This window comes from Cryptomeria japonica, chromosome 3 (genome assembly GCF_030272615.1).
Source record: "Cryptomeria japonica chromosome 3, Sugi_1.0, whole genome shotgun sequence".
Taxonomy (NCBI): domain Eukaryota; kingdom Viridiplantae; phylum Streptophyta; class Pinopsida; order Cupressales; family Cupressaceae; genus Cryptomeria; species Cryptomeria japonica.
In genome coordinates this window covers 415,346,482-415,490,660 of record NC_081407.1, presented here as the reverse complement: position 1 = coordinate 415,490,660, position 144,179 = coordinate 415,346,482, and the positions used below count along the sequence as shown (strand labels likewise).

Genomic DNA, 144,179 nt, shown 5'->3' with positions numbered 1-144,179 from the left:
TTCATTACCTTGATTCCAAAGAAGGAGGAATCAAGAAATTTTGAAGACTTTCGACCTATCTCCTTATGTAACACAATTTACAAACTTTTTACTAAAATTTTAGCGAATAGATTGAAAGGCATCCTTCCGTGCATAATTTCTGAGGAACAGACCGGTTTCGTTCTAGGTAGATCTATCTTTGATGGCATTATTATTGCTCAAGAAGTCATGCACTCGTTACAACAAAATCGATCAGCTGCTATGATGATCAAACTAGACATTAAGAATGCATATGATAAAGTCGATTGGAGATTTCTGTGTAAATGTTTAGAATCCTTTGGTTTTTCTAAACAATGGATCAATTTAATCTTCGAATGCATCTCATCTCCCAGGATATCATTACTTATAAATGGCTCCCCAGTTGGCTTCTTCCAGATATCTAGAGGGATTAGACAAGGAGATCCTTTATCCCCTTTCTTATTTATCATAATGGCAGAGGGCCTTGGGAGAATTATTTCATGTGCTCGAATGAATCAAATTATCAAAGGAATTAAAATTACTAATGGAATGGAGGCCATAACCCACCAGCAGTTTGTTGATGACACAATGCTGATGGGATGTGCGAATAGGTCTGAAGCCATGGCTTTCAAAAGGATTCTTGACATTTATGCATTAGCTTCTGGTCAGGAAGTGAACAAGAATAAATCGGAAATCTTCTTCTTTAACACTTCGCAAAACATAGAGACAGATATTTGTAATATCTTAGGGTTTGATAAAGGGAAACTTCCTTGTAAATATCTAGGGATTCCGATGGATAAGGGAAACAATATAAATTCATTATGGAAAGGAATCCTTGAAAAAATGGATCTCAGGTTGGATTCTTGGAAGAACAAATGCCTATCTTCGGCTGGGAGGATTACATTACTAAAAGTTGTTATGGCGGCTATTCCGATATACCAAATGTCCTGCCAGCAATTACCTAAAGGTGCTCGACTAGAAATGGTAAAAAAGATGAGGAAGTTCTTTTGGAATATGAATTCAGACAAAAAGAAATTCGCTTTAATTTCTTGGGATAAAATTAGCCAGCCTATCAGTATAGGGGGAGTTGGCATCAAAGATTTGGGGGTTCAAAACATGGCTTTGGGGGCTAAGTTAGTCTGGAAAATGTACTCGGAACCGGATCTTAAATGGGTAAGGATCCTCAAAGCTAAATATCTCACTAATTCCAACCCTGATAGTATATTGAGGACGGAAATACTACCAAAGGGATCCAAAGTCTGGACTTTTATGCTAGAATGTAGAGAAGTGATAAGAGATTATCTAACTTGGGATATTGCGGAAGGATCAGAGGCATTGTTCTGGGAAGACTCGTGGGGGGGTTATTCAGCCCTAGACAAAATAGGAATAAGCGAAGAAGGTATAGAACATTGCAAATCAATCAGGGGCAGGTTTGTTAAGGATTATATCAAGCTTATTTCCAATGACCCCGCTTTGGGTTGGGAGTGGAAACCCCTTGATGAGATGAACTTGACAAATGCAGACAAGGAAATCCTCTGGAATAATTTGAGGCATAGGCATTTTTCATTACATAGTGGGAAAGATAGGATAATTTGGGCAGGTAGTTCATCGGGCATTTATAAAGCCAAAGAAGGTTACTCACTTTTAAAACTCAGAAGAGCTACAACCAATCCTAATATTCCGATTAGCCTATGCTGGAATAACGTGGGTCTACCCAAAGCTGGTATCTTCTCATGGGCAGCTTCCCAAAAAAGGATTCTTACATCAGATTGGTTCTCAAAATTAGGATTCATGGGACCATCAAGATGCCCTCTATTCGAATCTGAGGAAGAAAATGTGGATCACCTGCTTCTTAATTGTAGTTTCAGTCAGAGATGTTGGGATTGGCTTTGCTCAAGCCTTGGTTGGCCGACTCCGAGACCTGGGGACATTTCAGAATGGCTGATTAGTTGGCATCCTCCCCACACAAAGGATATATACCACTTAGTGTGGCAAATAGCGCCGGCAATCCTCATATGGGAAATATGGAAGGAGAGAAACAGGTGGATCTTTAAAGAATCAAAATTGAGGGTAGAATCCCTTCTAAATAAGATCGAGGCAACAATTGTGGAAAAAGTCAATAATAGACTAAGACATACACAGGAAAAGTCTATTAATTTAACCAGATGGGATGAGGTTCTTCGATCTAAGTGGATGGGTTTGATAATCCCCCCGTTTATTGGGAGTGGAGGTAAATAGGCTGAGATAGATAGGAAGCTAACAAAATGGGCTCCCCCCCGAAAGGCCTGGGCTAAGCTAAACTTCGATGGTGCCTCTCATGGGAATCCTGGTATAGCAGGTATAGGGTGTGCTATTCACCAAGATAACAGTGTACTAATAGCTAGCATTAATAAGCCTATTGGTTTGGCTTCGAATAACATGGCTGAGTTTTCAGCGTTGCGGGAGGGATTGATTATAGCTAAATCACTCAAGATTAAATATCTAGAAATAGAGGGGGATTCGTCGTTAACTATAAATGCAGTCAGGACTAGGGAAGTGTCAAACTGGAAATTGAAAGCGGAATTAAAAAGTATTCTGGATTTGATCAAATACTTTGAGGAAACTTCGGTTAAACATATTTATAGGGAAGGCAATTCTATAGCAGACAAGTTAGCCAATTTAGGGGCAGATGGTAATTCGTATGTCTTTAGGAAGGGTAGCCCCATGGATTAATTTTAGGTGATGGCCGTGTCACCCCTTCATATCACTCCTCTCCAAGTCCTCTCCTAGTTCCTCATTTATAAGCTCTAGGAAGGGTGGCCACAGTCTCCTTATATCAGCATTTTGGTATACTAAGATTCAGATATATATATATATATATATGTACTCACATATATATATATATATATATGTATATATTTATAGACAATCCCATATTCATCGGATTGATTCATGTTATATGATGTATTCATATATATATAAATATATACATATATATATATATATATATATATTCATATATATAGATATGTGTATATATATATAATCATATATATATATATACATATATACATATTCTCATATATATATGTATATGTGTGTGTATGTGTGGGTGTAAATAGAAACTTGCACAATTACACACACGCATATATACATATATATATACAGAATCTATACATATATGAGTATGTATATATATAAATATATATATAGTTATATATATCCATATCTAAACCTTCATATATGCTTGCATACTTTCTCCTAACCGATCCCTTGACTACCAATTCTGTGAGTGGGTGCCAGGGGTGTTTCAGTCGTGTAGAGAGGAGATTGGTAGAAGTCTGGTTCCTCTGTTCTGGCACTTGTAGGTTATCCCTCCAATGCATGTAATCCGAGTTAAGATTGTCCTGGGCAGCGAGGGTATAGACTTCAATAAGGATTAAATCATATCTTCTAATGGCAATTTGGGTCTGCCAGGCTATGTGTCTTCGAGCTAAGGTTACTGGTTTTTTTGATATTTGGTATTCAAGATTCTACATATCGGTTAGAGTTGGTAATAATTCTAACATAGGATATAAGCCTTGTTTTAAAATTGGGACAGATATTTCTGGTTTCTGTCTCGATGTTTGCATGACAGTAGAGGATTTTACAGAATAGCTTAGCATTCGACTTAACTTGATTTTGAGATACCCTGTCTCTATCGTGTGGGGTTCATTCGGGTTCTTTCAAACGATTGTGGAATGGGTGGCAGGTTTTTTTGTTGAGGTTTTGTGGAGGGTAGTAGAGGTAAACCCAGACTTAGTCATGGATTCAGATAATTAGTTGGTTCTATTTATGATAAGTCTCTGGACAGTCCCTCTGCTCTTTTGTTGTTTCACTCCTTTCTCCAGTCATATTTATTTCTATGTGCATCTGTATATACTCATGATCCTGGCAGACTCAATGATAGATTATTTCGCATATTGGCATATAAATACACATACACATGCATATGAAAATATTTATGTTTTGGAGAATCTGATTGCTGCAAAGTTAAAAGTAATTAAGAATCTGATAGAAATTGATCCTTTCCATTAGTAGGCAGAATTGTAGCCTGGATAATCTCTTAAATTGAAACCCAAAAGGTTAAGATGGTTTCAAGCTAAGGGATATCCAGGCTATAATCCTCTTACATAAATAGAAAGATGTAATTATTCATTGAATGATTGCTGCAAATTATTATGTTTACTATGCATCTAACAGTCTGGCAATGTAAGTTGCAATAAGGTTTTGCAGATTCGGGAAACAGGACAAAAGTTAATGCTCGAAGCATTAGTGGATTAGCCAAATTTGGGAAGATGGATCCAACCGGAAAGTGCTGAAAGATTTTATGTACAGAAAGAATCTATAATGTCTTAATAAGTCAGCCTCCATCCTCAGATGAGGATTTATAAAAATGTACAGTTGTTTATAATATCTGATCCCAGAAGGGATCTGGGCTAGACCGGAGGTTTTCTTATCTCCATTCTTTCCTACCGGTGCCCACACTGAATGGAGATGTAATATTTTTTATAAAAAAATAATAAAATTTTGGCTTCGGCCTTTTATCGATCAAAAAAAAAAAAATTTAAATTTTAAAATCAAAAAGATAATATTTTTAGTTAAATTTTTTATATTGAATTACTTTATTTTTTTCTCTTTCTCAATCTAAATCTCATGTTAATAGAAATATTACGTTAATAAAAAGCATGTTCGCATGTTCATAATACTTAATTTTTTTTGGATAGTTTATGTTTAATGTGGAGTTGATGACTAGTGTGGTCATCCCTCTCTATAATAAAAGTGGTGATATCAATAACCCATCTAACTATCATACTATTATGGTCAATCCTCTTCTTGGCAAGCTTTTCAAAAGTGTGATAGAACATAGAATCAATAATTGGGCAGAATATGAGGAAAAACAAGCAAATGGACAAGAAGGCTTTAGACCAAGACACCCTATTGTTGACCATCACATCACCCTTACAAACTTAAATGAAAAAATATAGGAAATTCAAGGGGAGAAAGTTTTTTGTTGCTTTGTTAATTTATAAAAAAAAACATTTTGGCATGGTGCCTAAAGAGAATCTATAGAACATAATGGAAGAGCTAGGTATCTAATACAAGTATAGATTGGTAGTGTATAGACTTATGAGAGGTTAGAGCTAAAATTGGAACAAATAAAGGAATGTCCAAATGTTTTGATTAAGTAAAAGTAGGTATTTGAAAGATACCCGAACCTTTTACAAGCCAGGAAAACAGAAATGCTAAAAAAAGTGCCTGATCACTTCAAAAAGTCAAAATGAACCCACCGGAAGGGCACAGCTTAATACATCATTACATTAAAAACTCGAAACAGATAGCAAAAGGAAAGAAAAATACAGCAAAGAGACAGAACCAAGGATGGCAACTAGAACTAAATACTATTCAGAATCTCCTTAGCGTGAACAACCATTTGTTTCATGTTGTTCGCTGAGGTCTTCATATCCTCCAACTCACGACCATCGATGTTGACCTTATTCTTTGTGTTGTCGCTGGTCCTCCTTTCATGACCCTTCTTGTTCACCTGCTCTTTATCACCGTCCTTCTCTGCATTATTCTCGAACCTATTGATAAAGATGTTCATGTTGTCCACCAAAGATTTGAGGATTTGGAAATTTTGATCAGCAAGCTGCTTGACATTATGCTCCAGCTTGTCAATTCTGCTGCCAAAATCTTTCAGTTTGTTTTCCATTTCCTTTCTATCTCCCATCTCATTGACCTTTTTTTCCGTTGCTAAGCTTTTTCCAACCATACATTCAATAGCTTGCGCATTATGCAGAACAGCCACTAACTCTTTAACATGCTTCGCCAAGGGCTTGTCACCAATTGTAATTCTTGCCATGGCCTGTGTATCAGTTTTCAAACTATTAATATCCTTCACCATAGTAGAAATGGTCTCACAGAAAGCCTTAATAGTATCTTTGTCACCACTATCACTTTGACACCCTTTTTCCTCATTATGAAGATTAGTGGTATTCACGGTCTCCACAGTCTCCAAATTATCCTTAACCGGGTTACACTCCCCTTCTTTGTCCTGACTATCGATCCTCTTATTATCATCATCCTCCTCCTTAGATTCAACCAGAACATAATTGAGATCAGAATTGCTACCCTTTTTAGTGTTCTTTTTCTGAGCCTTATTTCTAGAGGCTTTCCCTCTCCTCTTTTTAACAGGTTTTTCGTCAAGGGATTCAATTTTAGAATCTCACATTTTAGATTCCGCAATAATCCTCCTCTTCTTGGCCCTAATCCTCCCTTTTTTTCTAGTTTCTTTCAACTCTCCCTCGGTCTTTGAATCAAAGTTGAAACCACTATCCTTACTTTCCGTAGTCTCATCTCTGGCATTTTTGCTTTTAATAGGCTTTTCAATGCACTTTCCCTTTAGCATTTATAAACCAGGACCATAAGCCCCTGGTGGAGGGCATGATCACCTTTAGGGTCCTTTTGGATCTCCTTTATAGTATGATCCATTGAATAGGAAAGGTAATAGGGAAGGCTAACCCTTTCTCCATGACAGAAATGGTTAAGAAGGACAAAGTGATGCCCATATGCCCGGGTAAACCTACCATCTAAGGTAATATATTCAATAGAAGCAAATAAGACAAACCTCCATGGCCTGCAAATTCTCTTCAAGGAGTGGTAGGAGTTGTCAATTTTGATCATCTTTCTTCTCTCACCATCCATAACAGGAAACTTGTCTGCTGCTTTATATGATATCCCTATGTCCCTGTAAAATTTCATACCCTCGGTACTCATCCCTGTGGTCTCAGTGATAACCTCTTCATCTACATTCATCATATGTGATCCAATCAGATTTTTTCCATTTTTCTAGTTCTTGATGAAATAGCTGGTGATTGTGGGGTCCTTCCCATTTAGTCATTCCATGAAAACATTGAGACCCCCCTGCTGGAGGATACCCCAGACTTCTTCGTTCTTTCTCCATTCAGAGCAGGAAGCAAGTTCAAATCTCTTCTTGTTACCTTCCATTTTTCCAGCACCTTCCTTGCAATTCCTTCTCTCATTTTGATAACTTTTCCTCTTGTTTCTGTGGTTATTCTATAAGAGTGCCCATAATCCATGCTAAATAATGATGATATGACACCTATTTAATAGATCATTATCTTCAAGCAAGCCCTGCATCGAAAAAGGTAGAAAGGTCATTAGAAATAATGATTAAAAGTACCACGTTGCCTTGTATAGCTTCGGTCCTGATTGAGCAATGGTCCTGATTGAGCAAGGATTTCATTTCACTTGCAATTTCCATTTCACCATAACTAGTAATGATGTCTCCCGATTGGCAAGCCAGGTTGGCTGCCTAATCAGCGCAAGAGTTGGCCTCCCTGTAAACATGTGTAAAAACACACATTTCAAAATCTTCGCTGATTTTCCTAGTTTCTTTAATAGCATTACTAATCGACCCCATTCTGCTTACAGAGTGTACAGAAACTTGGCATGCTGATACCTCTTTTTCTGATATTCTCAGTAGTAAGAATTTTGTCTTGGAGGGTTATCCAAAAGAAAATGTTGATCTTGGGGGTAAGACCTTTCACCCATGCTTTAGCCCAACAAGGACTTTCCATGTTATTGTATTGTTGATGATAAAGAGATGCCACAGTAAAAGTACCACTAGTTGTGAGTTTCCAAATTAACTGGTCTTTTTCTTCAATCCTCACCATTGAGTTCATGACTTTGTTCAAACTATCCAAAGACTGATCCACTTGAGATAAGTCTTTCCACTATCCATCTTTCCATTAATCCTCCACCTTGGTTCCAAATCTTTCCTTGCATTGGTTCTGATATCTGTTCCACTTAGGGTTTTCATTTAAAGGGATCTCCAAAAGCCAAGGGTCCTCCCAGAACTGAATAAGATTCCCTTTCCCCAACTTCCATTTTGTGCCTTTGATAATTAAGTCTCTAGTCCTAGAGACATTTTTCCAAATATTGGATCCAATTGGGATAATCTCCGCTTTGAGGAAACTTTGAAGATTCGGACATTGGCTTTTATATTTGTTGTCCCATATTTTTTTCCACTCTCCTTGATTTCTATATCCTCTCCAAATCTGCTTGGCCATAAGGTATTTATTTATGTCTCTTATTCTTCTAAGGCCTAGACCGCCTTTATTCATAGGCTTACAAACCTTCTCCCAAGCAATTAAGTTCATTCTCTTCTTCTCCTCAACCCATGTCCATAAAAAGGATCTTTGTATTTTTTCAATGGCCTCAGCATACTTAGTAGGAATCCTAAACAGACTGATGGCATAGAGAGGGATACTAGGAAGAGTGGTTTTTAGCATTTGAACCTTACCTGCTTGACTAAGTAGAGCTCCCTTCCATCCAGACAGCTTTTTATGGAATTTATCCACCAAGGCTCCCCAAAAGGTATCCAAAGGATCTTGACCTAAGGGGAGCCCCAAATAGGAGGCAGGCAAGCTACCAATTTGGCCACCCAGAATGTTACTAATTTTAATCCTCCTTCTCTCCGGGGTATTGATAAAATAAACAAAGCTTTTAGACCAGTTTATAAGCTGACCAGTAGCCTCTCCATAGTTATCCAAAGCCTTTTTTAGTCTTCTAGTGTCCTTCACAGTGGCTTTTCCCATTATTATAGAATCATCAACAAACTGCTGATGAGAGCATATTTGATCTACCGAAGAAGGATTCAAACCACAAAACTCCCTTTTCTCAACCAACTTTCCAATACATCTCCCCAAACATTCCGCCATGATGATAAAGATCACTGGAGATAGGGGGTCCCCCTGCCTGAGACCTCTTGAAGCTTTAAAGAAAGGAGAGGGGGAGCCATTCATTAACACAGAGAAAGTAGCCGAAGAAACAAGTTGCCTGATAAGGCCAACACTCCTAGGATTAAAACCAAAAGATGAAATAACATCCATCATAAAATCCCAATCCACTCTATCATAGGCTTTAGAGAGGTCAAGTTTCAGAAAAAAACCTTCCTTTATAGAAAAGGCTAGAGAATGGATATTTTCATGAACATAGATGATAGAGTCCAAAATTTGCCTTCCTGGGACAAAACCACTTTGCTGAGGTGAAATAATGGAAGGAATCAATTTTAGAATTCTAGAGATAAGGACCTTAGAGATAATCTTGTAGAGAGAGTTCCATAAGCTTATAGGTCTGAAAAGATCCATTGAATCTGCCCCCATCTTTTTGGGTATAAGAGCTATAAAAGTACCATTAACTTCTTTCAAAAATTTTCTAGCATCAAAAAAATCTTTCACAACTCTGGTAACATCATCTCCAATAATATGCCAGTACATTTGGAAGAAGAACATGGGAAAGCCGTCCGAACCTAGGGCTTTGTTGCCCTCAAAGGACTTAACAACTGTCAGAATTTCATCATGGGAAGGAATAGCAGTTAAATGATCATTGTGATCTTCCCCCAAAATGGTAGGTATACTATCCATAAGTTCCCTTTGGGCCTGTATATTTAAATTCTTATCCTTAGCAAGTAAATTAGAGAAAAAATCCATAGCAGCCTTGCTCATGGAATCATCATCTTCAACACATCTGCCATTCACTTTAATCTGTACAATTCTATTTATGGCCTTATGTCTTAGGGTGGACTTATGGAAGTATTTAGTGTTCCTATCCCTCTCCTTTAACCAGACATTTCTCGATCTTTGTTTCTAGTAGGTTTCCTCTTTAGCTATTATTTCATGATATCTCATAAGAATAGCATCTTCAGTGTTTCTAGACATATAGGTGTAACCATTGTGTTGTATATCATCCTAGATTTCCTTGAGTTCTAAGAGGGTTGTTTCTTTTGAGGTAAAGATGTTCCCAAAGCAATCCTTATTCCACTTCTTGACATTATCTTTAACATTCTTCAGCTTTTTGACCACTTTATACATGGCATTGCCTTCAATACTGACCTGCCACCATTCCTTAATCTTACTTTCCAAATCCGGGTGTCTAGTCCACATTTTTTCAAATCTATAAGGGAAATGTCTCCTTCTATTCTTTACTTCAGCCGTGAAGGTTATAGGGTAATGATCTGATCCTGCCCTTATGTGAGAAGATAAAGAACATTCATGAAGATTAAACCAATCTAAGGAGAGAAGAGCTCTATCAAGTCTAACCTAAATCAAATTCTCACCACTTCTTCTATTAGTCCAAGTGTATTTGACTCCTTGCAACTCCAGATCATGAATGGCATTATTGTTTATAAAGTCCATTAGGTCCAATCTGCTATCCAGATTAGCATGACTCCCTCCCTTTTTCCCATTTTCCTTCAAGGGAATGTTGAAATCTCCCATAATTATCCAACTATCCTCAGCAAACCTTCTTCTCAGCCCAATAAGATATCTCCACATCTCGCTTCGACCAGTCTTAGTGTTAGGAGCATAAACATTAGTTAGGACCCACGTAGTGCAATTCTTAATGTGCTTAAATCTAATATAGGCCAGATTGTTGTCCTGAATTAACACCTCTCCTTCTATATTGTTTTTGTTCCAGAATGTAACAATTCCTCCCGAAGAACCTTCTGAACTACCTCCGCTGACTCCTCTATTTTTGAAAATATTCAAACTTTCAACTTTATCTTTAATCATCTTAGTTTCTTGAATAAAAAAAATGTCATGGTTTTTGTCTCTAATCATGTTTCTAACTAAATTGTGTTTGTGAGGACTATTAAGTCCCCTAATATTCTAGGAGATTATTTTCATGGATTTTTAGAAATACCTGCCTCAAAGATGGTTCTTTGGGTACCATCTGCTAAATTCCTACTTGTTTCCAATGTTCTTTTTTTGGCATTTGAGTGTCTTCCTGGAGAAGTGTGTTGCGCTCCCACATCACCAAGCTTGCTTCTGGTGTTTCTAGTCAGCGTACTATTTACTGGGTTATTTTTTATTCTTTTTTTTGTGCTTGTTCCTTCTTTTATCCTCTGCTACTTCTTCGTCCTCCTGCTTTGTTTCATTCTTCCCCGGTGCCTTTTTTATGTCCTCTTCATCTCCCCATTTTGGATCTTGTTCCTCCGAATAGGCCAACTTTCCCTTTGTTGGGGTGGTTAATGAGATTTTCGATAGCCCTTGGCCCAAAATGGTATCAGGTTGGGCCTCCTAGAACCAGTCTATTTCTTTATCTTGATCTTGAGATTTTGAAACAAGGTTGAAGTTATCTCCTTCCTCTTTATTATCTATGGGTTGTTTATCTTCTTTCTCTACCTCTGTCTTGTCCTCTTTCTAATCCTCTTGCTGAGTGTTGTCTTTTTCTTTGTGTACTGAGTCCTTAACACCCTGTTCTAACATCTGAATCTTTAGTTCATTACCCACTTCATTGGTGATTTCTTCCTCCACCCATCCTATTTGAGACTGCTTCTCCTGATTAGGATCATTGGATTCCCGAGCTTTTAGTGGCTTGTCCACTTTTTTCCAAACCTTAGTTTGGATATGGGGTTTATCCTCTATAGATGGACATTTTTTAGCCCAGTGTCCGACTTTTTTACAATGAAAACAGGAGAAGGGGATTGTTTCATAAACAATATTCTGCTTCCACTTCCCTAGTTTTGATTCTATCTCTATTTCCTCTAGCATGTTCATATTAGGTTCAACTCCAACACAGATCCTAGAATAGATCAGCCTTCTTCTAGAAGTCGTGATTTGATCAATAGCAATAAGCTCCCCAAAGGTATTAGCGATTGCTGCAAAAATGTCTTCCTCCCAGAATTCCATTGGGAGCCCGAGGAGCTTGACCCACACTGGGACTTGAGCCAAAAAAAATTTTCCTTTCGCTACATTAGGGTACCAGTTCTGGATGTACATGATGTATTTGCCTATTGCCCAAGACCCACTACATAGAATGTTTCTTCTATCCTCATCATAAGAAAAGGAGAAGGATAGACAACCTTTGTTCATTGCTACCACATCAACCTGACCTTTCAGGTTCCACTTTCTTTTGACAAATCCACGAACTATTTCTATGTTAGGTCTAGATCCAAAGAAATAACCAATTAAAGTATTTTCCATTCTAGCGATGTTTTGATCAATGATTTGGTTAGGAACAACGATAGCAAACTTTCTCTAAGACACATTCGAGGAGTTTTTAACAGGAGGTGATGAGGACTTACCTTTAGGCTTAACCCCAAACAATGAGGACCACTTACGTTTCTGTCCATTAGGTCCCCCTTTAGGGTCCATTGATGAAAGAACCTTTTCCAGATGATCTTTACCTTCCACTGTGTTCTCTGAAACACAAGTCGTTTGTTGTCCTTGGGCTCCTTCTGAGTTGTCGTCTTCTGTTTTTGAAGTTTGAACCTGCCCTTTCCTGCTCTCTATTGCTAATTGCTCTTCACATGATGTTGTTCCTCCCCCTAGGTCCCCCAAGTTCATGGGATCATCAGGGTCCTTACCATCTGAACCTCCTCCTTCAACAGGAATCTCTGAATCATCTGTTGAATGTTGTCCCGATGCTGATCCATAATTCCCGCTCAAATTTGAATTCTGGAACCGCTCGCCTTCCATCAAAACAAAGAGGAATGTCCAAATGTTTTGGTAGTGACATTTTTGTTAAATAGGGGTGTCATGTATCCCCCACTTTGTTTGGTCTATACATTGACAAATTGGAAGAATGGTTAGGCAAACTAGATGGGGAAGGTATTCGACTAGTAGTGTATGTGGTGAAGCTACTCTTTATGTGGGGATGATGTTATTTTGATTTTAAAACAAATTGTGGGTTGAGAGAACATTTAAAGGTCTTGGAACACTTTTGTCAAGAGGTTCGGATGCAAGTGAACACTACCAAGACCAAAGTCATGATTTTTCATCAAATAGCAAAGATAAACAAACTAGCTTCCTCTTTGAAGGTATCCCATTGAAAATAATGAAAGAATACAAGCATATTGGGATTGGCTTTCATTACAAGCTTACTTGGAAGTCTTGTAGAGTGAAAAGGTATAGGGAGGATGAAAAGCCTCTTATTTCAAAACAAGTGCACAAAAGTTGAACTTTGGGATCGAAATACCAAGATAAACCCTTTTTGGTTTATTGGTCATATCAATTGTCCTTTATGGTTATGAATTTGGGAAAGTAAAAATCCTAAAGTCAAAACCATAGTTCCTTATGAGGTTCCTTTGGTTGAAGCAACAACTTTCCCATTGGATGCAACAACAATAAACTGACTGCTAAATTATTCAAAGAAGGTTGAAAACATGGATTACCATTGATGACCTAAAATAGTTGTGGATGAATTAGACTAGGAAAAAACTTGGACAAAGTAGAACAAGTGGTTGAGCAAGTGTGTAAAGATGTAAATTATTCTATATTCAAATAAGACGTAATATACTCTTTATTCTTAAATAAACTCATAAATCAGTTAATAAGTCTATTTCATACATCAATTTATCCCGAGCTTGTTAAATTGAAATAACAATAATAGATTTCAATAGGAGATAAAGAAATTTTCATAAACAATGAAATGTAGAAATATCTCATTACATATCTTTATACCATACTTAGGCTTTCTATTGCCATAAGTATAATTCAAACATAAAAGAAAGAGAGATGTGGTCGTTGATATCCAATTTGAGTTGCTTCATTTTAGTCCTTCGAATGAAGACGAGAACAAGAATCAAGCGCTTTTTTCACCCAACCTTGAATCTTATGCTTCCCCGGAATTCTTAGTCAATCAATAATACCCAACCTTGCACGAATTGCTTAGCAAAAATAATTCGAAAGACAAGATGAAATTTGGTGCATGCCTAGATGACACATGCATTTTCATTTTTCTAATTCCATTAAGAAACAAGCAAGATCAATCAAGGATATGGTAGAGAGAATAAATAAAAGAATTCCATCTATTTCAATGGTTTATTCAATTGATTACTCGGCCGAGTATAATGCCATGCATAGAAAAAAAGATAGTTTGCAAAAGCAAACTATTCTCTCTAGGATTTCCATATTCGGCACCCATCCCAGAAGGTAACTTTCCCCATACACAAGCCTCACTAGCTTGGTTCATATAAATCAAGATTATAATTTCATAAAGAAGACAATATTTTATTTAATAGAAATAACAACATTCTTACTATTACTTTGGATCATAGATCAAACACTCTTTCATGGAAGTACAATCACACATATTTAATAAACAATCATTCTTTCATTCCTAAACTAGAAAGTAAATCAAACTAAGTTTAAGAAAGAAGGTGTAGTGCATATATGAATCTTTACATATAAACGAGTTATAATGAGTACACATTCTTTAAAGATTAACTAAAGCAACCTATCATGCCATTCTTTAGCTTCTACCATGCATGTTCATATTTATTTTATCAAATGTACCTCATAATACATTTTCCTATATGACTATTCAAAAGAAAGTTCAAGCAATATTATTCTAATCATGGATTGTCTCAATCAAACTCTATTCTAATAAACATTGTATTACTTAATGACTTACTCAGTATCCCTTCTAAATGCATAATGACCAAAGAATTAAAGTAGATCCTACCTCCTTATATTCTTCTTACTGGCTTGAGGTGATTGACTTTCTTTCCTCCTCAAATCTGCCTACTTCTCTCTTTCAAGATGGTTCAATATCCTTTTGTCGCTCTCCCTTTTCTCTATATGTCGATTCTTCTACTAATTCTATCCTCTATATCCTCCCTATCCTTATTTTGTATCTCTTTTCTTCCTAAAATTTTCCTCTCTATTCTCTTTGCTCTTCTCATGTCGTTCTTCTTATGTCGTTCTTCCTATGTTCTTCCTCGAGCCTTCACTATTATTTATAATGCTCTCCTTCTACATCGGTTGCTATAACCTTGGCTTTAACTTAGCCATGACATCAACACCACTGATAATCATTCAAGGTTCTTTTAGTTCTAAATGACTTAGAACTCTATTGGTTTGCATATATGTCGACTAGGGTGGCTTCTATAGTTTTAAACATCCGACATGATTGTTTACCTTCTCTCCACGTTTACCTATCTTTCCTGACTTAGCTAGATTTTTGTTTAACAACAAAGCATGATATAGTTGTTGATCTTCCTACCTCTTGAGTTAAATGCCTTTGTCACCATGTCTCCTGGTCTGTTGACCATTGTCTATTGTTTACTACAGTGGTGGAGTGCTTAGGTTGGTCACTTCCTACCGTGGATCATGGGGGAGTCAAGTTGACAACCGACTTCTCTGCTATTTCACCGAGGATCGGGGAGGGTAATGTGTCAACCCAACCAAAGTGGCTCGACTGTCAGCTTCTTAACAGTCGATATCCTAAATCAACCCACCTCCTTTTAACTATTTGATGAATATACATGTTTAATAAAAACAATAATACATGACTTTGTAATATATGTTATATTAAAAAGAAAACCTAGGATATATAATAATTTAATTTTATATATATTAAACGTTTCATTTATTATATCTAATGTCAAAAGTATATTAAATATGACATATATATATAATTCTAAATTATATACATATTTCGAATTGACAACATTATCTAATGATAAAATAATCACTTAAGTATAATTTAAAATAAATACACATAATGAAAAATCACCTTCGTGTATATATATATATATATATATATAATCATCGAACTTACATGCATAAGAATTTCATATAATTGTAAACACATCAATCATTAATAAAAATGACATTTGCATTCTCTTATGCTAGAAACATTAAATCATCTTTATAAAGAACGTTAAGTCGATAAATTTTGTAACTCTTTTTCTAAATATCAAACTAATTTTCACTTTTATAGACGAAATAAATGTAAAGATTACCATTTACTCATATCATTTTATTTCTAATTCAAAATCACGCATCGATGAAGTCACAAATGCACAAACAAACTTTTCTACTGTGGTGTGTGATATTCCTCTAATCTATTGAAGTCCATGAGCTAAGACAACTCTACCTGAGCCATGTTCTCGCCTTCATTTACGTTCACCTGTCCCTGCATCACTTGCACTCAATAGTTCACAAACAAACTTTTCTACTGTGGTGTGTGATAATCCTCTAATCTATTGAAGTCCATGAGCTAAGACAACTCTACCTGAGCCATGTTCTCGCCTTCATTTACGTTCACCTGTCCCTGCATCACTTGCACTCAATAGTTCATTAGTAATGACGATCCCCAATAAAAATAATACTAGCCATGTAATTGTATATTGCATGAGTAAAGTACATAAATCATTTCTTATCATTTGCATACAAACTGCATTATCATCGAAATAAAAGTTCATATTCATTTCAATTTCTATTTCCTAACAAAAAGCCTACATTATTTTATTAATAACATTTTATTAAAATACGGTTCATGACAAAGTGGGATATTAATTTGCATGAATGTACTAACATCAATGAAGAAATAAAAAGACATGTAGTGGAAAAAAATTTCCATGTGGATAAAGCGAATTGGTTGGAAAAAAGTATGCTACATCAAGTAGTTTAACCCAACCTAAGATCATAGTGAAAAACATATTTAGTAGTAGTTATTAAAAGAAAATCAAGATTGCTAATTGTAAAAATTAAGTAAAAAATTGCATCATCTCAGATGTGAGATCAATAGATAGACTATACCTAAGGAAATTTTTGGAAGGAAAAACTTGCATATTCTAGGATTCAAAATCTGATCACAAGCCAATTTATTTGTTTCTCTTGGATTGACAAGAAGCGGCTTGGGACAAAAACTTTGTATTCAACAATCTCCTTCAAAGGGAAAAAAATTTTTGACTCAAAAAAACTGTAATACCTTTCGAATAACACTAGAGAGGCTTTTTAAGAAGGAGAAAATTTTGTCTCATGGCCTTCATGGTCATGCACTAACAAATTCAATTCAAAGGGCACTTGTTGAATCTAGAAGAGCAAAAAATAGAATATTTGAATTAAATTGCTTTTTGGTTCATGCATGGTTTGATGAGGAATGCAAAAAAGAAAGGAGAACTTTGAAAGAGGCGAACAAGAAAAAAACTAAAACCTCTCCAAGCATATTTTAAGAAAGGAAAAAGTCGATATTATGGTCATAAGTATTAGGATAACCGGTGAACAACTGAGAGGGAGGGGGGGGAATCAGTTGTTAACAGATTATAACTTTTAATCCACAATACAACCTTAAACCAATCAAGTACCGGTAAAGCACAAACAGACATCGATAGAAAAATATATCGGTAAACAATATAACTTAACAATTAACCAGATAATCAATGCAAAGCAACCATACCACATAACACCATGATTTGTACATGGAAAACCCAGAAAGAGAAAAACCACAGTGGGAAGCCTACCCACAGTCAAATGATACTTCTGCAGAAAGTATGTGTTACAATGAGGGGCCTAGAGCGTACTGCTCATTACAAAAGAGTCTCACTAACTACAAAGAGGCTACAACCTTCTCAAGATAAATGGACTACAATCGAATAGAGTGAACTGTTGGAAATAGCATCTACTATGCCTGATTACAGTCCTGGTTAAGCTCAATGTCGGAAGACTAAATCCTCTTCTAAAACCAATCTGATCACCAATGTGTTGGGTCTCAAATCAACAGATTGGATAAGTTCTAAGGAAATGCCAACTCCTATGATCAAACCCTCCAATTGACTTGGCCAACTTATAGAGTGAACCTATTTGGTTACTAACTCTCTCACTTCAAGCTCTGCAAGACCTGGGCGGGTATACCTATTCACTAGTGGATTTCAATGACTAGTGCCTTTTATAGCAGATTGAGTATCTTGATCTAACTTCCTCCTATCTCAGAATGGCATAAGTTCCTAGGATGGAGATATAGCAGATGAGTTCAAGATTGTTGTTGTGGAAGCTATTTGATCTCTGTGCTTGAAATTTATATGTATAAACTATTGCTAACTTATTCTATATTTCCTACTTAGCTACTCCTATTGCTTTAAAGAAAAATGTGAAGTGATATGTTGATAAATTGTATTTTATAGATGACCAGTGCCTTCTTCGTTGTTTGGGCTACATAGTCTTTATATTTCTTTAGGACTTATTGTGTAAACTTATGAGACAACTTTTAAACCCACCCCTTTTGGAAAGTCTGTTAGTTACTGTTTCTTATGAGCTTTACTCTGATGTTTATATTGCAAACTGCTTGAATGAATTTAACCCTAACTTTAAGAGACCATCCAAGGAAGAGTTATAGGGAACAATGATAATTCACAAGTAAATCTTTTTTATCCAAATCTACAATATGGAACATAAAACTTCACTGGAAGAACACAAATTTAACCTTATCTCCTTTAGATAATATCACAAGCAACTGCCTGCAGAAAATGCAGTAATCCACAACACATACACAAAAGAAAACAATTGATTGTATTATCTATTTGTCAAAATGGTACAATGGTGAGCTCGAGGCTATAATCTATCTCTCCCTTTAAATATTACAAAAATTCCCTCATTTATATGAGAGTATACAATTTCACCAAGAGGTGTGATTGTTCAGTATGTAACTACTAACTAGTGCTTTTGTTAACAAACTGAAAGATAAACAAATATAACATCCCCACATGTTCTATGTATTTGTCATCTTTGTACATTATAATATCACTATTTATATCAGTTTCTATAAGGAAATAATTAGAGAGAATGTGATTCACGTAAGGTGATAAATCTTTGTTTTGATCCAATCCTGCTACTGCTCGATCTTTGTCATTAACGAATTCTTGTTTCCACTTCTCCAGTGACACCAATTCACCATCATTGTAAAACGAGGTCACCCTAGGGGTATTCGCATTGTCCAATCTTTGAAGCTCATTTCTTAATCGATATGCAAACTCATCATGTGACTTCAAGTAAGTCTCGACTTCAATCCTCTCACTAGGAGTCATTAAACTGTCATCATTCATCATCTCCTGCAACCGTGATCTAAGCCTTTCATGTTCCCTCAAAGATTTGGTTGTCCCAGTGTATGTTTTCCAATAATTCTCTGCAACTAGCATCACACTCCTGGGCCTATGTTCAATGATTTCATAAACAAATTTATCCATCTTCTGCTCCTCCAATATATTGCATCCGTCTAGACATCCATAGCATCTTGGTCAATACCATATGACATTCCTATTTCACTGGTGCCTGTCTCAATCTATAGTAATCATGCTTGTAGTCGTTGCCTCTCTTCATCATCCTTTTCATATAGGTTCTTATATGTAGAGTTTTCTCTGAAAAGAAACTCTATCTGATCCTGATTTAGTTTGGCCACATCCAAGTTTAGTTTGGCAGTGATTCTGGGATCAGTCCTCTCAACTTGTTGTATTATCAAATGTTTGAAAGCTTCTTCTGTGTCAACCAATGTGGGCCTCTTATTTTTAGGATAGATAGCCCATTGTAAAAGATCCTTTTGATCTGGATCATATCCTGATCCCCTGAAGAGTTTATCAATTTCATCTGGCATCATTTGCTTACTTGGATCCTTTTTTTTGAGAAAACTGTCAAATAACAAGGCAAACTTCATATCCCATCCAGAATACAATAGCACACCAGCCTCCTTAAGCAACTGCCTCCCCTTTTCAGGTGTCATTTCTTCCATTATAAGATTCATTTCCTCTTGTAGCTTCCAGACCTGCTGCTCTTAATTGCTATCTTTCATGATGTTTCTAATCTGCAGTCCTTTACGTTGATACAGGAATGTGGTGAACTCTTTGGAGGCAATAAAATCACTATCAGCAATGAAATCCTCATGTTCTAGGAATATAACATCAGCAACCTCTCGAACATTGAACTGTCTTGTTGTCAAATCTATCTGTGTACCCCCTTCAGAACCAGGAGGGTAGTCTTCTCTAGGAGAAAATGGAATAGCACCAGATGTAGAAGCAGGGGACATATAAGCTAAAGGCTCTGTACTTCTAATGGTATCAATATATTCCCCAAAGACATAAGGGGGAACTCCTTCAAGTATTTCCAATTCATGCTCCATAAGTTTGTAGGCCAACTCCAAGGAGTCCTCAATCTTTTGCAATACATCTTAATCTATTTTACCTCTAAAAAGCTTCCATTTGTAGGCTTGCATCACCTTCTCATATTTTCCTCTTTTTGCTCTGGCCTCTTGTCTATCAATGTTCTTAATGAGGTCATCTGGCAAATATGACTTATGTTCTCCAGCCTTTAGCCTCTGTGACGACCGGGTTGTCCTTATATATCCCTTAGGATCAAAATTTGGCCTTAGGTCTCCCATTGCCATACCATAATAGTTCAACTTTATCTGCAGCAAACCATAACTTTTGGAACTTTTCACAATAAAGTCTGAAAAGACTAACAATCCAGGCACAATTGACTATTTTCCATGGTTTGTCAGATGCTCTGCACTCACAATTGACAGTTGGCTCACAATTTCCAGGCAAGCCACTCTGTTAGGTACTATAAGTGGCAATAGATATGGTCTTCCTTCAAACCCATACACCCTTATTTCTATGCAATCGGAAAAACAATACCAGTCTCCCCAATTATGGTCAACTGAGGAATTTTCACCATAATCCTTAGGTCTCAAGAATCTCTGAATCTCTGGTGCAAGGGCATGATCATATGGACAACCCAACAATCTGTACAATATTTTAACAAAGAACTCTTCAAAGTGCCAATACTGATTATTGGCATATCTCTGGTCCCATGAGGAAACCCATAATTGAACCGGTTTTCTCACTCCAGCCTTGTCATAGGCTCTAACACATAATTCTTTCGGCCACAATCCTTCATCTTGTCCAACATATAACAACATATGCATAAGAAGGGAATAATACTTAAAGTTCACATTGATCATATCCCCTTTCAGCTTCTCCAACCCATAATTTAGGGCTTCAACAAGGTAAGCAGTAAAATCAAAGAACCGGGGGTCTCTAGACTGCAAATCAGCACAAATGACCATGGCTGCAATATCCATTAAAGGATGGGCTTTTATCCCTAGAACTTGAGCAACACAGTAATAGGTATATTTGAAGTAAGGGTGGAAGGAGTTGACATCATAAGGGGCTTTGTCATCCTGACTTAATGGCACTAAAGACCCTACATTTCTAGGCCTGTGTATGGGGAGTCTCCATCTCTTGTAAATGTATTCTAGGTTAAAGTATTCACTCGTCAATTTCTTGAGGTCAATTGGTTCCTCAAACCCCCAATCTAACTCAAACACGGTGTCAATAACCTCCCTTGTAATTGAAAGAATCGGCTCACCCATATAATTATATATGGTTCGGGTTTTAGGGTCATAGCTGCTTGCCAGGGCTTTCGTGAGTTCTACATTTACAAAGACATTAGCCACAACCAGTTTTCCTAGGTTTAATCGCCATAAATTATTTATAGGTTGAGGAGCAACTCTTCTGGCATATCCATATACAAACAACTCATATCCCCTTAATTCAGTCCATGTGTCTCCAAGATCCTCAAATGTATCCTCCAGATGTTCCTCATCTGCCTTAATCTTTTTATACCTTAAACTGGATGATGGCCACTGATCAATCAAATCCTGGGCCAAGGAACAGCCTTCCTTCTTCTATCTTTTGGGTTTTTCTTCTATGGTAAGAGGTTCCTTTCCCTTTCTAGTTTTACTAGCTTTAGATGATGACTCCATTTGAATTTAAGAAGAGGCTCTGTATATGGATAACTTACTTGAAATCTGTGAGCCTTCTTTGTGAATTCATTTGATTTCTACTTCTGGTTCGTCACCTGTGGATTCTTCAGTACTATGTCCTTCGTTTACCAATTTATCACTTATGACGAATTGAGCAGTTAGTAATGGCAGTTCAACAACAGTCACTTAGATATATGTTTGAATTAAATGGTGATGTGACCTAGCCGAGATTTGATTCTGATCTTCGCGACAATTAATAATCACTTCGATGAAAACATGTCTTTCGATCACTAGTTTTTCGATCCATCAATCCCTTTATTTCCATCGAAAATGCTCTTGCCTCAAATATCATGTTGATGAGGTATTTTCTCCTTTTATCAAAATACTATATTCAATGATATTGTCTACCTTTTCACTGATACATATCCTATATCAATCGATTTCCATGTCAAAGAAACTTCTAGCTTCGATAACTCCCTCTATCTTTCCATCGAAACATATTTCTTATCCATACCATTGTACCCTTTCGATGAATGAGTATATCGTTTCATCGAAGCCCTTCTTTATTCGATGACCTTCTTTTATTAACATCTCATTGATGAATTCATTAATGGTTTCTTCAATAAAATTCCCATCGGTGGAACAACATGTATCGGTGACTCGTCTTTTGGTCTCCTCGAAACTCATATCCTATCGATATCTTTATCGATGGAACTTTCTTCTGTTTGATTGACATCACTCTTTTGATAAGACTGTTGTTTTCGGCGAGTCTTCTATGTGTTGAGCCGATAGCATTATTTCCTTGAAAGCCTTTCCCCATCGATGAGACCATTTCCACTTTCTTCGATATTCTTTTGTCGATGGAATCATTGCTTTCGATGAGTCTTTTTTTAAGTTCATCGGTATTCCTTTTTCTTTGATAGCCCTTTTATATCGATGAGACATCACTGGGTCTCATCAATACCGATTGAATTTGAATCTTTCGATAGGATGCCATCACATTTGTTCGACAACTTATAGGATACTTTACTTTGGTAGGAAAATGATGGTTTTTTCTTCTAAAAATGGAGGATTTTATGATTTAATTTCACAAATCAAGAAATTTTATTTAATTTAGATTTGGTGCTCAACACAATGATCAATCAACTCCTCTGCCTGAATGATATTGCAATATTCGCACATTACATTCCTTGACCATGACCATTCCAATAACCATGATACTTTACAAAGAGTTTCTACCTCTTATTTATACAAACCCTAAGGCCTAAACCAATTAGGTCTACCACCTAAAGATATTACAATAAAATCATTAAATAATTCCTTATTACAATGATATGCCATGTCGACTTAAGACCAAAAAGAACATCTCAAATAATCCAGGTAACGTGTAGAGTACACGCTAGCATGATACCAATCCATAACCTAGATAGGTACCAGACCTATTCTGGGTCCACCACACCAAAGCAATGTCTTTAAGAAATTGAAACACGATCAACGAACATCTTCAGCATCCTGAAATCCTCGAAGAAGCTGCACCAACACCAATTGTGCATCCTGCCATGATTCCTCAATGAAAGCTTTGTCGGTAAAGCCATAAACCAATGTCGGTAACGGTTTACCAGAGTGTATGATAACATCCAATTACCAAACCAATACCAACTGACCAAAACATGCTCATGGAGCATATAAATCATGAAATCCAATATACTTCATTGATCCAAACAAGTTGGAAGTGTCCAACAGATAATCTCTCCTGTCGGTAACACTAGATCTTATACCAGTAACCTGTCTGCCAGTAGCAACTAGTGTTGATATCAATGACAAAACATCAATGCCACACATAATCAATTCATCCAAAATGCCAACAATAAGGAGGGAAGAGCTAATCTTCCTTAGGAATTATAACCCCAAGTTACTTTAGAAGGAGTTTCAATCGAGAAAGCGGCAAATTGAAAACAATATTACAACTTCTAAATGGTTTGATTATGCAAGGCAACTTTATGAGCAAGATTTCTCAGGTTATCTCACCCCCTTTGGTCAACACCACTACTAACCTTTTCATCGACCAAGAGATTGAGATGGGAATTAAGAAGTCGGGTGTTGAATAAGAAAAAGATTTGTGTAATGTCCCCATTTTTAGACCCTCTTGTAGTATAGCTAGTGTTGGTCTCCAGGTTGGTGCCAACATGGTCGTGGGAGTATTTTGATGTTGCAAGTGCATTTGGATGTGTTAATGGAGATGAATGCCACTTTCTAAAGTGATTTTGGACAACTTGTCCAAGGCTTACTATTTATAGTAAGTGTTAGTTTTGACATCGATCGGTTAGTTGGGAGACTTACTATTTTTTGTAGCTACTATTTATATTAACATCCATTTTTTGGTAGTTGGCCATGGCTTTAGTCCCCTCTTAGCTTTAGCATGCAACATCTTTAGTTTAAAATCCTAAATAGTTGGGCTATGTTTAGCATATTACTATTTATAGTAAATGCCATTTTGGGGGAATTGGTGATGGGGTTTACCTAGTTTGCTCAACACTTCACCTAGCTGGTGTTGCTCAATTGCACCAACTCACCAGGCCTAGTTTCTCTCTAGCCCTTCAAGTCCTTCTCAATCTCTTCTAGGGCATGATTCTTGACCTCACTAAGGTGTTTGCTTCAAGTGTTTTGGCTAGGAACCCTACCAATTCACAGTGCTTCCCATGTACTCAATTATGGCTTCTTGGCTTCAAGTTGTCAAAATGACCTCCTACCATTGTGAGATGATGCAAAGGTATGGAGATGTCTTCATTCATGTTTTGGATGCATTTAGGGTCCATTTGAGTTTTTCCATCAATAGGTTTCTTACCGATTTCAAAATCTTGCCTAGAAAAGGGCTACAAGGAATTAGCCCAATTAGGCCTCCTAAAACCAATTTTTTAGGGCTTGAGTGAAAATGATCCAAAAGACCCCCAAACAAACTTTGATTTCCTTCAATGGTTCATATAACCTCAATATATTTTTTTGGTTTTAGCTTCTTGTTCCACCATTCAATGTGCTAACCCCAAAATGAGGGTTTTGGAGAGTTTCTAGGTGGCAGTGACAGGTCAAGTTGGGGTTTGTGCATTAAATGACCTCTTCAAGGCTCCTCCTTGCATTAGCAGCTCTATCCCAACTCCTTGGACCCTTCAAAAACTTAGGAAGTGATTTGACATCCACCCTTGCACTTGTCACTTCATTTTCACCTTATTTCCTCTAGTCGGGTTGCTCCTGGACTCGCTTAGAATAAGGTGACAATCATATCAAAGCTATTCTCCAGCACTTGCACCTGCATATGTACACTATACAAAGGTTTTCCCATCATGTCCCAACAATCCATGATGGCAGCATGTGTGGAACTCATGGGGCAACCATATTTACAAGAAAACTGCTATATACAAGCCAAAACTGGTTGTTTACAAACTAAAGCAAGAAAACACTAATGAACAGTATCTACAAAGATCTAAATTGAACCAAAAGAACAATAACACACAAGAGAAACTCAATCCATTTCTGGATCAATGGATTCAATCCATCTTTGAATACAAAAATGAGTAAAATCAAGCCAAAACACTGCCAACTAGTTTGAAAATGAGTAGTTTCAGATTGTTAAGCTTGCAAAACACATTCACCAACATTGGTAACCATGCAAGAGAGGGTACTTATAGATTTCCCATGTGTGGATTCATCCTAGGGCATTGAACAATCCCTAACTCTATCGCTAACCACTTCAGGACAAAAGTTGTCATGACAACTTTTTGCAACTTTGTAACCTTTGCACTTTTAGTCTTTCCAACCTATAAGACCTATTTAAAGTCATCATAAATTACTTTTAAAACTTTCCTAATAATAATTTAACCCTCCCTAATTCCTGTACCAAGTTTTGACACTTTTGACCATCAAAAAGGTCAGTTGGCTACTCAAACTCACTATTTACACAAAAATGCAAACCTAAGAAGTATGAACACAACCTAGGCCTACATTGACTCAAAACTCTAACTCTTGGACCCTCCTGCAGTCCTTATTCACTATTGACTTGGATAGGGTCAGTACAAGACAAAATTGAAAAGCTAAACAATCTAAGTCCTAGGTGCTCCTGCACCATTCTCCCAAACAAAAGAAGATCATGTCACCTTCTTAGGAATCAGATTCTGATCAATTCCAAGCTTCTTAAACTTTATCTCCATCACCCATGTAGCTTCAGTATCATCCATACCCTTCCATTTGATTAGGTGCTCCCAATAGGCTTGATGCCTTGTCTTCTTGGCGATCCTTGAACTCAACACCTTCTCGGCCTTTGGATTTGGTTTGGCTGGTAACTGAAGGTTGCTCACATCATCTAAAACCTCTGAGTGATTGCAATCCTAACCTTGAACTGGTCCCTTATATGCAACTAAGTCTTCTATATTGAAAACCAATGACAAGTCTATGTCACTAGGTACATCCACCTTGTATGCATTTTCTCCATACTTGGATAGAATGGCACATGGACCTATCCTTCTCATTTGTAACTTGTTTGGAACTCCTTGTTGTAGCCTTGATTTGTTTAAATGCACCATGACAAGATCCCCCACTTGAAATTGTAGGTTCTTCCTCTTTTCATCAACTTTTTGTTTGAGTTTACTTGTGTTCTCCATCAATGCTTGTTTAACTGATTCATGGACCTCCTTCATTGATTGAGAAAAGTCCTCTACATATCCACTTCTTGTTGTTGCACTTCCTAAGTCTCTCAACTCCAAAATGCCTCATGGGTGCACACCATAGACCACTTCAAAAAGGTTCTTGCCGATAGTCCTATTTATGGTGTCATTATATGCATATTCACCTTGTGAGATTACTTGATCCCATGTTTGACCATATTCCTTAGTAAGGCACCTTAACAAGTTTCCCAAGCTTCTATTCACTACTTCGCTCTACCCACCTATTTGAGGATGGTAGGCTGATCTAAAAGAGAGGTTGGTGCCAAGATTTTACCATAGTGTCTTCCAAAAGTGACTCATGAACTTTGAGTCCCTATCTGAAACAATGCTCATGGGTAAACCATGTATCCTCACCACCTTTTTGAAGAATAATTGAGCAATTTGGCATGCATCATGAGTAGTCTTGCAAGGCACAAAGTGAGCCATTTTGCTAAATCTGTCCACAATGACATATATGTTGTCATATCCATGCTTTTCCCTTGGTAAACCTACTACAAAATCCATGCTAATGCATTCCCAAGGTCTATTTGGTATGTGAAGAGGTTGGTATAAACCAACATTTGTAGAAGTACCCTTGGCCTTTTGGCAGACTATGCAAGTCTCCACATATTTCTTCACATCTTGATTCATCCTTGGCCAATAATAGTATCTTTGAACCAACTCTTGAGTCTTATTGACTCCAAAATGTCCACTAAGGCTGTCATTATGCTTCTCTTGAATAAGGTTTTCTCTCATTGAGCCTCTAGGCACACAAAGCTGCCCACCTTTGAACAATAGTGCATTTTGCAAAGTAAAATCAGAATACTCACTATGGAAGTAATTTTGATACTCCTTACACACCTTGTAGGAATTTGAGAAGTCTTCATCCTCCGGGTACAAGTCTCTAAAACTATCCACACCTATGCTTCTCAATTGGATTTCTTGGATTGTCAAAAGTCTTCTACTTAATGCATCAACTACTAGGTTTAACTACCATTTCTTGTGCTTAATGGTGAATGTATAGGCTTGCATATACTCCACCCATTTCATGTGTTTATGACTGAGTTTATCTTGTGAGTTTTGGAAACTCAATGCTTGGTTGTTCGTACAGACCACAAATTCTTTAAGGAGGAGATAGTGCCTCCACTTCCTCAATGCTTGCACTAAAGCATACAACTCAAGATCATAAGAGGAGTACTTCCTCTTGGCATCACTTAGCTTCTCACTATGGAAAGCTATTGGTCTTTCTTCTTGGCTTAGGACAACACCTACTGCAACATTGCTTGCATCACATTCTACAATGAAAAGTTTCTCAAAACTAGGCAACACTAGCACCAGTTGGGTAGCTATCTCCTCCTTCAAGGTTTCAAAACCTTTGTTTGTTGCTTCACCCCACTAAAACTTTGTCTTTACTCCACCTCTAATGGTATCTAGCATTGGTGCACATATAGCACTGAATTGCCTAATGAACTTCCTGTAGTATTGAGCTAGTCCATGGAAGCTTCTCACCTCTATTGTTGTCTTAGGAGTAGGCCAATTTACAATGGCTTCAACCTTGCTTGGATCCATCTTGAGGTTTCCTTGAGACAACACAAACCCAAGGTAAACCAACTCCTTCTTGACAAACTCACACTTATCCAAATTCATGGTTAGCTTTTCATCATACAATATTTGTAATACATCTTGCAAATGATTAATGTGATCTTCCCTATCTTTACTGAAAATGAGAATATCATCAAGATATACTACCACAAATTTACCTATGAAGTCCTTCATCACCTCATTCATGAGTCTCATGAAGGTGCTTGGAGCATTGGATAAGATAAATGGCATTACAAGCCACTCATAAAGACCCTCAGTAGTCTTAAATGCAGATTTCCATTCATCACCCTCCTTAATCCTAATTTGATGATAGCCACTCTTAAGGTCAATCTTGGTAAAGTACTTGGCTTCCCCTAAACAATCCATTAAGTCTTCTATTCTAGGAATAGGAAACCTATATCTGATGGTGATCCTATTTATGGCTCTAGAATCAGTACACAATCTCCAAGTACCACTTTTTTTTGGTGCTAACATGGTAGGGACAACACAAGGGCTAATACTTTTCCTAATTAGGCCTTGGTCTAAGAGCTCTTGAATTTGCTTGGCAATTTCAGCGTTTTGTTGAGGAGTCATTTTATAAGCTACCTTATTAGGCAAGGATGCTTCGGGAATGAAGTCTATTTAATGGCTTATGGTTCTTTTAGAAGGTAAGGTGGCTGACTATCCTTCACTTACTATGCCTTTGAATTTCTTCAACAAATCTTGCACCTCTAATGGCAAATCTTGCTGCTCTTTCTTGTCTTCTTCTTTGGGCTTCATCATAAGTGCAAACCCTATACCTTCACCTTCCTCAAGTGTCTTTAAGAACTGTTTTTCACTCACCAAAAGAACATTAGGACTTGCTGCCCTCTTTTCACCTTCCTCAATGATAGACTGAATCTTTAATGTGACTCCATCTTTCTTGAATGAGTATGCATTCTTGGCTCCATCATGGATAGCTTGTCTGTCAAATTGCCATGGTCTTCCTAATAGAAGATGGCATGCATCCATGGGTAGGACATCACATAACACCTTGTCCTTATACCTTCCAATGGTAAAATCCACCCATGCTTGCTCATTGACTAGGACATGTTGGCCTTTGTTCAACCAAGTGACTCTTTAGGGATTGTTGTGAGGTATCCTTTGCAATTTGAGTTTGCTCACTACCTCTTCTGACACAATGTTGTCTATAGACCCTGAATCAATGATCACTTTACACACTTTGTCCATAATCTTGCATTTGATCCTAAATAAGGACCTTCTTTGGCTTAGCTCTTCTCTAACCGGTTCTTTGATCAATGTTCTCCTTATCATCAAGTTGTCACCTACCTTTGACTCTAAGGAAACCTCTAAATTCTTGTTGCTTGAAGAATCTTCTTAAAGATAGCTCACTCTTCTTTCACCACCATGTGTTGATGATCCCTTCTCTGGACACCTATATGCTGGATGACCAAGTTGGTTACAATGGTAACACTTCATTGTTGCAAAGTATGAGGAACCTCTACCTTGGCCACTAGATCTTCCTCTGAAACCACTATTGGATCCCCTTTCTCTATTGAATCCTCCTTTACTACTGCCACTATCTTGTTGCTCAATGAGTTTAGACTCTCCTTGTGTTCTTTGTTCAGAACTTCTTCCTCCAAAGCCTCCTCTATGGCCTCTATTGTCTTTTTCTCTACCCTTGCCCCTATTGTTGCTTGAATCATGTCTTCTTTCAATTTTTCCTCCACCTTAAGGGCAAGTTGATAGGTTTGATGGACTATTTTTGGGCTCATTAGACTGATTTCTTTTTGGATGTTCCACCGTAGACCATTTAGGTACCTAGCAACCTTGAGACTATCTTCTTCCATCGCATGAGATCTAAGGCTAAGTTTGTGAAACTCCTTCGTATAGCTACTGACATCAAGATCTTTTTGTCTTAAGTTTTGCCTCTTCCTATGAATTTGCACTTCATAGTCATCAGGGAGATAAACTTCTTTGATTTTGACTAACATCCCTTTCCAAGAAGAGATGGGTGCTTTGCCCATTTTCTTCCTTTCATCTTGCACAAATTTCCACCATGTGAGAGCAACTCCTCTCATCCTTGACTTGGATACCTTGACTCTCTGGGCTTCAGTTATGCCTTCACATTCAAAATGGTTCTCCATGCCTTCTATCCTTTCTAGGACCACTTCTGCCTCCATCTTACCAGTGAACAATGGCAATCCTTCCAGTGATTTGCCACTCAAGGCCTTCAATGCCTTCAAAAAAGGTTCTTTCTCTAGGATAGGATTAGGTTCAGGTATCCTGTCTATCTCTACCACTTTTTTACCCTTCCCTTCTACTCCTTCCACCTTTACCAACACTTCATCTGCCTTGGTTTCTACCTCTCCAAGCTTACTCTCAAATTCTAGCAACTTCTCCTTCAGGAGTTTGTTCTCTTCCTCTAGATCATCCACTTTCTTTTCCAACTCTGCATTGGTCACCATGTTGTTATCTCCTATAGATTCCACTGAGGACATCTACTCACCTAGCCCAAATCTTATAGGCTCTGATACCAATTTGATGGGGTTTACCTAGTTTGCTCAACACTTCACCTAGCTGGTGTTGCTCAATTACACCAACTCACCTGGCCTAGTTGCTCTCTAGACCTTCAAGTCCTTCTCAATCTCTTCTAGGGCTTGATTCTTGACCTCACTAAGGTGTTTACTTCAAGTGTTTTGGCTAGGAACCCTACCAATTCACAGTGCTTCCCATGTACTCAATTATGGCTTCTTGGCTTCAAGTTGTCAAAATGACCCCCTACCATTGTGCGATGATGCAGAGGTTTGGAGGTGTCTTCATTCATGTTTTGGATGCATTTAGGGTCCATTTTAGGTTTGCCATCAATAGGTTTCTTACCGATTTCAAAATCTTGCCTAGAAAAGGGCTACAAGGAATTAGTCCAATTAGGCCACCTAAAACCGGGTTTTTAGGGCTTGAGTGAAAACGGTCCAAAAGACCCCCAAACAAACTTTGATTTCCTTCAATGGTTCATCTAACCTCAATAGATTTTTTTGGTTTTAGCTTCTTGTTCCACCATTCAATGTGCTAACCCCAAAATGAGGGTTTTGGGGGGTTTCTAGGCCTTCTAGGTGGCAATGACAGGTCAAGTTGGGGTTTGTGCATTAAATGACCTCTTCAAGGCTCCTCCTTGCATTGGCAACTTTGTTCCAACTCCTTGGACGCCTTCAAAAACTTATGAAGTTATTTGACATCCACCCCTGCACTTGGCACTTCATTTTCACCTTATTTCCTCTAGTCGGGTTGTTCTTGGACTCGCCTAGAATAAGGTGACAGTCATATCAAATCTCTTCTCTAGCACTTGCACCTGCATATGTACACTATACAGAGGGTTGCCCATGATTTCCCAACAATCCGTGATGGCAGGACATGTGGAACTCATGGGGCAACCATATTTACAAGAAAACTACTATATACAAGCCAAAACTGGTTGTTTGCAAACTAAAGCAAGAAAACACTAATGAATAGTATCTACAAAGCTCTAAATTGAACCAACAACACGATAAAACACAAGAGAAACTCAATACATTTTTGGATCAATGTATTTAATCCAACTTTGAATACAAAAATGAGTAAAATCAAGCCAAAACACTGCCAACTAGTCTGAAAATGAATAGTTTCAGATTGTTAAGCTTGCAAAACACATTCACCAACCTTGGTAACCATGCAAGAGAGGGTAATTATATATTTACCACGTGTGGAGTCATCCTAGGGCATTGAACAATCCCTAACTCCATCGCTAACCACTTCAGGACAAAAGTTGTCATGACAACTTTTTGCAACTTTGCAACTTTTGCACTTTTGGTCTTTCCAACCTATAAGACCTATTCCAAGTCATCATAAATGACTTTTAAAACTTTCCTAATACTAATTTAACCCTCCCTAATGCCTGTACCAATTTTTGACACTTTTGACCATCAAAAAGGTCAATTGGCTACTCAAACTCACTATTTGCACAAAAATGCAAACCTAAGAAGTATGAACACAACCTAGGCCTACATTGACTCAAAAATCTAACTCTTGGACCCTCCTGGAGTCCTTATTCACTACTGACTTGGCTAGGGTCATTACAAGCCAAAATTGAAAAGCTAAACAATCTAAGTCCTAATTGCTCTTGCACCAATTGGCCTCAAACTCGGCTTCAGTTCTCCAGTTCGTTCATGGATTGCATTCTAAAGATCTTTCAAAGAGTGTGACAGATACTATTTTTAGTAAGTCATTGGCATGATGGAGTCCAACTTTACTATTAATAGTAAGGCATTGTGATGATCTGGCACGCCTTGATGATCTTCAAAGAGTTAACATATTATCAAAAGAATTTATTATTTTGGTTTATGTTTTAATAATATTAAATTAAATTAAAAGGTTATTAAAATGGACATTAAATGCTAAGGTATTTAATAATTTAATAAAGCCAATGTATTTAGCTAACTTGGGCATCCATCATGGAGATATTAAATTATATCGAAATTAAAATATTAATGCAATTTTTAATGATTAAAAGGACACATTATAAAAAATCATGCTCCTTAGGAAGATATAAAAAGATAAAAAGTAATCAATTTCTATTCATAATTAAGATTGCTTTTTGTAGAATTGGAGAAATTGTGAGAAAGAGTTTGCTGCAATTGGAGAATTTCGAGAATGAAAGCTCCCAATTGTTTGAATGTTTGCACAAGTGGAACATCATCCAAGAGCATTCAAGAATATATTTAGGGATTATCGATCTAAGGTTTAAAGCATTCTAAAGGGCAGATTTAAATATTTATTGCACACATTTCAAGAGAAATATCATTGCAACTTCCAGTCGTACTAATTTGAGGGATTCAATAGGAAGTGTGTGGCTTTCCCAAGGCACATTTTGGACCAAACAAGGCTACAAAGGGATATTTCATCTTCTCCCAGCCAGCCTCTCTCATTCTAGCTTCCACATGCTCAAACTTGGATGCTTGAATTTATCGTATGCAATTCACTAGCCTAGGCATGAAAACCTAGGGTTGATCATCATTTTCCAAAATTGTGATTATTGCTTGTAGCTGGTCAACAAATATTATTAGCAAATAATATATTATCTATTACCAAGTGATGCATGTATGTTTATATTTAATCAATTTAATTCTAGCAGGCAAGGGTTTAATTGTGAAATTTGTTCTTCTAAAATCAAATAGTTAAATTGCTATTCTCTATTTATTTTAGACATTATATTTCTATTACAAAAACATCAAATAAAAAAAAAGAGAGAGAAATTAAATTATAGTAGTCAAAAAATATCCCTCAATCAAAAATTAAAACTTTACAATTTAGTTTAACTTCAAGCAAAATATCTAAAGTGGTGTATGAAAACTCTCGCACCTCACATTATGAATTTTTTTAACATCATTCAGCAAGGGTTCCCTATAGAGTGGACAACTAGCCTTGCAATACCTCTTTTTCAAGAGTGGTGACATTAATAATCTCTCCAATTATAGGACCATTATGATCAATCCTCTATTTGCAAAGTTGTTTGGTAGTATGATAGAAAATAGAATCAACAAGTGGGCAAGAGGAAGAGATAAACATGCCAAGGGGCAAGTAGGTATTCCATGGTTGATCATAGTATAACTTTTAGGTACATCATTGAAAAAATTTGGGAGAAAAAGGAGGAAGCCTTTTGTTGCTTTGTTGATTTCAAAAAAGCATTTGACACAATCCCTAGGGATAATCTTTAACACAAAATAGAGGAACTTGGTGTTCCAATGCATCTTAGAGAAATTGTTCATAGGCTATATGAGGAGGTTAAATTCAAAATTAAAACTTCAATCGACATCTCTGAAAGTTTTAGGAGTGATATTAGGGTGAAGCAAGGATGACCATTGTCCCCTACCCATTTTGGTTAATATATTGACTAACTTCAAGAATGGTTAAATTTCCAAGAGGGTGATGGTGTCTAATTGGGTGAGTTTGTAATAAGACTTCTTTTGTATGCAAATGACCTTATTTTGATTGCTAAATTTTCTCTTGGCTTGCAAGAGCACCTACTTTCCCTGGAGCATTTTGCTAGAACAATGGGGATGCAAGTCAATATTAGCAAGATGAAAGTGATGGTTTCTCTAACAAAAGAAAACATAACTAGCTTAAGTTCTACTTTGATGACAGTACTCTTGAAGAAGTGGTAGATTACAAATACCTCAGAGACTTCAACAAAATCTAAGTTAAGGAGACTACCAAAAGAAGAAACTTTGGGAGGCTACAAAGTGTTTTATGCTTTTCAAAATAGGTGCAAAGAGGTTGAGTTGTGGGATTGGAAGACAACACAAACTCTTTTTGGGTTTTTGGTGCTTCTGATTGTACTCTATGGTTGTGAATTATGGGCCACTAGTTCCTCTGATTTACAGTGGAAGCAAATTGAGAAAATTAAAAAAAACGCTTGATTACAAACAAGTTCAAAATTGAAAGTTCAATCCCTTATAATATCATGTTGAGTGAAGTTGGGGTTGTGCCTATTGAAGCAATTGCTATGGTGAGACTCATAAGATATTTAAAAAGAATTGAGCAAATGGAAGAGGGCATATGGTCTAAGGTTCAGTGACACATTGTGCAAAAGAAAGAAGATTTGAATGCAACAAAATAACAAATGTTTTAGTAAATGAGATATTTACTTGAACACATGCTCCACAAATAATAAAGAAATAAAGAGATTTGTTATGGATAAGTTCCACAAGCATGCTTGGAATAAAGGGCTAGGGAGAAGGAAAAGGTAATATATTAAAGAGTTTAATCCCACTTGTAATCATCACCAAAAATCATAAATAGGGGCCAATATCCCTTTGAAAAGACAAAATTTGTATTGCTAAGTTAATAACTAACTCTCATCAACTCTATTGTGAAACTAGGTGTTAGAAAAGACCAAAAGAAGCTTGCAAAGAAAAGTGAGTATTTTTTGCACTTCTATCACACTTCATCTTAGAGTGTGATGCCTTCAAGGACAACATGGATAATTTATTCAGTGAAGAGATTATGAAGAAGTTCGAGACGCTCAACATCACATTGCATAGGGAAAAGGTTAAAAATGCAAAAATTAAGTTGTGAAACGGTCTATCCCATAAACTATTCTTGACCTCATGAATATTAAAATAATTCCTTTCTCTTTCTTCTTTCTTCTTTCTCTAATAAAAAAATGATAGAAACTTAATACTACCTTATCATTAAGTGCACAATATAATACCTTATCATCAAGTGCACAATATTCAAGAGGAAAACAACTTGAATGCCCACAAATTATTATTCATAAAACTAGGAGTAGCCAAAATTGCCTCCTAAATAGTCAAAGATAACTTAAGACTGAGAATCTTGATCCCTTAGAATGCTTGATCTCTCGTTAAAATCATTCATTCAGTTATCCAGGTTTACCCTGTGCACCCAAAGTGGGGTAAAACGAAAGATAAAATTGCAGGTCAGACGTTCAGGTGGTCTTTCCGTCAGGAAGATGATGGAAGACGAAGGCAAAGGCGAAGGAAGCATGCGTGCAATGGTGATGGAAGAAGCTAGAACAGCATTGAAGAGCGTACAAATGCCCATCCCACAACCTCCGCCTGGTCATCTTCGCGTTCGAGTAAAAGCCTGTGCTGTTTGCCGCACCGATTTACACGTGGTTAGGCTTTTCTCTTTATCAGACAATCTCTTTTTGGTGCTGCCCAAAAAATCAACGATAGTAATTTAAGCAAGTAGAAGATTTCGTCATTTCATCCAGAAATTGTCGAATTTTCCATTTCGCTTGCGTTTGTTCGCCTTTCTTTCAAATCATAAGCAATTAGATCTTAGATTCTGATGAACTTTAAATTCAAGTATTATATAGAGGATACCAATTTTGTTTTTTTAATTTTGGGAAAGACATTTTCGTTACTTGGGAGGTTTAATTAAAGTCATTTGGGGTTTGATTGAAGTCATCTGAGGATCGAAAATCTAGGAGGAATTCTGAATCATGGTATGCTCTTTGTATGATTAAATTTGAATTTTGTGGGTAATCAATCGATCGAGTGCCCGTCTGCTAACTAGATATAAAGGGCAATGGAGGCAGTCCGCGCATGCTTTCCATTGCTTTTCCTGTTAAATAAGAATTAGTCCAAAGACAATGTTACACGCAGTTTAAAAGACCAACCATTATATGAAAGTCTAGAAATAGGAGCAAAGAGATGAGTAGTAAGAGGTCGATCCTGGTCATCAGCCTTGGACCACCATTTAACATCTGATAAGTCCTCACCATCAATTCATTTGTTCCTCTGCATCCACAGTTTGCTAATCACCCTCCGGGTGAGGTGAAATGGACAAAGCAAGATGTTGAAACTCATCCTGCCCATCTGGCTGAGCTCAACCATCTTGCTGAAAGGATGTAGAAGAAGTATGGTGTCTGGGTAGAGGAGACCATTCAGCTGAAAGGATGTAGAAGAAGTATGGTGTCTGGGTAGAGGAGACCATTCAGCACGGTTTTTGTTACTGTCAATTCTATCAGTTTTTTATGATTCATGATAATTAAGTAAACAGGTTTTTAGATTTGATTGTGTGTAAGTTTTTAATCATCAACATTTCGAATCACATTTTATGATCCATCATCAAAATGAATGAAAATTCAAAAAAATGCAAAATAATTGTTACTGTTTATGAGAGCTGTTGCTGTGGCCTGGCCTTTGCTCCCTGTGCTGGAAATGTGTACTAGACCGAGCACAGGATGATGAGAAAGGAGGAACCTTTGCAACTATGGAAGGTGCACTGGCCGAATGATCCGGCAAAGTTTGGAGATGAACTACCTCCAGAGCTGCTCTGTTTGCTTGCAGTTAAGTATGTGAAAAATATTAGAGAGGAACATGCCTTTGTTGTAAGTAGAAAATTACTTGTAAAAATGAAAGAATTTCTTTCTTTCGAAATGGAAAAATTATCTCCATTCAAAATGTATGTCAAATCTGTGTAAATTTAATATGAAACAACGACTAGTCCTCCAGAACAACATTATGTGAATTTAAAAACTCGGGTTGAAAGGGTTTGAAAATGTCGAAGTAAATTAAATTCTGATGCAAAACCAAAACAAATATTTGATGGTCTCTATTGCCACAAACAAATGATATTTACTCTTCGGCAGTCTCAAGTGAACTACTTGTTCTCCCACAGGTAAACCTTGGTAGAGAATATACCAAAGTTTTTTACAAATAATGTCATATCATTCAAAAAATAAATAAATACAAACAAAAATTTCCTATCGTTTACGACTATCAAATGCTGACAAAAGTATTTTGGGATTCTGAAACTTGATGTTATAAAAAATTGAACTGTTTTAAGTCCTTTGACCAGTTCAATTATAATTTTTTTCATAATTATATACACGATGTTTTTATATGTTCATTGTGATGTCTACGCACTATATTTAGCAAGTGACAATATAGATTTTGTGTTATTTTGTGAGTATATTATTACTGTTGTTTTAATTTTCCATGTATCCTGTTTTAAATCGTTTAATTGAAAAACTGTTACGTTTTAAGGAAATGTTATTATGCTTAAAATAAACTCTGGTTACTAAATAGTCACTGCATTTCTATTCAAAGTTTATTCAAGAAGGGAACTATTCAAGAGACTGACTCTGTGTAGATAAAGAAAGATATGTGTTTTTGGTCTTTTTTTATTTGAATTTTTGTATAAATTTCAAGAAACTTGCAAAATATAAAAGGACGGTAGTAGAAATTTTAGTTCTGTTATGTTTAAGATGAACTATTCTGAATTTTTTTAGAGAGGTTAAAATGTTTTATCAGGATTTAGTCCTTTTCTTGAATTTCAGTCACTGGGAAGGACTGAAAGGATCAACCTTTGCTGAATTTTGTACTTCGAAAATTTTATCTTTAATACCAAATATTTGGCTGTATCTTTATCAACCAAAAAAAAAAATATATTCTAAGAAAGAAAAAAAATCTTCAGAGAATTCGAAAGGTCAAAAGCAATTCTTTGTATGACCAACATTGTGAGATGCTTGCATAACTCAATAATAAATATCTTGATATTTCCTTTCAGCAATCCAGCTTACTATTTAATATTTTCCAACAAATTCCACTTTCCTGTTTCCAACAAGAGACAAGCACCTAACTCCTTACTGATAGCAATTGAATGATGGCTAAAGAATATAAATCCCTGCTCCACGAAATGTTACAATTAGCAATATTAATACCTTGTTTCATGCACTAACTAGACACCTTGGAGTGTTTTCAGGATAATATGTATTCTACTGTGATGTGCCTAAGCATATAACATTATCATCTATATAGGTTTATGGAGTAGTTGATACATGGCTGGTGTGTAATCCTCATCCTCAGTTACCGGTGGTTAGATAATTTGAGTTAGATAAGACTAGATCAACACCTCTCTAACTTTAGCTGAAAATACTTTGCTAAAAGACTTGGCTGGCTACCCAATAGCCCCCCTATTTGTAATTTGCATATTTAGAAGCATCTGAATGGGCCCCCAACTATCCAAGATCTGTTGTAAATGATGCCATCAATTGAGGTAGCTTCTAAATCTCTGAACATCAGCATAAATGGCAGAAGTATTGGCCTCAAAGCCATTACTACTGTTTGAAATTACAATTGTTGGAAATGTAATTTCAAACAATTACTTTATTTTTCCAACGTTGCCCCCATGAGGAACCTGCACCCATATATGGGGATGATTTCATTTTTTGGTGGCTCTCCATAAATCATGTAAGAATTAGCATTAGCGTTGACAGGTTGTTCAACTTGGAAGTACACGAATCTCAGCATATTCCTCGGAATTTGCAGAATGTAGGTAAGCAAATTGAGAAGGCATTCTAGAATACCCCAAAGTTTTTCCATCGGTTTGGGCCAAGGGTCATGCACTTGAGTTGGTTTTGTTTGGCCAATCTTCTAGTGTAGCGAATTTTCTTATTGCGAAGAAGAAATGCAACAGCATTTAGAAGGACTGCAGAAGATAGCAATGGGAGAATCATAAACTTAGCATAATGTCCCCACTTTGAAATATAATTTAATAATGAATAATTATAATAAAATTAAAATACCAAAGAATAAAAATGAAAATTTAATTAAAATATAAATGAATATAATTAAAATTTGATTAAAGTTAATGAATGATCAAAAGGTATGAAATGATAAGTTGTGACTCCCTCAAATAAGAGGTATAAAAGAGAGAGGAAAATTCATTTAAAGAGGGATAATTTGAGAATTAGAAATGCAGATCTGATTGTGAAAGGTTGTGTTCCTTTCAAAGGGAAGAAATAGTGAAGAGTTGGACTCATTCAAAAGGTTCATTCATGCTTAATTCATGCTTATATATATATATATATATATATATATATATATATATATATATATATATATATATATATATATATATATATATATATATATATATATAATTTTTACATATTTTTGTACTAACGAACCCAAACACCATTTCAAAATTTTGCCATATCGGCGAACTAGTTCTTTGAATCTAAACCTGAATCGGCAACTTAGTATGATAATGATGTTATATATGTATATATATAACGAATTATAAATGTCATGGATAAGATTATAAATAAATTACTTTGATTATATATTTGTGTGTGTTTATGTCTTATCTCGTAATCAATCAAAGGAATGAATTGAGGAAGTAAGTTAGGGAATTGCAGTTTACCGGTTCTCCCAAGCTAAGTAGGTCATCCCAAGGGATGGAATTGTCATAGTGGGGTGTTCCTGCCTCTTGAGGGCCAAGAGGTGAGTTGTCATAGTGGGAGGTTGTGTGCTCTTGGGCTTAGTTGGGTTAAGCAGTTTATAGGCGCCCTCTTGAGGCTTTCTTACCAAACTAAACTATGATTGGTTATAGGTAGAAAGACATGTTTATCATTCTTTGTAATATATGTGCTATTAATCCATGTATTTATTCATCAATTCGTAAGTTTATTGAATGACTAGATTAAGTCACTCTCATCGATTGAAAAAATGATAAAATTATATTGTGGAATTACTAATTTAGGACAAAATTCAAATAATCTCTAATTGGATACTTTACACATTTAAACATCACATAATAGATTGAATCCCTAAAGAAATATTAAAATATGAGCAGAACAAATGATTATTAAGCAGGGCCACTTTGAGGAAGCAGCCTCCAAAAGCCTTACAATGAGAATTTTTTTTTGCAATATCATGCTCAACAACTATTCCCTATCTCCTATATATAGCATCATTGAGAAATATTGATATCTTAATCCTAACAAAGCTGACTAACCCTGTAATTAATATTTCAAAACCCACAATTTATTAAGATAAGGAAAATGCGAGCCCTATTTGACCATCATATATCCACATACATCCAATCAGTTAAAGGTGTAATGTGCCCCCAATCTTGAAAAATAAATGTGTCCTCAATGCTTAGATAAGGGTGCTTCAGTAAGAATTCTTCATCTTGCCAAGTATACTCTCCATGCAGAAAATTTTTCCTCTTGTTGAGATATTGTGTGATCATTCTACTCCCTATCTTTTTGCTTCTTGTTTAAACAATAACCTTTAGTTCCAAAATGATTCTTCCTTCTTCATTGAACTTTGAAAACATTGTTTGAATTGGAATTGTCTTCAATGGGTTTCAAATAGGACACATGGAAGATTGGGTGAATTCGTGAAGATATGGGCAACTCTAATTTGTCACACTTCCAATGTTCTCCAATACCTTATAAGGACCATAATACTTGGGTGCTAGCTTAGTGTCCTTTTGTTTCTTGGGAGATAGTTGCTTATATGTCTATAGCTTTAGGTATACTCACTCTCCTATTTCAAAATTTCTTTCACTCCTATGTTGGTTTGCTTGTTGTTTCATTTGGTTCAATGCCATGGTTGGAAGATAGAGTGAATTCATGAGGATGTAGGCAACTCTAGTTTGCCACACTTCCAATGTTCTCCAATACCTTAGAAGGACCATAATACATGAGTGCTAGCTTCTTGTCCTCTTGTTTCTTGAGAGGTAGTTGCTCATATGGTTATAGCTTTAGGAATACTCACTCTCCTATTTCAAAATATATTTTTCTCCTATGTTGGTTTCCTTGTCGTTTCATTTGGTTTCATGCCATGGTTAAATTTTGTTTGAGAGACAAAATATAATGTTGTCGGTGTTCAATGTGTTCCTCTAGTGCAGGGAATTTGACTAAAGACATGAGAGATGGAGTTAGTAATTATAGAGTACTTGGAATGGTGATATCTTAGTTGTAATATGAAATTAAGTATTATACCACCATTTTGCTAGTGGTAACCATGAAGCCATTGCAATTTTTAGTTGATGCAAACAATGACGGTGACTTTCAGGTTTTAAAATATTAAGTTAAATTAATTAAATGATTTTGGGAAAGAAAAAAAAGAGCAAAAAGTGTTGTTTCAAAATAAACAATGGAAAAGCAAAAAAGTTCTTTTTTGAAAAAGTAGTGAAAAGTGCATATAAAGAAGTGAACGGGAATGGAATAAGACATGCTTGACATTTTATTTTCAAAACCCTAGTTTAGAGACATTTAACTTGGTTCAGTCTGCAGCCAAAGGATGAAAACCCTTCTACTATTCAGTTTTGTGGTAAAAAACCACCTAGTTGTTTCTTGGTGAAATCATATAGGGTTTATAGTTGTGTTGAATAGATAATTACTGAAGAAATTGAGCTGGATTGTCATATTTTTCCAAATTTAATGACTTTTACAAGTTTAGGGAGTTGTAGGCAACACATTTGTTGAAGTGTATAGGAAAAATAAATGTGTAAGGTGAGTATTTCTATGCTTGGATATTCTAATATATGACTCTGTCATACCAGCTGCTACTTTCATTTGGAATTTTATCCACTTGAATGTTGATCATTACCTTACATAAGGATGCCTAGTAGTTTGTTCCAAATATTATTATAAAACGTAAAAGTAGTGATAGCCTGTAACACCCCGCCAAGGAACCCTAGAGAATAAGAGCATGTTACACAAGAAATGCATGGAAATATTTTTTTGAAGTAATAAAGTGTCATCATGCATAATAATACAAGTATAACGCTCACCTCAAGGTAACATTGATCCAATTGATAACCGACAACGCACAAGCGGAAGACTAAACACTTGAAAATCCAAACGATCAAGGGGAAAGGTCTCGCAAACATCGAGATAAAGTCAAGAGGTGTTTAGGATCATTCAAGACCATTCTTGAAGTTACCAAGTTTGATTCGTCAAATAAGACAAACCACAAGGTCCTAGATGTCACAGATGGGCTCCGGTGAAACCCTAAAAGAAAATGGACGTCTCTGACACCATCCAAACTAAACCCTAAAAGAAAATGGACGTCTCTGACACCATCCAAACTCACTCAAAACCTACTCAAGACCCCTCAGAGGGTTTCCTAATGTCGCTACCTTTGCAACACATCCAAAATTGGGTCAAACTAACCTCTCTAGCTCTTAGAATCATCTCCCAACCGAACAAGCAAGTACGAGCTCCCAGATAGCAACTAAGTGTCCCCACTGGACACTAGTGCACCAGGAGTGGCATGTTGATGTCCTATTCCTACGTAGGTGTCCAAATTTCGCTCTGAAATCCTCCAAACAGTTGAACTCGCACTATTGTCCTTGAGATGTGTGCTCATCCAAATCTAGAGAGCTTCTCGGACGGACTTTTTGAAGGCTCGAGCACACTAAACTCCTTGATGAATTCAAATGAACATCTGATCCTTGAGTTGAGAGAATTGGGCAAAAAGGTGAGAAAATGGGTCAAGTCTTGAGACACCGGGTCATCGAATGACTCCTACAAGACAAGGCGGAGTCTGGAAGGACTCACTTCATTGCCACTCAACCCAATTCACCCACAACCGACACAAAGGGACACTTAGGTGTTCAACACAACTAAAGTCCTCAATTGGACATCATGAAACACACACTGAGCAGTTTCAAATAAGCCCGGATTGGCTCAAGAGCTCAATCCAACAAGCGCTTGGTCAAAATCTCATGACCACACTAGGAGACGACTAATTCAATCTCCAACACACTAAGAATCACATCTACATTCATTTTAAGAACTAAACCAAGTGTTCTTATGCTAACATCATATTATCTCATCAAATGAAAAGAATACAAGATCGTGCTTGGTGGCCGATTCCAAAACCTGTTCCACATAAAGATAAATACATTCTTACAATATATATTACAATTACATACATCTCTTAGAATGTTCCATATACAAATCATCAATGAATACAATTCTATATCCAATTACATAGATTACAACTTACATGAAATGAAAGAGAAGATTAAGTATTGAGAAGGAGAAGGAACTCTTTAATCGTTCACGATCCAAGTCCTTTGGTTCCCAACGATGGTTGGCAATGTCACTCAACCATGTGGAACCTGTAGGTTCTAACCCCATTGTGCTCGTGGAGATAGTCACACAGCCTAAACAATCACACACTCAAGCAAGGGAGACAAATAGGCTCACACAAGAGCAAACATGGAGTAGCACTCAACATGACCATACAATTAACCAAGAACATAATGCCACATCAATATATAAACAGAAAGAGAGGCATAACCTCAATGCAAACCATATGCACCACAAGCATGAAAGTACTCAACAAGGAGTATCAACGCCAACACCATCAAGAATAATCCAATCTCGAAAACTAATCACCAAAGAGATCACAAGGCCAACAGGCCATCAAATATGGATACCTCTAGAATCCATCAATAAGCATAATCACATGGAAGGCAAATCCTCTTCCAAGTGCTACTCATAACTACAAGGCTAGGTACATAGGAAACAAGAGTGGGGAGTGTTATCATGTAGCTCAAAGAGATGGCTCATGCGGAATTGAGCAGTCCTCTCATACGGACGAGGAGACTAAATCATGCTAGATAAATGACCCATGAACGGCCAAGTCTTCCCAACTCATCCTTAGCCTTAACAATCACTCAAGGCCATGAGAGGGGCATCCACTTTATCTTGGTTCATTAGTTTTCACTTGATTACAAAATGTCCAATGAGTTACCTTGGCGGTCTCTTTGTGTCTCGACCCCATTGGACACCACTCCCATCATTGGTCCTCTTACCTACCCTAGGCTCAAGTAAATCAAACATGAAACTCATAACAAAATGCCAATATGCAAGACCTTATATTACTACAAATGAGCCCAACATTTCCAAAATCATCAATCACACACAATATGCATTGACATTTTTACATGTATCTAAACATACTCGATTGGCCCTAAATGCCAATAGAACAGATCCCAATTGATCCAACAATTGAATTTACATATATAATATTATTACTCCACATAATAATATCACATTAAAAACACCAAATTGGCCAAAACCCAGTCATGGAGGCCATCCACCATTGATGGACCTCCAAAATGCTTAAATTTTCAAACTAGCACAATTGAAAATTTGGGAAAACCCATTGGTTCATAGGTGAACAACAACTCATTCATGCAATAAAATCAACAATCCGAGAATCCAATTAAAATTGGGTAGTATTTCCTTTTGTAAAACTATGTTTTCAAAATTCAAAACATAACAATTTCATATATTCACTAAAATTCAAAATTCAAATTGGGAAAAGCATCTAAATCCATTTGCTAACGATAAGCAACAAGAATCAAGCAATTTCATAAAAATTCAAGGGAGAAATCAATGAAACTCGCCTTCAAATAGAAGAATTTCAAAAATTATACATGGAGTCAAAGAGTTTGAAAGAGCTCACGAAAACCGGGTAGCAACAAGTGTTCGTCCACACAACAAGCTCCTACCCACCAAATTCCTCCAAGAGATTCCTTCCCAATCAACAAATCAAAAATCTCCTTGTAGGGTTTGAGAGCTCCAATTCAAAATGAACTTCAAAATTATAATATAAACTCACTTTTGGAGCAAAAATATCAAAATAATAAAAATCAAACTGGATAAATAAATCCAATTACTCCCAAAATACCCCCAAAGGTAAAATCATTCAATCCACATTAAATCGAATACATATAAACCACATTTTACAAATAAATATTAAATTGCCACTATTATTTAAATTTCATTAATATAGGCACTATAATAGTGACAATTCACATATGACCAACTGTGCACAAACAATCTTTATTGGTTATTCACAGGGGTAACTGGACATTACCAAACTAATAACTAGAGGTATAAATAAATAAAATTAAGGAATATCATCCAAATTTGGAGTGATGACTATGGTTGGGTAACATTAATGGCCAGTGTGCTATCCCTATAAACATCGTCGGGGATATGAGAATGCTCCGACCTATGGAGTCAAGTGGAGTCGATGCTCTGTACCTACACCAACCAAAACATACAAACACCTATGCATACATATACATATACATATAATATAACTTAAAGCATCATTAACATTCCTCAATCGAGGTCACATAATAACATTGTTAGTAACATGATATCTCCTCAAATCAATATAGTATCATCAAATGTATATATAACTAAGCATTTAATCTCATCAAAGAAATACAATAACATAAAATATGATTTATTACTTTTAAATCAACCAACCAGATTAACATCACTTGTCACATTCCAGTTATTAATCGAATCAGCACTAATATTAAAACATCATAAATAGGGTAACAACCCCCAACAAATCCAGTATCCAAACAGATATGCAGTAACCAATAACACCATGGTCCTCACCACTGGGTACAAGAAGAAAGCACACATCCCAATGCAGAAGCATAATCATCATCATCATCATGAAGCAATCCATAACATCACTGGTCCAACAATACCACAACATATATCCAATCACAGCATAAGCTAGGCACTCAAGGCCTCACACTGAAAACAATTGCACCATCCAGAATAATATCATAGCACCTCAAAAAGGTTAACACCCATAAGCAAATGGCACAATCACCGACTCCAAGCCAAATCCACATCAAGGTGAAGAAATATAGAAGAGCATCTGGAGGGGCACTACTCAGCCACCATTGCTGAAACTATTGCTAGACGCTACTTAGTGAGATGTGTTGATTTGAAAGAGATATATTAGAGGTTGAAACGTACACCAGCCACCCCTATTCCATTCAACTCATACTTCCATGGTGAAGGATTTGAGTGATTCGTCCTAGTATTAAGAGTGCTTGGAGAGTGCAAAACCCAACGACCAACATCAATCTGCTACAACAAACAAGGTCAAGCTATTTCATGTGTTAGGAAGGCTGTACCATCAAGTTCATAATAAACTTGGGTCTGCATCGCTGTGATATGTGGGAGTGTATTCTGCAATATAGAGGGTTTAATTCACCTACAGCTGTCTACAATGAAGGGGACAGTCGGAGTGGAGATTAAAAACTGATCTTTCCACTAAATTTGGTGATGCCTGTGAATACAACAAGTCTGAAACTTACAGTTCCAGTTGCCCAGGTCAAGTTAGGGTTGTTCAAACCTTCATAGTTTGGTATTACAACCCTTGATAAAGATCATAAATTTATTTGTTACTATTTTTCATTATTGCATGCTAAAGAGCTGTCTATCAATAATCAAAGATACCAGAAAATTTCTAAGAGAAAATATATATTGTTATAAGTTCCTTCATTATGTCATGCTTAATTTTCTATAATGATAAAAACTTGCAAAACGCATAAAGGAGCAGTATCACAATTAAGTAATTTTATCAAGCAATTTAAGAAATTAAAAAAACTTAGTTAGGAACTTTACAAGATAGGATGCTGCACTGCTATGGTCCTTGAAGCTCGTAAATGATTGTCTCCACTGCTAGCTAGTTATCCTCATGTTGAATTATATCCATTGGATCAGCCACAAACAGATCCCAAGAGATTTTTTACATGCATGCTCAATGTTAAATATTGTTAAATGTAATAATCAACTATGCTTGTCTATTGATGTCTGGTTAATTGAATAAGTAATTGTTCATAATAGAATTTTCATATTGTTTGACCAGTTTTCTCCCAAATGTAGTCTAATGTTCGTCAAGCCATTTGAACCAAATGAATTGTTGGGATTCTATATAAAAACTAACAGTATGTGCCCATCCAAATAGAGGCATATTGTGGATTACAAATAATTGCTCCCCATTGCAATTTTGGGAATGGAATTATGAATCCTTCTGTTGGATTCAAGCCTATGGAATAAAACCTATCTGCATAAATTAAACCATAAAACACCAACAAAATAGTATATTATAAAATTAGAGATTATCTTTTGCAAAATTACATTGGCTTATAAAGCCTTTCACTTTTCAACTTCTTGTGCGACTACCCAAACTATCTATTCCTGTACAACTTGAAAACCTAATTTATAAAACTATGTCAATTTATTACTAGCACTCATCACATAACATCAACACATATAGAACAATAATTTATATTATGTTCTAACATGACATAATAATAAAACAGTTTTGGATCACAAGGATCCAACAATCACCCTTGAACCAAAAAGGGAAACGATAAGATTCTCTGAGCCCTTTTAGCTATTTTGCAACTCAGCGAGTCTCGATCTTCTATAATTGGTACTAATCAACTTGTGCCTCTTACCCTGACACAATCATGTTAAGTATTGCTGACTTAACATGCCTCTGATCATCTGTAGCCTACATGCAGTATAAACTGCATTTGAACTGCTCAATGATAGTGACCTTGTCTTGCTACTAAACCTGTACTTGAAGTCACCGGGTTCATCTCATCTAAGATTACCTAACCACATTGCAACACACTCTTTTGTGAGCAACTCATCACCATGAATGATTGATCACCAAAATTGTCAATCTGCATCCAATCAGTTGTGAGGGGAAAATGTAGCATTCACACCAACTTCACTTCTCATCAAAGCTCAAAAAGAGAACCAAAATGGGATAAAGCCATACTACAAAGTTACAAACACAACACTAAACACCACACAACTAACACGCCGAATATAAATTAGAAAGAGAAAATGCAAAAATGCCATACTGAATAAAAAAATGTGATTACTACCAAAAGTAACCCACGAGTAGTATACCCAATCTCTGAGTGAGGCGCTATGTTAAGATAGGAATGATACCATTTGTTGTAATCAAGCCTAGGAAATACGAAATAAAACCCATCTGCACAAATAACCATAGAAAGACCAACAGAATAGTATATTATAAAATGTAAGATTTATCTTTTACAAAGATTACAATGACCTATAAATCCTTTAACCTTTCAACCTCTAGTGCAACTATCCAAAATATTTATTCCTATATAATTTATGACCCTAATCTATAAAACTATATTAATTTATTACTAACACTTATAACACTAACATATGTAGAAGTTTAGAACCATAACTCGAATTGGTAACTTGTGGTCTACCATGACATATAAACAAAACGCTTTTGGATTGTGTAATGACCTCAGTTTATTTTTATATAAATTGTTCATTACTTTCTGATCACCAAGATCTTGTGTGGGCAAGGTGAGAGCATAAAGTGAGTGGATACTAATTTTCCATATACTTTAGTTTTTAAATAATAATGCTATGGAAATGGAACAATAAATTTTATAAACCAGATAAATCCTTCTCAACCACACCAGAGTTGAATCTTATTAATCAAACATGTTAGAATACATAAATTAAAGATATTAGAATATATAAATTAAAGATAATAAAACATACAAATTTGCTGGTAGAAGATAAAGCTGATTTGATGCTACCGTATGTTGTTGCTGCACTCCATGAATTACTTGGGGATAAAGAAAAGAAGATGCATTCAGCACAAATGCAACCATTGAATAATACTGTCCATAGGAAACCAAAAAGGGTTTTGTCATCTAGTGTTCAAATCCAAGGGTTTTACTTTTGTCCTTGAACCAATAGATGAGCACAATGCTCAGCTAATACAAAAAATATGAGAAAAGTAAGAGATAATACCAAGCATCCTAACATCCAATTTATAGCCAACTTGGGAACCCAAATCCATGCAATATTCCAATGTCCAAAACAAGCAGAGTTAATTGACAACAAAATAGAAAATGCTTCTGTCATGTATGTGTGCTTTTAACATGCAAAGCGTTTTCATTCAAGCATGCATTCCTTTTTCCAACAATGCTTTCCTGATTTTCTCCAAGTCTACTACTAATTTCCTCTCATAAGGCTTTTTCTATGATGGCAACTCTTTACACACTTTAGTAGTTGTCATAGTTACATTTACAATCTCCATTACACTAAGTGGGCCTTATAATTGCCAAAATTGAAACTGCAAGTGATATGTAGTGCCACTCCATGAAATCCGGTGAGCCCCCTTCCCCCCACTCATCTTTCAAAGAGATGCAAATTAATAAATACATATATTAATTTTTCTATACTCCACCAAATTCACCCAAATAATTAATAAATTATGATCACCTTATATTAAGAGATTTGGAGAACACAATTTTCAACTCTAGATGTGAGTTTTGAAGTTTGAACACCTTATGTTATGAACTCCTCGTGTTATAAACTATTTCATAAGCACTTACCCCTTTCCTAGTGGGAGGCATGGAAATATGCTCATTTGTCCTCACATGATGACTTAGCAAAAAAGGGGACATGATAGATTACATCAATTTCACTACACCAATATAGCTGTGAGAAGTGTTCCTTGCAGAAACTCCATTTACTGTTTGCAGCCATCAATTGTTCTACGTGCTTCTTGATCGATGGAATTTGGAGACACATACTCAACTTTTCTTTATCTAGATCATCGAATTGGCTTTTCCACTCCAATACTTGCTCCTCTTCAATTGTTATCACTTCTACTTCCATTGATTCGTTGTCTAGGGAGGAAGGTAGAAGAGTGGATTCCATAATGCAACCAATAACAAATAGGGTTTAAACAAATAGGGGTATTGAGTGGCGGCTGAGTGTTTCGCATAGCAAAGGATCTGTTGCACAGTGCTTTTTGTCTGTCAGTTGTTTTTATATAGCAAGGGAGGCACTGAACTACATAGATAGTGGAAGGTGGGTCTAAAGGGTGCAGCCAGAGTGGGACAAGCAAGGTGAGGGTTTTAAAGGCACCGCTTCTGCCATGGGGTCCTCAAGTCAGGTCAGCTTCTCTCCCTTTCTCACCTTTTTTCTTTTGTTCTTTTTCTTTGCACACTATTTTCATTGATATCTGCTGTGGGAAGCAAACTACCACCACACTTGAAAACTAAAAAAGAACCTGTTGGATTTATTGAGGTAAACCATCCAGGGCAAGTAAAATTTGCATTATCAAACAAAAGTGCAAAGTGGGTGCGGGTAAATGCAAAACAATATTGGGGTATTTTAAAATGTAGATTATCTGGAGTGAAATTGGAACAATAAAAATGAAAACAATTACAAAAGGGGAAAACTGCAGCATACATTCGAAGCATAAAAAATCAGTCAATCAAGAATATGGAACAAAAATTTAAGGGCAAGATGTTAGGGACCATGGCAAAGAAGAAGATTTATATAGCCCCTTCTCAACTCTTCTTACCGGGTCAAAACATTTATATGTGCAAAAGTAAACAAATATAAAAAACAGACTAAAACATATGGAAGGGGGCAAGAAAGTGACTACAAGCTTCGTGGGAGCATAGCGGCAAACCAATCTTTAGTTGAAGAAAACAAAATAGTAAATGAACAGTTGGCAGTGCTGCAAATGGCTGTAGAAGCAAGGAAGCATAAACGGCAATCCATGCATGAATTAGCGAAAACAAACATAGACTTGGCAAACTAAGGGATGGCAAAGGGTGGAACGCAATTCTTACAATAGACAAATGTTAGAGGGAAAAGGAAGCAATAGAGTAATTGTCTCAAAGGAAGTCAAAATCATAGGCTCAAGTAGTTAAAGGCCCAACCAGTGAGTTAGAAGAGGCAAGGAAAAAGGATAGCAAAGCATAAGATACAGAGCACAGGGCAAGGGAAAAGGATAGCAAAACACAAGGCAAGGCAGGAAAGAGTAAAAAATATAACTAGTAGAGCGGTAAGAGATTATGGCAAAATTGAAATTGCTTTCAAACTTAAAGTGATTTTTTAAGAGACGAGTTGCATTGGAGGAGACAAACCTGCCAAGCAAGAAGGATTGGAAAGTTAAGTGAAGAGAGTATTAGGCCTATCAAAGTTGACTTGATCAGTAGCCAGATCAATACTTGATTCTAAGCAAAAGGAGGATTTTGAAAGGCTCTTGAATTTTTTCTGGATGAAGATCTAACCTCAATGCAAGAAGAGGTGAAAAGAGTGGAATTGGCCAAAGAGCAGCAAGTTATGAAGGTTAAAGGGTGTGCTGCAAAATGGAAAGCCATCATCACCAATTTATTGTCCCAAAACAAACTAGCATAGTAGGAGGGCATCCAAGGGAAAGCAAAGGTAACAATGGTAGCAGAGAATGTAACAAAGCAAGAATGTGTGAAAAAAGGTACAATTTCTTTGAGTCTTCTGCCCCAAGAAAAATAGCAAGTAGTCAGTAATGTCATAAATAGGGATTAAAAAAACAACAATATCTCCAAAAATATGCAACAGAAAATTCTGAAATTTTATTTGTAAATAAAATTAAAAATACCCTTCAACAAACTCAGATCTAGTCTCAGAATGTTTATCTGATTTTTCTGCTAATTTATAGAAAATTTTGAAAATTTTAGAATATGAAAAAGGTACAGAAAACATGCTCAATCTGTTTCAGAAATAACTTACATTATTTTCTCCTTATTTTTCTGAGATGAATGTGACCAATAGTATGCAGATTTATGCTCAAATACCTCAGAAATTCCTCCTAAACCCTAGCCGCCCTTGCCAAAACCCTCAGAAAACCAGTGCTAGGTCTCACAATAATGTTCCACTTGTCCTTGCTGATGTTAACTTCAATGATGCTCAAGAATATGCAAGAATTTTGCCGTAAGTTGTCCCAATTTGATTCTGATTCTTCTGCATCACTCCTCCAAAATGGTCTCCAAAACCTGATAAGAATAGGCAGCTCTAAAAATGATGTACTAGGGCATCACAAACCAAATCCCTTCCATTGAAACACACCCTTCACCCTTCTGACTAGACTAGGGAGAGACCGTATGTCTCTTTGAAACTAGGGATACTCAAGGGTTTCAAGCCTCAAGCCAAAAGATGGCAGCGAGAAAAGTTTGATCACATAATGAGCTCCAAGAAAACCCTAACATGTTCTATAATGTTTTCCAAAAGAAAGATCTAATCTCAGCCATAGATTCATTGCAAGCTCAATCTAATGATCCAAATTAAACCCTAAAAAAAGAGCCAAAAGGCTCCCTAAATTCCAACGCTCCCTTGCCCCTTTTTTGCACATGTTTAATAGAAATCACTTAAGAGTACATGTTTCTTAGGTCCTTACCACAACTTAATATCACTTAAGTTGCATAAAAAGATGTGACCACTGTTACAAGCTAGGGTTGTCATTGTACCAAAAGATCAACCTGTCAATGCCTGATACAACCACTAGACTTATAGAATCCACAGGAGGCTCTTAAACCATGTCGCGAATCCCCACGAGGGACACTGGCCCACTGCCAACAATCTCCCTCCCAGCGTCACTCGCCGCGGCCTGCATCATTCGAACCTGTGACCAAGCTCTGATACCACTTGTTACAAGTTAGGGTTGTTGTTGCACCCAAAGATCGACTTGTCAATGCCCAATGCAACCACTAGATTTATAGAATCCACAGGAGGTTGTTAAACCATGTCGCGAATCCCCGCGAGGGACACTGGCCCACTGCCAACAACCACAACTTAAGAATAGAATAGAGAACAAACCAAAGACTCTTAACACTTACCCAATGATGCTCTAAGTTCTCTTCCTCTTGGTTACTTTAAGGAAAGGACAGCCAATGCATAGTTAAGCCTCATGTCTTGAGTTGGGGACATTACATACTTCCTTTGCTTGGAGTGCAACATTTTCTTTACACTCCTGATTGTCTCAATTCTTCCTTTGCTTGGAGTGCAATATTTTCTTACACTCCTGATTGTCTCAATTCTTGGTAAAAAATAATCTTGAAGCATCTATTCCTTGATCCAGGTAAGCCCACACCTGACTTTATTCTTGGTTGTTGAACTTCAAATTTTCAAAAATTGTTTTTCTGGAGCTAGAGTTGATTGAAGTTTATGTACAAGGTGCAACTATAGCTGCAGTTTGTTAGTTTGCATTCAATTATGTGCGCCTTTTTGGAAGTTTGCGCCTTTTTGGAAGTTTTCTATTTTCTCTAATGATAGAAAATGCATTGGCTTTGACCATTACATAGTTCAACTTCAAACATTTCCAAAATACATTAGCTTGAAGCATTACACAGTTCAAACTTCAAACATTTGCCAAAATTGATAATAGGCCAAAAATTGCATAAACTGAAAAAATATAAACCTGTGTAGAATCAATAATAGACATGATATTTTTGCACTCCACAATAGTGCTTCTGGCTGCACAACTATACAGAAATTTTTAAAGCAATGTTTTGGGTCACATGCCATGTAGAATCGAAGAGAAAGGGCTTTTTAACATATGCAGATCAACTTCATCCCTAATCTTTCTCGCAGGCTGCTCCTTTTAAATCATTTCCCAAACAAAAATGGCATTTTATTTCCCTTCTGCACACCAAGCCTACAACACGAGAGGTCATTCTATCTAGAATAACTCCACTGAGAACTGTGGTTTACCTTTTTGGACTATTTCTATCCGTCATCTTTAAAGGTTTATGTGCTCTAAATCTGGAACATCAATGTCTTCATATGGGATATATTACAAAGATAATTGCATAAAAAGGCTAGGGGGAGCCCTCTTTCAGGGCATAAACAATAGATCAAAGGTTTTTCATCTTCCATTTGAGCCTAATTGTTTAAATTTGTACATTTGTTTTATAGGAGATTCTATTAGCTCATCCAATTCCTTTTTGTACAGAACAATTCCGGAGGCAAAGACAACAGTAGGCATTGGCATCAGATGAATTTGAACATTTATCTCATTCATTTAGAGTTAAGAAACAAGAAACCACAATTAGGTCTTTCATTTGAGCCTAAATTGATTAAATTTGTACATTTGTTTTATATGAGATTCTATTAGCTCATCCAATTCCTTTTTGTATAGAAGAATTCCAGAGACAAAGACAACGGTAGGTATTGGCATCAGATGAATTTGAACATTTATCTCATTCATTTAAAGTTAAGAAACAAAAAACCACAATTAGGTCTTTTCAGGTGCGGACTATTTGAATCTCAATGAATTTTAAAAGTTGATGTTAGCCTCTGCAAAGTGTGTTCTGATCCGTGTTCTTGGATAACGAGGATCAGAACACACTTAATGGTAGAATTTGTGTCAAAATTTCATTCTGCAGAATTCCCGTTTGTTTCTGTATTCGCTTTGGACCTTTCTAATGTAGTTATAGAATAGTGCGATCTTTCTAAACTAGCTAAAAAATGGTGTGAACTATGGATAACATGTTCTGATATCAAACTTTGAACTAGGCAGGTTGATGGGGATTTGGATAAGCCCAAGTTGCCAATCATTCCGGGTCATGAAATTGTGGGGCTAGTTGACAAGGTTGGGGAAGGTGTGGATTGTAATCTCTTTAGCATTGGGAAAAGAGTGGGCATTCCGTGGCTTGGTCGAACATGTGGTAAATGTATGTATTGCTTAGAGGGAGCAGAAAATCTGTGTGATGATCCAGGTTTCACAGGTACAGTAGCTTAATTATGTTGGATAGAAAAAATGCTTTGAAACATTATCATGGAGAACTTTAACGTTTAGAACTTTGGTACATGACTATACAAGGCATTTGATTTCTGATTCACAGGTTATTAAATTTGATTCCTCAGTTAAGAATGATAGCTGTTCAGTTTGACCTCAACTGTGAAGTTTTGATTGTAGTAAAGAATAAAATCATGATGAACTAATTCCTTACCTAATTCGCAGGCTATCAGATTGATGGAGGGTATGCAGAGTATGCTGTTGCACATGCAGCTTACTGTTTTCCGTTACCGGAAGTCTATTCTGATGTTGAAGCTGCTCCACTTTTATGTGCTGGCCTTATTGGTTATCGGTCATTGAGAAAAACAGGCTTTAAACCTGGTCTTGAAAAGAAAAAGAGAATTGGCATTTATGGTTTTGGTGCAGCAGCACATATTATTACACAGGTTTTGCATCTTTATCTGTTATTGCATATGCTTTATATCATCATTCTAGATTATAGGAATAAATTAACTCTGTAGTTCCCAATTCAAGTAGAATTTCCACACAGACTGATTTTATAGAATAGATTGATGAAATAAAATAATGAGAAAATGCCATACCTACATGGATCTTCTCAGGTTGCAATCTATGAAGGGCATCAAATTTATGCATTTACAAGAGCGGGTGATAAACAAGCACAAGATTTTGCACTAAGATTAGGGGCTATATGGGCTGGAGATTCTGATTCAATGCCGCCTAATGAGCTTGATGCAGCTATTTTGTTTGCTCCCGTGGGACTTCTTGTTCCAGCAGCTCTAAAAGCTGTTAGGAAAGGGGGCATTGTTGTTGCTGGTGGAATTCACATGTCCCAGATTCCTGCATTCCCATATTCCATATTATGGGGTGAGAGACAGATTGTATCTGTTGCCAATTTGACCAGACAGGATGCAGTTGAGTTTCTTAAGCTTGCACCTAAGGCTCATGTCAAAACAGAAACTGTTGTATTCTCCTTGGATAAAGCGAACGAAGCGCTTGCAGCTCTCAGAGAGGGTAGGTTGGAGGGTGCTGCTGTATTAGTTCCATGAGATGATTCGGAGTATAATGGCTGCCACAAAGCAGGAGTTATAGTTATCTTGGGGAAAAAGTTCTCTCTCATTGTTATTATGCTTTTTAATTTTCAAATATAGCTCCTTTAATCAAGTTACGATTATAATCATGTTTCAATGCCAGACGAGTGCTACTAATTACATGTTTTTCTCTATATTGTAGGTTTCTATGGAACAATCATTGCAAAAATATATCCGCATCTTTGTGTGTTTAAAAATATTTTAAAATTTTCATCTTAACCACTTTTTATTCTGATATATGAATCCACATAATAGTTCAAATGTACACCAAGGTGGGGGCAAGATGAAATAGTGAAAATTTACACCATTGTTCTTTTTCCTTATGTTGTGGGCATGTTTGCGCTATGTTTTGGGTCTGTTTTTATTAAATTATTATAAATACAATAATAAGTGTACATTATGTATATTCTTGTGTAAATATATCTCATGCAATCACCCTATCCTAATCTTTTTCACCACTCATCTTCATATATTTAGTCTTGATCTATAGATTCACCGTTTGTCAACTTAGCCTTGATCTAGTTCATGTTCATGGTTGTGGATCTAAACGTTAGATTTTTAAAATTAAAATTTAATCCTATTGACTTTGTTCAACTAATTGTCGAAAACACATTATGCTTATTTGTGTACTCAATTTGTATTTAAGAACCTAAAATCATCTACAAGTTGTCAAAGAAGAGTGCAAATAGAGTTATTATAGAGCATTTATTAGAAGATTATATCAACACCTATCTTCTTAGATCTACTAGTATAGTTATCTCAAATTAGTCTACTTAAAAGATGCGGAGAGAAGTCTTGAGGTCCCTATTTATTCTTAATGATAATTTCAATATAGGCTTCTCAAGGTTGATATCTTTTGACATCTTTTAGATAGATAGATATCCTCAATAAACACAATATTTACAATAAGAAAATATATAATAAGATTAAGACGTAAAATTCCAAATTTTATTATATAGTAAAAAAATTATTTATAAGTTATATTTTAAATCACTGTTTTAATTAAAAATACGCTTTAAAGAATATATATGTATGAGGTTGGTTGAAACATTGATCTAGTCCTCCCTATCAGTGTGTGTATATATGTTTGTATATGTGTATATTATATTTCAATCATTACATTTCAAATCATATATTATATAAAAAATATATTTAAATTCTACATTAATTATTAATTATAACATTTATTTAAATTATTAATTTAAACTCAATTTATTATTTTATTCAATTAATTGCTTGACCTACAAACATTTGTTATCAGAAAACAACCGTTAATTGAATAACAACTCATTTCCCAAATGGCAGTTGTATCAAGCCGTTCCTTATAAATGCTGATGAACACAAGTAGTAAAAGAACACATTACAAACAAGAAAATGGCTTCCGATTCCAAATCACCCTTGTTCTTGTGGTCTTCTTTACTGGTGCGATCATGGTGGTTAAGTGAACAAGTGCTGCAGAGCAGCGAAGTTCCTGTCAAAAGAGTGGAAGAATGGTTTTGTATTTGATTGTTTTTGTCTAATTGAGATTTTTGCTAGATGTTACAGTTGGCAGTGGCCTAGTAGACATGTATGCAAAATATGGACAAAAAACATTTGCTAAGCATTTTGTCATTGAAATAAAATGGAGGACAAAGTTTGAGTCATTTAAAAACTTGATAATAAACAAATTTTTTTCTAACATTGTAATATCTAACGTTACTAATCAATAAATCCTCTAACATTCCCTAGCTCTGCATGAGCCTAATTTTGAAATGCAAAACCATGTATTGGTGTGCCAGACGCAATAGAAAAGAACAACGTTCTGAGCTCATATCATGCTACATTAACAGCTACGCCAAAGATGGGCATTTGATAATAAATCGAGCTGTCAATAAATGATCTCTAGTTTAGATTAACCATTCAAGTAAAAATGTAGCGTGACAGCCAGTGGGTGAGTTTCAAGCTCCCCAATGAGATTTGAAACTTGTGGAAGGTGACCAAATTTAGAAGGAAGAGACCAGGTCAAGCTCTCCCATAGAGTTTTGCAGAGTTGAAATCCCTTAAAGCTGAAGCTTATTAGCTGAGAGGCTGTGAAACTTATGAGGAGCTTCTTTCAAGAAGCATTTCCTAACAGAAAAACAATACAGTAAAAATGTAAAACATATGAGATTGCTAGGTATAAAAGGCCAAGTAAATGATCCACATTGTATACCATATATTGGCTGAATTCGATGGGATATATCTTCGTCTCTCTAATTCACTCTGAACTACCTTGGAAGTATTTTGCTTATATCGATATCAAGTAGTAGTATTCATCCACACTCCTAGTCTTATCCATCACAATACAAATAGAATATTGCATCTTTAACTTGAAGCTTATTGAAGGCATTAACAGAAATAAAAATGCCGAATAATTGCCAGAGGAATTAGCTAATTGAAAGCATTAACAATCATGCATATCAAAGATAAGTGCTTGTTTTTATTCCTCGATAATGAAGGAGAGAGGCAGGGGACAAGAACAAACAGAAAAACAGAGCAATAACAGAGACAAAATAATGATGCATTCAAAATTCTGTATTCATATATATTTCAACAAATACAATGTTTGATTCCATGAAAATAGCTGCTGCTAACTAATTACTCACACACAGAAAATATAAAACTTAAACTTTGTTCTTAACTGGAAACCTGTTGCTATTTTGCTGTTGTAACAGCAGCACTTCTATGTTTTTCACACATATTAAATATATGTTAAAAACTGCCCTGCCTTTTTCTATAAAACTTCTAGAGACTTCTTTTCTATTTTTATATTTCATTTAAAACTAGTGTCTTCCCCTTACGTATGCTCAACTAGACTAAGGACAGCAACAAGCTCAAAAAAACATTAAATTGTCATTCATTTCAAAGCTGACATGTTTGAGTAAACAGCAAGGCACGGTGAGAAAGAGTGAGAGGGACTGTCTACGGATAAGGGAGGGAGGTAGTTGGTGATTAAATCCAACAGATAATTCAACAAGTTGTGGATACAATTTATTCTCCCTCAAATTGACAATTGATGATGATGTTTATGTACTACCTGGTGTGTATCCACTACTTGAGATTGCAGTATAGCTATAGATATTCTTGTTTTTTCAATCTTCTTCTCATCTTTTCCTTTTGACTCCTGGTGGCGCAACAATACCAATTTCTTATTCTGATCTATTTTTCCCAATTCACAACTCTGCAAAAGAATCAAAGTAACCAAATCAAATTAAAAAATGATTTCATCCATTCAAATTTCAGACCTAATACTATTGAACCAAACCATGAAGCGATTTCCATGATAAAGAAATGGTAATCTGTTGTCCAATCCTTGTAAGCTGGTTATTTATTCTCCTAATGTCAATAGTAAAGCTTCTCATACATACACTCAATGTTGTTTGTCAGTTCCGCTTTGAATTCTACTGGTTTCTTGGATTATCTCATTGCAATTTCTCTATATTCAATATAGTTTACAACTTTACAGAACATAACCCTTGCTCATTAATGTGGGCTAGCATTTGAGCCTTGGACCTTACTAGATTAATATCAAAACAATTACAGTTAGAAAAGCACCCAATTTAGGCTTTAGTACTTCTACTGCAAATTTTGCATTTTCTTTGACACAAAGTCATGGTGTTATAACAGGCAACAATATTGAAATGCAGAAGTGTCTATCTTTAATTAAGGTAGATATACAAGCGATTTCAATAACATCCACGAGACCAAAACTGTCTATGGGACTGCAAGAATACAATGGATCATTGAAGTTATAAATATTAAAAAGAAGGGATAGGGAAAAGAAAAAAGACAATACCCTTCTTCATAAAGCCTCTTCTTCTGAGCATGAAGTTTCTCCAAGGTTGAGCAATGGCTTCCTCTCCTACCTGACTCATCAATGATCTGAAATTTAATAATATCTCTACCAGCCAAAGGTGATTTGGAAGACCAAGACCAATACAAAGCACTGAAAACTTTAGCAGAATGGTAACTGTTCTCTGCAGCACAGACAAGCAAACTTAAGAAGCCCTAGCGAAGTGCTTTTGTTCAAGAAGAAGAAAATACAAACATTTTCTACCTTAAAATAAATAATTGAACAATAACATTTACATAAAAGGAAGATTCAAATCGTATGCAAATGTGACCATGGTTTACCCACAGGGTAATCCAATTTCTACTCATTATTGGAAAATAGGGATGTCATGAAAATTAGGCAGCCAAAAATTCTGAACGTAACCCAAAATAGGGATTTCAGTTAAGATTCTTAAGGTAAACCAAAATTTCTATTTTGGATAGAAATAACTCCTTGAGATACGACCAATTTATACTAGTGCACTTTTATTGAATAATCCTCTTGTTCATGTACAATATCCTCTATTTTTAGACATAAACTTGTATGCTTGTATTAGATATGTTACTCTTGCAGAGAGACTTTACCGTGGCCTATTTATCTTCATTTAAGATAGTTGCAAAGAAGAATAGATCAGTCATGTTTCAAATAGCAGCAAAGCAGCGATGGAGTAAATTGTAGTACAAGGAAAGGAAAAGTTAATGTTCAGTTGTTTTCAAAAGTTATACAGGAGTTCGAGTTTTATAATTGCCTAACTGAACATGTGCCTTCTCATATAAGATAAGACACAGTGCCGCTACTAATAATCAAAAATAAACTTTTCCTCAAATGGAATAGAACAGGCCCAGAATGAAATGAACTTGGGTTACTTACATTGAATTGCAATCGCCCTCAAGAGAGGGCAAGCTAGGATCTTTGCACAGGCACTTGTTTCGTCAAACATTAGTACCCTCTTAGGGTCCAGAACAGGTACGAAATCAAAAGAATTCAAGTCTTTTACCTATAAAAACATACCCACATCAAAAGACCAAACAGGGGCTTTGTTGAGGGATTTTCGTCATTTGAATTCATTCCTTCGGTATTCTCTCAAAGGTTGGAGAAGGCTCTGAGAAATCAAAGGAACTTGGTTCATTTACTTTTGGATGCAAATTCAGAAAAGAAAAATTAACTGGGATGTATAGTGAGGCCCTCATCTAATCGAACTTTTATGGGGAAGACCGTAAATTCATATTTACACAAAAAGACTATACTAGGGTATCTAATGATTCACTGCTTTCATCTGATTTGCTTTGCTTATAAATTTAGTCATAATCTACTATACATATAAAATATCTAGGGTCCAAAAAGAAAAGAGCAACAAGAAATTTGACTTGAACTATATGCACCTCAATCAAGAGCTAAAATCCTATCTGGAAAAATCCAATCAATCAGATTGGTTTACCTTTCAAACTTTACTGCCTAAGTGTTCTTTCAGCCTCTTTTCGATGTCTGCAATATTCACTTCGAAAGCCATTGTCTTACAAACACATTCTTTCATTGCCTGTTGACAATACCAAATTACATCAAATTGTATTGATCCCTCCACAAAATGATCAAACAGGTTGATGAGATTGTTAAATAACATCCAGATTACCTTCTCATAAATTTGATCCAGGGCAGCGGTAGTTCCTATTGGCCGAATAAGCACCACAGTAGCAAGGAAATAGATAAATCAAACTGGATAAAAATTGTTATTGTTATTTTCTTTTTTTTGAATTTTAGCATTGTCACGCCACTGAATTTAAGGATTTCTAAGATTATTTTTCATGCAATATCTCCTTTTCAGGTACATTAAAAAATACAGGGGCTATCCCTTTGAGCACTTGCGAATATCAAGCTGACGATCAGCAAGGTTAGATCATATACCTGTGAATCAGAATTAGAGCTAACTGGAGACAGATCTGATCTAGAAGAGGCTGAAGTATAACCAACAATGCTGCAGGAGACCTGGATTCTGCACCTTGAAATTAAGATCTTACACTAAATTCTGGCGAGGCCTCTTATTCCCACCTTTGGAAGATTGTATATTGAGCACCCATCGTTGCTGGGGCTTCCATCTAGAGCTAGAATATCATCCTTGTAGATGGAAATGCTATCATTCTCTCTGCCTTCTTGTCCAGAATACAAAGGAAACAATTTATGCACAAGAGGAGGTGAGGGAGATGGAGATATTTCATGAGTAGAATTGCTGCTATCAAAAGAAAAATATTTCGGTCAATGCTATTCGAATGGGGTTTATCGTTTCAGAAGAATTGGACAACAGTTGCAATGACAACGAATGTGGGAGAGCATGCTCAAAAACCCTGTCAGAAGGGCTGGAATTGGTCTTTACAGGACCAAAGAAAATGTTGGACGTCTGAGTTTGAAAAGTGTTCCCTTGAGTTTTTGTAGGAGCCGCTGGAGGCACTGCTTTAAAATTAGTAGCAAGCTCAGCAGCAAGGGTGTTACTTGGAATGGTAATAAGGGCTTCAGGCGAAGAGCCCATTAACCTTGAAATGATTGCCATCGCTTCTGCGGTAGTGGCTAAAGAGGATTGATGACCATTTTCCTTGGACAGATGGCTAAAGAGGATTGATGACCATTTTCCTTGGACAGATGGCCAGAAATCGCAGCAGGGACTGCGAAAGCAACAGCGGTGGTACAGACTGTAGTGTCAGAATATGCAGCCTTTTGTGCAGAGACGAGTATCCCAAGACCTCTCTCTGGAAACCTAATTGAACATCACTGAACGCATATGACAGCCGCCTGTGGTGCCAATCAGATATTTTTTTATCTAAAAGACTGGTTAAAAACATTCAACTTTAATTTTTTAGTCTCCTCTTTTTTTGGCGGGAATTTATAATAATTGATCTTTATTATATTGATTTAGATATCAGATTTCCATAATCTATAGTTTTATAATCTCACACTTTGGATTACACTTTCATGTTCTTAGCTCTCTAATATTAGGGAGGGAATGTTGATGCAAAAAACTGCTAGACAGTCTAATCTAGAAAGTGTTGAGATTATTAGAAAGTGTGAGATTATTAAATGTGTATATTTTTGGTTGTGTGGTTAAGTGAATAATTGCTTAGGCATTAATATGGCTAAATGAAAAAAGATGTATTTTAAGAAGTGATTTTAAGATGATCAAATTATAGGTTAAATTTTTAAAAATAACATGATGATAGTAGGTGAGTTTATTTTTATTAAATAAATGAAAAGAAATGATTTTAAGATTATTAAAATATAGGTTAAATTTAAAAAAATGATAATTGTTATTAAATAAATAAGGAGAAATGATTATAAGATGGTAAAAAAATAGGTTAACTTTTATAAAATTATAATTTCAATAATAGATTTGAATGAAAGAATTCAATGTTTCATTTAAATATTATAATTTTAAAATAATGTTTGGATATATTTTACATTAGTAAAAATCAATTTGAAGAAATTATTTGCTCTAAGTTCTTTCTCAAAGACATTAAATAATGAAAAGATTTCAACATTGTATAATTAATACTATTTTAATTTTGTCCAAGGGGTTGAGCTTTAACTGGTTAAAACACTGGGTTCTCACTGTGGAGACCCAAGTTCAATTCCCAATAGGGATATCTGAAGTGGAATTCTAAGATTGGGCCCCTATAGCTCCAGACAAAAGCTATTCAGGCTTCAGCGAATTATTGATAAAAGTAAATACTATTTTATTTATGAAAATTATATATTTTGTATTTTTGTTTAATTCTATTTTGAATTTACTTTGATCTCAACATTATTATGAAAAATATTGATGAGAACTCAAATTATAATTGTTTCCATTTGAACTCACTCTCATGGTTACAACCTAGAGCTAATATGAATACAATATATACTAGCAAGACTTGGGAAAAAGAGTAAAACTTGATTGCACCATGGCATTCACTATGGTAGCTATCACTTAGTAATCATGCATCATACTATAAACACCATTGCTAGAAATTGCCACTAGCTCCACATAAGGAGTAACTTGTGCACTCCAAATTCGGCTCACCATTATTATGCATGAGTGGATCATACAAGCTACTCTCTTCATGAGGAAGGGGTACTCTATGGATGGAATGAATTTGGTCATAGATTTGTGATGATATACAAGTCATTATGGTTGTTTATGGGATAGTGATCTATGTTTAAATTTCATTAAGTTTTTTAGGAGTATTTGAATGAGGATATCAAAACAAAGAGCCTCTATCTCAACTATTGCTTCCAAATTCTTTAACTTGATGATCAGTTGTTTATCATTGTATTGTTGAGTTTGGTGTATGGCTTAGGCTTGTTGTTTAATGATTTCAGGATGTGGGTTTTTCCTTATTTCTCATAGAATTTTTTTTAACATGATATTCTTTATTTTTTGCTATAACTTCCAAGCTTGTTGGCAAAGATGAACCATAAGGTAGCTATTGTATTGTGTTGATTTAGATGTGTATATTTTGGTTTCTGTGTGGTTAGGAGGATAATTGCCTAAGGCATGAATATCTTATTTAATGGTCAAAACTGAGAAAAGGGTGTTTTTATTTGGTTGGACGATGGAAAAGGAATTATGCTTGATGGGTTTATCCTTATTAAATAAGGAGAAATGATTTTAAGATAATTACAATATAGGTAATTTTTTTAAATTTAACTATAGGGATGATGTTTTATGGATTTATCCTTATTAAATAACAAGGAGAAGTGATTTTAAGATGATTAAAATATAGGTTAAATTTTTAAAAACTATAAACTTAATAAGAGATTTATATGAAATACTTTAATTTAAATAATAATTTTTAGTTGTATTTGGATATTTTTTCCATTAGTGATAATTGTATGACAAAAATGAATTGCAATAAATTATTTTCTCTAAAATATTTTTAGAGTTTAAAAGGTGTAACAATTTCAATTTCAATATCATTATTTTTATTACTTTTCTAATTTAACGGTGGAAAATAATAGAAGGTAAGTTTAATAATTATGAAAATTGCATATTTTACATTTTAATTTTCTTTTGATTTGGATATATTTTGATCTCAATATTTCTTATAATAACAAATGTATAAATAATATAATTTTTACCAAGGATTGAGACATAACTCTCATTGTTTCCATTTGAACTCACTCTTAAGGACCAATTTTGGTCCTTAGTTTTATACATTGCTTGCATATAGTCAAATCTGTGTTTATAACAAGTGACACAAGTCTATTATGTAATAAAAGGAAAATAATCCTAAACTTTTAGATCTCAAATTCAAATTTAGGACCAATCTACCCTTTCATCTAGTCATTTTGTGTTGAATCAAACTATAAAACATCTCATTTGTGTCCTTTGAAATTATATTTAAGGATTAAACCTACTTCATTTTTTATTGGATGCTTTATGGATTTTTATATGGGCTCCCTTTTATGACCTACATGAAAACTCCAAAACATACAATTAAACCAACCCATAAAAAAGATAAAATAATATAAATCAACCTATTAAATGAAAAAATGTGAACAATCTAAAATAACTAGCATACTACCCTTATAGTTACAACTTAGAGTTAGTATGGGTTCAAAATACTAGCAAGACCTAGAGAAGATGAGTAACAATCAAATGCACCATGGCATGCACAATGGGAGTCGTCACCTAATGATCATTCACCCTACTATAGACACCATTGCTAGAACTTGCCACTAGCTCCACATAAGAAACAACTTGTGCTATCCAAGTTTGACACACCATTATTATGCATTAGTCACCAATGAAATTTACACTCATGGTTCATGCTGGTCAAATTAAATTCAACCAAGTGTAATAGGCATTTTTTGGTGAGCTACTCTCTTCATGAGGAATTATTACTCTATAGATTTCATGGATTCGGTCATAAATTTATGTTGATAGACAAGTCATTGTGGTTGTTTATGGGATATTAAATTTTTGTGTTTTAACAATATCAACATGTGCACCTTACTATCACTTATCTTTTTGGAGGGAAGTGACTCTTGCAAATATCACATGTTATTAAGCAAACTATGTTTCTTAACTATCTTAAATCGCCTTCTAAAATTCTCTTTGTGCACTATCTTTAATCCCTTTTTACACCATAAAGGATTGTACTTGTATCTTACAAACCTATCACCATACCTTGGTTAGATTTCTTATGAATCGAGATGAGGAGATTTAAGGGAGACAAGTGCTTTCACTAGGAGAGTAATAGTACAAATATTTTAGTATTTTCTCTAGTGGAACATACTAATATCTCATGCTCCATTTTAATAGAGGATCCTCTCAATTCCACCTAAATGAAATTTGATGTTCGACATATACCTATAAGTATGGGTGGTGTGATGGACCTTAAAGAGTGTGAAGGGGAAAAATGATTCCCTAGGGTTTCATCTAAGGAATGAAGACCACTAGAGATATTTTTCGCTTAGGGCCTTTACATTCAAAAGAGGATAGGGAATTCACTAGATCTAGTCATGAATCAGAGCAAGACTAAATGCTAAGTGAATTTGGATTGAAGGGGGTTTCCTCTTTTGTTAATTGAAGTGTTGAAATTAGGTAAAATGTTGAAAAATGAAGCTAAAAGCATGAAAATAGTGAGCTATAGTCGCAAGATTTTCACGTGCACCTGGAATTAAGTAATGTAAGTCGAATCGGACCCGCTCCAAAAAACTGCTAAAAATTTGTCAAGACCATGGCACATCACAACAGTCCAAACTTTTTGCACACCAAAGGGAGATGATTCGTCATTGTGAATGAAGCCTAATATGAAGAGTACAACTCTGTACCTGTTTCCTACACACAAAAAGAAAGGGAAATGTGTTGGGAATAGGGATTTGCCTTAGGTCAAACCTCAGTTTTGGAATTAACCATGAAATTGAAATAAATATAATTGAAATGACTAAAAGGAAAGGATCTCCTTTTGAGGGAGATGTTGAATTATGATACCTCCTTGTGAAGTTTTGCTTGCCTCCACATGGAATTAGGGTTTAAGAAGTCTTCAACAAAATATAATGAATTATGTCTCCTTCAATGCTTGAAACTTGACTTTATTGTTGCTCCTAAGCTGAGAGAAGACCGTTGCTACTCAATTTCTCTTGAATGCTCATGTGCTTGATAGATTGTGGATAGATGTCAAATGAGAGAGGAAATCCTCTTTATATACTTGCCCATTGGTGAAATTGGCTAATTTTCTGACATGAGTCGACACAAAGAGGGAAATCCCACTCAATTTTGAAATAGGACCAAGGGGTCAAATTAGGCCCAATTTAGGGAGGACCATGGCATGGTGCCATGGTCCTACCCTATTTTGGGGCAAGCGCAAGGTCCTAGATGAGCTGCAATTTGAGTTTAGATGCCATTTGTGATGTGCAAGAGCTTAATCAAGACTTCAATCGGGTTGAGGGGCACAAACACTAAGCTGAAGACCCAAATGCAGTCTAAATTGCAAAGGGTGCAATTTTAGGATGCTACAAAGAGGAATTGTGAAATTTTAATGTCATCTTGTTCCTTCCTAGTAGCTTGGTCCAACATGAAGATGTAGGTAGAAGTTTTACTATCCTTAAAATTGCTTCTTAGTAGCTCTAGTTGGTATCAAGGTATTTTAATGGATCCTTGCAAGATCCTAGGCTAAGTTTTTAATTATCAAATGGTGTTTGAATTAGCCAACCTCATTTACACACACCTTCAAGTTCAACAATATAGGACAATTTAGAAATTTCTATGCTCACAACTTTCAAGCATGATTGGTAGCCCCATGGTGTATGGATATGATTTCCCCCACATCGACACTCAATTGATACAAATAATGCTTCAAATACAACTAATGCTTTGTCACCTTTGTAATCAAGAGCAAAAAATCCATTATTTCAAATGTAAAATTGACATGTAAAATTTATTAATGATCTTGCATGCTTTACTCATCTTTAAAAAGGGATATAGCATTGTAATTCATTTGCAATACAATCAATGGTTATGTTATTCTTCATTATTCATTTGTAATAAATAACTATTGACTATGTTAGAGTCTATTCAAGAAATAGTACAATATCTTTCATAGAGAGCAATTAGAATATTTACTCTATAGATGATAATTAAGTAGAATTATATACATTCAAGCCATGTGCATGTGTTATACATTACTAGATTCCTAATAAAGTAGAAAAAATGATTGAAATGTGAAAGATGATATACAATAATCAAAATAAATATAATAAATATTTTCATTTTTTTATGAAAAAATAATATATCCTAAAAAAATAATAATAATGTATTAAAATCTTAATGGATGACTATAGATGAAGAATTGTGAACTCAAACCTCCAAAATCACCATAAAGCCATTAAATTTGCAAAAATCAATGGTTAAGATTTTAGTTTAGATAAAAAGATGCCCACCACTTGTCGAACATGCTCATGCTAAATTAATTAAAGGTGTAAACATGCAAGCCATTTGCAAAACCAAACTAAAAATAAAATAAATTATTTTTTGGTTGATACAAGATTACTTTTACACCTCTAGAGATGCTCTTGCATCAAAATATAAATTAGCAACGACAAAAAAGTAAAAAAGGAGGTGACACACCAAAAATTAGGTCTGAAACTATTGATTTTGACTCACAAATTGACCCAGCAAAAGAACGAATTTGTTCACAGCCTGATTAAAATCACATAATGCATTAATGTTTTGTATGGAGTTTTGTTTTCAATTTTTATTCAAAGGAAACTAAGTTTCACAACTCTAACTTGATTGAACAAATGAAAACACAACACACAACCTACACATCTTGTGAATTTTCTTGTTTTAACATTACAATAATGAGACAAATAAAATGATTTGAAAAAAAATCACAGTAATAAATCAAATCATTCATTGATAACAAGAGAATAAGAAAATCTTTGAAGGAACCATAGCTTTATTGAATCTGAAAGACGAATTTTACTGTTGCAAACTAATTAAATACTCTAAAAAAATAAAAATATAAGAGCTACAATCACTCTTTGCTATTGTGTATGCAAGAAAGAAGAAAGAACTAGAAGAGAAAAAAAGAATAATGAAGAATTATAGAAAATAAGCTTTGAAATCGACCAAGGGTGAATTGGTTGTGCCTCCTCAACCTTGGCTCCAATTGAAGGTCCTCTTTCTTGAAATTGTCTTCTATTTGCATGATCCTATCCTCTTAGGTCAAAATTGATCCAAAACCATGCAAAAAAGGGCCTATATTAGATACAAACTAAAATTGGATTTCTACAAAACCTATTTCAAGTGATATAGTAACCATGTGGGGTCCTTAATTGATGTGGAATTGCTAGATTTACCTACTAAAATCCCCCCTTTTTAGGCCTCAAACTACTTGTGAACTAAAACTCCACCCTTTTTCTTCTTCAACTCCCCTTGAACTGATGGTGAATTGCTTATATGATGGCTTTACCTTTAGATGAGAATGATGCAAAGGGTTGTGTGTGAACTTGAAGTTCACTTAACGTTTTTAGGTGTAGGACAAGTCTTTGTTGCATGAAACCCTTGACGATAGCCTTTGATTGTTTCAGCTCTATTGTTTTGCACTATCAAAAGGAGTCAAAGGCATATCTAATTCTTTCATAATTTGAAAAGAATTTGGTGCCTTCTTGGCTGTTCTCACACATCCATCTATGAGACTCTATTTTACCCCTAGATCACATTACCTTAACTTTTCTAAGCTGCTTTTACCTCTTGATCTGAATACTGCTCTTCGTGATTATGATTTCTCTGTTTTGTTCCTCGGCCCTCATGTTGTTGTTACTATCCTATGGCTTTAGACCTGTTCTTTACTGGGATTTACATTTGTCTTTAATGACAATGATATATAGGATGCTCCTTTTCTATTTTGTCATCCTTACTTTATTGTCTCCATGGCTTGAAGGTGCTGCTCTAGAGGGTTTGATCATCACTGTCTTTCTTTTGTCTGTAGCTTTTATCTCGTCAAATTTGTCATGACAGTCCCTTCTTATACTGTTCATTATCTTCAATGGATTGTTATGACAATGTTCTTATGCTGCTCTGTATCTCTGCTAAAGTCTCAAATTGATGCTCTTTTGTCTTTTGGATGTAACCTTATCTCTGATCACTATCTTTAAAGAAGGAAATACTATGATTCTTGTTGAAGTTTTCTATTTCTCATGAACTATCATGACCACTTCTTTGCTCATGAGGCTGCAATCTTAATCTTGTCCTTTGAAGCTCTCATGTGCTTGCTCCTTGTATTGTTGTCTAAAAGAACTATCATTTGATGTTCCATGACTGACATGATATAGCCTCAAACACTATTGACTGTCCCAAGGCTTTATAATTGTATTTCTATATCTGCCTTTGCGATTAGATTAACATGTGACCTTTTGCCTTATGTTGCTAGCTCACTATATCTTAATCCTGCTCTAGGGTTCGATAATATCTTGTTAGCACTTGTAACCCTTTTTGGAATGCTGCAACTTATGTCTTGAAGTTATTAATATCAAGGAGTAGTTGTGTCTTTTTAGTATTTTTTACAACCTCAAACTTCATTGTTTTTCTTCTACATCTTGAATTACCTACAATATAGATCTCACAATGCAACAAGTATGACATCCATTCTCAAAAAAATTATAATGCCACATTTTGGGCCTTATCTACATGCTAAATTTATTTTCTTACATGATTCAAGTATAATTATTACAAATTTATCATAATTGACTAAACAAAACCCATTAAGTTTGGGGGCCTAATTTGGTATACAATTTTTATCAACTAGTAAATAATTATAATAATTTTAAAAATAATATTCTAAGATATTTAAATTCGTATTATTTATAAGTTTGATGGAAACTTAATCCTAACACAAATGACTAGTCCACCTCCATCAATAGTGAGGCTCCAACCACAACCTTCAAAAATTTGATGTCCCACTTGGCCGTTTATTTCCTCATAGTTTCAATCCTCCCTAGAATGTCATTTTAATGAATGGTGCCTAGCTCCCAATGTATGGAAGGTTGATAATAGGCCATGTCCCCATACAAAGATGCAATCTTAAACTAACAACTACATTGTCCAAAATTTAGCCTGCATTTACACTATAGCCTCATTAAGGACTTGGCTACAATCCTAATGTCCTCCTTGGACTCACCCACATCTAGAAAAATGAAAATAAAAATCAATATGTCTATATCCAAATAATATCAATTTAAGATGGACATAAAAATCTTCCCCAACATCAATTGAATTGTATAAGCATAATAATTCTTTTTGCCTTAAAAATGTTCTTCCACTTGTAATCTAAAATTAACCCTATTAAGGAAATTTTAAAGATATTAGCTCTGAAGCACATTGTCGTATTTATATTTCCTCTAAATATCTTGCAATTGAGAATTTGAATGTAGGATGACTTTTGACATTCCTTCAATATTGCCTCCATACAACCTCCATCATGAAACCCATTGGAGAATATGTCATTAGTTAGTTTTAGTATAGTTATATTATTAATTAAATAAATTAGGTAGGTTAGGTTGGGAAGTTAATTCTCATAAGCATTTTTTCGTATGGAAATATAAGGCTTTATAAGTCATTGGATTGTAACACAAAGATCGTTCAATTTCAATCTTGATTGAATATCAATATCTATGTTTTGCTCTATAATATTTTGATATGCAATCTAAGTAAGACTATTAGAACAATTGTATAAGTTTATCAAATATGTAGAACCTTCTTCTCTCCATCAAAATAAAGAGTTCTCATCAAATTTATTAGTGAGAAATATCATTCATTAATGACTAAACTAGGAATCTTATTTCACAACCAATCTTCAAAGAAATGATGATGATACAAATAGAGATTTGTAGCACAACATTCAAATCACTACTTTATGGAGACCCATCAATGTTGAAGACCTATTTGATGATGTAACGCCCCTCCCTGATTCATCCTTTGTGATTAGATGTAAAAATAAATATATTTAAATGTGTCAAACAAATTAAGTGAATAGCATATGTATATATGCATGTGATTTTATTAATACTACAATCCCAAACGAGATTAATTAATTAAAGTTATTAAATAAAGATTTATAGTTTAAATAATCAAAAGTTGATATGATTAATGAATTAAAGTTTAATTAAAATATAATATAATCGAATGTAAAAATAAGTCTTTACGCCCAGGCACCCTATCACCATTCCTAGGTTGATAATTAATACGCCTCTCCTTGCAGTCAATCAAGGAATATGTTATTAGTACTTGTCATTGGGCAAATACTATTGTAATGAGTTTTTCTTTTTTACAGTTAACTAGTTATTAAAAAAGTTAATTTGAACCAATTACAAACAAGGTTTTATTTTTGTTTTTAAAAATATTTTTATTTTCTAAAGCTACTTGTGCAATTTTTAAGTTTACATATTATAAAAATTATTATTTTTTATCCTGATTGGCCAATACAACTTTTGTTGTTATAAGCGGATTTTTCGGAAATCTAAAGAGAATAATGTTCGTGACAACCATTTAGGCAGGAATATAGGTACCGATTAATAATGTAATTTTTTATATTCCAGTAGTCATCAATTGAAAAAAAATTCTTTCATTTTTTCTGGTAGCTAAGACCAAGCATATCAGTAGTTTGGTGTTAAATATTTAGATTAATTAATTTTATTGATGTTTTTTATAAAAATATTATCATATAAAATTTATTCTATTTAATTAATATACATAAAAAACTAAAAAGTCATGACAATTAATCTTGAACTATGATCTATTAGGAATTATATTTTATTTTTTTAATATATATAATTTATCATATATTTATAATATTAAATAAAAAATTCATATTGAAAATTTACGGTAGCCCTTTTATGCATATAATATGAAATCCTTCATATCAAATTTGAAACCCACTAATAAAAGTATTTCATAGTTGTGTTTCATTGAATGTTAACATAAGATAGAATTAAAAAATATTTTAGCTCTACCTATTGATTTTTTCATTATTGATGACATATGTTCCATATTGTAATGGTTTGATAGTGGAATAATAAATTTGAAAAATGCTCTTACATAATTATATTCTTGGTTGTCCATATTGAAAAAAAGGTTCCAATGTGATATCAAAACACAAACAAATTTCAGATAACCTTAAAATTAGAAAATAAACAAACAATTATGCTATGGGAAACAAAGTATGAGAGCGTCATTTTAAATCATGCTATGAATTCATGTACACATCTTTGAGATTCACTATATGATTGTAGAGGACTTTTGACATAAAACAAAGATACACACTTTCTACCCGTACACTTAAATCATATCCTATAAAATTCTCTACAAATACAAACATAATATTAGCTAAATATAATATTTAATATATTTAATTAAATTTCAAATTAATATTATTTAACTCAAATTCATTATATTTCTACAGTCTATGCTGATATTATTATGTAAGATTTCTGGATAAAACTGAGAATTTTTGCATCAATATTTATAGAGTCCATATTGATATTATGCAAAATTTCTGAATTAAACTGTATAAAAACTTTTGCATCATTATTTAACTCGTTAAATTGATCTCTAATGAGTGGATCACTTGACCAAAACAGTTTGCACATAATTTTTTTGGGATGCAAATCCATTAACTCTTCCCAAAATTGAAGTACCGTATGTACATTTAAGATGAAATATGGAGGGTTAGCTGGAGATATGGAGGGATATGAGCGTTACATTAAAACTTATAACTTACAAAACAAATCCTATGTCCAAAGCACAATTCTCCACCCAAAGCAAAATTTATATTAATTTTACATGTAGACAGAATCAGTCATTACAAAGCAATATTTCTTAAAAAATCCTCCAAAGCCCTCTATTAAAAATTTACATTAGGGCTTGTCATGTGAAACAATGTGAATATTCATTTCATTTATATTGTAAATGATTATTGCTAACAATGTTAATATTCATTTCTTCCCTCTAATATACAACTCAAATTATTTAAGATTTCAGTTACACTCAATTAAAAAAATTAACAAAGGCAACTCGCCACTATGTGGTACTTGTTAAATTTTGAATCTTTTGTAGGTTGATTAGATTTAGGATTTTCGTTCTATTTATATTTCATTAATTCTAATATTTTGAATGGTTGAGCTAAATTTAGAATTGATTTATAATGTAATGTGTAATGTAAAGGTCGTATAATGGGAATGTTGGCATAATAAAGCTATTAACATCGTTACAGAAAATGTGATAGAATTAAATAAGATCAACAATGTTAGTTTTGATATTAGTATAATTAACATAACTATTAGTAGTTTTATGTCCAGTTAGGTATAGATTTATTAATTTGAGAATATTATAAAGAAGTGAGGTATTGAATATAGCAACATAATGAAATTGGAGTATTAAGTAAATAGATTTTTTCGATTTGAATATAGTATCTACATTAGTTCATTTTGGAATTAAAATATTCTTAGTTGGTATAGAGGTTTCAATAGAAGTAATTGATAGGAAAGTATATAGTCATTTCTATAAAAGACCAAGTTCATACTAGATTTGTAAGATTGATTGAAGAATGAAAGTTCATATGTTATCTTTGACTATTAATCAAGGGTCGTCATAATTTCAATTGTCTAAAAATTTTCATAAAGTAATTTAGAATTATGACAATAATAAGTTTAATAATTTAGAAATGTAATCTAGTTTTAGTTGAAACATTCATGTACAAAAAATCTATATGAGAAACCCTCTTCTGTGAAATGAAACGTATTTGATACAAAAACACAAGTGTTGTAAAGCTTTGAATTTCATATGGAACATTAAATAAAAGTCATAATACTCTATAAAGCATATATCAAGTTTAGCAATGTTCATATCAATATGTCGTTTCAAAAGAAATTTAAGAATAAGGAATGCATGGAGTTTAATCAAGAGAGCACTTTGTTTGAATTATCATAATATGATGAGGTTATAGTATGTTAGTATTTAGAGGAAATAATAATCTATAGTAAAGGTTATACATTTGTATTTAGAGTATTTCAGGAGAATGTATTTATCCTTTGGAGTACTTATCATAGGTTGAATCCTTGTTTTAGTTGAATTATATATATACACACACACACAAAACACGAGCTGGTTTCACTTAACTCTGGGATCAGTATCATTTGAAAATAGGAATTTCATTATTATGATTGAAGGATAGTATAAGTGTTAATGTTTTGGTGAGGATAATTTGTATTCTTGGTCAAATTTAGTAGGAAGGTGGATTTCTTATGTGAACTTCTTGGTTAAGTATTGTTTCTGACAAAGTGATAATTATCCTCAAAAAACCATTTAATTAAATACTTGTGTGTTTCTAGATAAACCATTTTCTATGGAATCAAGTGAGTGAATTGGTTTTCTAGTGTTTGAAATAAATACATGTTAAAGAGTATATATGAGTGACCCTAATATGATTATGCAAGTGTTAAGAAAGCTTACTACCCCATTATTGGTAATGGAAAAAGATTAAATTAGTATGATGTGTGATGTGATGTTCATGTGTATTGGTCGTTGATAACCTACTTTTGTGAGTCTTGTATTGGATATATCTCCCTTGTGTTGTCCCATTGATAATGTATGTTATAGCTTATGATTGATACTTCGTGTACTATACATGATCAGTAGCAACATATTGCTTTGAGTATTTTTGTAGGGAGACTTATATGTGAATAATCCTATTATCTAAAGCATCTTAGACTTTGTCTCTATTTCACCTTAGTGGGTGGTAGTTGACAAGGGAACTGTTTGGGGTATAAGGCCCTAGAAAGGGTTGCGTACCCGCTTTTATAATTTTATATGATTTCAAGTCGAACTATGAAGTCTCCGCACTTTCACGTAGGCAAGGCCATCTGCGATGAGACCCCGAGACTGTAGGTTTGACCCTTAGGTTTGACTCTTTTGGGATTGTCTAGTCTTCCCACTCCTTCTTAATGTTTACCCTTGTGAGCTTAATGGTAGAATCCTATATCATTGAGCCAATTTAAGTAATCCTATGATTTATCTTGTCGAGCGATGTAGGCTTGTATGCAGAAATGTGCAACAGGTCGAACCAAGTGCTATATATAGGGGAGAGAAACTTAGGTATGAAGTGGCAGGTTTGTTAGTTGAGTATTATTTAAATTAGTTTTATTATCATCCTCAATAGAATTATGGTGTGTAGGTCATAGTCACTTTCAAAAAATATGTGGTATGTTATTAAAAAAAAATTATTGTTGACTCTAAGTGATGTTCACTTGGGTAAGAAGTGGCCATTATAGATGAAGCCAACGTAAGAGCATGGTGGGACCAATAGAGTTATGATATTTTGGAATCTTCATATTTTGGTAGTAATGATGAATAACATATCTATAGTGAATAATTAAAATAAAGTTGTAACATGTGATGGACTAACAATGTCAGCCATTATGGTACGATACTCCTCCATTTGCATTCACCGATTTACCAGGCTGTCTAGTTAAGATTAGGAGTCATCAGATCAATAGGTCATTTAGGATCTATAAATAAGGCTTCAAAATAGTCATTCAACATCCTAATCCTTAGTCTATCCAAGCATCCATATGCTCTTCTCTTGTCCTTTGTGCGAACTGGAGAATCAAAAAACTGCTTTAAGTTTGTAATGAAAGCCTTGTAACATTCTATTTTAGTAATAGAAGAAGTTGTAGCCATTCAAACTTCAACCTCCACAACCATTTTACTACTTATCATTACTCTAAACAAAATGTACTATTTTCCTTTTTGACAATGTAGTGCCCCTCCCTGATTTATCCTTTGAGAGAGGATGTGATAAACACTTTTAGGTTAGTTCATGTTTAGTTCCTATAATGATTTATCTTAGACATCTTATATTGACAGATGATACATTATTATTTATAATGGATGGACTTATCTTTGGTGATCTAGATGCACTCATTATTCATGTATGGATTATATTACTTATGAGGTTATGATGGCATATTGATTATGCTAACTCTATTCCATGATTATATGATGATGATTGAGTTGATGTTATGATGATTGTGGATGTCTTCTAGTGTCTTCATGATAGGGATAATGTCATACCACTCATTGTGAGCATGATATGGTGTTGTGATTCTCTATCACTTGCATGCTCATTTATGATATATTGTTGTATATGTTGCATCGTGGTTAGTGGTGGTTTCAGGATTGCAGGTACTAGACATCGACTCCACCTAGTTTCATAGGTCTGAGCGTGTCTTTATCCTAATTGCAAGTTGTTGGAGATGGCATGAGTTCCCTCTACACACTCTAGGCTTAAGTTGTCATCCCTTGTCAGTCGATTGTCTTGGCATGATTTGTCATGCTAACATGTTGTGTTGTGGTCTTTTGGTGGCATTGTGAGTATTTAGTTATTTATTTAATTAATGTTTGATTAATATAGTTTACTAATGTTAATTCAATAGTTTGGTTAATTAAATATTATTGGGTGATTTATTATTATTGGATTTATGCCTTGTGGATTTAATAGTTTGTGATTATTTATTATTTAATTTTTCAATTTATTGTTTAATTGCTTATTTGTTATTTATAGTTTATACCTAATTGCGGCTTTATATTTATATAAGGCTTTTATTTTTATTATAGCTTTATTTATATTTGTGGCTTTATATTATATTAGAGGCTTTTTATTTATTAATTGCCCGTTTAATTGCTTATTTGTTATTTATGGTTTTTACCTAATTGTGACTTTATATTTATTTAAGGCTTTTATTTTTATTATAGCTTTATTTATATTTGTGGCTTTATATTATATTAGAGGCTTTTTATTTATTAATTGCCCTTGGTTTATTTATTGGTGGAATTTAGTTTATTTATTCATTTGATTTTATACTATTATACAATATCTCTTATTACTACATGTGGGTAAATAAATATTATATAGTGTACCTACCCTTTATGATTATTGGCTAAAAAGCCTTGGGTAAATAAAATATTATATTTGGGTAAGGTAGGTAGATTATTAAGAATTTTGGAATATTTAGCACTTCTGGAGTTTCTTTTGCATTTTGGATTTCTTGGCTGGAGATTTTGGTTGTTTGGCTTTTCTTGGTTAGGATTTGGATTTGCGCTTCATCAGCTTCATTTTTCCATTACTTCTATTATCCAGGTTGGTTAATCTTTGACTCTGTAATTTTAATTTTTCCAGAAAGGACTGTTTGCACTGTATATTTCTAAAAGATTGTTTTCAAGGAGTTTGGGTAAATGCTATTGGAAAATTATTGATGATAGAATGATATGATATAGTTTTATTATATGGTTTCAGGAAAAAAATATTTATTGAATCTGAGTTTGTCGTGTGGTTCCGGCTCCGCTTTTGTATGTCTATGCATTTCCTTTGGTTTCTAGATTGTTTTGTTGCAAGAGTGAGCTTGCATTTTATTGCCTTGACTTAGAGCCACATTTGCCATTCGAAGGGTTTATATTATTTCCTGTGAGTTGTTTATTTTCCTGACTTTGTCGGAAGCTCTCTTCTAAGAACTTTGTTTTACTCCATATGTTGACCTCCTCTTTGAGTTTAGACTATTTCTTTGGTTCTTCTTTGACTAAGCATTCCTATTGATTGTATTTCTAGAATTGTGTATAGTCTCGATGATTTTATTTGCCTTGCCATAATTTTTTTGTTCCAATAGAGCAATTTTGATTATGGTAGATTTCAATAGAGCGGTTTGGATTATAGAGAATTCATTGGCAAAACTTCAATCACTTTCTCAGGTTGGTTTCGAAACAATAGTACTTTTGAAGTTGAATAATTCAAATTTGATAAAACTGTAGAATTATTTGTTGAAATTCTGAGAATAGTAAATTGTATTTTTCTTAAAATACAAGCATTTGTATAAATATATATATCCATATATTTATATATAACTTTTTATTCATTTATACTGTGATTTTTTTAAGAATTTACATGAAATATAACACATAAGAAGAAATATAGATAGAAAACCTTCCTTTGTAAATAGAAAAAAATGGATATTGGTATATATGTTCAGATATATAAATGTGTATGTAAATCAAAATGTAGGAAAACTTGAAACATAGACAAGTAATTTTCAGAATGAAGTATTTATCCAGAATATTCATGATATGACTGTTTGGACGAATTTACCATAAGTAGGGAAGGAAATTAGTTATTTTCTTTTGCCATATGTTGAGATTCATAGTGTCAAAACATTGAACAAATATGTATATGTATATATGCGCATAATCATACACACACACACACACACACACACACACACACACACACACACAAATATAATTACATGCATACATAAAAATAAGTATATACATGTTGAATTCCATATTATTGGATCTCTTTAGTTGTTGTTCTTATATTTTTCGAGACTTAGGATTAAAAGGAGACAAATTCAGAATTTGTATTCATTATTCTATTACTTTGGAAAACCTGTGACAAAACAAGAAACATAAACATTAGTGATTACATGGTACTATAATCATTCAAACTTCAAACTAGAAATAGATCATTGAAATTATAATTCTTTCATAGAATTGAAATATAGAAAGGAATGACAAAACTCAAAGATTTTACATGATACATATACACATAGAATACAATGGTGATTTGTGATTCAAAAGAATGTGTACTCATATTTTAAATTTTGTATTCTATTATATGCAAATGAGCATTCATGTGTTACACCTTCTTATTTAAATTTACTTTATAAATTTGAAAATGAAATATTGTCTTCTTTACAAATCATATTGATGTTTTACGAATATTAGAAAAAGTAGACATGTTAGATGAAAGAATAACTAGACATGTGTTTGTGGGGAAAGTTGCCTTCCGAGATAGGTGCCAAATGTGGAATTTATAGAGAAAATAGTTTGCTTTTCCAAACTATGTTTATTTGCTATGCATGGCATTATACTCGACCGAGTAACTTATTGATCATTGAAACAGATGAATTTATTTATGTTCTCTACCATATCCTTGTTATGATCTTGCTTGTTTCTTAAATGAATTAGAAAATACAAAATGCATGTATCATTCTAGGCATGCACCAGATTCCATCTTGTTTATCGAATTCCTTTTGCTAAGCAATTCATGCAGGGTCGGGTATTCTAAATAGATTAAGAATTCCAGGGAAGTGTATACTTCAAGGTTGGGTGGAAAAAACACCTAAATCTTGTTCTCATCTTCATTCTAAGGATTGAATTGAAGATAGCTTTGGATTGAAGATCAATGGATGCATCTCATCCTCTAAGTTTTGTATATTCTTATTATTTAAACTTAAGGCAATAGAAAAGCCTAAGTATTATACACAACTATGAATGATTTATAGAATGAATGAAATACTATGAAGACCCTATGTTGTAAAATACTATTTAAATCTCCTTATTGAATAAGAATCATTATTTTGATAATGGAAATTCATGTATGTAAGGATCATATTTGACTGGCAATATTGAACTAAGGATAGTAGTGAAAGAAGTAGATGAATTTATTTAAGAATAACATTTTTTTCGTTTTATTATTGAAAATAGAAAGTTTACGTCTTTACATTTTGGTATTAGAGCTCTAGGTTTATAACACTAGGGTCTTTGACCATTACACTAAAGAAACATTCCTTGATGTAGGAATTATTGAATTACAATGGGTTCTAGAACTACTAGAGCTGGATCAAGAAATGGGAATGAAAGACTTGATCAGATTCTTGATCTTTTGAATCAACAAAATGCTAGGATGGATGGAATTGAATAGGAAGCTCGAAGGGTTGGTGAGATTCGAAATGAACAACCTTGATAGGAGGAGAAACCTAGAAATGAAATTCCTAGAGTTGAGGAACAACCTCTCGAGCTAGGATTAAAGGGATCTAGCCAAAGACTTGAAAATGATAGCCCCACCTAAGCTCAATGGTAAGACCATTAGTGATGGTGCTGAAGCTTAGGTAGTTGAGATGGAGAAGTGTTTTGAACTCCGTAACATGTCGAATGAAACTAAAGAAGTATGGGCTTCTTATCTGCTTACTAGAGAAGTTGTGACATGGTGGGACAATGAGAAATATGAGAAGAAGTTACAGCCTCGAGATATCACTTGGCAACTATTTCTACAATCTTTTAGGAAGAGGTGGCTTCCTCAGTTATTCTTCGATAGGAAGATGCCAAAGTTACAAAATCTGACTCAGGGTGGTATTGACAGTTACTCAATACTAGGTGAAGTTCACCAATCTCCTAAAGTATGTTTCGCAATACCAGATGGATGAATGATTTCATAGTACTAGATGGATGAAAGATTTCGTAGTACTAGATGGATGAATTATTCCACATTCAGAAGTTCATCTTAGGTTTGAGGACTCACATTGGAGCAGAAGTGGATATTCATAATCCATTGAATATGGATGGAGTCTTTGAGAAAGCAACTATATAGGAACATAAGTTGCAGCAGCTGGCAAATTCTCGAAAGAATGTGAATACCAAACCAGGTTTTGGGAATAGGAATTTTCAAAATAGTGATCAATAGAAGGGCAACAACAGTCAACAGATAAGGAATCTGAAAAGAGGACCTAATACTCAGGAGAAAGGAGGAGTGAACCAAGATGGAAACAAGAAAGTGAACCTTAACACCAACTTAACTAATTCCAATAGAAGACAAAACTTTGACATGAACAGATTAGGTGGACACCTAGGACCTATAGATGGATGTTACAATTATAAGGGAAATCATTATGCTTCAAATATTCCACAATGTTCCACAACTTAGAGAGGAGGAAAACAACAAGGAGCATCACAAAATTAAATTCATGTAGAAGTAGACAACCACTAGGCCGACTTTCAGGATTCACCTATATATCCACATGACAGGTAAGCTTTTTGTTCAATCAGTTTCTATTTTGATAGATACAAGAGCTACAAAATGCTTTATTGATCCTAAAGTAGTTTCTAGATTATCTATTAGACCTGGTAATATGTCACATGTATGGATGGTTCAATATGGAAATTGAGTAGAGAAGAGGGTAGATTTGTGTCTATTTTGCAGTGATTTAGAGCTTCCAAATTTCCAAACTCAGGTTAACCTTTATATAGTGCCATTGGGATGATATGATGTGATATTAGGTATCAATTGGCTATCTGAACATAAAGCTATAGTAAACTGTGAGGATAAAGTTGTTAGTTATTTAGATGATGTTGGAAATCCGGTTGAAATTCATGGGTCTCAAAAGCCTCTTGAATTGAGACACATCTCAGCTATGCAACTCAAGAAAGCTCAAAGGAAGGGATGTACCATTATTGCTATTATGGTAAGTGACTTGGTCAATGCCAAGAAGAGCCGGGTATATGCATGAAGTTATGGTACCAAAAAGGTGCCACACTTCAAAAATAAAATAAAAAGCGCATAAGGTGCACGCCTTATAAGGCGTATGTGCATTGTAAACAACAAAAAAACCTTGCTCCGCATTTCTGCATTCCAAACCCGCGTTTTGGCATTTTTGGGTGCTATTTTCTTGCGCTCGCCCTTTGTAAAAGCTTGAAATTGGGCACTAAGAAGTTGTCCATCTCTCATCAAAATACCGCCATGCCATCGAAGAGCTTGAAGAGGTATGTATTTTTATTTTCTTAATGTCATTTTTTTTATTAATTTGAAGATTAAACTAGGTTTATTGATTTAAATTTATTTTCATTATCAGGAAATGAGATTAGACAAGAATTAATGTTGAAAATAATCAATCACCTCCTCATGAAGACCATATTGAAGAGGAAGCACATCAATCAGCTTCTCATGAAGACCATATTGAAGAAGAAGCACATCAAGAACCTCCTACAATCCCTAGACACCCCATAGGCACACAAGAAAACCTATTAGGTCAAATAGAAAATAGCCAAAAAGAGCTTGAAGGATTAATCACAAGGCTAAAAGATCCCATTGGAACAAACTCCCATAGGACAAACCTTGCTAGTTCTTTGCAATCTATTGTATCTCACATACAATCTGTGAGTGGGCAAATAAATTTTTGGTCCCATAAGAAGGAAGAAAAAAAGCAATTTTATGCTGACAAATTATCATATGCGGTAGTGAAGAAAAAGAAAATTAATAAATTTGACTTGTGTGCTCTTTTTACAGACCCCCGAACGAATCAACCTTTACACCCTGGATGTAGGAGATTTGCTATTCATCGGTGTCATCATGAAGGGATTAAGAATAATTTTTAGGATAGGTGGTGGATGGTATTTGATCAGCCCCCATGCAATAATCATGAGGTACCCCAATACTTTTTGAGAAAACTGTACTGTGAGTTTGTCCTTAATGAGATCCCAAACTATTTTGATTTTCTAGATTTCCAAGGTAGAGGTGGGGGTTCCTCGCATGATAGAGAGGGTGCACAGCGTGATCCAAATCTCCCACCAAGACCCTTGGCCAGACCTATGGTGGAGCATGTTATTATTCCTTCCATTGTGAAAGAGAGTATTGAGGTCGAAACTCTAGACTCGATTAGCTCACTCACTCAGACCCTTATACAGTATGCTAGTCCTCTAGTAGAGAGTGATGCAAGTGATGATGTTGATTCTTCTAGGCATCGATTTCTAGCTCATTTTTGTCGATCTTGTGGTTCTTTTTGCACTTATGATCCTAATAGTTCTGAGAATGCACGTGCATGAGCGGAGTTTGCTATAGAGAACATTGTCATGACAGAATCCTTGCTGAACGAAAAATAGTTCATTTCATTCTTTTTATTAAATCTTATATGTAAAATTGAGAATATATCTAAATTAGTAAATTATTATGATAAAAAAATCAGGGTCAAAGTGTTCACAATACTAGCAACATTCCTGTAGCACCCTTTTTTACTACTTTGTCGACTCCACGGGTATACAACGAGTGAAAAAATATAATTATTATATGTAGATAGTTGAACCTTATGTGAATGATTTTCTAATTACTCATTTTGGATGTCAAATAGTTTGATGCTAGAGCTTCAACATCAACACCTCGTAGTGTATTTCATCGACAATCTTTCACCCAGGTAAACAATTTATCTTTAATGTTGTTATTAAATAATATAGATAGTTTTGGTGATTAATCAATATACTTTGTTTAATTTTTAGATGTTGAACTCAAAGACTCCTCCTGCTGTCCGCGCATCAATGGAGCGCGGTGTTGCTGTAGCAGTAGCAAGTTCAACTTCTTTAACAAATGTATGAGACATATTTGTAAATTTAGTAAATTTATCATTACATTTGTTATCTTAATAATATGTTATTGAAAATTTTAACGACACTTGTATTTAGTTTAATTTATATTGCGATGCTTACAGGAGGGGCTTGTCACTCCAGATCATGAACGTGCACCTGTTGTGGATGAACATCATGATTATTTGTATGTGGTAAGTGACTATTCTATTATATGTCATTCTAAAATTCAATTTGTGTATATGCTAATATCATTCTTTTCATTGTATCAAATGGAGTTACAAAAACGTCTAGAGAGGAGGTCGAGTGGACGTACTCAAAAGACACCTGCATCATATACATCTCCATCCCCTCAACAGGCAAAGATATCTCATGATCTGTTTCCTTCCCCTAGAGGGAAATGAATAGAATAGGGTCCTATGTTGTATGCCTATATGGCAATTTTGAACATATGTTTTGTATTACGAATATGTGACATTCTATCACCATATGGCTTTTGGCAAGCTCCTATTTGACTTTATTGGATACCATGTTGTATGTGTATATGGCAAATTCGAACATATGTTTTATATTACGAATATGTGACATTTTATGTCCATATGGCTTTTGGCAAGCCCCTATTTGACTTTATTAGATATCATGTTGTATGCCTTTATAGCAATTTTGAACATATGTTTTGTTTTATGAATATGTGAAATTCTAAGTCCATATGGATTTTGGCAAGCCTATTTGTTTGTATTGGATATATATGATAGTTTTAACGGTATACAATGTTGCATGGATTTGTAGCTTTTTGGTTAATGCAAATCATTTATCATGGTTATCCATAATTGCAGTACAAATGATTAGATGAATAATTGCACAAAGTTTATTATTACTTAAGCTTTGAACCTAAATATGTGTTTGTAATCCAAGACACAAGCCACACCAATGCGTACAAGTTTACGGTTCAGTGCCGCAACACAACCCCGCAGGATTAGACGAATCGTTCTTATGATTAACGGGCACGGAGAAATGCGATGCTGAATATTGACAACTTTGAAAAATTTGAGACTTGGGCGATTTGGTTGCTAGGGTGTGGCCTGTAATGATCAAGTGAGTTGGAGAGAAAAAAGAAGGCATTCCTAGCATAAACCCGGCCACATCAACGCGTACGAGCTGACGGTTTGATGTTGCGACGAGCGAATTGAAAGATGGGGCATTGTGCAACTTTTCATTGAACTCATCTGACGCTTTTTGTCGCAACCGAGAAAGAGTCACCACGAGCAACTGGATCCGAGTCTACCCAAACTGAGAGAGGCCTTTTTAGAGTGCCATAACACAAACCTGTAGGATCATACGGATCATTCTTATGATTAACAGGCACAGAGAAACGCGATGCTGAATATTGATAACTTTGAGCAATTTGAGCGCTTGGGCGATTTGGCTGCTAGGGTGTGGCCCGCAACGATTGGGCGAGTTGGAGAGCAAAAAGAAGGCATTCCTCGCGTAAACCTGGCCACCCTGACGCGTACAAGCTGACGGTTTGGTGCCGCGACGAGTGGATTGACAGATGGGGCATTGTGCAACTTTTCATTGAACTCATTTGAAGCTTTTTGTCGCGACCGAGAAAGAGTCACCATGAGTAACTGGATCTGAGTCTACCCAAACCGAGAGAGGCTTTTTTAGAGTGCCATAACATGACCCCGTAGGATCAGACGGATCATTCTTATGATTAACGAGCATGGAGAAACATGATGCCGAATATTGACAACTTTGAGCAATTTGAGCACTTGGGCGATTTGGCTGCTAGGGTGTGGCCCGCAATGATCAAGCGAGTTGAAGAGAAAAAAGAAGGCATTCCTAGCATAAACCCAGCCACCCCGACGTGTACGAGCTGATGGTTCAGTGCCGCGACGAGCGGATTGAAAGATGGGGCATTGTGCAACTTTTCATTGAACTCATCTAACGCTTTTTGTCGCGACCGAGAAAGAGTCGCCACAAGCAATTGGATCTGAGTCTACCCAAGATGAGAGAGGATTTTTTAGAGTGCCATAACACGACCCCCTAGGATCAGACGGATCATTCTTATGATTAACGAGCATGGAGAAACGCGATGCCGAATATTGACAACTATGAGCAATTTGAGCACTTGGGCGATATGGCTGCTAGGGTGTGGCTTGCAACGATCGAGCGAGTTGGAGAGAAAAAAGAAGGAATTCCTAGCATAAACCCAACCACCCCAATGTGTACAAGCTGACGGTTCAGTGCCGTGACGAGCAGATTGAAAGATGGGGCATTGTGCAACTTTTCATTGAACTCATCTGACGCTTTTTGTCGTGACCGAGAAAGAGTTGCCATGAGCAACTGGATCTGAGTCTACCCAAACTGAGAGAAGTTTTTTTAGAGTGCCATAACATGACCCCGTAGGATCAGATGGATCATTCTTATGATTAACGGGCATGAAGAAACGCGATGCCAAATATTGACAACTTTGAGCAATTTGAGCACTTGGGTGATTTGGCTGCTAGGGTGTGGCCCGCAATGATCGGGCGAGTTGGAGAGAAAAAAGAAGGCATTCCTAGCGTAAACCTAGCCACCCTGACGCCTACGATCTGACGGTTCGGTGCCACGACGAGTGGATTGAAAGATGGGGCATTGTGCAACTTTTCATTGAACTCATCTGACGCTTTTTGTCGCGACCGAGAAAGAGTCACCACGAGCAATTGGATCCAAGTCTACCCAAACCGAGAGAGGAACTTTTAGAGTTCCATAACACGACCCCGTAAGATCAGATGAATTGTTTTTATGATTAACAGGCACGGAGAAACGCGATGCCAAATATTGACAACTTTGAGCAATTTGAGCACTTGGGTGATTTGGCTGCTAGGGTGTGGCCTGCAACGATCGAGCAAGTTGGAGAGAAAAAAGAAGACATTCCTAGTCTAAACATAGCCACCTCGACGTGTATGAGCTGACGGTTTGGTGTCGTGACGAGCAGATTGAAAGATGGGGCATTGTGCAATTTTTCATTGAACTCATCTGACGCTTTTTTGTCATGACCGAGAAAGAGTCGCCACGAACAACTGGATCCGAGTCTACCCAAATCAAGAGAGGCTTTTTTAGAGTGCCATAACATGACCTCGTAGGATTAGATGGATCATTCTTATGATTAACGGGCACAGAGAAATGTGATGCCGAATATTGACAACTTTGAGCAATTTGAGCAATTGGGCGATTTGGCTGCTAGGGTGTGGCCCGCAACGATCGAGCGAGTTGGAGAGAAAAAAGAAGACTATCCTAGCATAAACCCGACCAACCCAACGCGTACGAGCTGACGGTTTAGTGCCGCGACAAGCGGATTGAAAGATGGGGCATTGTGCAACTTTTCATTGAACTCATCTGATGCTTTTTGTCGCGATCGAGAAAGAGTCGCCACGAGCAACTAGATCTGAGTCTACCCAAACCAAGAGAGGATTTTTTAGAGTGCCATAACATGACCCCATAGGATCAGACATATCATTCTTATGATTAATGGGCATGGGGAAACGCGATGCCGAATATTGACAACTTTGAGCAATTTGAGCACTTGGGTAATTTGGCTGCTAGGGTGTGGCCTGCAACGATCGAGCGAGTTGGAGAGAAAAAAGAAGGAATTCCTAGCGTAAACTCGGCCACCCCAACGCGTACGAGATGACGGTTTGGTGCCGCGACGAGTGGATTGAAAGATGGGGCATTGTGCAACTTTTCATTGAACTCATCTGACGCTTTTTGTCGTGACCGAGAAAGAGTCGCCATGAGCAACTAGATCCGAGTCTACCAAAATCGAGAGAGGATTTTTTAGAGTGCCATAACACGACCTCGTAGGATCAGACAGATCTTTCTTATGATTAACGGGTACGGAGAAACGCAATGCCGAATATTGACAACTTTGAGCAATTTGAGCACTTGGGCGATTTGGCTGCTAGGGTGTGGCCCGCAACGATCGAGCGAGTTGGAGAGAAAAAAGAAGGCATTCCTAGCATAAAACCGACCACCCCAACACGTACGAGCTGATGGTTTGATGTCGCGATGAGCGGATTGAAAGATGGGGCATTGTGCAACTTTTCGTTGAACTCATCTGACGCTTTTTGCCGTGACCGAGAAAGAGTCGCCACGAGCAACTGGATCCAAGTCTACCCAAACCGAGAGAGAATTTTTTAGAGTGCCATAACATGACCCCGTAGGATTAGACGGATTGTTCTTACATGTCACTAACATCAAGAAAAGCCATGCCGAATTTTGATAATTTTTCACACTATGAGTGATTGACAACAAATGAGCATTTTTTACATCTTTTACAGTATTAACAAGGTATACTTCACAAAATGATCCCATTTGATCTCTAATGGTCCAAAATGACATTATTTACATAAAATCACACAAAACAAGACAAAAACATAATTTTTTATATTACAATGCCTCGAGTAGTCAAAAATACAAGTCATGTACATATATCCAAATAAGATTGATATTACAATTTTTTACATTTACATTTAATCCAATGAACCATCTGGATCTGCTCTACTCTTTATCGTGTCTAGTATGGCCTCATGGTCAGACTCACGAACCTTCCATAGGTTCTTGTTTAGTGGTCTACCCCCATATCTGATCAAATGAACATTTGAAGCTACAACAAGGTTAGAATAATGAAGAATCTTCCTATGTGTCTCGAAGTCCTCGAACAACCACAAGTTAGACTTCTTCATTGGGTACCTTCTAAGCCATGTACCAGTAATGACTACTGATCCTGTGGGGTACTCAATATTTTCTCCATCTACCACAAGGCGATCCAATTTCTTTTTTGCGTCCACACAATGACATAGGTAATAATTTGTTCCTTCTTCATTGCCTTTAGCTGCATTTGCTGCATAAACATGCCCTACAATGATAAAGTGAGAAGAATTTAGCAAACAACAAAGGTAAAATATTAAAGTACAAAAAATTGCATGTGAATAATTTACCTGGTTGGACTAAATCTGACACATGGTCAAAGTCAATTGATGCTTCCATCTGTGTGAGTTGTAGTGCACTTGAAGGTCAGTATGTCTCAAGTGGGATTAGAGGTCTCATACACCATTCGTCCACCCACTCCTTTGACTCACAGTCATTATAGACACCATCTCTACATGAAGAACAATAACATGCCATCTGCCGTGTATGGATAGTCCATGAACCTGCATTAGAGATTTTGAAAGAGTGTAGCTCACTCGATCCTGTCAATGTACAACAATCTTCTAATTTTGCAATGTTAGTATCATCTACCAACCAAAAAAATCTACGAACTAAAGACTTAGCTTGATTACCTGGACCAATTGTACCATTGCACCATTGAACAATTGATTTTGCATCTTTCAAGTTTGCATTCCCTTTGTACTTTAACTCTTCTTGTGCTAAAGCTCTTTTAATACATGCTCCTGCACCATCATGCTCCCCTTTTCCATGCCCAACCTCAGAGAAATTCCACATCTGTTGAATAGCAGTCAACTTATGCATCCTACTCAACCAATAAAACATCCGAGAGTTCTTAAATTGTGATGCACAATTATCTGACCATATGATATGTTGATGGAATGATATGCCTTAGCTAGCCAAATCATCGTAGAATATCTGAAAACAACCTTGCACAAACTTTGTAGAGTGTGAGCGATCATCACTGATGTAAAAATGATACTCCCTCCCTATCCTCTTCCATACTATCATGTGCATGAATGAATGCTATATGCACAAATATGGCAACTTGTGTGGAGTTGTAATATTGTGATTGCACCTCGTTCTATAGTTGTAGTGTGTAGTTCTCTACAAAGTCAACAATTGAAACGATTGTATGAAGTGGAAATGTGTCCTTGCATAGCTTAAATTGTGAGTCCAACCAACGAGCTCGATGGTTATGCCTTGCATACTCATACACTAGAATCTTCTCACTAACCAATTCACACCTTTTTGCTTCTTTTCCATCTTTTAGCATGTAGGCCACTGTCTTATATTTTCCAAATTCTACTAATTCATTACCAATTTCTTGTCCAATATCCATATGTTGACAAATTTGTAAATGTCGCAATCCACCACAATCAACACATGTGCCATCCAAGCAACACTTATTGTAATATACTTGACCATCTACTCTTTCACATAAGATGCTAGATATGAATTCCCTTGAAGATGTCGGTGGACCATTTATGTTGCATTCCTGCAAAACATTGTTAGCATGCAAATCTATACATATGCATTGATAAACATCATAATGGTTAGAAAATTCAATGTGTACTCTACAACAACAAGTTGTGCGTGTGTGATTTATTTTGACATAAAAAGGATTTACCATTTCAAAGAACCTTTGACTAATTTTTATTTGAGGATACATATGTTGAAACTTGGCAAAAAATTGTGTTTGAGTCGTATCCAAAAAATGTTTTGGATGTGGATCATGGATTTTACTAGCAATCCTCCTTCTTACAACATCTCTTTGATTTGGAGAGACCCTTGTGTTATTCTTCCAAAAATCTTCAATTAGGGATCTCAAGGCTTCAACAATTACTTTATCTTTCCGTGGTAATCTACCGAAAAATGCCCATAACTCATTGTTATATGGATCCTCCGCTCTTTGTCACCTTCCCAAAGCTCTCATTAGAGTTTGTCTACTTATCTTCAATTGTTTACTTGTCTTTCTAAGGAGGCGAGCTTTCTTAGTTTGAGTGCTTACAATTGTTGATGTAATGACACGTCATGTGGCATTACTATCTTTTGTGCGTGAGTTAGAACCAACAGTATCATATGCATTCATCAGATTCTTCACAATAGATTTGTTGCTTGATCCAATCGATGTTCTTAGCCCAAGAATCTTCATTATAGGCCTAAATTTCAGATTTCTCATCATTTCAACAAATAGTTGACATCTTCCTATCTCATTTAAAGGCTCAAAAAATATTTTCCATATCCAGTTAGCATGTCTTTGACAAGTACGCTTCAGAAACTTGTCAACCATTGGTTTCAAAACATTAGCATCAATATCAATCAAATACTTAGGATTTCTATGCAAAATTCTAGGAGGTGTTCTCAAACTTCGAGTTATCTCAAGATTAGGAATGTCAACAACATTAGGGATAGGTGGCATACCTTCAACCAGAGATGAAAATGATGACATACCTTGAAATTGAGGTGTACAAGATGGTGTAGCTCCAATACTTGATGTTAGTCGTGAAGTAATTGCAACATCAAATGTCATAGAGGGAGTGAATTCAATATGAGATGTTGTAGACACCAACGGTGTGCCAATAAGAGATGGTGTGCCTTCAACTTGAGATATAAGAGATGGGGTGCCTTCAACTTGAATTGTGGTAGACATGCTCTCAACCTCAGGATTCAATTGTCTCACTGCACGAAGGTTTTGCATCCATTGCCTTTGTGTGGCCAATTTTGTCTCTCTCTTAGATTGGATGGATATTTCATGTTCCTCTTCAATTGGCACCTCTTCAATTGACACCTCTTCTTCTATGGTATTCAATTTCCTTTGTTCACAAAGTTGCTTCATTCCTTCTCTTTTTTTTGCATTCTTAGCTTCACGCTCTTCCGGTGTTACATTTTTTGGTCGTTTCCTCGACATGATGATGATTATGCATATGTTAAAATGGATATATGAAATTGAAATTATTTCATGTATTCCTTTTCTAAATTATTTCATAAGATCTTAAAAAGGATGTACGAAATTGCAAATTTTGTTTTAAACCACTAAACAAATAATTTTCTTATGCAACTTCCTTCAAATGCATTGTTAAATCTAATGTAAATCTAATAGGATTATAATCAATTTTGACTCACACTTTTATTCTAACATTTAAACAAAATAACACTTAATAAGTATTTGAATTCTAAAAACAAGAAAATATTACCTCAATTATTCAAATTTGATTAAAAAAACTATGTTCTTCGTCTTTGACATTGCCAAATGAAAACAAAGGTGGTGGAGAGCTAATGGAATGTATAAAATAACCTTGCATAAAATGTCAACACCATGCAAAAAGCATTTTTTTATCTGATCATGCGCAGAAAGAAGACAAAATGAGAGAATGTGGGCTTGGATCACGGGTCAAGGGTCCCATATAACCGTTTTTTAGTGCAGCTCATTTGGCTAGCGCCAAATATGGCGCTAGCCAAATGACTTCCATTGAAATTTTTTACTTTAAACTAAACACTAACTATATACCCTATAACCCTTTTTTTGTGCAGCTCATTTGGCTAGCGCCAAATATGGCGCTAGCCAAATGACTTCCATTGAAATTTTTTACCTTTGATAAATTTCTACTCTATACCCTATAACCTTTTTTTTGTGTAGCTCATTTGGCTAGCACCAAATATGGTGCTAGACAAATGACTTCCATTGAAATTTTTTAACCTTTGATAAATTTCTACTCTATACCCTATAGTTTGATAGCCACAACCATAAAAATTAAACCATATGACTCTTTGGGACATAATATGGTGTCTTAGGACACCACATGACCCCTTACATGTTGTTATGGGTTGTATAGTGTCCTAAGGGGTCATATGGTGTCTTATGACCCCTTAGGACACAATATGGTGTCGTTATGGGTCGTAAGGACACCTAAGGGGTCATATGGTGTCCTATGGGGCCATAGGACACCATATGACCCCTTAGGTGTCGTTATGGGTCGTATGATGTCCTAAGGGGTCATATGGTGTCTTATGACCCCTTAGGACACCATATGACCCCCTAGGACACAATATTGTGTCATTATGGGTCGTATGGTGACCTAAGGGGTCATATGGTGTCTTATGACCCCTTAGGACACCATATGAACCCCTAGGACACAATATTGTGTCGTTATGGGTCGTATGGTGTCCTAAGGGGTCATATGGTGTCTTATGATCCCTTAGGACACCATATGACCCGTTAGGACACAATATGGTGTCGTTATGGGTCGTATGGACACCTAAGGGGTCACATGGTGTCTTATGGGGCCATAGGACACCATGTGACCCCTTAGGTGTCGTTATGGGTTGTTATGGTGTCGTAAGGGGTCATATGGTGTCCTATGACCCCTTAGGACACCATATGACCCCTTAGGACACAATAGGGTGTCGTTATGGGTCGTATGGTGTCATAAGGGGTCATATGGTGTCCTATGACCCCTTAGGACACCACATGACCCCTTAGGACACAATAGGGTGTCATTATGGATCGTATGGTGTTGTAAGGGGTCATATGGTGTCCTATGACCCCATAGGACACCATATGACCCCTTACAACACCATACGATCCATAATGACACCCTATTGTGTCCTAAGGGGTCATATGGTGTCCTATGACTCCTTAGGACACTATATGACCTGTTAGGACACAATATTGTGTCATCATGGGTCATATGGACACCTAAGGGGTCATATGGTGTCCTATGGGGCCATAGGGACATAGGACAGCATATGACCCCTTAGGTGTTGTTATGGGTCGTATGGTGTTGTAAGGGGTCATATGGTGTCCTATGACCCCTTAGGACACCATATGACCCCCTAGGACACAATAGGGGTGTCGTTAAGGGTCGTATGGTGTCCTAAGGGGTCATATGGTGTCTTATGACCCCTTAGGACACCATATGACTTGTTAGGACACAATATGGTGTCGTTATGGGTCGTATGGACACCTAAGGGGTCATATGGTGTCCTATGGGGCCATAGGACACCATATGGCCCCTTAGGTGTCGTTATGGGTCGTAGGTGTCGTAAGGGGTCGTATGGTGTCATAAGGGTTCATATGGTGTCCTACGACCCCTTAGGACACCATATGACCCCCTTGGACACAATAGGCTATCGTTATAGGTTGTATGGTGTCCTAAGGGGTCATATGGTGTCTTATGACCCCTTAGGACACCATATGATCCCTTTGGACATAATAGGGTGTCGTTATGGGTCGTATGGTGTCCTAAGGGGTCATATGGTGTCTTATGACCCCTTAGGAAATAATATGGTGTCATTATGGGTCGTATGGTGTCCTAAGGGGTCATATGGTGTCCTATGACCCCTTAGGATGCCATATGACCCCCTAGGACACAATAGGGTGTCGTTATGGGTCGTATGGTGTCCTAAGGGGTCATATGGTGTCTTATGACCCCTTAGGACACCATATGACTCCTTAGGAAACAATATGGTGTCGTTATGGGTCGTATGGTGTCCTAAGGGGTCATATGGTGTCCTATGACCCCTTAGGACACCATATGACCTCTTAGGACATAATATGGTGTTGTTATGGGTTGTACAGACACCTAAGGGGTCATATGATGTCCTATGGGGCCATAGGACACCATATGACCCCTTAGGTGTCGTTATGGGTCATATGGTGTCGTAAGGGGTCATATGTGTAAAGCGGAAAATCGCGATCGAACCCTAGTTGCTCTCCCCTCTTCCAACTCCAAGGAGAGAGAAGGGAGATTCACTAGGGTTGATGGTTTTCACTTAGGGGAGAGACTTTACATTCAAAAGAGGGGTTGAAACCCACAAGATCCAATCCCACACAAGGCAAGATTGGATGCTAAATGCGTTTCAAGGGTTAAGACAGCAAGGCTACCCTCTTTTGTAAAGAATGTTGATAAGGGAATTAAGCCAGGAATGCATAGAAAGTGACAAAGATTCGCTTATAAATTGAGATAGGGATATAGGATGAAGCTGCGGACCTAGAATTAGCAGTAAAATGTCAATATGGTGCTGTCCTGCAAATTTGAGCAAAAGTTGTCGGGACGATGGCGCCCGAGCGCCACGGTCCTCCGAAAAATCCGCGAAACGAAGGGGGATCTGTTCATCTCTGCACAAGGATTCCAGATCTTCAATTTCAGCCGTGTATCTGCAACCTACACACAGAAAAGAGAAGATGATTGGGGGGTTAGGGATTAGGGGTTTGCCTTTAGGTCAAACCCCGGTTTTGGAATTAACCAAGAAATGAGCAAGTGCTGTAAATGTAAATGACTGTAAAACAAGTACTAATACCTTGTTCTAAGGATGTTTGTATCCTTATGTGCGAAGGTATAGATGTTGTATGTTGTTGTAGTATGTAGTATGTGATCTCCTCTTCAATGGTTGAATCCTTGTCTTGAATGCAACACTTAGCCTTGAATGGAGACTTGAAATGATCAATTGCTTGAAGGAATGCTTGAATGCTTGAATGCTTGAGTATAGTTTCCACGCTTTTACACATATGTCCTCCTCATGCCAAATGAGAGAGAAAAATGTAGTTTATATACTTGTCAATTAGGGTTAAAAGACTGATTTTCCCGACCTTAGGCCGACCAGGGAATGTAATTTCCAATTTGCAAACAAAAAGACCCGAGATCCCTTAGGAGACCGGGCGTCTTGAAGGACCAGGGCGCTGGGCGCTCTGGTCCCACCTCCCGGGACAACAGGGTGCAAGGAGGTTCAGGCCAGGGTGCTTGAAAAATGCAGTTTTCAGTGTCATAATCAGGTTTCGGGGTCTCCATTCAGGTTGCGTGTTGCATCGCCATCATGAAGACCGAAATGCAGTCGAAATTGCAAGTGTCGCAATTTTAGGACGCTACATTTAGCCCCCACTTTAGCGGGAGTATGTATGCTCATACTCCCGGTAAAGTACAAGGAAACAATATTGAAAGACTTTCACCACGTCAAGGAGGCAAGACACACCAAGCCCCCAGTGGACTAAGGATCTTACGACTTCGATTGACAAAGTAAAAGGGAAGATCACGAGGGAGAACCATGACTATCAGTAGTAAGGTTCCCTCACTATGAGTCATGCAAGAGAAATACTGAAAATTTTCAAGGCAAAGCTCAGTTCGCCAAGAAATTTTCAAGTATCGTGAAGGGATAGATAGGGTGTATGCCCCCCTACGTTAAAGCGATCGCACACGCCTCAACGGGGGTGATTGTTTTAATGTAGTGATACACATAAGAAATGAGAAGGGAAAGGAGCACGTTATCACAAAGATTTAGCCCCCAAGTGTGAGATAAACCCAAGGATAATAGACACAAAACACAAAGCACGAGGTGACTTCGCTTTCCTCGGGGTCAGTATGCTGTATGATAATTCATGTATATCATATGTATGTATGCATAATTGTTCTTCATTCCCCAATCAAGGAAGGTCACCTAGAAGAAGGGAACACATGTGTCTTTTGAGTCAACATGAGAGAGACCAAAAGAGATCTCAATGCTTTGCATCGTCCTCAAGTAGACAACACTAAGGACAACAAATAGAAGAATGAGAATAACATATAGAAGAAGTAACAAAAGAGAGAGGGGGGGAGAATCTGCTATGCTAATGTAACTAGTCTAGCACGCCATCTACCCCCCGATCTTGCTGATCAATGTTTCGGGAAGGCAGGGAACACGCTAGAGGAGGAACATCCAACACAGCAGATGGAGCTATCACAAGATCCACACAAGGGCTATGTTCATGTTCCAAGCCACGTTGTTCTTGTCTAGGAGCTAGGATAAGTGCTTTAGAAAATTCATTAGATAAATGGTTATCAATATCAACAAGTTCATATTCACTATCAGAAGCAAGAGGAGTAACATTTTCATCATGCATAACATTTTCATTTATAGCATCGTCAAGATTTATAAAAATAGGGTCTTTAACTCGCACAGGATCAAGACCATCATGCATCTTATGTTTAGGAGATTTAGGCTCAATGTCCGGCTGAGGAGAAAATGGAATAATGCTTGTTGAAGGTGTTTTTGGAGATTGCAAAGTTTGAGAAGCAGCTGCTTGAGCCCTAAGACGACGCTTTCGTCGGCGTTCACGTGCAGAACGATTACGTCTAGTCTTAGTAGGAAGTGAAGAAGATTGAGGAGGAGGAATGTTCTCATCCTTAACACTTGGATGTTTAGGTTGTGGTCTCTTAGGCTGGATAATAGGAGAAGAAGAAGGTCTCTTCTCTCTATAGAAGGAAGGAGGAGGGACTGCTCCATACAAAGGAGGAATATTTGGTTTAGGAAGAAGACCAAGTCCATCATGACGGGGAGGTATAGGTCTACTCTTAGAAGGTTTATTAGGCATAGACATAGTCACATCCATAGGGATGGGTTGAGAATCTTCTTGAGAAAAGACATTAGTTTTATCTTTCAAAGGAAGAACTTCCTTCTCAAGAATGATAGGAATGTCAAGTTTGGGTGTTCTAGGTTCACTTAGAGATAGGATCATATCTGTTTTCCACTTTTGATAAGATTTGAAAACATGATCACTTCGCGGAGGAAGAGATTGGAATTGTTTAGGCCAAAAGTAATCAATAGGAACGCTAGAAGTTCTTTCAGCTGGTTTAAAGAGACCATGATTGACAGTAACAACTTCACCATTACGGGGAAATTTCAAACACTTATGAATAGGAGAAGCAATAGCTTTCATGGAAGATAGCCAAGGATAGCCAAGCTTCACACGAAATTGTTCGGAAGATGGAATAATAGCAAAGTTCACATCAAGGGATTTGTTATGGACCTCAATAGGTAAAGTAATAGAACCAATTGCAGGAGAAGAAAATGCATCAAATAGTTTCACAATCACATCTGTTTTGTCATAAATCACTTGATTCAATTGCAAAGTAAAAAGAAATTCTTCAGTAATAACATTAATCATGCACGAAGGATCAATAAGCACTCCACGGCAAGGTGTATTCTTGACTTTTGCAACTATGTATAAAGGACCATCAGGTGCCCTAATGGTTTCACTAGAATCAAATGTGATGGAAGGTTCTTTAGGGTTTTCTTGCTGCTCTACAAAGTTAATCACATTCGGAGTCATAGACACAAGACCATCAGATGAGAGAGAGGAATCATTAGCCTCAATCGCATTAGAGGTATGAGAAGGTAATGGATCAGTAAAGATCTGAAGATTTTGGTTAGGAGGAGCTACAGATGTGTTGCCTTTATCATTCACTCCAGAAACATAAATAGTGTTATTATCAATCAAATCTTGAATTTTACCCTTCAAAGAAAAACATTTTTCAGTATCATGCCCAGGCTGACGATGAAATTGACAAAAAGATTTGTTATCAAAATAAGGTGAAGTAATCTTTGCAGGATCAATTTGTCTTATAGGAGGAAGAGTAAGCACATTTTATTCCAATAACTTATTCATAATACTATGCAATGATTCATTCAAAGGAGTATACTTTCTTTCTTTCTTGAAAAATTTAGAAATAGGAGGCACACCTGATGCTGCATTCACATTGTTGTTGATGATGTTTTCATTGAATTTGATGGAATCTCTGTTCGGTTTAAACTTCCCAAATGGTTGTTGACTGCTATCACCCTTATCACTCAGAGCCATAGGATGTGATTGTTCCATTTGACTCACAGTCAGTTGATAATTGTGAAGAGTTGCACACAACTGTTGGAAAGAAGTAAACTCAGAAAACAGAAGTTTGTCTCGAATATCTTTTTGTAAATTAGAAATAAAGATTCTTTGAATATCATTATCAGGCACTGGAAAGGAAATTTGAGCATACAAATGCTTATATCTACCAATGAAATCAGTCACTTTTTCTTTAACACCTTGTTTACAATGCATTAAATCAATCAAAGTAACTTTAGGACTTATATTGTTTTGAAATTGTTGAATGAAAGCATTTGCAAGTTGTTCGAAAGAAGTAATAGAATAAGAAGGCAACGAGCAATACCATTGTAGAGCTTTGTCTCTTAGTGTTCTAGTGAACAGTTTTGCAAGCAACCTTTGGTCATAAGCAAAATCAGTACATATTGTTTGAAAAGTCTTAACATGTGTTAGAGGATCACCTTTACCATTATAAAGCTCCAAATGTGGAATTTCAACATGTTTAGGAGGGATAGCTCGAACAATGTCAAGAGAAAGTGGGCTCGCAACATCAAATGTGGGCACACTAAACTTAGATTGATTCATAGAGGCAATTTGTTGCTGTAAAGAAGAGACAATTTGTGCAAGATTGTTAATGGTCGCTTCAGTCGAAGAGTTCATATTAGATGTGTTAGATTGAGATGGAGGTGTTATGTTATTGAAAGAAGGTAAAGAGTAAGGTGGTGGGACTCTATGATAATTAGTCATAGGAGATGATTGGACAGGAGGAACACTACAAGGAGGAATGGAATGGTTAAACGAATTGCCCCCTTGCGTCATGTTCATTTGTGGAGATATAATAGGGACACTCATTGAAGGAATGAATGAAGAAGTCGGATTAAATGAAGAAGAAGGATTTCCCCCATGACTAGTAATCACGGGAGGAATGTCTTGTATAGAAGTGGTCATTATGTTTGATGTAAAAGTAGGTATGCTAGCAATAGAAGTTGTCAAAGGAATAGAATGATTGACTTGTGTAGGAGGTTGTGTATAACCTAAAGATTCGGCACAACTCTTCATAGGCATCACATTCGAATTCACAATGTGTGAAATACCATGCAAAATATCAATTCCATTCTTATCACTTTGAAGCATACGTTTTAGACCCTCAATTAAAGGAAGAGCTTGACTATCAGGGTATTCTTGAGACATCCATTGTCGAAAATTGTCAAATTGGTTATCCAATTTCGAAAGTTGTTCTTCAGAAACTCATGGAGAGCTTCTTCATCATTAGGAGGATTAGAGGAATTACCCATGTCCTCGTTAAAAAGGCTATTCAAATTAGGTTCCATCTCCTCAGTAGTTAAACCTCGGAAAGACTTAATTCTATGGCTTCGTCTAACGGGAATAGTGGAAGTAGGGCTTATTGTTGTAAAACTCATGCACTAGAAAGAGAGAGAAGATTTTGAATTTAGAGGTAGCAATTTTCAGTAAAATCAGCCAATCTTCTGGATTTAAGCTGTTAAATGCAATCACGACAGTCTCCCGAAATTTCAGAAAAAATGTCGGGGACCGTGGCGCTCGGAGTGCAACACGGTCCTTGCAACTTTTTTCGAAATTTGCAGGGATGAAAGGTATGATGATTTTAAAGCTAATCTAGAAAAATTGAGTGATTATACGATCTGTAGATAGGCCAAATTAAAGTTGCAATCTCGAAATTGAACCCTACCAAGATTGTCGAAAAATGCAAAAATTTGAATTTTGAAAAAGAGAGGGAAACTGAAATTTTGAATGTTATGATTTTAGAGGGAATGTCAAAAGCAATGCAAGTTTTGAAATTTAAGAATTGACTCAATTTCACGCAAAATTCAATTTTAAAAGCGGAAATTAAAGTTGTTGTAATTAAGTACTTAATTTCAAAAGTCACAAATTGTAAGAATTTGAATAAAGCACTGAAATTTCGAATGAATGCAAACACACTTTTCAGATTTAGGACAGTAAGAACACAATTTTGACACAAAATTTCAATTTCGATGATTTTTGAATGTTTAGAAGCCTTAATCCAAGCAATCACAAGACCAACTTTGACTGTAATTTTGAAAGTGTTAGATTTGATAAAATCAGCCAAAATTCTGGATTTTAGCAGGAAAATACAGTAAGATCTCGCTCCCAAAATTTCGGAAAAAATGTCGGGGACGATGGCGCTCGGAGTGCACACGGTCCTCGCAACTTTTTTCCAAATTTTCAGGGATGAAAGATATTGTGATTTTATTGCGGAATCCAAAGTTACAGCTGATTTGGAGATGCTTTGATTAGTCAAATTGTCGGACAAAGGTTGAATCAAGAGGGTTTCAAAAATTAGGGTTTTGACACTTAACCACTTAATTTTCAAAATTAAAGCATAGATATGAATTGATAATTTGTAATAGAAGGGTAGATCTGAAACAAGCATTAACATTTAGACATTTCACAAGCTTAATTACTAAAAAGAAAATTTAGGGTTTTTATGCAATTAACCTCTAAAATTTTGCAAAAGATCAACATGGAAATGTAATCAAGGAATCCAATTTTCAGATCTAACCATGAATAATCAGAAAGGATGTTCACGTCGGGTTCACCAAAATGTAAAGCGGAAAATCGCGATCGAACCCTAGTTGCTCTCCCCTCTTCCAACTCCAAGGAGAGAGAAGGGAGATTCACTAGGGTTGATGGTTTTCACTTAGGGGAGAGACTTTACATTCAAAAGAGGGGTTGAAACCCACAAGATCCAATCCCACACAAGGCAAGATTGGATGCTAAATGCGTTTCAAGGGTTAAGACATCAAGGCTACCCTCTTTTGTAAAGAATGTTGATAAGGGAATTAAGCCAGGAATGCATAGAAAGTGACAAAGATTCGCTTATAAACTGAGATAGGGATATAGGATGAAGTTGCGGACCTGGAATTAGCAGTAAAATGTCGATACGGCGCTGTCTTGCAAATTTGAGCAAAAGTTGTTGGGACGATGGCGCTCGAGCGCCACGGTCCTCCGAAAAATCCGCGAAACGAAGGGGGATCTGTTCATCTCTGCACAAGGATTCCAGAACTTCAATTTCAGCTGCGTATCTGCAACCTACACACAGAAAAGCGAAGACGATTGGGGGGTTAGGGATTAGGGGTTTGCCTTTAGGTCAAACCCCGGTTTTGGAATTAACCAAGAAATGAGCAAGTGCTGTAAATGTAAATGACTGTAAAACAAGTACTAATACCTTGTTCTAAGGATGTTTGTATCCTTATGTGCGAAGGTATAGATGTTGTATGTTGTTGTAGTATGTAGTATGTGATCTCCTCTTCAATGGTTGAATCCTTGTCTTGAATGCAACACTTAGCCTTGAATGGAGACTTGAAATGATCAATTGCTTGAAGGAATGCTTGAATGCTTGAATGCTTGAGTATAGTTTCCACGCTTTTACACATATGTCCTCCTCATGCCAAATGAGAGAGAAAAATGTAGTTTATATACTTGTCAATTAGGGTTAAAAGACTGATTTTCCCGACCTTAGGCCGACCAGGGAATGTAATTTCCAATTTGCAAACAAAAAGACCCGAGACCCCTTAGGAGACCGGGCCCAAAATAGGCCCAGGGACCAGGGCGCTGGGCGCCCTGGTCCTGAAGGACCAGGGCGCTGGGCGCTCTGGTCCCACCTCTCGGGACAGCAGGGTGCAAGGAGGTTCAGGCCAGGGTGCTTGAAAAATGCAGTTTTCAGTGTCATAATCAGGTTTCGGGGTCTCCATTCAGGTTGCGTGTTGCATCGCCATCGTGAAGACCGAAATGTAGTCGAAATTGCAAGTGTCACAATTTTAGGACACTACAATATGGTGTCCTATGACCCCTTAGGACACCATATGACCCCCTAGGAAACAATAGGGCGTCGTTATGGGTCGTATAGTATCCTAAGGGGTCATATGGTGTCTTATGACCCGTTAGGACACAAAATGGCATCGTTATGGGTCGTATAGTGTCCTAAGGGGTCATATGGTGTCTTATAACCCCTTATGACACCATATGACCCCTTAGGAAACAACATGGTGTCCTTATGGGTCGTATGGTGTCCTAAGGGGTCATATGGTGTCCTATGACCCCTTAGGACACCATATGACCCCCTAGGACACAATAAGGTGTCGTTATGGGTCATATGGTGTCCTAAGGGGTCATATGGTGTCTTATGACCCCTTGGGACACTATATGAACCCTTAGGAAACAATATGGTGTCATTATGGATCGTATGGTGTCCTAAGGGGTCGTATGGTGTCCTGTGACCCCTTAGGACACCATATGACCCCCTAGGACACAACAGGGTGTCTTTATGGGTCGTATGGTGTCCTAAAGGGTCATATTGTGTCTTATGACCCCTTAGGACACCATATGATCCCTTAGGTGTCATTATGGGTCGTATGGTGTCGTAAGGGGTCATATGGTGTCCTATGACCCCTTAAGACACCATATGACCCCCTAGGACACAACAGGGTGTCGTTATGGGTCATATGGTGTCCTAAGGGGTCATATGGTGTCTTATGACCCCTTAGGACGCCATATGACCCCTTAGGACACAATACGGTGTCGTTATGGGTCGTATGGTGCCCTAAGGGGTCATATGGTGTTCTATGACCCCTTAGGACACCATATGACCTGTTAGGACACAATATGGTGTCGTTATGGGTCGTATGGACACCTAAGGGGTCATATGGTATCCTATGGGGCCATAGGACATCATATGACCCCTTAGGTGTCATTATGGGTCATTATGGTGTTGTAAGGAGTCATATGGTGTCCTATGACCCCTTAGGACACAATAGGATGTTGTTATGGGTCGTATGGTGTCGTAAGGGGTCATATGGTGTCTTATGACCCCTTAGCACACCATATGATCCCTTAGCACACCATATGACCCCTTAGGACGCAATAGGGTGTCGTTATGGGTCGTATGGTGTTGTAAGGGGTCATATGGTATCCTATGACCCTTTAGGACATCATATGACCCCTTAGGACACAATATGGTGTCGTTATGGGTCGTATGGTGTCCTAAGGGGTCATATGGTGTCCTAAGGGGTCATAGGACACCATATAACCCCTTAGGACACAATACGACCCCTAATGACACCTAAGGGGTCATATGGTGTCCTATGACCCATTAAGACACCATATGGTGCTGTTATGTGTCCTATGGTGTCCTAAGGGGTCATATTGTGTCCTATGACCATTTAGGACAAATATGGTGTCGTTATGGGTCCTATGGTAACCTAAGAGGTCATATAGTTTCCTATGACCCCTTAGGACACCATATGACCCCTTAGGTGTTGTTAGGGGTCATTTTGTGTCCTAAGGGGTCATATGGTGTCCTATGACCCCTTAAGACCAAGAGAGAGGAGGGAGTAAGGAAAAAACTGAGGGGAAGAGGTGAGAGAGGGAATTAGATGGGTGTAAGGATGAAGAGGGAGATAGCTCGAGGGATAGGAGAATAAGGGAATTGTGAGAGATAGAGAGGGGAGGGACAAAGAAGAGTTTGTATCTATTCCACATTTGGCGCGTGCCAAATAGGGAGAGTGCCAAACGTGTACATAGAAACCCCCATCTCACCTCTCCCTTCTTTATCTCCCTTCCCTCGTAGTTCCATCTCTCTCTATGAACTAGATCTCATATTCTCTCTCTCCCCTTACCTCTTCTCGGGCTCTTCATTCTTATAGATACATACTCTTCTTTGTCCCTCCCCTTTCTAGCTCTCACAATTCCCTTATTTTGCTATCCCTCAAGCTATCTCCCTCTTCATCCTTATTTGGCACGCGCCAAATGTGGAATATGGACCACGTTTGGCGCACACCAAATTTAATATCCATTCATCACATTTGGTGCATGCCAAATAGGGTGCTCGCCATATTTGGCGAGCACCAAATGTCCCGCTTTGGGAAACACCAAACCTATGGTTTGGATTTGCCTTGGGCATCCAACCCAAAGGTTTGGATGACCATTTCAGGCTAGAGATGTGTTTTTGTCAGAACATTGAAAATTTTGACATATTTTTGGTCATGCTCTCCGTCAGGTTTGCATGTGTTTCAATGAAGTTAAAAAAAATACCGTGGTAAACTTGAGCTCCCTCTTAGCTATCCAAAAATGTAATTTATTTCAAATTTTGATTTCGTTAAGTCTTTCATCTATAATTTCTTTTGTTAGTGTGTCTGTTTTTTGTCAAAAACCAACATGCACTATTTTGGGTCTAGATTTTTACACGTTCATCAGATTTTGAAAAAAATTACATTTTTAGAAACTAGACTCCATTCTACATAATTTAAAAAAAAAAAGTTTTGATTTTTTGATTTGTTTTCAATGATTTTAGGGGGGAGCATGCTCAAATTTCTATTTTTCAGGATGTGTCCACTTCAAAAATTAGTAAAAAATCACATACTCATTAAAAAGTTAGCTGAAAATTCTGGCATAAACTTGAAGGTGTTAGCTAATTTCTCACCGAAGCGATTTTAAAAATTCATAAAAAAAGTTAACATTTTAGGGGGGCCACAACAGATGCTATGTTATGTTTTTTGCATAAAAACAGGACCACTTTTTTGTGGCCCCCCTTTTTGAAGCCCTTATTCTCCACCATTTTAAAAAAAAATTAGTAGTTTAGAAAGTATACTCGAAGCACTCTGACTCTTGTTCTTGTTGCATCTTCAAATTTGGAGTGTAACTATCTTCAATTTGTCATTGAAGTTCAGACTTTGCTGATTTTAGAAAAAAAGTGGCATCTTAAGACCCCCTTTTGGTACCACAACTTGGTGCACATACCCAGCCCTAAGGATTATCCAGTTCTCATAGAGTTCTTGGATTTTTTTCTAGAAGATCTTATCGAGTTACCACCAAAAGTGGAATTTGACTTCTCTATAGAACTCTTACCTGGAACCGAGCCACAATCCAAGGCTCCTTACATAATGACTACCACAGAATTGTATGAACTTAAGGCTCAATTGCAGGAGTTGCTTAGGTAAGGTTTCATAAGACCCAACATATCTTTGTAGGGTGCACCAGTAATCTTCATGAAGAAGAAGGATGATACCTTGAGGTTATGTATTGACTACAGGATGCTAAACAAGGTAGCAATTAAGATCAGATATCCTTTGCCAAGGATAGATGAACTTTTTGATCAAATGAAGGGTTCTACAATATTCTCTAAGATTGATCTTTGATTAGGTTACCACCAGCTGAGGATTAAGGATGAGGATATTCCTAAGATAACATTTCCAACTCGGTATGGATACTACGAGTTCATGGTAGTACCTTTTGGTCTAACCAATGCCCCAGTAGCCTTCATGAACCTTATGAACAATATTTTTAGAGATTATCTAGATGATTTTGTGCTTATATACATTGATGACATATTGATCTATTCCAAGAATGAAGAGGAACACAAGAAGCACTTAAGGAGATTTTTGCAATGGCTAAGGGATCGAAAGCTTTTTGGTAAGTTTTTGAAGTGTGCCTTCTTTCAAGAAAAGGTGCACTACTTAGGCCATGTTATATCTGTAGAAGGAATTTTAGTTGATCCTACAAGGATAGAGGCAATTGTCGATTGGCCAACACCTCAAAGTGTTACATAGGTTAGAAGTTTTATGGGTCTTGCAGGATACTATAGGAAATATGTGGAAGGATTTTCCAGGATAGCAACACCAATTACTTCTCTTCAAAAGAAGGGAAATAAATTTGAATGGAATTAGAAGTGTGTAGAGTCATTTCATCTCTTGAAGCAGAATTTGACAACAACACCAGTCTTGACTATACTAGATCCAAATGGACACTTCACAGTGATTACAGATGCTTCAGGTGAAGGTGTAGGAGAAGTGTTAATGTAGGAAGAAAAGGTGGTTGCTTTTGAATCTATAAAACTAAAGCAATATGAATTGAACTATGCACCACATGACTTAGAGATTTTAGCTATTGTTCATGCTCTACAAATGTGGAGGCATTACCTTCTAGGGAAGACTTTTGAGTTGAAGATAGACCACTTAGGATTGAAATACATCTTTACATAGCCTAACCTTAATGCAAGACAGAGGAGGTGGCTTGAACTCCTAAGAGAGTATGATTTTGGCATTAAATATATCAAAGGAAAGGAAAACATGGTAGTGGATGCTCTCAATACAAGAAGAAATCTATTTGCTATGGTTAATACGAGGTCAAACTTGAGGCACCAAGTGTTGCATAATCTCTCTGAAGATGAGCATTACCTAAGGGTCAAGCAAGCCTTAGAAGTATATTCTAGAAGGTATAGACTTAAGGAAGTTAATATTGCATGAGGTTCACAATACACCTTATTTAGGACATCCTAGAGTAACTAAGATGGTAGCTGAATTGAGAAATTTGTATTTCTGGCCTAAACTCAAGAAATTGGTGATTAAGTATGTGGCACAATGTTTGGAATGTCAGCAAGTGAAAGCTCAACATGTTCATTTGGTAGGACTTTTATTTTAACATGTCATACTTGAGTATAAGTGGCAAGTAATCAGTATGGATTTTATCTAAGGGTTACCTATGAGAAAGAACAAGCATGATATCATCTTAGTAGTTGTTGATAAGTTGACAAAAGATGCACATTTCATACCTGGGAATCTCAAGGACGGATCATTTATTCTTGCAAAGAAATTTGTGCATGAGATATTTCGATTGCATGGTGTACTGGAAGAAACTATTATATCAAATAGGGATACCAGGATGACGTCTAGATTTTGGACAGCATTGAATGCAACTTTGGGAACTAGACTGAATTTTAGTTCGACATATCATCCTTAGACAGATGGCCAAATGGAAAGGGTTAATTAGGTATTGGAGGATCTTCTACGGATGTACTGCATGGATCAATAGTACAAGTGGGAGGAGTATTTGCCTTTGGTTGAGTTTGTGTATAACAACTCTTTTCATGCATCTTTAGGGATGGCAACGTTTGAGACACTATATGGATGTAAGTTTTGCAGACCCATTAGTTGGGATAGAATGGAAGATAGGATCATCATTGGTCCTAATTTTCTCAAGGAAATGGATGAGCAAATGAAGTTGATCAAGAGTAGATTGAAAGTGGCAATCGATAGACAAAAAAACTATGCTGATAGAAATAAGACTTTCAGACAGTTTGCTACAAGAGATAAAGTCTTTTTGAGGGTTAAGCCTCATAAGAGATCTCTCTCATTTGGGAAATCATCAAATTTGGCACCGAGATATGTAGGACCCTTTGATGTGTTGGAAGTTATTAATCCAGGTGCTTATAGATTAGCTTTACCACCTGCTCTAGGTCGAATCCATAATGTTTCCATGTTTCTTTGTTGAAGCCTTATCATCCCAATGCATCTCATATTATTGATTGACGATCTTTACAGGGACAAGATCTAGGGGATAGTGGAGCCCATCCGAATCCTAGACCAGCATAGCATTAATCTACGTAGCAGAGATTTTACTTAGTAAAAACTCCAATGGGACCAATATTTTGAGGATAGTACTACGTGGGAGGATACTGAGACGACTGACTATCATGTTCCTCATTTGCTTTCTTAGAGTAGTATTTTCTTATTGCATGAGATACTTTGATACTCTGGTTATGATTCACATGTTATGAACTGGATAGCATGGATGCTACTATTATTGTTTATGTTTTGATTTGAGACTATGATGTGTGGTTATTATTTTATGATGTTGAGATACTATTTGGTTATTGTTAGAATAATAAGACATCGGGAGGATGTCTCTTCCAAGTGGGGAAGGATGCCACAAATCGTATTTATCTATAATTATTTAATTAGGAAAATAATGCTTATTTTTCACTTATGAAATGAAATTGAAATGGAAATGAAATTTTAAGTGAAATTAGATGATAATGAAATGGAAATTTAAATGCAATGGAATGATTTAAATTGATTTCCTTTTTGATATGTAAATGCAATTGAATGATCAGTATTATTTTTATTATGAAATTGGGGATCATCATTACTAATGAGCAATCGAGTGCAAGTGAATACAGGAACAAGTGAACATGGATGAAGGCGAGAACATGGTTCAGGTAGAGTTGTTTTAGCTCTTGGACTTCAATAGAATAGATGGAATCTCACGCACCTTTTTAGAATGCATATGTGTATCTTGCAAAGATTTAAGATTTACATGACTTAATTTGGTGCTAGATCAAATTCGAAGAATGAATTTGTATAAGTGATTGTAAATGATATTTCTTTATTCCAAAGAAATTGATTTTAATGTTGTTTAAAAAAAGATTAATTATGTATATTGATCATAGATATATGCATTCCTTGTGTGTAGATAATGTATAAAGGGATGAAATATCGTGCTTATTTGTTCACTTTCATATTTGAAATTCATATATATATATATATATATATATATATATATATATATGCGTATGAGAATTCAAAAAAATAAAATGTAAGTATATCTATATATAATCTCTCTCTCTCTCTCTCTCTCTCTCTCTCTCTCTCTCTCTCTCTCACACACACACACACACACACACACACACACACACACACACACACACACACACACACAATTACATGCATGCATAAAAATAAGTATATACATGCTGAATTACGTATTATTGGATCTCTTTAGTTGTTGTTCTTATGTTTTTCTAGACTTAGGATTAAAAGGAGACAAATTCAGAACTTGTATTCATTATTCTATTACTTCGGAAAACTTGTGACAAAACAAGAAACATAAACATTAGTGATTACATGGTATTATAATCATTCAAACTTCAAACTAGAAATAAATCAATGAAATTATAATTCTTTCATAGAATTGAAATATAGAAAGGAATGACAAAACTCGAAGATTTTACATGATACATATACACATAGAATAAAATGGTAATTTGTGATTCAAAAGAATGTGTACTCATATTTTAAATCTCGTATTCTGTTATATGCAAATTCAAGCATTCATGTGTTACACCTTATTTAAATTTACTTTATAAATCTAAAAATGAAAGATTGTTTTTTTACAAATCATATTGATGTTTTACCAATATTAGAAAAAATAGACATGTTAGATGAAAGAATAACTAGACATGTGTTTGTGGGGAAAGTTACCTTCCGGGACGAGTGCCAAATGTGGAATTTATAGAGAAAATAGTTTGCTTTTCCAAACTATGTTTATTTGTTATGCATGACATTATACTCGGCCGAGTAACTTATTGACCATTGAAACAGCTAGATTTATTTATGTTCTCTACCATATCCTTGTTATGATCTTGCTTGTTTCTTAAATGAATTAGAAAATACAAAATGCATGTATCATTCTAGGCACGCACCAAATTCCATCTTGTTTATCGAATTCCTTTTGCTAAGCAATTCGGGTATTCTAAATAGATTAAGAATTCCGGGGAAGTGTATACTTCAAGGTTGGGTGGAAAAAACACCCAAATCTTGTTCTCATCTTCATTCTAAGGATTGAATTGAAGATAGCTTTGGATTGAAGATCAATGGACGCATCTCATCCTCTACTTTGTATTTTCTTGTTATTTGAACTTAAGGCAATAGAAAAGCCTAAGTATTGTATGTAACTATGAATGATGTTTAGAACTAATGAAATACTATGAAGACCTTATGTTGTAAAATAATATTTAAATAACCTTATTGAATAAGAATCATTATTTCGATCATAGAAATTCATGTATGTAAGGATCATATTTGACTGACAATATTGAACTAAGGATAGTAGTGAAAGAAATAAATGAATTTATTTAAGAATAAAGAGTTTTCATTTTATTATTGAAAATAGAACGTTTACGTCTTCACACTGTAAAATTTTACACCCTACTTCTTTAAAGCTTATACTGTGAGAAAGCGAGATTATAACCAGTTATAATAAGTTGTGTTTCAGGCAATAATGAAATAACGGTCTGAATTTTTTTTCCGTATTTGAAAGGTACCCAAACCTTTTACAAGCCAGGAGAATAGAAAAGCATAAAAAAGTGCCTGATCACTTCAAAAAGTCAAAATGAACCTACCAGATAGGCACAGCTTAAAACATCATTACATAATTACATAAAACTCGGAACAGACAGCAAGAGGAAAACAAAAGACATTGAAATGAAAAGTATTCTAGTTACTGACTTGAAAATTTTAGAAAGTTTTTCCATATGAAATAATCAAACATTCTACAATTGAGATAGACTAGCATGAACAATTGGATCTGAATGTCATGCCATATACTCCTGGGGACTGAGTAGGCCATCTGAAAGAGAAAAGACGGTAATGACAGTGAATTTCATTTTAAAAAGAGAATGGATGCCTACTTATCTTTGGAGATGAGATGAGTTTTAAATTGGAGTGCATCTATGAGTAAAGCTCCACACACCCATAGGAAACTTTGGTAAAAATGAAAATGGCAAAACTATGAAATAACGTGTGGGCTTTAGAAATTCATATTTAGTGGCATGCTACTGTTGTGGCTATAATGTGGCTGCAAGTGCATAGCCATTTGACATCACCAGTAAGTGAAGAAATATTTCTCAAAGGGCACTCCTCAAAAACCCTAACTACTAAACGAAGGCAATTGGGTATGCAATTTAATATTTGCAAAAACAAAATGGAGGACACGAGATCCATGATCTTCTCATCCAGAATAAAGCAGAAAGGATATATGATGGAGGGCTTTAAAAAATAACTAGATCACATAATCCATACAATAGAGAGTAGCCAATTTACTGCCATATGACCACCAGGAAAGAAAAAAGTAATAAAAAATGTGTACCTGAAGGAGGTTCTACTGCTCAAGCCCCTACTCCATCGTCATCAAAAACAATTTTAACATATTCCTCGCTCTCCTTCATTTTTCTGCTGGAATTTTTTATAAATAAAACCCTAGTCTCGCCTCACACAAATACACATAAATTTCAACGAATCTTAGTTTGTTCTAGACATTGAATTAGAAATCCCACTTACCTGTATTGGGCAATCCATGCTTGATGATTGTGCAAGACAGGGCTTGAACCCAATCCTGCAAGAGGAAGATAAGACCAGAGGCACAAAGTAAACAAAACATTAGAGTTTGATAAATCAAAACAAAGAAACGGATATCTTTTGGCATCACGGAAACCATATTGTCTATACCTAACTTCCGCACCCTTGACATATCCTCATTTAAAAAAAGCAATATAAATTGCATTCGTAAAAAAAAAAGCATTACAAACTATCTATGAACAGAGGGCATCGGCTTTAGAGTAAACCTGCATTACAAACTGCATCAAAAATAAAATAAAATCGTTACAAACTGTCTATGAAGGGAGAGCATAAGATTTAAAGCAAATCTGCGTGAATTCTCTAGAATTGGTCTAGTATATGTCCCGTTTCCATCAAACCTATAATAATATAAGTTAATATCTTAGAAAATAATTAGAGATAACATGCAAGCATGTCTATACAAGGTGATTTAGTAAAAGATAATCTAAATGTGCTAATTAAAGTATGTTAAATTCTCCTTTTCAAAGATTTATAGGATTAAAAGTAGTGTAAAATGAATTAGATTTAATTTAAAAGTTTATGATTTATTTTTTAAATCATTTAATTGACTTGGGTCTTTTGTGCAAATCATAGTTTTGAACTTATGTGAATAATAATGAATAAAAATAATTATTATAATCAATCTATAAAAGAGTGTAATAGAAATAAGTATAATTCAAGCTATGTGTCATTTCTAAGAAAACACATGTCATTTTGTATAAATATTACATAAAATATAACTATCAATTTTTTGCATAATTTTGTGTACTGCATGAGATCAATTGGTAGGCCAAGTTTTTAAAATAATCTTTCTTGTGCAACAAAGGTCTCAATGGAGAAGTGATAGTTTCAAATCCACTTTGCATCCTCTTACAAGGTTCCAATTATAATTGAAATAAAAATTTTCAATTAGGAAGATAATCAAGACCCATAACCAACAAGCTCAAGTTATATTTGAAATCAAGTGAGAGGGAGAGAGAGGTAGAGTGGGGGAAATCAAGAGAGAAAGAGAGAGAGAGATAAAGAGATAAATATAGAGATATAGATAGAGATGGAGAAAAGGAGAGAGATATGGAGGAAAAAGACAGAGAAGAGATAGGATTAGTTAGATGTGAAAGCTCAAAAATAAGTGTATATATATAGGGAGAGAGAAAGAGGGAGAGAGAGACGGATATATATATATATATATAGAGAGAGAGAGAGAGAGAGAGAGAGAGAGAGAGAGAGAGAGAGAGAGAGAGAGAGAGAGAGAGAGAGAGAGAGAGAGAGAGAGAGAGACGAGTTGAAAACTTCATATAACGTATGCCTTCTGCATAACTAAGTCAAAGTAAGTGTAAAAAAAAAAGGAAGCATATCTGTTTCTAACTTAAATGAGCCATCTTATTAACAAAAATTCTAACTTATTTTACACAAGTATTATCAACAACATTAAGTTTTAGGACAAATTTTTGTTTTTTAAATTATCTTTATGATCTATCTTACAATGATGTTGTTTTATATATATATATATATACCTCTTAGAAAAATATATAGTTAACATTCTTTTTGGAGAAAACCAATAAAATTATATTAAGAATTTGTTTTTACTTTCATTTAGAACATAATAACTTTCTATTACCATAAAGCCAAATAAAGAAAAAATCAAAGGGACATCACAAAGTATTGATACCAACCCTTTAGAGCAAAACATATCATAATCCAAACATAAACCAAACTCTTAATATGACACAAAATGAAGAAGTTGAGTTTGATCATGATAAAGCAATTAAGCAATTGAATAAGCATCTTTGATTTAATCAAAGGTAAAGAAGTCCAATTCATACCATTCCACTTAGACAATCAACTGCCATATTCCATTCATAATATATACTTAGCATATTATAATCTTTAGTTAAGCTTGATCATGATAAAGAAGTTGAAGAAACACCTTTGATTTAATCCAAGGTAAAGAAGCCCAATCTATACCATTTCATTTATCAACATTCTTAGAGTCTCTTTAACAAAACAATCAACTATCATATTCCATTCAAAAAGAATATATACTTAACATATTAATCTTCAGTTAAGATTGATCATGATAAAGTAATTGAAGAAGCATCTTTGATTTAATCAAAAGTAAAGAAACCATATCCATACCACTCCACTTATCCACTCCACTTATCAATGTTATTAGAAATCCATTTAACAAAACAATCAACTACCATATTGCATTCTAATCTTCTCCCAAAGGACTTTGACAAACAGGGCGAGGAAATCCAAAGCTGCCAATTATTCTCTTGGATGATGCAACAAACTACGAGGACCACAAGGAGAAAGCAATCTGAAATCTATTTCCTTCTAAATTGGACAAATGTGGTTGTCAACCCAACATCGGATTGGATCTCGTATTTCATCAAAATGGAAGGCCTGGAGCAACAGACTCAAGAAATGAACATGGAAAGAGATGGCTCAATGAAGGATGAAGATATGGACTGGGATTCTGAAGGTTAGATATGAAAGGAATGTTCCCCAACACCTATGTTTTGTAATAGTTGCGTATTTGGTTTTAGAAGGTTATATGTGCCAGTAAGAATAACCTGAACTATAGTGGTGGTCTGAAGGTCATGAATAGGTTAATAGTAAGTAGGGTTATAGAAGTTTTAATGTTAGCCTGATTATCATCTGGGCCGAGGGCAATTTTGTAATTTTATGATGGTCCTTTTGAACCTGTAAACGGTGGTAGCCCAGGGCATTTTGGTAATTTTATGATTGCTCTATGAGAACATAAATAGGACTGTCAGTTTAGTAGACATTGTGCATTCACAGATGGAACTTCTGCAATTATGTATATTTTATTTGGTCATATCTAATAGTTTAATTATCAAACCAAAAAAATGTATTATAATCTTCTTAAAAAAAATTAAGAAAGCAATAAACCCTAATTGAATAATCTTTTCAAAGAACATGATATTCCACATATAACATTATTAGAAGCCCATTTATCAAGACAATCAGCTATCATATTTCATTACAAAGAGTATAGCTAATAGAAGCTGCACCCTTATATTAAAAATAAAAAATAAATAAGATTTTACATCTGTTCAACTGTAACTTTTTCAACCTTCACTGTATCACAGCCAACCGGAGACAGTATACTTCCCACCTAGATATATAATACATCTGTTCAACTGTAACTTTTTCGACCTTCACTGTATCACAGCCAACCGGAGACAGTATACTTGCCACTTAGATACATTTTATATGCCAAAAAAAAACCCCACCTATTAACAGGTAGCTCCACTAACCCACCCAATTCTCCAGAGACAAAATGGAGAAGACATACAGACAACCAGTTCAACCATATTATCATACTAACATATATTCAAAACTAAACATTGCAGATGGAAACACCAGAAATCATTTGCTAACACGCCCCTCTTTCACAGTAGCCAGTCGAACCTTTAAACACATTCTAGACCACAATTGATATGGATACATACTTATCATTATATTATAATCTACCAATATAATTCAATCATCATTTCAAAGAAAAGAAAATAGACTGTGAGACATTCTTGAAAACAAAACCCACATACCCAAAGCGACGCAATACATTAAACCGCCTTATGGGTCATCTTCATCAGCAAGCTTTGCAGTAACAGCAAGCGCATTGCTCATCAACTTTGATAGATACAGTGATCTTCTCTGGATGAGGGCAGAGATATCTGGGTGATTAGATAAGCCATCAAAGCAGGTATCAGGATTTGTGTAAGCCGCACTGAGCCAGGTCCTGGCATCAGATACACTGTCCTCTATATCAGAGCCTTTCTTTTCTGTGCTCATCAAGCTGGACAATGAATTATGGAGCTCAGACACTGTGTCTTTCAAAAGCTCCACACAGTCCTCGAGGCCACCAGATCTACTATGATCAACTTTCTTCATGTTTACAACATAGCCAGAAAAATCATGCGCTTCTTTGAGGCCAACTTTACTGCTATCATAGCCAGCTCTTTCATGTCTGCTTTTAATGCCCCTGGAGCTGAGGATAACGACCCGATACACAAGTCTTTGTATTGGGCAGTGCTGCACGCCTTTACTATGGTGGGAGATGGAGGAGGAGGCGATACTCTGCCAGCTTTTGCCGCCATGATCGCACCAGCAAAGAAGATCGTAAGAATAAAGGCAGATTTGGAATAGGAAGCCATTTTCTTGTCTGTTATGTGTTCTTTTTACTGCTTGTGTTGAGTATTTATTAATGGAAGTACACTAGCTTTAGGTGTAGAAATTAATTGTGGACAGCTAATGCATTGTTTGGTTATAATAAATGATTGTGGCGTCCACCGTTTCTCGTGCAAGTAATCCCAACGTAAGGGTCCATTGGGTCTGTTTTTAGGGTTGTTCAGTTATCATGCATTGGGATCCGTTTTCATGATGGATCATACGGTGTGTGAGATGGTAAACGGTCAAATTTAGAAATAGCAGCGACAATCTTTTCTATTGATAATAATCTTCTTTCTTTCTTTCTTTTTTTTTTTTTTTCCTTTTTCTTTTGTAAGGATTGGATATAACCATCTTTTCATTTATGAGTCACATTTGTCAATAGATGAACTTTAAAGTTAAGAAAAAGAGCAGAGCTTCATAGAAGTGGTTTATGTTTTTCATGAAGGATTTTATTATGATATGGGAAGTCATTTTCTTAAATGTGAGTCAAAATTTGTCAATTATGTATGAGTCACATTTGTCAATAGATAAGCTCTAGATTTAAGACAAAGATGTGGAAAATTGGCAAGCTCTCCATTTAGGAATAAGAGGTGGAGCTTTATAGAAATGGTTAATATTTTTATTGGAAGATTTTATCTCCCTTTTATTTGATATAGGAAGTCATGTATGAGTCACATTCCCCAATGAATAAGCCATCTTCTCATGTGTGAATCACATTTGCCCATAGATGAGCCCTAGACAAAGATTGAGAGGTGGAGGTTCATAGAAATATGGTTTATGTTTTTAATGGAGGATTTTATCATCCTTTTTATTTGAAATGGAATAGGAGTTTAAAGATAGAAGATTATCTATTCTTTGAAACACCGTCTCATTCTTATCTCTTAGTTTTTGTTTATAAAGAAAAATGAAGATTTTTTTTTGAATTATATATTTATTATTGTAGATATTTAAATACATTTATTTAAAAGATGTTAAGAGGTATTAGTTTGGGGATGTTTGTATTGAATTGTTATTTATGATAGATAACATTTTTTTAAAAGATGCTAAGAGATATCAATTTAAACATATGTATTGAATTGTAGATGTCTCAAGATGAATATCTCTCTCCTTTTAGATAAATGTATTTAATATATCTATGTTAATCATTTATTTACTTTATATAAGAATTAAATTTCAATTATTTAAAATATTGAAATTGAAATTAAAACATAAATGTACAAAACATCTATATTATGGAAATTTTTGAATTGGGGATGAACACTATTCATTATGTTAAAGTCATCTAGAAGGCCATTTAAATATATTTATTAATATAAATATTTAAATATATTTATTAATATAAATATTTAAATATATTTATTTTAAAGATGTTTAGAGATATCCGTGACTATTGGTGGTTTCATGATAGAGAAATTTCTTTTTTTGAAGTTGTAAATTTCCTTTTCCTTTAATAAAATCCAATATTATCAATAAAAAAAATTTAAAAGATGTTGGGAGATATCAATTTGGAGATAATTGTACTAAATTTGTTATTTAGGATAAATAAATATCAATCTTGTTAAGACATTTAATATAGATGCATAATATATATCTCTCTTTTTTAGATAAATGTATTTAAGATATTTATGTTAATTTATATTTATTTTCTTATATAAAAAAAAAATTTAATTATTCAAAAATTAAAAATAAAATTAGAAGACAAAGATGAAAAACTTGTATATAAAATCTTCAAGAATTTAGTCTAAAGATATTTATATTAAAAAATAACATAAAATAGATAGTTTTTATATGAAGTTTAAATATTAATATTTATTTGTTTTGTTTTAACTTTGAAAAATATAATAAATCTATATACTTGTAGGTTACAATTTTATAGTTTCATTGAGAAGTATTAATATATATTTTATAACTTTGATATTATTTAAGAAATAAATGTTTGTTCTAAATAGTTTCTTTAAACTATTATACGTTATTTTACTTACCTTTTTTTATTTTGTTTAATTGAGAGCTATTCTATTTTACTTCAAAATTGTTTTATTTATTACATATGTTTATAGACATAAAAAATAATAACAAGTTATTAAAAATTCATGATATTTTCTATAAATTTTTTCTAACTTTTGTTCTACTTTTTGAAACACTTTCATGTTCTCCTCAATCAAAATCTCTAGGTAGATTAATTTAATCTCTAGTAGATAAAGGTTTAATATAACAAGAAACCATACAATATGCATATTTATCTCTAGTATACAGATGTTGATCTGATAGTGAATGTTAAGATGTTCTCTTTGAATGAAGAAGTAAATGGTAAGTGAAAAATCTAGATTTTGCGTAGATAAAAGATCAAAAAATAAATTAAAAGTCCTCTAACACAACAACATATAATATATTGTGAAATATTTTGTGCTTCAAACTAGCACATGTAATATATAGTTGGAGGGGGATAGCATGAGCCCACTTTTGATTTTGAATTTCAAATTTAAAAAAAAGGCAATTTTAACCAACAAATTAAAACTAGGTTCAATTCTATGGGATACAAAACAAAATAGAGTAAGGAAACATGGGTAAATAAATAAATATAAAAGTTCTTAAGGACCTAGATAGAGGAAAAAGAAAGCCAAGTTCAATGTAAATTTATTAATTCTTAGTGCCAACATATGTATTTGTATATTACTCATTGTTTAAGGGATAAGTGGGTAAACAAATGAATGGAAAAATGTAATTTATGCAAATTTCATGATTACATTTCCTCTCACTTTAATTTGTATGTAATTAATTTGCAAATTCATTTTAAAAGTAAGGTTAAAGTAAATTAAGAAATCAACACCAAAATGTCGTATTAGAGTAATAATAATAAATTACATTTAATAAGTATATTTTAAGAATATTTTGATCTACCAATATGTATGGTTGTTTGAAGTTGCTATTAAATAGTGTGTTTGTAAATCGTGGTGAAGGTGAGATAATAAGGTTGATATTGTATATTTTGAATTAGAAATAGTTTATACAATTTAAATTATAATTATTAGTTTTAAATTGATTTTATAAGGTGTATAATTTTAATTAGATTGAACATTATAATGATAATTAAATTAGTTTATTATAATAATATATTACTAAGAAGGATGTTGCCTTTGCTAGATTGAGTCTTATTTTTTATATGACTAAGTGGTGTTGTCACCGGTTAGGAGGGGCCTCAAAGAGATCAATCTAGACTGGTCAGCAAGAGTAAACACAACGAAAACACAAGGATACGATGGAGACAATGCATAACATAATTATTTATATCATGAAAACTGATTGCAATCAATTGATAACAACTGGGTTATAGAAAACCGCTCACTAGCATGCTAAAACATGCTCAATTACAAAACATGTCACAACTAGGACCTCAAATCTTAAGATATGTTCAATCTATCACCTTCTATCCCCAATTATAATGCCTAATTACAATGATATATACGATCCAAGAGATTTGGTTGGCCCCAAAAGGGATAAAATTCTGAAGAACAAGACCTAATGTGTAAAAACAACAAGGTCGACCTCTGCCAAAGAAATTCCTCCGGAAAATATAAAGGATGAAGTGTAGATCAAAGGGAAGGTCGACCACATGCCAAGGAACATCATAATCAACGCTCAGGGCTCCACAAGCTACAAAAGGGATCTAGTAGATCACAAATGCAAATAGGTCTAGGCAACCGGTACTAGAAAACTGTCTCAGAAACTGGTAGCGATAACTTGCCAGAAAATGATCCAAATGCTTCGCAGTTTAGGAATAAGGTAGATGATCAAGTCCTCATGCAAAATCCAACTCCTCAAGATCCGGTGAGCCAATGCCAGAAAATGCAGAATAAAATGTTGAAACTGCAAAATAGAAAGGAAACATTTTAGGTTGATGCAAGATTGCCAAGAACTGGGGATGCTCCTGCATCACTAAGTCAAATATATTATTACATTGTTTATTATAAAATTTAAAAAAATTAAAATAACAAAAAATTAGAAAGTGACATAAGTTAATGGAATAAAATATAATTTTGCAAGGACAAATATTTTTAATAATAAAATAATAGTATTTAATAATAAATAATAAATATCATAATTAGTATTAAACTTATCACACAACTTGAATAAAAAAATATATACAATAAAATGATATTAAATAAATTTAACATGAGCAATTTAGTTGAGTAAGGTTTTGTAAGATTTTTTATGTTTGTTTATCATTTCACTGTTGTAGTAAATTCCAATTGTTTTTTATATTAAAAGCAACCAAAACTAGGGGGTTGACCTAGGTACAGATAAGAAAACAGTAGATAAACAACTGTCAACAGAGAAACAACAAAATCACAGCCTCCTAAACTTTCCTCTATCAAAAACTTTAAACATGCTACACATATTAACCGAGTATATAAAAGTCATAATTAAAATATGCCACACATGGCAAAAGATAGTTAAGTCCAGGAATAACCAGAAACCGTAACTATAAGCCAACAAACCATTAGGGTCATTCAAAAAATTAGAAACCCTAACCATAGAAAACATGGTTACTTAGTTTTGTCATGGCTCCTCTTGGGGAGGAGCTTCCTTGCTCATTCCTTGGTGAGGAATTTAAAGAGGTCCTTGTAGTCCTCATCCTCCTTTCCTTTACCTTTGAGAGTGCTTTCCTGCAAGAGACAAAGAGTGGTCGCAGAGTTGTGCATCACATTCAGAGAAAACCTGGAGACGTCATGCAACTTGTTCTCAATAGCCTCCATTCTGCTCGTAATTTCTTGTAGATTTTCATTCATACCATCCACTTTCTTTTCCAAATCCATCAGTTTGCCATCCGCTTCCTCCTTGATGCTGCTCACTTCCTCCACCACCATCATCTTATCAAACCTAAGAGTAGGGGACAAAGAGTTTGCCCGGGATTTGGGACCAGCATCTGGGCTCATGGAATTTTTAGGGCTCTCAGACAAATGAGTGGAGGTGGCAGAGTGGGGGGTTGACGCGGATTGAAACATGGCCGCATTACCAGAGGGGATGGAATTCCCAGTTTCATGGGATGAGGAGGAGTCCCTTAAGGGTTTCTCAGGGGGTTTGGATGCTAATCTCACAGAGTGGCGAGGAGTGTTAGCTTCATCTGTAATCTCCACATCAGAGTTGATTTCCTAGATTCTCACTTTCTTGGGGGATTTTGAATCCTCTGAGTAGCGGTTTTTATTTTTCTTACTGGAGGAGCCAGGTTCGGGCAACCGAGGAGGGCTTATGTCAGGATTATCAACAACTATGGATGGAGATTGGCTTCCAGGCACAATCTGGATAGAAATCATGTGAGGAGGGTAGAGGGCCAAGTAGAAATTGTAAAGGCAGAGGATAAGGCCTTGTTGGAGAATAGTAAAGTCCTTTCCTTTCTTCTTGGCTTCAAAAATATATCTCACATTAGAGTCCATAGAGTGCAACAGAAAAAAAGGGATGGAGATAAGATCTTTATTCCTAAGATGGTTAAGGAAAGGAAGGTGATAGTAGTAGAAAACCCTATACCGTCCTTCAAGGGTGAAATACTTCATGATGATGTAGTAGACCTCATCCCAAGGCGGCGTAAGCTCTTCTCGGTTGAAGCTGCCAGCCCGCTTCACAAGGTTCTCCCCATCGCAGAAGAACTGGTTTAGGTTGGTGGTGTCCAATATGCAGCTTTGTTTCTTCCATTTCCTACCCTTGATGGACAGGCCCATTGACTGAGCAATCACATCTTTGTTTACTTTAAACGAGATACCACCCATAGTGACCCTTCTTTCCTCCCAAGAGGCCACAAACTGCTTCAACAGTCTCTTGTCATTTCCTTTCATGCTCTCCATGAATTTATCAATGCCTCCTTCCGAGCACACAAACCAAACCACCCGCCTGGCTTTGAATTCATCCATTTTGTTAGGTTCAAGTCTCATTCTATCATCCCCCATGGTCATTTCCTCTAGCTTAGAAGAGAAGAAGAAAAATAAGGTAGCAAGGATACAGAGCCGAACAATAGCAAGAGCAGAGTCGAGAATAAAACTCAACAAATTTTGGAATAAAATCACGCAATAACCATCGTGATTATTGCAAGTCGTGTTTAAACGAATTTCCCAATCACAAAATATATTACACTCGTGTGGACCATCAATCCACCTAATGTGATTTAGCCAAGCCCAGCTATTGCCTTCATCACCGCCAATGACATTCATCTAGATGATAAATAGAAAATTGCCTTTCCCGATATCGGTACTGTTGGCATTTGGCATTATAACAAACAATGGGAGATTGTTGGCATTTCAATAAGAATATTGAGAAGGTTGTTGATGATTATGGATATAACTGATTAAGGATGTTTACTGTCTTGATATTATTATTTTGTCATTGATGTCAAGAAATTGATTTTCTAATTCAGTATGATGTTGCCATATCTTGAGAAGTATGATTTGAAGAGTATAAAGATGTTGAAAAAAGACATAGAAAGAATATGATGAATAAGGGGATGAATAAGGTATTCAATGGGCAACTATTACCGAGTCAGATAATGATGAGATCATGATGTTTAGATTGTTTTAACATCATACATATGTTGTAAATTGTAAGGTTAATACTATACTATGTTACCAAGCAAAGAACCTAGTTGGTAAACCCTAAGGAACCTAGTCGGTAAACCCTAAGGTTATCGCTATCAGTTAATGAAGGCAGAATGTCTACCGAGTGAAGTTTAGTATTTACCGAGTTGTTATCGAGTTGTAACCGAGCTTTAACATAATATATTAAATGGTTACATGTGTTATTTAATGAACGAAGCTGATGAGCTGGAACTGATTAAATGATTGGTATGCCATGCATGAAGTTTGTTAATGAATCTATGGCAAAGGAAAATCGACATGAAGATCTATAGGTTAGATTGAACCGCAATACCCTAGCACAAGTTCCAAGAAATGTATGCAAGTTCCAAGGCAGGGTAAAACATTTTCAGATCGAAGGATACATTGAACCTGGTCAAAGTTTGAAGATCTAATGGCTATGATTGATCATTGGAAATGTGATCAAGGAGATTAAGCGGTTGGCAAATTGTTTATAAATAGGGAACTATTGATAAACAATGTATGCAGGCAAATGTATGCACAGGGATGCTACATAGTGATTACCGAGCACAGAAGCTTGAAGACCTATTTGAATAACTGAGTATAGAAGCCCAGTAGATGGACAAGATTAGTTCTATGTCTAGATTGTATTGAGCAAATAAGAATCTGCTTTAGCATTTTAGATGTGAAGTTGTAGATAGATTTTTATTATTGTTATTTTGTGAAAGTGACATAAAATCTCTTAACCGAGTGGACTTAACAGTCTTATTTGTAAAACCCTCTAGCAAGGTGACATTCTGATTGAGTGTTTGAAATCCTTTAACAAGGTCACTTCTAACAAGGTGAAGATCCTAACAGATCTGAGGGAAATCCCTTAACCGGGTCACATCTAGCAATGTGTTTGTAATCTTTAACATGATTTGCTTTTAACCAAGCATACTCTAGAAGAGTATATTTGTTAGTGGGTCTGAAATCCCACAGTGGTTTTTCCCTATTTGGGTTTCCATGTTAAATCTGGTGTTATGAGGTTTATGATGTTTATATGCTTTTGAGTTTGCATGTTTAGCAGTTTTGGTTATATTACTGAAGTATATGTTACTGAGGTTGAATCTAATGTTTTTATGGAAGATTAAGTTTGTATGATTCACCCCCCCCCCCTCTCATCTTGTTGGCTATTGGATCTGTACTTACATTAAGTATCAGAACTATCAATTAGTATCAAAGCTTTGGACTCTGAAAGAAAATTTTAAAGGTACTTGAGGCAAAGATCCAAAGATGTACAAGAGGGATGCACCGAAGCTGAACAAGTCAAGTTTCTCTACATGGCAGAAAATGATGAAGCTGCACCTATCAAGAGTTGGACAATATGCTGTATATTATCTGGAGAATGATTTCATCACACTGAGCACCTATCCATTGACAATGGAAGAGATAAAGGCAAAGCAAGAACATATCCAAGCAATGATTGAAATAACATCTGCATTGACCGACTCAAATTTTAATGATCTAGAAGGCTGCAATGATGCAAAGACTATGTGGGATAAGCTCATATCAGTATATGGAGGAGATGAACATGTTCAAAGAGAAAAGGTAGATAGTCTAAGAGGACAACTTGAATCTATGAGGATGAATGAAGGTGAGAACATAACTCAGTACAGTACAAGACTAAAGGAGATTGTCAATCAAATCAAAGGAGCAGGTGGAACTATTGAAGAAAAGGATATAACAAGTAAGTTGTTAAGAACCCTTCTACTGGCTTATGCAATCAGAGTCTCTGCAATCAATGAATTGAGGTCTGTACCTAATATGTTAGTTTCTTTAGATGCTACTATTGGTAAGCTACATGCATTTGAGTTAAGTAACCTTGATAATAGTGGATCTTCGGTAAATAAAGTTGAATCTGCATTTAGTTCTTTTCATCTTGATGAATCTAGTGATTACAATGAAAGAAAGTATAAGTACTCTGAAGGAGATCACAATGGAGCAAGTGAAAGATTTCGTAAGAACATGGAAGAAGTACACAAACTATATGAGGAAATCAGAAAGTAGGAAGAGTTTGAAGCACTATTAGCCAGAAGGTTACCGAGAGGCAAAGGTAAGTATAAAGGAAAACTACCTTAGAAATGTTTCAATTGTGATAAGATAGGACATATGGCTTCTAACTATTCTGACAAAGAATCTATTGAAAAGAGAGATTACCGAGATGACAAACAGAAAGACAATCATTACAGAGGACACCGAGACTTCAGAAGAAGAGATAGAAAGACATGCTTAATAGCTGATGAGGAATCCAATGATGATAAATCAGATGAAACTGATATAGAGGAAGTAGTTTATGTGGCTATCAAAGATGGATCAGATGAAGAAAGGTATGAAGAAAAAGCCCTAATATCTCACATAAATACTAATGATTCTTGGATCATAGATAGTGAATGCTCACATCATATGATAGGTGATAAACACAAGTTTGTTATGTTAGAAGATTATGATGGAGGCTATGTAAGATTTGGTAATGATGCACCATGTCCGGTGAAAGGTATAACACTTCTTGACAATGCAAGATGCAATGATGTTTATTGGGTTGAAGGTTTGAAATACAATTTGTTGAGTATAGCATAGCTAAACAATAAAGGTTACCGAATAGAATTTCAGAAGGGAATTGTCAAAGTTCATGACAAGAATGGAAAGTTAGCTGCTACCGGGACACAAACAAAAGGTAACACATTTCACCTTGACTCAACTCGGAACAAGTGTTTGTATGCAAAGATAGATGATACCTGGTTATGGCATAAAAGGTTTTGTCATGTAAATTTTGATAATCTGATCAAAATAAGTAAGAAGCACCGAGTAAGAGGTCTACCGAGTCTTGAAAAGCCTGAGAATGCTATGTGCCAAGGATGCCAGATGGGTAAGATGACAATATCAAGATTTACAAGTAAGTCTTACACTTCTAAGGGAATTTTAGATCTTGTGCACACTGATCTTTGTGGTCCTATGAAAGTTCAAAGTTATTATGGTGATAAATATTTCATATTATTTGTGGATGACTATTCAAGGATGATGTCAGTTATGTTTTTAAAAGAAAAATCAGAAGCTTTCCAAATGTTTAAATGGTACAAGGCAAGAGTTGAAAATGAAACAGGAAGACAACTGAAATGTCTTAGATCAGATAGAGGAGGAGAGTTCACATCTGATGAGTTCAACTTATTCTGCAATGATCATGGTATTAAAAGACAAGTCTCTGCACCGAGAACTCCATAGCAAAATGGAATAGCTGAGAGAAGAAATAGATCTATTGTGGATTGTGCCAGAACCCTGATGATTGAAAAGAAAGTGCCACAAAAATTTTGGAGAGAAGCAATAAGCACAACAATTTACACCCTAAACCGAGTACAACTGAAGAAAGGTATTTTGAAGACACCATATGAAATCTGGTATGACAAGAAATCTAATGTAAGTTATTTTAAAATCTTTGGAAGTAAATGCTATGTACACAAAGATGATAGATATGGCAAGTTTGATCAGTAAAGTGAAGAAGGAACATTTCTAGGTTATTCTTGTAGAAGCAAAGCATTTAAATGTCTAATCAAATCATCTAACAAAATAGTAGAAAGTGCAAATGTGAAAATTGATGAATTTGCAGAAATAAATGTTGAAGGAAATTCCAAAGAACCAGAAGATTATGATGAATTTGTCTATGTTCAACCGATAAGTTTTACTGAGAAAACTGTTGAAGAAAATAACTAGTTACCGAGTGATGAAGAAGATCATACAGAGCCTACCGAGCCTGTATTAGCCAAGTATGTCAGAAGGCATCATGCACCAAGTTGGATTATAAAAGATAAGGATGATCCAGTGATGACAAGGAACAAACTGAGACAGAACACATGTCTGATATTTGAATTTGAACCGAGAATAGTGAAAGAGGTATTTAACAGTGAAGATTGGATAAATGCTATGACAGAAGAGATTGATCAAATCAAGAAGAATGACACATGGACACTAATCCCAAGACCAAAGGACAAAAATGTAATCGATACAAAGTGGATTTTTAGAAACAAGCTAAATGAAAAAGGAGAGGTCATTCGAAATAAAGCAAGACTAGTTTGCAAAGGTTATGCCCAAGAAGAAGGAATTGATTATGGTGAAACTTTTGCACCTGTGGCTAGACTTGAAGGAGTAAGAACATTGTTGGCATATGCTGCTTTCAAAAACTTCAAGGTATATCAAATGGATGTCAAATCTGCATTTCTGAATGGAATATTAGAAGAAGAAGTTTTTATTGAACAACCTGAAGGATTTGTTGAAGACAATAATAAAGATCAGGTATGTAAATTGAACAAAGCATTATATGGTCTGAAACAAGCACCTAGAGCATGGTATGAAAGATTACACTCTTATTTGATTAAGATTGGTTTTATAAGGACAAGTGAGAATAGCAATATGTACATGAAGAATGATGAAAATGGAATACTGATCTCAACCATATTTGTTGATGATATTATATTTTGTGGAAATGACTCTCTTTGTAAGAACTTTGGAAATGAAATGAGCAAAGAATTTGAGATATCATTAATCAGTGAGATAAAGTATTTTATAGGTTTACAAATATTGCAAATGAAAAATGAGATTTTCATTACTCAATCCAAGTACATAAAGGAAATCTTGAAGAAATTTGGAATGGAGGATTCAAAACCAGTAAGTACTCCTATGACTACCAACTGTAAACTATCAAAGAATGATGAATCTGCATCTGTTGATGAGACACTTTACCGATCCATGATTGGAAAGCTACAATATGTTGTTCATAGCAGACCGGGCATAACACATGCAGTAGGTATAGTTGCAAGATTCTCTGCAGATCCTAAAGAAACACACATGACAACAATCAAAAGAATTTTTAGATACTTGAAAGGCACAGAGGATTATGGCTTAGCATATCAGAAAGGAAATGATTTTGATTTAAAAGTTTATACTAATTTTGATTGGGCAGGCAACATTGATGACAGGAAAAACACAAGTGGAGGAGCTTTCTTTTTAGGAGAAAGACTAGTGAGTTGGCTTAGCAAGAAACAAGGATGTGTTTCACAGTCAATAGCAGAAGCTGAATACGTTGCTGCAACATTGAATTGTACCAACATAGCATGGATCAAACAACTGTTGGAAGGAATAAATGAGAAACTATATTTTGTGACAATACTAGTGCCATTAAGATTTCGAAGAATCCTATTATGCACTCTAAGACAAAGCACATCTCTATCAAATATCATTATCTTAGAGAAGAAGCTCAAGAGAAGAAAGTGGTGTTGGAATATGTTAGCAAAAAGGAACAAATAGCAGATATCTTCACCAAGCCACTACCAAGGGACACTTTTGAATATCTCAGAAGTAAGTTAGGGGTCCTACCCCTATCTTCTACTCACTGACCGAGTTTGGTGAAAGCATCAATTCAATGACTCTATCGAATATCTTTTAAGAGTTGATGCTGATTTACACACTTTAGGATGTTTTCTAAAGGTGTGCAGGAAATAATGCAGGATACAATACAGGGAACAGGAATTGAAGACAAAATGCTCTAACTAAGACTCAGTTGATACACAACAGCAGGATATCACTTCCTATAGGAAGAAATTATGTTTTAGTTCTTTACTTTTTGGTATTGTTGTCAAAGGGGGAGAAGACTGATTAAAAAGACTGAAACTAAAGATTGAAAAAAAGGGGAGAAGACTGAAGAAAATAGGAGAAGTCTGTTGACAGCAAGAGAGCATTTCAGTATTTCAGAATCACAACAATCCAAATCTTTTTAAGGTCAAATCAATTGGTTTTGCCATCAATGCCAAAGGGGGAGATTGTTGGCATTTGGCATTATAATAGAAAATGGGAGATTGTTGGCATTTCAATAAGGATATTGAGAAGGTTGTTGATGATTAAGGATGTTTATTGTCTTGATATTATTATTTTGTCATTGATGTCAAGAAATTGATTTTCTAATTCAAGTATGATGTTACCATATCTTGAGAAGTATGATTTGAAAAGTATAAAGATGTCGGTAAAAGACACAGAAAGAATATGATGAATAAGGGGATGAATAAGGTATTCAATGGGAAACTATTACCGAGTCAGACAATGATGAGATCATGATGTTTAGATTGTTTTAACATCATACACATGTTGTAAATTGTAAGGTTAATACTATACTATGATACCGAGCAAAGAACCTAGTCGGTAAACCCTAAGGAACCTAGTTGGTAAACCCTAAGGTTATCGCTATCGGTTAATGAAGACAGAATGTCTACCGAGTGAAGTTTAGTATTTACTGAGTTGTTACTGAGTTGTAACCGAGCTGTAACAAAATACATTAAATGGTTACATGCGTTATTTAATGAAGGAAGCTGATGAGCTGGAACCGATTAAATGATTGGTATGCCATGCATGAAGTTTGTTAATGAATCCATGGCAAAGGAAAATCGGCATGAAGATCTATAGCTTAGATTGAACTGCAATACCCTAGCACAATTTCCAAGAAATGTATGCAAGTTCCAAGGCAGGGTAAAACATTTTCAGATCGAAGGATACATTGAACTTGGTCAAAGTTTGAAGATCTGATGGCTATGATTGATCATGGGAAATGTGATCAAGGAGATTAAGCGGTTGGCAAATTGTTTATAAATAGGGAACTATTGATAAACAATGTATGCAGGCAAATGTATGCACAGGGATGCTACATAGTGATTACCGAGCACAGAAGCTTGAAGACCTGTTTGAATAACAGAGTATAGAAGCCCAACAGATGGACAAGATTAGTTCTATGTCTAGATTGTATTGAGCAAATAAGAATCTGCTTTAGCATTTTAGATGTGAAGTTGCAGATAGATTTTTATTACTGTTATTTTGTGAAAGTGACAAAAAATCTCTTAACTGAGTGGACTTAATAGTCTTATTTGTAAAACCCTCTAGCAAGGTGACATTTTGATTGAGTGTTTGAAATCCTTTAACAAGGTCACTTCTAACAAGGTGAAGATCCTAACAGATCTGAGGGAAATCCCTTAACCGGGTCACATCTAGCAATGTGTTTGTAATCTTTAATAGGATTTGCTTTTAATCGAGCATACTCTAGAAGAGTATATTTCTTAGTGGGTCCGAAATCCCACAGTGGTTTTTCCCTATTTGGGTTTCCACGTTAAATCTGGTGTTATGAGGTTTATGATGTTTATATGCTTTTGAGTGTGCATGTTTAGCAGTTTTGGTTATATTACTAAAGTATATGTTACCAAGGTTGAATTTGATGTTTTTATGGAAGATTAAGTTTGTATGATTCACCCCCCCCCTCTCATCTTGTTGGCTATTGGATCTGTACTTACATTAAGTATCAGAACTATCAGGTACTACGCCAATAAGTATCATCATTATTTGAACCCCCTTGAGATTGATGACAAGGCCATATGTAGCTATGTGGAACCCCAACGCATAATGGGCGGGTTTCCCCTCTAAATTCAAAATTTGAAAACTGATGCTCTTCATCCAATAACAATTAGAAAGATTCGTCATAAGAATTAGTTTTTTTCTTTCTCCAAGATCTCCTTGGTGGTCATTGGTAGAAGATTAGTGTTTCTCTAGCATCGTAAGCCATCTTGTAGCCTACCCACAATAGCCATTGAGTTAGCAGCCGCATTCCCTTTTCTGAAAATGTGGCGGATAGTGAAACAATCAAGGTTAGCCAGAAACATTCTTGCATCCCTCAAAATAGATTCCACTTTCCAACCTGCTACAAATCTACCACTGACAACTTTCACAATAACTTTAGAATCACCTTCAATTTCCAGTTGTCTAATACCTATAGCAGTGGCGAACTTCACGCTCCATAGGAGAGCCATTCCCTCAGCTTGAGTGACAGTATGATTCTTCAGGCTACCCGCATAGGTAGCAATAGTAGTCCCCTGATGATCATGAATAACACCACCTCCCGCTTGCTAGGTATTTTGAGCTAACCCATCAAAATTTAGTTTATGCCAAGAGGGGTTTGGGGCTAATCATTTGGTCCTTTTTTCGTTGATCTTTGAAGTGTTATTGAAGAGTTTAAACTCCGGGGGGAGCTTCCAGAGTTCAACAATTCTTTTATCAGTCGGGTTAGGAGGATTGGGGGGGGGTGTTCCACCTAGTCATTGATATATTATCCATAAGCATTTTGAAGCAACTAGAAAAAACATTATTAGGGGAGGTTTCAACATCTCTTAAGATTCTGTTATTTCTTTCTTTCCAAACACCCCAACAGATAAGAGGAGGGATTTGCCTCCATAACTGAATAATCAAGGGGTGGTGGGTAGGAGGTGACCATCCATTAACAAATTAATGAATGTTATCATGAAAAACCCATTGTATACCACATTTTTCAAGGGTAATGGCCCACAAGTGCCCTACGAAAGGGCAGTGGATGAAAAGATGGCTAATAGATTCCTCCTCAGCTTTACATAAGATACATCTGTTGGGAAGTTGGAATCCCCTTCTTTTCAAATTATCATGAGTCAAGATTTTTTCATGCATAAGGGACCACCAAAAGAAGTTAATTTTTGAAATAAGTTGTAGGGTCCATATCTTTTTCCAGCATTCAACATCACAAATGGGTCTCAAGAGTTGTTTGTAAGCAGACTTGACCAAGAACTCCCCCGACTGGGTCCCTTTCCAGATGAATCTATCCTCATGGGGAGATAAAGGTACCTTGCACACAAGCATAAGATCGTGAAGATCAAGGGCAATAGGCAACAAGTTAGGTCGATAAGTAAAGATCAGAGATATGTTCTTCCACCTTCCTCTTCTCGGCACAATGTAGTCAGTAATATAATCACCAAAGTGATCCTTTAGGGAATTCATTATTTGGCAGAATCAAGATTCAGCCAGAGGTTTGTCATCCAACCAAGATTCCTTCTAGAACCTAATCTTCCTACCATTTCCAATCTACCACTTTAGTCCTTCTATGATAACAGGTCTAAGTTTCAAGATGTTGTTCCATAATTTTGACCCATGAGGTAGGCCACCGGAACTCAAATTAAGGTAGAACTGTTCCCTTTCCAAATATTTAGCCCTGATAATGTTACACCAGTTTGCCTCACCATTTAGTTAGGGTCAAACCCACTTTAGCAATTAAGGCCTTGTTCAAGGCATTTGTCTTTTTGATCCCAGATGACCAGAGAGAGGCATTTCTTTTCCTCCATACCCATCCAGAGAAAAGTTCTTTGGATCCTCTCAAGCTTGTCCCCCATAGCACCAGAGATTTTGAATAGGGAAAGAAATTACACAGGGATTCCGTAGAGGGAAGCAACAAGGATTTGGAACTTCCTTGCACTACTAAGGAATTTGCCCTTCCATCCAACAAGTTTATTATGTATTCTTTCAAGGATAGTACTCCAGAACGCAAGGGTAACCTCTTTAATAGTGAGGGGAAGACCCAGGTAAGTCCCAGGAAGAGAAGCAGACTTACACCCAAGGATATTAAGGATTTTATTCTGAAGGTCCAATGAGGTGTTGAAGAAGAAGAGATTACTTTTATCATAGTTGATACATTTCCCTGAAGCAGAGGCATAGTCAACGAGAAAATTCTTCCAGTGTTTAGCCTCAATCACGGAGTATATACCAAAAATAAAGGTATCGTCCACAAATTGTTGAATCACTGAGAGGGGAATAGTAGAAGCCGCTTTAAACCCCTACAGTCTTCCATTGACCATCAAATTTGCCACATTCCTACCGAAGACTTCTGCAATCATAATAAAAAGATAAGGGGACAGGGGATCTCCCTGTCAAATACCTTTTCCAGCTTTAAAGTGGCCCCTAGGAGTCCCATTGATCAAGATAGAGAGCTGAACCATAGAAACACATTCTCGTATCAAATCAACAATTTTCTGATTGAAGCCCATTTTTGAGAGAGTTTTAAATAGGAAACACCAGTTGAATTTATCATAAGCTTTTGAGATGTCGAGTTTAAAAGCCATACCTGGAATTATGCTTCTGCCCATGGAATGAATAATTTCATGAGTAGCAATGGTCGCATCCATGATTTGATGACCATGGACAAAGATTTTTTGGGAGGGACTGATAAACTTAGATAGAAGCGGCTTAATTCTATTCACTAAGACCTTGGAGATGATCTTGTAAATAGAATTGCAAAGGCTTATGGGCCAAAAATCCTTCATGCAATTGGGGTTCACAGACTTGGGGACGAGAACAATGTAGGTGTTGTTCAACTTTTTCAGTAATTTACTAGTCCTGAAGAAATCCTTCACCGCTTTAGTGACATCATTGTTAGGATTCCCAAAGATACTAAGAGGGGGGGTGAATTAGTATCTGATTGGTGTAAGAATTTTCTTAACTTATAACATGAAAATCATATTAAAACTGTGTACCGGTAAACCAGAAATAATGCAGCAAATAAGAATAACAACCACAACATGAAAATCACACCATAACACAATATTTTAATGAAGAAACCCAGTGTGGGAAAAACCTTGGTGGGATTTGTGACCCACAATATTCACTTACTAGCCAATAAGAGAATATTACTGCATACAATAGGGGCCTGCACATGTAGAAAGGCCAAGTGCCTAGAGCTCACTACTCAATTACAAAAGAAGTCACACTGACTTACAAAAATGGATTATACTAATCCAATTTCTTGTACTACTTTAGATCAGCATCTACTATGCCAGATTTAGTACCAGTTTAAGCTCTGCAATATACATAAACCCTTAACCTAATAATTCGCATATTAGGTCTGCTATATTCCTTACATCCATCGCTTATTAAATGATCTACAATGATCTCATACATATATGAGTCATATTACAATCCACCATGTCGGCTTACAAAATATTTTACAATTAATTACAAAATACATTTATACAAAATTGTTGTCGGCCAAGGTGCCAGTAATCTGTATGCCGGTGTAGAGTCTGTCGGTGTTGATGCTTGTGTCTACCTGTCGGTATCACATGATTGTAAGGTTACCATCAATGACAATACCTTCAATTAACTACAATGTCTCATTGGAGTGTTCATTTTCCAACAATCTCCCCCTTTGGCATTGATGGAAACACTCATGAGAAAAATTAAAAAAGTGTCCAAAAAGATGTCCAAAAAGAATCTGCCAAAATTTGTCTTACCAAAGCTATGTCCAAAAATGTTTGCTCCCCTTGAGTTGATGATGTCCTGTTCTGATCATTTTTCTCATCACACTACTCCCCCTTTGACATCAATGACAAAGGTTGTCATTCGCTGTTAGTGGAGTGTTGTTCCTGCCTAGATTTTTGTAACCGGTGGGTTACAATCTAGAATATATCTGCCAAAACCAGATTCAAAATGTCACTGAATCATTTGCTTTCCTGTAAAGCCTCTTGAGTTCTCTGAAATGTACCGGTGAGTATGTGCATTTGTTCTTCCGGTGTCTTAAGTCCGGGAACCAGAGCCTTAGAAATTTATTTTTTCAAAGAAATGAGGTAGTCTAGTTTTGGACCAAGTTTACATTTTAAGCTCTTTGCCTTATGCTTAACTTTCTCTTTGTCCTTCTCTAACTTCTCAATTTTCTCTTCAAGATCTGCAATTTTCTTTTCTATCTCCAAAAATGAATCGGATGTACCTATCAGATTGTCAGCAATATTGTTAATCTCATCTTGTGCTTTGCTAATTTCCTTGTCTAGGTCTTCTGTCAGAATATTTATTTTACAAGTATCTCTATATAGTTTCTTGAAATCCAAAATTGTCTCTCCTAGATCTGGTAATAAGGTGTCCATTTTCTCTTTGTTTTTCTTCACAATTTCCTCAAAGAATTTATCTTTCTCCTTATTCATCCTTCTTTGAATGTGTCTTCATTGATTTGATCAACTATCAAAATGTTGCCGGTGATGAACTTAGACAATGTGTCTAGTTGATCTAAAGAATCCTTATTATCCACAATGCACTTGGGTGCTACCAATTTGAGAATAGGAATGGTGTCATCGATAGCCTTATAGGATTGTGCATTACACTCTGTGATCTTCTTTATTGAATCCAATAAGACCTTTATTACATTTGTAGGCCAAAATTCTGCTATTGAAGTACCAGATGTTTGCCCAACTGTTTTCACAATATCCATGCTGCCGGTTGTAGTGATAACCTTGCTTGTTTCGACCTCTGGTAGGTTAGTTTGTGTTTGCATTTCTATTAGCAAAGGTTTAGGCTTTTCAGTTATAGCCAGTGGCACTGTCTCTATCTGAACTCATGTCTCAACCTGCTTCTGTTCTAGTTTCTCCATCTGTGTCTCAGAAGGTTTCTCTGAGCTCTCAACTGCCGGTTTCTTAGATGTAGTCTCAGTATGCATTTTCGGTTTCTTAGTTTGTACCTCTGCACTATCCATTTCCGGTTCTCCTGATTGTTTTTCAGTTTTATCTACCAGTTCTTCTAATGTTTTACCAGTGGTGTCCTCTTCTGGTTGCTCTATTAGAGTAGTTTTTCTGTTCTTATGTTTACAGTGTTATTAACCTCAACCTCAACATCTGCAGCCGGTGACTTAGTAGTCACTTCTTCCTTCTTATCCTCAGTGATTTCTCTGTCAACCACAACATTTACTTCCTATGTGTCTATATTTACAGTGTACAAATTTTGAACTCAGGATTAGTATCCTCTAGAGGAGTCTCCATACTCTCAGTGGCCGGTTGACTATCTGTAGTATGTGCCGGTGGAGTATCCGAAGGAGGTGGGGTTAAGTTATCAGTTATTTTTAAGCTTGGAGGTCCACCTACCTTACCTTTTCCTTTATCCCTGTCCTTTTGGTATACTCTGATAGTCTTGGGTCTTAGTAACTCTTCCTGTTTCTCTTTTTCTACAAAGAATATGTCCCATGCATCTACTGTTTCCTCAGAGACTTCATTTACTCTCCCTGCCATCAGTGCTACATGCCGGTGAGCAGTTGAAAATACTGTCTGGTTAGCTTCACAAATTAATTTGTCTATCTCATCAGGTGAGTTGACTGGATGCACTGCAAGTAATTTTTCAATTTTTATTTTCTTATCCAGCTCAACAATAGCTACCCTTTTGGCTTCTAATATTCTATACAAATTGTTTGGTATTTCATCAACAATTTCCATCAAAATTTTCTTGTATATATCCAAGTGTAAAATTACACTGTTCTCTATGCTTTCTTTGTCATCAGCAGATAGTGTGTTGTACAGTTTGCTAATGTTTTTCAACTTTCCATATTTAGTTGTTTCACTTAAGAGTTTATCCAGTGGAGCAATATCTTGTTTTAACTTCTTCTTCTTCTTAGGAGTTAAGTTCTTTACTGGAGGCCTTACTGCATGTTGCTTTTGTCTTGTTTTCCTAAGAGTGGGTGAGGGTACCAATGAGGGTTTTCTTTTCCTTTCTACCCTTTTGAATACTGCTGGCATATCACTCTCAGAGGAAGTTGCGACCGGTGAAAGATGAGTTTCTAGTTGAGGTCCTTCCAACTCACTTTCTTTTATACCAGTTTGTTTCAAAACATCTTCCTTAATTTCATTTGCTTGTCGGGTTCCTTTCCTTAATGTTTCTTCAACCTTTTAAACCCTTTTCCTTGACTGAATCCCACTTTCAATTGTTTCTGCATTTCCAAAGACTTTCTCAGTGGGTTCCTTTGGTGCTTCAAGGAGGGCTTTTGCATAAGTTTCTATGATATTATCATCTGTTTCATAGCCCATTTCAGTTACCCAGATAGTTCTAGGGACAACTGCCTCCATCTAGATTTCATCTTTCTTGATTACAAAACATATTTCCTTCTGATATTTACCTACAATAGCCTATGATAGTCTTATTCTAGTTTTCATTTGAGCCTTCAGTGCTTGAAAATGTTCGTTTATGTTTTTCTCTTTGTTTTCTCCCATATTGTTTAATAGATCCAATAGTTGCTTTCCTACCGGTATATCAAAGCCAAAATCTTTTCTACCAATACCAGGTACTTGTTTAGTAATATACAACATTAAACAAACAAGCAAATTTCCAAATCTAAAGGTTCCTTTCTTATCTCCTTTAATCTTCTTTAGTTTTCTATCAATTCATCTTTGAGCCATTCACACACATCTATTCTAGCATTCATTAACCATGTCGTATGCACTTTTAATACATAGGCTAGATACCAAGTTCAACCTATTTGCATGTGTAGCTTTGTAACCTAAGATCATACTGATAAATCTGACATTGATGTCCTTCACATCATTTACCCTTACAGAGCTTTTGTCAGATGTTGTACTGCTTAGATCTATCACTGTGTCATTTGAGACCCTTTTAGTTCTGTCAGGTCGGCTACCGATGGAAGGTAACCCTGTTACTGCTTTAACGACTTCTTTTGTGATTTTATGAATTGAATCTAACCAGAAGAATTCACCATGGACTCTACTTAGGACTATTCTTATCACATCTTTGGGAAAATTAGGAATGCTAAGAATATCCAGAAAGCCTAGGGTTTCTACTACCTTGTGTCCCGGCTTGACATTGCCATTTTCATCACAAATCACAGTGCTATACATTTTCTTGATTTCATCATTTCCTAATTCCTCTATATGACAGTGTATGTATATTCTAGGATCTTCAACATATACTACTCCTTTAGGAATTTGAGAGAATGCACCTATGTTATCATCTTTCTTAGCTATTTCGGGAACAAGCTTGAAAACGGGTCTAGGGCGCTTGATAACCTCAATTACAGTAGGGTTTGCTATAAATTCAGGAACAAAGGAGGATGCCATGTTTATAAATACCTCAATATGCCTTAGGGATGATTGCTTGGATGAACTGCTTCTCTTCTTTGCTAAGAATGCCTTCGCTCGGGAATTTTTGTGCTCTCGAAGATTTGAATGCTTGGTGAATGGAAAAGGAGCCAAAACACTTGCTTATAATGTTCTTTTCTCCAACTACCACATTTAATGCTTGCAGGTTAAGTCATAACTTAACTCATCTACCGGTAAAGAAGTAATTCAACTTCTCACCATCAACCGAAGGTATAATAGCATATTTTTCAGTTTGTTGCTAAACCTCCCAAAGGATTTTCCTTCAGTTGGATGAAGAGTCTCCTGCCGGTGGAGTGTTACTCTATTCTACCAGTGGAGGACTATTCCCATCAACATCTTGATCTGACTTTTTGATCCATTGTTTTGAGAATTCTTGCTTTACCTCTTCAACCTTTTCTTTACCTTTCAAACTAGGACCTTTTTTATTTATCGGTGATGCCTTACTTCTACAAAATTATGCAATATGTCCAATTTTGTTATAAGCATAACAAGTCACATTGTTTTTCTGAATAACTTTCCCATATCCTATGCCAATATGTGTTCTACATTGATTAGATAGGTGTCCAAATCTTCCACAAACATAACATCTTACATTCATTCTGCAATTTTCAGAAATATGACCAACTTTGTTGCATTTAGAACATTGACTGATGGGTATATTAGTGTTCTGATAATTTCTAGATCTACACTGATTTGCTCTATGACCATACTTGTTATAGTTAAAGCATTTCCCATTGAATTTGTAAGCATTAGGTTGTCTTACCGGTTTTCTATGATCATGATTGTTTGCAGTACCGAAGCTTTCACCAGTTTTAAAGCCAAGGCCATTTGTATCACCATTAGGTTTCTGATTCTTTAGCATGTCAACAAGTTCCTCTAAAATTTTCTTGAATTTCTCCTTGTGTTGATTTGTAGCAGTCAGTTCATTCTCCAAGATTCCTTTTTGTCTTATGAGTTCAATTCTATCATTTTGTGTGTGCATCAAAACTATTTTCAACATATCATTTTCATGACTGAGTCTTGTGTTTTCATTTCCAGCATCATTTAGTCTTCTAGCCAAGTCATCTTCATTCTTCTTTCTATCTTCAATTTCTTTACAAAATCTCATAGTCATATCTTGCATCTCATTCTTCATTGTACAGTTATCTTGTCTCAGTTGGTTCACCAGATCATTAAGAGTTTCCTTTTCATCTTCCTCATTCTGCATCTTCTCACAAAGTTCTCTTCTTTTATTCCTTGCTATAGTGAAATTTTCTTGAAGTCCTCGAATAATATCCTAAGCAACCTTCAGATCATCCTCAAGTTTGATATTCTTTACTTTTTCTGCATCATAGTCTGAAAGAGCTGTTTCCATTTGCTTTCTCAAATTTCCCATCTCTACCGGTGTCAAGATCTTCCTCAAGCTGTTAGGCTTTTGAAAATAGAGGACCAGGCTCTGATACCAATTGTTAGGATTCCCAAAGATATTGAGAGGGGGGGGGGGTGTGATTCAGTATTTGACAGGTGTAAGAATTTTCTTAACTTATAACATGAAAAGCATATTAAAACTATGTACTGATAAACCCGAAATAATGCATCAAATAAGAATAACAACCACAACATGAAAAACACACCATAACACAATATTTTAACAAGGAAACCCGATGTGGGAAAACCTCGGTGGGATTTGTGACCCACAATATTCACTTACTGGCCAATAAGAGAATATTACTGCATACAATAGGGGCCTGCACATGCAGGAAGGCCAAGTGCCTAGAGCTCACTGCTCAATTACAAAAGAAGTCACACTGACTTACAAAAATGGATTATACTAATCCAATGTCTTGTACTACTTTAGATTAGCATCTTCTATGCCAGATTAAGTACCGGTATAAGCTCTGCAATATACATAAACCCTTAACCTAATAATTCACACATTAGGTCTGCTATATTCCTTACATCCATCACTTATTAAATGATCTACAATGATCTCATACATATATGAGTCATATTACAATCCACCATGCCGTCTTACAAAATTTTTTACAATTAATTACAAAATACATTTATACAAAATTGTTGTCGACCAAGGTGCCGGTAATCTTCCTTTTCGGTGTCGGTGTTCTGTATGCCGGTGTAGATTCTGCCAGTGCTGATGCTTGTGTCTGCCTGCCGGTATCACATGATTGTAAGGTTGTCATCAATGACAATACCTTCAATCACCTACAATGTCTCATTGGAGTGTGCATTTGCCAACAATCCTAACTAACAATATCCCAATAATCCTGGAAGAAAGTCAGAGGGAAGCCATCCAAGCCCGGGGTCTTGAAAGCACCGATCGCAAAGACAACCAAACAGACCTCCTCTGAGGAAATGGGAGAAAGGAGCTGACAGTTATCCTCCTCCCCAATGGCATTAGGGAGATTGCTTAAGAGCCTGTCCTGGAGGGCCTAATTACCTCTTCTCGACTCAATATACATACAAATGAAGAAGTGTTGGTGTAAATAAATATTCATTTTGGATATTATTACACTTACTTAAGTTAACTTAGGATAATGCATCTCTTCGTAGTTTGGATTTGAGACACTTAGGGAAGTGTGCACATAGGGATAGAGCTTGTAGGAGAAATTCCACCTTTTGTGGTCTTATTTTGCTATTACACTCCACATTCGGTGGGTCATCCACTTCTTGTGGAATATTATATTATTTCTCCTACCTACCCTTAGTATTTCTTACCTACCCTTGTTTCTCATTGAGCCACATGTCATATTTGTGTGCTCATACATCCATATGGCCTTGCCTATATAAGCAGACCTCTATTCATTGTATTGGTTAATCCAGTTGATCATTTGTATATTGATGAGAATACAGTTTGTTCTTGTCATTCTATTGTCTCTTTTATGCTTTTCATTGTGCCCTTGATCTTGGCAAAATCCTACATGGTATCAGAGCTATTGGGGCTTCATTGATCAGTTTTTGGAGACATTGTGGAAGGCTTCTATTTTCGGATTTGGGGATCTTCATTTTTTGGGGGCGTCATACAGCAATTTGGACATCACCGTTGAATCTGGGAGGCTGTTTCCATAAATTTCGACTATAAAGTCGACCTATTTTGGTGAGAAATTTTTTTTCCCATTTTGGCTATTATCGTATAGATTTTGAATTTTTTTTTTTTTTTTAAATTTATTTTTCAAAAAAAAAATTTCGAAAAATTGAAAAAGCAAAAAAAAATCAAAAAAAAAAAAAAAACAAAAAGTTTTTTCTGCATTTTTGGGGGTCCGCAAACCCCCCCGTACTTTGTCGTACCTGTGTGTGTGTTGTAGACTACGTACCTACTACAGACTGCGTACCTGCCAACCCATAGTCCTCGCCGCTGCTGCACGCTGCCATCGCTGTCGCTGGTTGCCTCGCTCCCACCGGCCACCTCACTCCCGCTGGCTACCTCCATCGCCGGTGCCCAAGTCCTTCACCGTCGGCCCTCGGCTCCGGCCACTCCCTTCGCCGGCGACCATCAACATAGGCGGCCTCGTGTCCGCCACGTGGCAGGTGGCCACTAGCCCGCGGGCTAAACCGTACACACGTCACCTGCGCCACATTGACCTCCGTACGCACTATCAGATTGCCACGTCATCCGTACGGCCTGCACAGTCAGCAGTCCGTACAGTATGGACGCCCAATCAGCAGTGGAGCGAAGTTTTTGCAATGGTCATACAACCATCAAATTTAACATAGTGAATTTCTGACATCAGCGCCACATCAACACTTTTTGGAAATTTTTTGACCCCTCTCCATTAGGCTTTTCAGTTTTGCAGTCCAACTTTGAAAGGCCATATCTTGCTCATTTTTGCTCCTTTTTTAGTGCAATTTTTTTTGAAATGGGCTAGAATTTCGTGATCTTCACAGTGGTGTATTTATTTTCTAATTTTGATGCATAGGTTTTTCGGAATTTTTGAATTCTCTCAGCTGTACCTATCTAATCCTCAATTCTGCAACTTCAAAGGCCTCGTTTGAGCTCATACGACCTTCTTTTCAGGTGCCGTTTTTTTTGAAAGTCTTATTTTTTTGTCTACTTTCATAATATATGATCAGATTTTAGAAATTGTGAGTGGAAATTGTACTTTCAGATATTGGTCTTATTTGGCCTATTAGGTACTTGTAAATTGCTTGGATCTTAGTTTGAGACTCTTTTGGCCTTATTGAGCTAGTTGTAAAATTGTAAATCAGAAGTCCACTTTGCCATTTTTTGCAAGTGGCCCATTGTATACACACTACTTATAAAGTGCCAAAATCATCACATTGAGGGGGGGGGGGGTGTTCTTTGATTGAGTGAATTTGGGGGGGTGTCTTGTGTGATTGTGCCTCTCTTTGTGCTCTTTCCATTCTTCTTGCAATGAGTCCTAACAAATTTCCACCTTTAACTCCACATAATTATGCATCATGAAAAATTAAAGTATGGAGTAAATTAATGGAAAAGGGTCTCACACACTACATAGATGGAACAATAACAGCACCACCTAATCCTAAGGCTGATCCAATTGCTCAATTAGCATGGCTCACAAAGAATTGCATGGCTTTTGGAACCTTACACAAGTATGTATCAGATGACCTCATTTTTCACATTGAGAAGTGTAAAACAATCAAGGAGGCTTGGGATATGTTTCAGAAATTGTATGGACAAGTTGATGAAATCAGAGGCTATCATATTGACAATGAGCTCACCAACTTGGATCCCAAGAGTTTTGATACAATCCAAGATTATGTCACCAAAGCAAATGAGCTAAGAGCAAAGCTTAAGGATTGTGGAATTGACAAAAAGGATGCTCAATTGATATTCAACTTGTTGGACAAGCTTGCACCAGAATATGCAACATTTGTGTCTAGCTTCCAAACTCATTGTTTGACAGTGGGGAGTTCTTATGTTATGCCTTCATTTGATGCTTTCATAGAAATGTTGATATTGGAACAAACTAAGTTGTTGAACATGGGGTTTCTCAAGTCTTCAAAGTCCAAGGCTTTGGTAGCAAATCAAGGAAATCGAGGAAGTCAAGGCAAAGATTCCAACAAGAAGAAGAAGCAATCTAAGTCTAAACCACACTAGGAAAAAGGACAATCATCCTCTCCATCACAAGGCGATTTTTCATCCTCTTCCAAGAAGGGGACACCACCTAAGAATGATAAACCAACTTGTGCATATTGCAAGAAGTATGGTCATGATGAGCATCGATGCCACGCAAAGCAAGTTGATGAGTTAACCAATCTTCTCAAGAAAAACAACATCAACTTGCCATCCACCTACACAAAGAAGGATTCATCTCCTTCCTCTTCCTCACAGTCTAAGGGAAAAGGGCAAGCATTTGTGGCTACAACAGGTTCTTCATGGCAGTGGATACTTGACTCAGGTGCCTCATATCACATGGGTTCTACAAAGGAGCAGTTTTCTTCATTGGAGCCATCTAAGGTACCTCACATTTACATAGGTGATGACACTCAAGTAGAGGTTGAAGGGAAAGGTTTAGTTGACATAGATGATGGAACATTTGAGAATGTTCTCTATGTTCCTAGCTTGTCTACCAACCTTCTCTCCATCTACCAAATCACTCACTATGGGAATGGGAAAAAGGTTGAGTTTACACCAGATTCAGTTGTGGTAAAGGAACTTGATGATGATGCCTTGGTAGCAGTGGGACAAGTCAATGACAACTCAAGGCTTTATTCATTCTCCCACTTTGTGCCAAGTTCACCTTCTAGGGTCTTTCTTACTCATTCAAATTCAGAAAGTAAGCTATGGCATGAGCGGTTTGGTCACCTCAACTACCGCTATCTTCAGCAGCTCAGCACTAAAGACATGGTCACAGGTCTACCTCGAATCAGTTTTTCAGAGGGTGTATATGTAGGTTGTTCCATGGGCAAGCATCCCGAAGAGAAGTTTGATAAAGGGAAAACTTGGAGAGCTTTGGAAGTTCTTCAACTTGTTCACAGCGATGTAGCAGGTCCATTTCCAGCACCTTCATTTAGTAAGGCCTGCTATGTTCTTACCTTCATTGATGACTACTCCCGCTTCACTTGGGTCTACTTTCTCATTCATAAGAGTGAAGTATTTGACAGATTTCAGGACTTCAAGACTCGTGTGGAGAAGCAATCAGTGAAAGTGGTCAAGATTCTTCGTACAGATAATGGAAGGGAATATGTGAACAAAAGACTTGAGGATTTTTGTACATTTGAGGGGATTGATCTTTAGCATTCTGTTGCATACACTCCACAGTAGAACGGGGTTGCAGAACGCAAGAATAGAACTCTCAAAGAAATGGCTAGCTATATGATACATGTACGTTCTCTTGATCCCGCCTTTTGGGCAGAGGCTATCAGTTGTGCCACACACATCCAGAATCGGGTTCCTCACAAAGCTTTGCAAGGTATTACTCCTTTTGAAGCTTGGGCTGGTAGGAAACCGATTGTGAGACATTTCAGAGTCTTTGGGTGTCCAGCATGGGCTCGCATACCTCTGCAGAAATGCAAGGTATTGGAACCTCAGAGTCGGCCTTGCATATTTGTTGGATATCCTGAGGGTGTTAAGGCATACAGATTGATGGATCCAGAGACACATGAGGTATTCATTGAGAGAAGTGTTCACTTTGAGGAAAGCTCTCCTAGCTTAGCCTCTCTACCTCCTCCACCTTCCTCCATTGTGGATAGTGATGTTAGTGATTCAGATGATGAGACTCCCTCAACTCCGACTTGCAGGGTTACACCTCTGCAGGGTCCACTTGCAGTTGAGGAGCCTCGTTCTCCACCTCCACCTAGACCTCGCTAGGCTCGACAGACACTTGAGTCCATGGGTTCTCTTGTTGGGGATCCTTCAAATACACGGAGAACTCGATCACAATATCAGGATCTTCCACATGCATTCATTACTACCGCTTCTGATCCACAGACATTTAGGGAAGCATCAGGGGTTCTTGAGTGGGACAAAGCTATGGAGGAAGAGTATAGTTCCTTGATGAGGAACAACATATGGGATTTAGTCCATCTCCCTAAGGGGAGAAAGATGGTTCGATGTAAGTGGATCTATCGAACCAAGTTTGCAGCGGATGGTAGTGTGGATAAGTATAAGGCTCGGCTTGTTGCGAAAGGTTTCTCGCAGGTTGCAGGTGTTGACTATACTGAGACCTTTGCACCCGTAGCCAAGATGAACTCCATTCGTTTGACACTTGCTATTGCTGCAGCTCATGGTTGGGCTGTACATCAGATGGATGTGAAGAGTGCTTTTCTTCATGGTGATGTTGATGAGGAGATTTATATGGAGCAGCCACAGGGTTTCATCCAAGATACTTCCTTGGTTTGCAGACTAAAGAAATCTCTCTATGGCCTTAAGCAGGCCCCTAGGGCTTGGTACGCCAAGATGGATTCCTTTCTTCTCTCCGCAGGGTTCACCAGTTGTCATTCCGATCCGAATGTCTACATTTTGAGACAGGATGACTCTCACTTGATACTTGTGCTCTATGTTGATGACTTGATCATTACAGGGAGTACTTCATCCATCATTAGTAGGGTCAAATCTTCTT

The 144,179-nt window shown here is 35.9% G+C and overlaps 3 protein-coding genes and 1 long non-coding RNA gene across 12 annotated transcripts; 1 reads left to right on the top strand and 3 right to left on the bottom strand.

The window, feature by feature from the left end:
* Positions 1–35,136: 35,136 nt before the first annotated feature.
* LOC131041209 (uncharacterized) lies at positions 35,137–56,004 on the top strand. The gene is made up of 4 exons (XM_057974223.2): positions 35,137–35,526; positions 54,362–54,569; positions 54,806–55,026; positions 55,201–56,004. Exons 1-4 carry the CDS (start codon positions 35,239–35,241, stop codon positions 55,645–55,647), a joined length of 1,164 nt encoding a protein of 387 aa, XP_057830206.1. The 5' UTR covers positions 35,137–35,238; the 3' UTR covers positions 55,648–56,004.
* LOC131041210 (uncharacterized) lies at positions 47,080–62,326 on the bottom strand. Of its 9 annotated transcripts, none has more exons than XR_009104988.2 (8): positions 61,442–62,326; positions 61,170–61,252; positions 60,978–61,076; positions 59,504–59,684; positions 58,745–58,888; positions 48,559–48,680; positions 47,920–48,004; positions 47,080–47,615 (listed from the first exon to the last, which is right to left on the bottom strand). It is a non-coding gene; the product is annotated as an uncharacterized LOC131041210 (long non-coding RNA). The 9 variants fall into 9 exon arrangements; XR_009104993.2 differs by having other exon boundaries at positions 47,962–48,004; XR_009104991.2 differs by lacking the exon at positions 48,559–48,680 and having other exon boundaries at positions 47,081–47,615; positions 47,871–48,004.
* Positions 62,327–114,168: 51,842 nt separating this feature from the next.
* LOC131041218 (pectinesterase inhibitor 6-like) lies at positions 114,169–115,236 on the bottom strand. The gene has a single exon (XM_057974235.2). The coding sequence runs from the start codon at positions 114,996–114,998 to the stop codon at positions 114,681–114,683; it is 318 nt and encodes a 105-aa protein (XP_057830218.2). The 5' UTR covers positions 114,999–115,236; the 3' UTR covers positions 114,169–114,680.
* Positions 115,237–129,468: 14,232 nt separating this feature from the next.
* On the bottom strand, positions 129,469–140,065 carry LOC131874227 (uncharacterized). Its single transcript, XM_059217502.1, has 2 exons — positions 139,961–140,065; positions 129,469–129,825 (listed from the first exon to the last, which is right to left on the bottom strand). Exons 1-2 carry the CDS (start codon positions 140,063–140,065, stop codon positions 129,469–129,471), a joined length of 462 nt encoding a protein of 153 aa, XP_059073485.1.
* Between the last annotated feature and the right edge of the window lie 4,114 nt (positions 140,066–144,179).

Bases quoted from the DNA above. Each gene is read 5' to 3' on its own strand.
- LOC131041209 (XM_057974223.2), top strand. From the start codon at position 35,239: ATGCTTGATCTCTCGTTAAAATCATTCATTCAGTTATCCAGGTTTACC. The intron at 35,527-54,361 runs GTTAGGCTTTTC...TGAACTAGGCAG, and splicing joins GCCGCACCGATTTACACGTG to GTTGATGGGGATTTGGATAA. The intron at 54,570-54,805 runs GTACAGTAGCTT...CCTAATTCGCAG, and splicing joins TGATGATCCAGGTTTCACAG to GCTATCAGATTGATGGAGGG.
- LOC131041218 (XM_057974235.2), bottom strand. From the start codon at position 114,998: ATGAAGAAAGTTGATCATAGTAGATCTGGTGGCCTCGAGGACTGTGTG.
- LOC131874227 (XM_059217502.1), bottom strand. From the start codon at position 140,065: ATGGAGGTAGCCAGCGGGAGTGAGGTGGCCGGTGGGAGCGAGGCAACC. The intron at 129,826-139,960 runs GTCTGTAGTAGG...CAAAATACCTAG, and splicing joins TATGGGTTGGCAGGTACGCA to CAAGCGGGAGGTGGTGTTAT.